Raw genomic sequence first — 135401 nt, 5'->3', positions numbered from 1 at the left:
AATGAGTAATTTTACTAGCTCAGTTCAATACAGAGACACAAAGAGGTCTAAAGATACTGATGTAGCATCTTGCTAGGAGCAATCCCCACAAAGCTTTCCACCACGTGGACTGGATGAGGGAACCTCCTGTGGTTGTTCACCAGGACAAGGAAAGGTCCTATAGCCACACACAGGAAACAACTGACCACTGGCAGCTCGGTCACTGCCCAGGGCTGTGTCATAGATCCAGTGCAGGACCGAGGAGAGGACCTATGCCTAGGGAAGGGTTAGGGGCAAGGAGTGGTCTCTGGTCCTAGACCATATGCTAAGCAAAGAATAAACACAGAAGAGAACACCGGCTGTGTGGCCCAAACCCCAAGAGTCAGATATGAATTCTAGGTCCTGGCCTGTAGTAGAATAACCAAGGAACCTCAGAACAAAGGGGAACCTGAAGTTCTGTCACTCTGACCTGCAAAGCTTTCTAGCTGGCTGATAGTGACTGAGTCTAGCAGCAGTCCACTAGAACTTCAACCAGAGGTAATCCCACAGTTTTTTTGCTCAGAATCAAACCCAGGTCAGGAATTTGCAGAGCTCAGACCAGGAGAGCAGCACTCAGCCTTTGCCCTGCATCAGACCAATTTTAGAGCACTTAAAACTTGCAGGTCCCCAGCCTGAGCTGTCTCTAAGATCTATCTCTAGAAAGCAGTAGCAGGACCCCCCCCAAACACACACACACACACACACACACACACACACACACACACACACACACACACACAAGTGTGGCCTGGACATTCCCTCTAGAAATATGCATTGACTCTTAAAAAAAATACTAAGTTCAGAAATAGTGTGGAAGAATGAGCAAATAAAAAAAGAATCCTATCATAAAGAGCTATGATAGTGACATTGACACTCAACCTACAACCTCACCCCCCCAAAAAAAAGAGAATGACTCCAAAACACAAATAAGCAAAAGCCTCAAAGGAGAGCACAGTTTGGACACTAGTTCAATTAGAATTCTTGGAAGAGATGAAGCAAGAGCTTACCAAAAAAAGATTTATAAATGAAATGAGAGCTCTGGAGTAAAAAATTGGAAAAGAAATGAGCCCTATAAAAGAAAGGATTGTTAAGAGAATTGGCAAAAGAAGTATAAAACTTTACCCAAGCAAGAAACTGCCTGAAAACTGGGTGACCAAATAGAAGTTAATGACTCCACAAGACAGCAAAAATATTAAAACAAGATCAAAAGACTAAAAGACTAAAAAAATAAAACAAAATGTATGGTAGTGTAAGGAAAAACAACTGCTCTGGAAACCATTGAGGAGAGAGAATTTAAGAGAAACTGTACTGCTTAATACTTAAACCTATGACCGAAAAAAGAACCAAGATATATTTAAAGATAGCTGCCTAGATTTCTTACAACCTGAGGACAAAGTGAAAATAAAAAGAAAACATTTACTTCCTTAAAGAAAACGCTAAATAAAACTCTGTGTAACATTAGAGCCAAAATCTAAAACTTCCAAGTCAAGGGGAAAAAAAAAAGACTGCAAGCAACCAGAAAAAAAGAATTCAAATGCTGAGGAGCCACAGTAAGGACCACACAAGATTTAGCAGCTGCTGCTACTACTATAAAGGAGCAAAGAGCTTAGACTATGATTTCCCAAAAGGTAAAAAATATAGTCTTACACAACCAGGAATAATGTATCCAGCAAAGCTCAGTATAATATTAAAAGAGGGTGGGGAAGTGGAGAGAAGAGGTGTATGCAGTAGAAATGGATCTTTAATGAAGTAGAGGAATGTCAGCCCGGGGTAATCCCACATTATGTTGCTGTTTTGATGAAAAGACAAGAGCTATGTAGAAATTTTGAAATAATGAAAACACAGGAGTTGAGGAAAATATAAAAAGGTAGACAAACAAGCAAGCTATCATTACAGACTAAATAAGGATAAACTGTTTACATTCTAATATGGAGAAATAATACATGTCTCCTAAATTCTCTCTCCTCAGTGTTTTCCAGAGCAGTTGTTTTTCCTTATACTACCTTACATTTTGTTTTATTTTTTCAGTCTTTTAGTCTTTTGACCTTGTACATGTCAGAACCCTATCATCAGGCATTATAGAGGAAGCTGAATGACAGAAGGCCTGGGAGTGGTTTTGTTATGTTTGGATAATCTTGAAGAAAGGGAGGGGAAGAGGAATACAGGTAGGGGAGGATAGGAACTGGAAGGGTGGGGAAATAATCTTATAATCAGGATGTGCAGGTAGAAGATCATGTAAACAAGGAACAAGGGGGAGCAATTGCCATTTCAGTCTCATTTTCATCTGTACTGGCAAAAGGAGGAACAAACACATAAACACACAGTTGGGTTCAGAAATATGTTTCCTTTAGCAGGAAAACAGGAGGAAAAAGAGAGAAGGAAGAGAAGGTAGAATAAGAGGAAGGGTAGATGAAGCAAATTAAAAATTAATTAAGCAAAACAAACTAAGGAGGGTGGATCACAAAGAGGAGTTGAAAAGAAAGGATAAGAATTTGTTATTGGGCTCTAGGTGAACAAGAAAGAGAGGTAGGGGAGTAGGAAGCAGATTGCATCAAACCTAGAGCACTGGTGTTGAGCATTGTCTTTCACCACCCTTTTATTTATGAAGTGGGGATAAAAAAACAAGAATAAAAGAATAACATTGATATGTTATTGATGTGATATGCTAATATACAATTGATATGATATGCTAATAACATAACTAAATGTGAATGGAATGAAATCACCAATAAAATGGAAGAGAATAGTAGCATGGATTAGAAAGCAGACTCCAACAACATGTTTATAAGAAATGCATTTGAAACAAAAAAATGAGCATAGTTAAAATAATTGGCTAGAGAAAAATCTATTATGCTGCAGCTGAAGTAAAAAAAAAATAAAAGCAAGGGTAGCAATCATGCAAAGCAACCAGAAAAAATAGCCTTAAAAGATAATTAGGGAAATTACATTTTTCTGAAAGGTACCATAGACAATGAATATCAATATTAAATTTATATGAACTAAATGGCATAGCATCTGAAAACTTAAAGGAAAAGCTAAATGAGTTACAGGGAGAAATAGTAAAACTTATAGTGGAAGGCCTCAATTTACCCTCCTCAGACCAAGATAAATTTTTTTAAAGGCATTATGCTTACTTGGAATTTGAATTCTAGTCCTTGCCTCTTTTTTTTTTAGTTCAATTTTATTTTCAGTTTCAAATTCTCTAACTCCCTTCTTTCCCTCCTCTGAGAAGACAAGAAAAACAAAACCCATTACAGATATGTATAGTCAAATACCTTCCCAGTTTTGCTTAAAAAAAAAAAAAAGAAAGAAAATATGCTTTAATTTGGACTCTGAGACCATCTGCTCTGAAGGTGCATAGCATGTTTCATCATGAGTCCTTGGTCATTGTGTTTACCAGAGAGTTACAAAGTGTTTCAAAGTTGATTATCTTCACAATGTTGCTATTACTTTATAAATTTTTCCCCTGGTTCTGCTAATTTCACTTTGCAAGTCTTCCCAGGCTTTTCTGAAATCTTCATCATTTCTTATAGCACAATGGTATTTCATCATGTTCATATCCCATAACTTGTTCAGCCATTCTCTAATTGATGGGTATCCCCTTAATTTCGTTTGTTTGTTTTTTGTTTTTTGGGGGTTTTTTTGGGCAATTGGGGTTAAGTGACTTGCCTAGGGTCACACAGCTAGTTAAGTATCAAGTGTTTGGTCTGAGGCTGGATTTGAACTCAGGTCTTCCTGACTTCAGGGCTGGTGCTCTATCCACTGCGCCACCTAGCTGCCTCAGCATCCCCTTAATTTCCAACTTTTGCCACTACACAAAGAGCAACTATAAATTTTTTTTTGCACATATGGTCCTTTTCCTCCTTCTTCGATCTCTTTGGGGTGTAGACCTAGTAGTGGAATCACTGGGCCAAAGGGTATGCACAGTTTAATAGCTTTTTGGGCATGGTTCCAAATTGCTTTCTGGAATGGTTGGACTCGTTTACAATTCCACTAACAGTGCATTAGTGTACCTGTGTTCCCATAGCCTCTCTAGCATTTGACATATCCCATTTTTATCATCTTAGCCAATCTGATTGGTGTGAGGTGGTACATCAGAGTTGTTTTAATTTGCATTTCTCTCCTTATTAGCATTTTAGAGTATTTTTTCATATGGCTATTTATAACTTGAGTTTTTTCCTCTGAAAACTGCCTCTTCTTTGACTGTTTTTTTGGGCAAATTTGGTTTAGTTCCTTATATCTTAAAAATAAGACCTTTATTAGAGAAATTTGCTGTAAAGATTTCCCCCCTCAGTTTCCTGCTTTTCATCTAATTTTAGATGTGCAAAAATTTTAATTTTACATAATCAAAAATATAAATTTTACCTCCTGTGAACCTCTCCAACTCTTGTTTGGTCAAGAACTCTTCCCCAATTCATAGATGTGACAGACAATTTCTTGGATGCTCCACTAATTTGCTTATGATGTCATCCTTTATGTCTAAATCAAGTATTCTTTTTGAGCTTATCTTGGACCAAGGTAAATCTAACCAAAAGATAAATGAAATAAAAAGACCTGAACAAAATTTTAGAAAAGTTAAATATGAGATACCACTTGAAATTATTGAATGAGAATAGAAAGTAGCATACATACTTCTTAGCTGTGCATGCCAACTTCACAAAAACTGACCATGTGTTTAGTCAAAATGACTCCACAAATAAACGCAGAATAGACAGAAATATTAAATGCATGTTTTATGGACTACAGTGCAATAAAATAATATTCATTGAAAGGCTACTGAAGAAATAATTAAAAATTAATTGGAGACTAAATGACTTATTCCTAAAAGATGGGTGGGTCAAAGGACAAATCATAGAAACATTAAAGATAACAAAACAACACACCACTCAGTCAATAAACATTTATTAAGAGCAAACTATGTGCCAGGCAATGTGTTAAGCGCTGGGGATACAAATATGAAAAAAGGAAGCCCTTGTCCTTAAAGAATTTACAATCTAATTGTAAGGAAGGGGGAAGTCAATGTACAAAAGGAAATTGAAGGAGGTGGTAGGGGCAGGTATCTGGCAACATGTTGGAACTCTACAGCCTGGTGGGAAATGAAGAGATGGCTAGCCTGGGGCTCCTTAAATGGAAGTTTGGGGATGAGGTCTCCACCCTCAAGTTAGAGGGAGGGGCCCCAGGGGCAGGGCTTACTGAGGATGTTTGAGTTCCAGAGGTGAAATGATCTTGCAGTTATGAACTAGTTCCTGGGGCATGATAGAGGAGTTCAGAGTTCTGCTAAGAGGCAAATGATAGAAGACCATAACTAGCTGCATCTCCACATATCACCGCCCTCCCCCCACCCACCTCAACCTCTCCCTTTCTTTCATGTGGCTGGACAGAATTTGTCTGCTGCTTACTGTGGGTTGTGGGTTTGAGGGGGGCAGAATTCAAACTGAGCTTAAGTGGGATTTGAACTCAGCTCTCCCTAACCCCAAGTCTGATACTCTATCTTCTAAGCAACACTGGCTAAGAGCTCTAAGAGAGCTTTCATACATATGGTGCAATGAAAGATCACTGAATTTGAAGTCAAAGGATGAGAATTTGAAAAATTAATGTGAGCAAAATTGCAGTATATATAATAAACCCAAACAAGTCATCAGCATTTTTATATATATGAAAACCAAAAATAAAAGATAGAGAAATTGCATTTAAGATAACTACAGAATGTGTAAAATACTTGGGAGTCTAATTGCCAGGACACTTACAGGAACTATATACAGAAACATATACAGGAACAAAACATTCATCATACAAATAAAGGCAGATTGAAATAACTGGAGGCATATGAATTGCTCATGGGTAGACTGATGAATTTACTTATTCAGTGCCATACCTAATCAAACTACCAAAGGATTACTTTATAGAGCTAGAAAAATAATAAAAACTAGAAAATAATTTAAAAAATAAGACAAAGCAGAAGGTCATCTCAAGGGAACTAATGAAAAAAGTCAGAATGAAGGTAGTTTAGCAGATCTCAAGCTATACTACATGATAGAGGAATTCAGAGTAATCATCAAAATAGCTTGGTACTGGTTAAGCAAGAGACTGATCAATGGAATAGATTAGTTACACAAATTATTTGTACAGACATAAACGAGCACAGTAGCATAGTGTTTGTTAATCCCAAAGATCCCAGTTATTGAAGTAAGAATTCATTACTTGATAAAATCTGCTAGGAAAACTGAAAAGCAGTTCATGACCAAACAAGGGATAGAGATGATCACAGAGGTAAACATAGACCATTTTTAAAATATAAAATTTAAGAGTCTTGCACAAGCAAGACCAATGTAGCTCAAGTTAGAGGAGAAGCAGGTAAATGGGGGGAAAATCTCTGCAACAAGTTTCTGAGGTACATAGGAAATTGATATTTATGAGAATAAGTCATTCCCCAATTGATAAATGGTCAAAGGATTTGGACCAGCAATTTGCAGAGGAAGAAATCCAAGGTATCAATAACCATATGAAAAAAAGGCTCTAAATGAGTAGTGACAAACTCATAGAAATAGAACCATTAAACTGTACTTGAGGATCCCTCTGAGACACATAGAGAAAAACGAGTGTGTGTGTGTGTGTGTGTGTGTGTATAAACATATATACACACACACACACACACACACACACAAGAGTTCTGTGGCTTACATATGGCCTCTTGGCTGCATATTCGATACCTGTGCTTTAAATCAGCAGTAGAGAAATTAAAGCAATTCCAAGGCATCACCTCACAGCTATCAAATTGGCAATGTTAGCAAAAAAGAAAATGACAAGTGCTAAAGAAGTTGTAGGAAAATATTTACATTAATGCACTGTTGGCGGAGCTGTTAATTGGTGTAGCTATTCCAGAAAACCCATTGGAACTATGTTCAAAAAATTATTAAACTGAAAACTCTTTGGCCTAGTCATACCATTACTAGGTCTATACTCTAAAGAGATCAGTGAAAGAGGAAAAGGACCCATATGTAGAAAAAATATTTATAGCAGCTCTGTCTGTGGTGACAAAGAATTGGCAACAAAAGGGGTGCCCATAAATTGGGAAGTGGCAAACAAGTATATGAATGCAATGGAATACTATTGTGCTTATAAGAAGTGATGAAGGGAAGGGTTTCAAAGAAATGTGGGAAGACTTGTATGAACTGATGCAGAATGAAATAAGCAGAAGTAGAATAGTTTATACAATAATAACATCATAAAGACAAATAACTTGGAAAAACTTAATTACTCCAATCAACACAATGACCAAGCACAATTTCAGAAGACTTATGATGAAACATGATACGTACCTCTTAACAGAGAGGTTATGGACTATGTATAGATTGAGAAACATTCTTTTTTTGACATGGCCAATGTGGGAATTTGTTTTGTTTGCCTATACACATTTGTAACAAGAGTTTTGTTTTTCTTTCTTTTTTAATGGGAGGGAGAGCAGGTGGGAGAGAAAAAAGTAGATTTTCATCTGTTGTAAATTTTTTTTAAAAGATGGAACTCCAACTCAGATAATTGCCTGGCATAATTAAAAGCATTGTACAATTTCTAAAAGATGATGAACAGATTGTGGTATATGAATGAAATGGAACATTATTTTGCTACCTGGAAAGACTAGTATCACTTCATTCACAGTGAAGTGAACAGAACCCAGAGAACACTTTATACAATAATGATAGTATTGCAAAGAAAAATAGTTTTGAAAGATCTAATAACTCTTATCAATACAATAACCAACCACAATTCTAGACTATTGATGGGGAATCATGGTACTCACCTGCTGATAGAATTAATGGACTCAGACACTGCCAATGTGGGAATTTGTTTTACTTAGCTGCATATCAGTTACAAGGGTTTTCTTTTTTCTTCATTTTTTTTTTTGTGGAGAGGAGGGGAGGGGAGAGAGAGGAACTAAACATAAGGTTATCATAAATTGTAAAAAGAAAGAAAAGAGGGTCAATGAAGCATTTTTAAGTACACAGAAGAGAACAAGAGGAAGACCAGAAGGAAATGAGAGAATTATGATAGCTTTAAAAGCTATGCATTTAATGTATTATTAAAGGAAAATGAAGGTGTAATAGATTCACAGTTTCGTGTATAACCCTCTCTGTTCTACTATATATATGGAAATGCTTATTTAACTAGTGTTTGCCAAGTTAAAAAAATTAAATTAAAATTTTTAAAAATCTTCAATTCAATTAAGAGCTCAGCTCATTGTCTATTTGCAATTATTCTTTATTAAATTTGACAAACTTATTTGTTAAAAAAAGAAAATCCATGACATTCCAACACGAATACCATTCACATGCCATTGTAACATGGTTGTTCTCATCTGAGCTAATGAGCTTCATCTCTTAGATGGCCTTCAGCTGAGTTTCTTGCCCTCCTGTTCTGGGACTCATTTCTGTAAGTAAAATCAGTCTTGAATAAGATGGGTGTCAAGGCCAACAACCACAGAGGCCAGCAACCTTTCACATACAAGTTTATCTACCCAATGCATTCTGCCTTTCATTTATCACACACAAACATACAACCACGAACATTATAAAGAAAAATAATCAGACATTACATTATAAATGCAGTAATACCCATAATTCTTAGATATTACACATAATATATATATGTAGATAGATAGATAGATAGAGGGCACAGGGTGAGTTGGAGATTAAGGGGTCATATCTGGAGAATAAAATTAAGGGATGAGAGAGGATGATACTCGGAGAAGAAAGGGAGAGGTAGAATGGGGTAAATTATCTCACAAAAAAACCCAGAAAAGTCTCTCACAGTGGGGGGGAAACAGGGGAAGGTGAGAGGGAATGAGGGAATCTTTATTCTCATAGGATTTGGCTTAAGGAGAGAATAACATACACATTCAATTGGGTATGGAAATCTGTCTTACCCTACAGGAAAATAGGGGAGAAGGGGACAAGAGAGCAGGGGGATGATAGAGAGGAAGGCAGATTGGGAAAGAGGGTAATCAGAAGCAAATACTTCTGAGGAGGGACAGGGTCAAAAGAAAGAATAGAATAAATGGGAGGGCAGGATAGGATTAAGGGAAATAGAGTTAGTTTTTCACAACATGTCTACTATGGAAGTGTTTTGCGTAACTGCACATGTACAACCTATAGTGAGTTGCTTGCCTTTTCAATGAGGGTGCGTGGGGAGGGAGGAAGGGAGAAAATTTGGAACTCAAAGTTTTAAAAACACATGTTTAAAAAAAATGTTTTCACATGCAACTGGGAAATAAGAAATACAGGAAATGGGGTACAGAAGTCTATCCTGCTCTACAGGAAAATAGAAGGGGAAGGGGATAAGAGAAGGGAGGGGGGAGAGATAGAAGAGAAGGCAGACTAGGGGAAGGGGTATTCAGAATGCATGCCATCTTGGGATGGGGGGAGGGGGAGAAATTTGGAACTCAAAAACTTGTGGAAGTGAATGTTGAAAACTAAAAATAAATAAATTTATATTTAAAAAATAGATATTACACATAATAAAAACAGCCTTCTTTTTCCCACTTAATAATATTTTATTTTTTCCAATTACATGTAAAGATAGTTTTCAACATTCACTTTTTAAGATTGTGAGTTCTAAATTTTTTCTCTCTCTTTCCCTTCCCTCCTTCCTCCCCAAGACGGCAAGCAAACTGCTGTACACTATACAGGTACAATCATATTAAACATATTTCCACATTAGTCGTGTTGTGAAAGAAGAATCAGAACAAAAGGGAAAAACCATGAGAAAGAAAAAAAAAGAGAGAGAGAGAAAATAGTATGCTTTGATAGTATGACTCCATGGTTCTTTCTCTGGATGTGCATAGCATTTTCCATCATGAGTCTTTTAGAATTGTCTTAGATCATTGCATTGTTGAGAAGAGCTAAGTCTATCAAAGTTGGTCACTGCACAATGTTGTTGTTACTGTGTATGATGTTCTTCTGTTTCTGCTCACTTCACTCAGAATCCGTTCATATAAGTCTTTCCAGGTTTTTCTGAAATCCTCCTGCTCATCATTTCTTATAGCATAATAGTATTCCATTATACTCATATACCACAACAAGTTCAGCCATTCCCCAATTAATGGGCAGCCTCTCAATTTCCAATTCTTTGCCACTACAAAAAGAGCTACTATAAATATTTTTGTACATGTGGGTCCTTTTCCATTTTAAAAACAGCATCCTAACAGCAGGTAGTTATTGTAGGCATGGATATATTTCATATTTTTCCTTCTTTTCTCTATCATGATACATAAGTATCATATGTGTAGCATCCACAGGCAGCCCACAACTCACAGCCCCCACCCCTAGATGGCTCTGTGTGTGAATGTGAATTTGCTAAATCCAAAGGTCATGAATCTCCATGATATCAGTTCAAAATAAAGGCATTTCATGAAAGGACGGAGTAAGAAAAGTAGTAGTAAAACATTTCCACTATACCCTTCTCCCTGAAAAAATACACTGTTGTGATAAAAATCAGTGATAAAGACAAATTGAGGCACAAGGTACTGAACATGATCAATTTATTAGTAAGACTAGTAATTGCTAATAAAAAGAGATCCAAGATTTTTCATTAGTCAAGGATCCCTTCGACAGCATTTTTAAAAACATAGTTGAAAACATAACAGTCTGTATGAGGTGCTAAAAACAGTTCTGTGATGAAAACTAAATTAAGACAGTAATTGGCCAATATCAGAGGTAAGAGTACATTTGGCCTGACTCACATAAGGGGATCTCCAGGAACCATGGCAATGGGGAAAACACAGTGTTGACCAACATTTTCTGGAAAGCCATGTGTTCGGCACTCCCTACACTAGAGTGGTCCAGTACCAGGCTTATGATTAGGTACCGGATTAGATCTTATGACCACATCAGTTCATCCTCACTCCTCCCTTCTGGGGTAAGACAGATTGAGTCCAAGCTGTAGTCCAGAAAAATGGGTAAGTTAAATTATAAACTCTAATATTAAGGCCTGTAAAATTAAATCTAATTCTAATCCATAAGAACTGATTTTAGCAATTAGATACAATTTTCAATTAATAATACAAAATAAAGTGGGGTATCAATTTTCAATTTCACAACCCTATCAGTGGGAAGAATAGAACACAAAAGGAACGTGTATCGAGGATCACACATGTAGGAAAAATGTGTAGCTATGATCACGGAGGATCAACATACTTCCAATGGATTACTTCCAGGAGATCAACACAATGCCATCTACAAATAGGAACATATGAAGTATTTTTTTTTAATCTGTCATATATTATATATAGCAGATGTGGCAGAGGAGTAAAGTACTTTTTTTTGTGATGCAATTGGGGTTAAGTGACTTGCCCAGAATCTCACACAGCTAGTGAATGTTATGTGTCTGAGGCCAGATTTGAACTCAGGTCCTCCTGACTCCAGGGCTGGTGCACTATTCACTGTGCCACCTACCTGCCCCTTAGAGTATTTCTTTTTTTAAAAATTTTTAGTAAACAGTATTTTATTTTTTTCCAATTACATGTAAAGATAGTTTTCAACATACATTTTTTAAAAATTTATTTTTATTTTTAGGCAATTGGGGCTAAGTGACTTGCCCAAGGTCACACAGCTAGTAAGTGTCAAGTGTTTGGTCTGAGGCTGGATTTGAACTCATGTTCTCCTGACTTCGGGGCTGGTGCTCTATCCACTGAACATTCATTTTTTATAAGATTTTGAGTTCCAAATTTTTCTCCCTCCCTCCCAGACCCCCTTCCCAAGACAGCAAGCAATTTGATATAGATTATACATGTGCAGCCATGTTAGGCACATTTTTACGTTAGTCATATTGTGAAAGAAGAAACAGAACAAAAGGGAAAAGCCATGAAAAACAAAAAATCAAAAACAGTGAAAATAGTATGCTTTGATCTGTATTCAGACTCCATAGTTCTTTTCCTGGATGTAGATAGCATTTTCTATCATGAGTCTTTTGGAATTGTCTTGGATCACTGTATCACTGAGAAGAACTAAGTCAATCATAGTTGATCATTGCACAATGTTGCTGTTACTGTGTACAATGTTCTCCTGGTTCTGCTCACTTCACTGAGCATCAGTTCATGTAAGTCTGGCAGTTGGGGCATTTCATCACGTATACGGAATCCCTCTTTGATTTTTATCCTCTGCTGGATATCATCCATACTGGCGACAAAGACCTTTAGAAAATTAACTGGTAAGTAGTCAAATAATATGAACCAACAGTTCTCAGAATGAAAATGACAAACTATTAACAACAATATGAAAGAATGCTCCAAATCATTAACAATAAAAAAATGCAAATCAGCACAACCCTGACACTTTACCTCATACCTAATAAACTGGCACAGATGACAAAGGCCTTGAATAGTCAAGGTTGGAGCAGTTGTAGAAAAATAGGCACACGAAGTGCAGCTAGGTGGCACAGTGGTTAGAGCACTGGCCCTGGAGTCAGGAGGGCCCAAGTTCAAATACAGCCTTAGACACTTGACACTTACTAGTTGTATGACCCTGGGCAAGTCACTTAACCGAGATTGCCTACCCCCTCCCCCTGAAAATGGACACACTAATGCACTATTGGTGGACTTGTGAATTAGCATAACTATTTTGGAAATCAACTTGAAATTATGTCAAAAAATTACTAAAATGCCCATACATTCTGACCCAGTGATTCCTCTACTAGGTATATATTACAAGGAGATCACTGATCATAATAAATGTTCCATATACCCCAAAATATGTATAGCAGAACTGTATGGTAACAAATAACTTGAAACAAAGTAAAACCTTATTGATTAGAAAATGGGTAAACTAATTGTGGCACATGAATGTAATGGAGTACTCATGTGCTATAAGAAATGATGAACATGATGAATATACAGAAGCATAGAAAGGCTACAGGAACTGATGATTCTCTGATCTACTTATCACGCCCTAATCTCTCTGCTGACCTTGAATCTCAAATGTGCAACTACTTTTTGGACATCTGGAATTAGTAGATCTAGTAGAGATCTTAAACTTAACATATCAAAAACCGAATTCATTGTCTTTTCCCCTAAATCCCCTGTCCTCCCAACTTCCCTGCTGTTGCTAAAGGCAACATCACTCTTAGGCTTACTAGGTGTCATCCTTCATCTCTCATTCCCTTTTCTCTTGTGCTTCAAATCCAATTTGTGGCCAAGGCCAGTCAATTTCACCTTCGCAACATCTCTCCAATATGGCCCTTCTCTCCTCTGATAACAGACTGCTATCAGCCTGGTGGAGGTTCCCATCACTTTATGCTTAGACTATTTCAATTGCCTGTTGGTGGGTCTGCCTGACTCAAGTCTCTCACCACTCCAATTCATCCTTCATTAGGCCACCAAAGTGATTTTCCTAAAGTGCAGATCCTTCCATATTATCCACCTATTCAATAAACTCCAGTGGCTCCCTGTCACCTCCAGGATTAAATACAAAATCCTGTTTGGCATTCAAAGCTCTCAAAACCTAGATCTTCACCTTTTCAGTCTTTTTATACCTTATTCGTCCCCACATACACTTCGATCCTGTGACACTGATCTCCTTGCTCTTCCACAAACAAGACACTCCATCTGTCAGCTTCAGGCATTTTCTCGGCTGTCCTCCATAACTGGAATGCCTCTCCTTCCTCATTCCTACCTATTGGTTTCCCTGTATTCCTTTAAGACCTAACTAAAATCCCATCTACCGAATGTCCTAATCCCTCTTAATTCTAGTGCCTTCCCTTTTTTATTTCCTATCCTTCCTTTATATAGCTTGTCTGTACATATTTGCTTGCTTGTCTCCCCCATTAGATTGTGAACTCCTTGAGGGCAGGGACTATCTTTTGCCTCTTTTCATATCTCCAGCACAGTGCCTGGCATAGAGTAGGAATTTAATAAATGTTTAGTAGCTAAGGAGTGTTGCACACACAGAAATCTAGTGTAGAAACACTAGATTCAACAGGGAAATTGATGTGGATGGGGTGGGGGGGGTCTGAGAGAGAGAGTAAAGAATGGGAAGGAAGATTCTTAAGTAAAATAAACTTCAACTTCAGAAGGCTGATCATAGAAGAGAGACTTAAAAGAGAAAAAGTAAGAGAACCACTGATCTGAGGAAGATCAAGAAGTATGATCCAGCTACTCCAGTTATAGATTACTAGTACTGATTCCATTCCTTATCTTTCCTGAGCTTTTTCTTTATAAAAAGCATAAAGAGGAAAAATTATAATAGGATATAACAGAGGGGAAAAACATGAATAACAAGCTTAACCATGAATGGGATGAACTCATATTTATGTGTGAACAGAGGATGGCAGCAGAATGAATTACAAATATAATCCAACATTATATTGTTTGCAATAAAAACACTTGAAACAAAGATTTGCGAAGAATACAAATTATGGGTGAGGGTAGAATATATCGTGGCTTAGGCAAATATAAAAAAAGCAGGGCTGGCAATAATGATATCAAAGCCACAGTAAAAATAGTCATGGTTACAAAGAGATAAGCAGGGATAAGAAGACTGGGGTTAGGATGGTGATATGAAAAGTCATAGAGAAGCCCAGATGTCCCATAGGAACCCCAACAAATATCTGAAAATGCCCTCCACACACAAAAATGGTCAGATGAGGGTAGAGGCTGGTAGAGACTTATAACCAGGAAGCCAGCACTAGTTCAAGTAAACCCAGAAGTAGCTAAGGCAGAGATTGGGTTGAGCCAGAAAATCCTCTCCAATTCTAATAATATGGCAGAGGAAGGGTAGCCAGTGCTAATTTCCATGAACTTCCATAAACAGCCCTGAAAAGTGCCAGGTCCAATAATGGAAACTGAAGCCAGATCTTAGCTCTTGCCTGTCAGAATTGAAGTAATGACAGACCAGCCCCTCACAGATAACTGTTCAGGCAAACAGAGCTCAGCAGTGTGCCCCACAGAACACTGGAAGTCAAAGCAGGAGACAGGGTCAATTCAGTGCCTACCCTTCAGATCCAGAGGCTATGCTAGAAGCCCAAGACCTGCAACTTCTCTGGAAAGCATCTCAGTGTGGCCTGTCAGGGCAACAGAAGAAGACAGTACCAATTGCTTTTCTAAAAAACAGAATGGAATAAATATAAATCGATTATTCCATGACAGCAAGGAATATTAGAGCAAAGTCAAAAGTATGAGAAAGCAGAAAACATAAGATGTCTATTATCAAAAATAACTGACCCATAAAACAGGTTGAGGAGAGATAAGTATCCTTGAGGAATATCCTTAAGGAATTCTTAAAAACCATGAACAAACATAAATCCAGAATCCATATTTCAAGAAATCATAAAACCACTTAGAGCCATTAGAACCAGAATGAAAAAAATTAAGAATCCACCAATCACTGCCTGAAACCTCAAACTGAAACCACACAGGAATGTCATAGCCCAAATCAAGAGCTTCCCAGTCAAAGAAAAAATAATACAAGCAGCCAGAAGGAAAGAGTTCAAGTGCCAAAGGACCACAGTTAGAACCACTCAAGACTTGTTGTATAAGTAATTTTTTCAGTCGCATCTAACTCTTCATCACCCCTTTAGGGGTTTTCTTGGCAAAGATCCTGGAGTGGTTTGCCATTTCCTTTTCCAGCTCATTTAACAGATGAGGAAACTGAAGCAAACAGGGTTAAATGACTCGGTCAGTGTCACACAGCTAGTAAATGTCTGAGACTGGTTTTTGAATTCAGGTTTTCCCTACTCCAGGCCTGGCACTTTATCTACCACGCCACCTAGCTGCCATATGAAACTTAGCAATAACTTAAGAGGATAAAATCTCAGAATACCACATCCCACAGCTCAGAAAAACAACCCCGCAAAATTGGGTATGATCCTATAATGGAAAATATGGATTTTAATAGAATAGAAATGCTGAGTAAAAACTCACAAATGCAAACACAAGAGTTAAGAGAAACCAGAAAAGTAAATACATCTAGTAATTAGAAGGGGATAAATGATGAACTACTTACATTATAATAGAAGAAGAAGCAACAAGGTTCCCTTCAGAATTCTAATGTCTACAAAAGTCACAGAATGAGGTAAATAAGACAAACACAGGGCCTGGATCTGGTTCTCTTGGTTTTAGGAAAATAAATGAAAAGGAAGGGAAAATAATATGCTATGGAAGAAATGAAGAAGAAGGGGGAACATCTTACTATTTCACATAAGTGAGGGTTATGAGAAGAAGAGAATACAAACATGGAGGAAAGGGTAGGGAAACAAGCATCTCATGCCCTTATTCGAAGCATATAAAGATGGGTTGAACGCTCAGACTTACAAACACACACAGAGATTTAGTGCAGAAAATATATTAAACTCAAAAGTAAAAGAAGTGGGGAAACAGGAGATGAGAGTGTAAGGAGAACAGAGTTGCAGAGGGAATAATCACCAGCAAATAAAAATACAACTTCAGAAAGGTGATCATAAGTGGTGATAAGAAATGAATAAAATATAAGAAATAGAGTTGGAAACCAGATTGGTAGAGACAGGGGAAACAGAGAAATAGGAACAGACCACATTAATTATGGATGAGTGGTGAACAGATTCTTTCTTTTTCTCTATCCCTTCTATATAAAAACAAATATTGGAGGGGGCAGGAAGAAAAGAGGAAAAAGCATAAGAGAATATGAGGGAAAACAGCCCTTATGTTCAAGTAAATTCTGAAAAATAGGAATTACCCTGCAAATCTTGTTATCTTCACTGAGGCCAATGAGAGTTTAAAAATGTTTACAGTCAAGATGGGTTCAAAACATGCCTTTCATGAACTTGGGCAAATCACTTATTTTCTCTGGGCCTCTATTTCCTTATTTTTAAAATAATGGGGGTAGACTAGCAAGACTTCTTGGTTCTCTTCAGCTCTGTGTCTATGATTGATCTAGACAAAAGAAAAAAGCCCTTAGAAGTAAAGGTCTGAGTAATGCTCTGTCACCCACAAGAGTTGTGTTCTAGTAAAATGGAAAGATGGCTTTATTTTAGGAAGAAAACCATCGCATATTTGATAGATTGTTGTTGAGTTGTGCTGACTCTGACCCCATGTGGGATTTTCTTGGCAAAGATACTGGATTGGTTTGCCACTTCTTTTTCCAGATGAGGAAACTGAGGCAAAGGGCATTAAGTAACTTGCCCAGGGTCACGCACCTAGTATCTGAGACCAGATTCGAACACCTGAAGATGAGTCTTCTTGACTCCAGGCCTGCCTCTATCTACTGTACTACCTGCTCACATTAATTAAGGTCCTCTGTCGACTTCACCACCTCGCTGCCCATATTAAGCACTTACTTGTTGGTCAAGCACTGTGCTTGAGGATGCGAACACAAGCTAGTAAGACAGTCTTTGCCCTCAAGGAATGTGCATTCTAATGGGGGAAGGCAATCCATAACAGGGAGCTAGAAAGGGGGGTGGCTTAAGGAGTTACAACTTGATGTGAAGATGACTAGCATGTGTCATAGACACCTGGTTCTGGGCAAGATAAGGCAAAAGTTCAAATATCAGAGCCTGATGTGCCAGGGATAGAGTCCAAGGTTCCAGTGAGGGGATTTGAGCATGATGGCAGGAGTTCTGGCACAATTATGTGGAAATGACTGGGAAGTCGGTCACCTAATTCACCTGGTCATTGATCAGATTACAGTAGAAAGAATAGGTTGAGGGTTGCAGGTCTTGGGCCTCTTGTCTCTGGTTCTGGAGGCCAGGGTGTAAGTTGGCCTTGTCTCCAGCATTGGCTTCCAGTGTTTGATGGAGCACACTGCTGAGCTCTGCTTCCCTACACAGATGACCTGGGTTCAAATCCTGGCTCTTGGTAATATCTATGTGATCTTGGGAAAATTGTTTTCAATTTCCTTATCTGTAAAATGAGAGCATAGGGACTAGACCACCTCTCAGAACCTGGCTGGCTCTAAATCTATAATCTTAATATGCTAAGAGAATCAGTTTATAATCTTGGCTCAAACCAATTTTTTTAAACCTGATTAAGTGTTCATAGGCTGCTTCTTCATTATATGAAAAGGTGTAAAATATTGCCCCCTTTAAATTCAGTAAACCTCTGCACTATCAGTTGCCTGTATAAGTATTTTATTATTCAAGAAAGTGTGGTTTGGAATCATCTGATGTATCAACCTATGTTTCAATAAAGGATACTGTATTCAAGTACTCACTTTGTTTTTAGTACATTTCATCCAGTGTCAATTTGTCTCCAGTCCCCAAGCTTCTACTGTAGCGCCAAACTGAAACCTGGTCTTTAAAAGCAGAAAGCTACCACCGACAAAGGTGAATTCAGCCTCTGCTCCTACACATTCATTCCTCCACTTGAATTATGTAGTGTATATACGTCTAACTGGATGACAACTGGAAAGGGAGGCTGGAAATAGAGTAGGGATTTCATGTGTATGGGTAGGTTGAAACTATTCTATTTGGCTCTAGTACTTTGAATAGGTCAAAATACTTTTTCATTGAATTAATCAGAACTGAATGTGAGCAGGGTCCGTATACTTCCTTGACACAAAACCATTGGGATAGAGACTGGGTCAGCCATTCGTATATAAAGGAGGAACTATCTCAGAATGGGAAAAGGAAGAGATTTTGAGTGTCAGGATTCAATATGTTAGAGCAAGCACGAATCAAAGGGAAGACAGTAGTAGCAGAGAATGGGGATATCAGCTCTATGGGTATCTCTAGGAGATACCTCCCCAAAAGGTTGACTCTTTCCTTAGCTTCCCCTCCCAAAACCTTTCTATCTTTGGCATCATAATATAATCTGCAGTTTTGTTACCCAAATGTTTACAGTAAATTGAGATTTGCCTCAATTACAAAGGAGCTAGAGATTAACTAGAGATAGATAAGAATATGAGGTTATGCAGAGATGCCAACCTCTGCCTGTGTGTTAGGAATTTTTCCTAATTAGGGGTTCAGAGTTATAACTGAACTTAAAACTTTTCATCAAAAATAAACTCCCTAGAGCTGAAGAAAACAAAGTGAACCTTAGGGACCACTGTGCAGCCTCCTAAGCTTCAAACAAGCTAATTATTATAATAGAGTACAGATCTATTATTACTTAAAATAGAATAAGGCTTCCACCCAAGATGGCTGCTTTGAATGGGTGGCAGGCAGATCAGCTCTCCTATACCTACTCCTTTAAAACCTAAAAAAAGTGAATGATCAGTTGATTCAACGAGAAACTCCAGTAAATGGCATGTTCTCCAGAACTGCATAAAAAGTCAGCTTGAGGGTCACGGGCAACAGGAAAAGAGGCTGCCAGCAAAGGCAGTATCAGTGCAGGCTGACAAACCAGCAGCCTCCTAGCACAGCCAGACACAGGCCAAATGTAGCCTGCAGGTCTCAGTGTCTGGAGTCAGCAAGAGAAATTAGGATGCAAGCATTACGACATGGAGCTGCATAATAATACTAATAATAATACTAATAGCTAGCATTTATATAACCTTAGAGCTTTACAAATATTATTTTATCCTCAGAACAACCGAAGGAGGTAGCTGCAAATCTCTTTCTGTGTTCTGAGGTGTACATGTAAATGTTCTCTTTTTTCGGTAAGTTCAGAATAAAAAAGCAATAAAGCAATAAAATAAAAATATAGTAATAAAAGTTTTAAATGGAATAAAGCCAGATGCTACTACAGTGTTAACAGACAGAGCCTCCCAACTTTGGCACAAGCCAAAAAAAACCAAGCACAAACCCCGAAATTCTGGGGGCTTCTTAGCGAGAGGCTCCATTATGACCCCCAACACACCTGCCCACCCCCACCCCCCAATTTTCTCCTCTGCTATTTTGATACTAGTGGGAAGCTGTGCAGGAAAAGGAAGACGGGGCTGCTGCGCTGGTGTGGCCTCTGCTCGAGGGGAAGGGGCCTGATCGGGGTCCGGTGCAGGGTCGGGGGAGGGGAGGCGGCGCGCCCCCTACAGGGCGGCCCAGGCAGGCCTCCCACCCCAGCCGCTCCCGTGGGCTCCGTCAGGCCCTGGTGTCCTCTGGCGGCTCCCTCCCCATGGCGGCCCCATCTCTCCTTGGGCTTCTTGGGGCTGTCGGTCCCACAGGGCCTCCGGGCCCGTCCTCCCGGCCCGTTGCTAGACACTGACTAGAAGGTGACAGCGCCTCCAGATGAGGGCGGGGGGGGGGGGAATCGCACCCAGGCGCAGACTGACACACGGGGCGGCTCTCGCGGTCCCGCCCCCCCCACGCGCCAGGGGGCCCCGCCCACCCCGGCCTCGGCCCAGCGCCCACCAGGTGGCGGCAAAACCGCACCGCGGTTCGGGTGCGGGGCGACGCGGGGCGTCCTAGGAGACCAGCCCGTGAGGAAGTGTCTGGGGAGGAGGGCGGCCCTTCATTTTATGTCTTTGTTAAAAGAGGGAAGGAAAGAGAAAGAAGGAGAGCGAGAGCCGGATGCGCAGGTGCATCCGAAGGAACGTGGGAAGAAGGTCTGGCGGGGAGGAGGAAACCTAGACTGCGCACGCGCGCCCTGGCCCCCGCCTCGCCTCCGGAGCCTGTGGCCTGGCGGTGGAGGGAGGAGCGCCTCGGACTTCGCAGTGCCCGGGAGCTCGAGGTCTTGCTCAGCTGCGCAGAGGGGCGGGAGAACCGGCCACCCCGCGCGGGTCCGTCGGGGCCAAGATGCCGGTAAGAAGCGAATCCTCGCCCCGCCCCGTCCGGCGGCCGGGGCCGTTGCCATGGAGGCACCGAGCCGGGCGGGCCTCCCCGGGGAGGGGCGGCCGAGGTCCAGGCCCGGCCCCAGCCCCTGCCCAGGCCCGGTCCTTGGCGGAGGCTTTCCCCGGGGTCCTTGCAAGGAGGGCCGAGAGAGGCCCGGCCCCAGCAGCAGCTTCCCCAGGAGCTTCCTCCGGCAAGGATGGGAGAGGCCGGGGCGGGGCGGCAGCCTTGGGGGCTCCTCCGGGAAGGCCGAAAGAGCCCCAGCTCCAGGCCAAGCTGCAGCTTCCTTAGTCCGTGGGAGAGCCCCGGCTCAGCCCAAGTGCCTCCTCAGGGTAGGGTGAACCCAGCCCGGCCTTCTTGAGGAAGGGAGGTTCGGTCGGGCTCGGAACCTGGAGTAGGGACAGCGTTAGCCACGGCCTCTTTGTCATCACGGCCAGGGGCTCCCGTCGAGCCCTGGCTTCGGGCCTCCTGCCCTTAGGGGTGCTGGAGATGTCCCTGGCCACCTCGGGGTGGTGGCGCTGGGCGGGGCCGGGCGGAGGCGGGGCCGGCCCTCCTTGGGTCAAGGGAAGGGACTCGAGGTTCCCAGGGTCTTGAGGTCAGAGCCACTCTCTGCTGCCATCTGACTTTCAGGACCAGCACCCTCCTCCTCTGAGATTTCATGGTATTACATAGAGTAAGATGAGCCAGATGCTGCCATCGCCCCAAATTATTGACCAGTCCCCGTTCCCTTTAGCGGATTGTTATTGCTCCTATATCTTTCTAAGGAACTCTGGTTCCTATTGTTCTTTAACTTCCAATCAGTTAAATTGCTAATGTCATATGAATATTGGTATGTCATGGAATGATGGCTGTTGAAATTTCCTGCGTTTTTCGTCTTAGATCAGTAGTTGGAAAGGCCAACCCTCTCCCATTTACTGATGAGGAAGCTAGAAGTGTAATGACTTGTCTAAGGTCACACAGCTAGTCAGTGGCATAGCTATGGTACTGTAGCTTGCAGGATTCTTTACCATCTGTATCATCTGCATCTTGTTATTTCACAACATAATAAAAGTGTTAAACTTAGGGTAGATGCTACATCAGCTTTAACAATATAAAGCTTGATTTCATCCAGAGGGATGGGATTATGCCCACTGCAGGCTCTTGATTCCTAAAAATTCAGTGACTGAGCATTTTAGTGTAGTCTTAAGTGAGAAACTGTATATCTAGTAGACTTTATTACTCTGTTTAAATGTGAATAATTATTGTTTTTCCCTAATTTTAAGAATATTTGAACTGGTTTTTCCTGAAATAGAACATTTACAATTTTCTGGGATGAGTGCCACAGAAATGACTTATGGATACTGCACAATATGGAATAACCATTTCAGTTTATATGCATGGTATGAGAGAAGCCCTGAATTCTTAATGAGGGGTTAGAAAGTGGAGGAAACTAAGGGATGGAATTCCACATGCTTTTTGAAATTTACAGTATTTACTGTGGGAGAAAGTGGAGGAAACAAGATGCATTAGAGCATTGAGCTTGTAGAGCAAAACTTGGAATCACAGAATTTTAATTCAGTGGCTGTCTCTATCCTTTACCTGTAGGACCTTGGGCAAGTCATTTGATTTCTCTGGCCCTCAGTTTTCTCATCTGTAAAATGAGAGAATTGGACTAGATGACCTCTAAGGTCTCTTCCAGCTACAGTCAGTTCTCATTTAATATAAATGGACCCTTCCTCAGACCTCCCTGGAGACCTATGTAGCCCCTCTGTCTCTTCAGCCCTAGCAGCCAGAGGAGCTTCTTCAGTGCCTGAGACCCTGCAGCCCAGAGACTGAATCAAGGACCCCTGGCTCCAGGCTGGTGGTAGCTGCTGTAACTGCCTGTAGGAAACCTGGGCCACTGTACACTTCTGCCCACCTTTGTGCCTGGGAGTGGAATTTACAAATGTGAAACTAAATGGAGAACTGTCTACATATGATAAAGTGGTCTTATGGAAGCATGGTTTAGTGAATGGAGAGCAGGCTTCAGAATCAGGAAGATATATTTTGTATTTACTTTTTTATTTGTGCAAGTGTAATAAATATCACATGCACTAGCATAGGGTATGGGACAAGGTTGATGATCCAATAAAGAAGACTGATGACAGGAAGAACCAAGGTGTCTTTCTGACACTGGAGCAGAAAAATAGAGAATGGGCAGTGATGTAGAGATTTGGAAATGGAGGAGCTTAAGATGTGTGAACTTCATCTTTTCAATACAGTAGAAAGAGAAGTTCTCATTCGGAGTGGCAAGTGTAGATTTGGGGACTTGTGGAAAGAGCAGAAGATTTGAGATTTCTGTTAATAGGAGTGTGAGAGGAATTTTATTCAGAGAGGAATAAAGAAAAACTTTGCAGTTGAACTTCTGAGAGCTTATGTAAGGAGAAAGAGAGAGAGAGATTGAGAAAGATTAGGCTAGGGAGAGAGCACTGGGATACATGTATCCATGTATGGGGCTGGAATGAGGCCTGATGATCCTGTGTGAAGGAGACTGGACTGGTAAGAAAGGAGCAGGAAAAAGGAGTGTCATCAAGTTCCAGGGGAGAGAGTTTGGAGGAGGAGGTTATCTAAAGTGTCAAATAATGTGGGGAGGTCAAGAAAGATAAGTACTGAGACCATGAGATTTGGCAATTAATAGATCATTTGTGACTTTGAATCCAATTTCAGTTGGTAGTGATGTCACAAGCCAGATTCTAAAGGATTTTGAAATGTCAGGTAAGGAAATAAATGCAACAGTTTTCCCAGTTTCCTGAATTGTAAAATGATAGAGTTGGACTAGATGACTTGACTTCTAAAGTCTCTTCTAGATCTCTTTCCATGAACCTATAAGGCTCCTCTCTGAAGTCAACTGGCTTTGTGACTCTGGGTAAGTCACTTAACTCTCAGTGCCTCAGGCAATACTGAGACCTTCATTTGCCTTTCCTTATCTTCATTGTTAAGCATTTCCTCACACTTCCCTATCCAATAAAATCCCAGTTCTCCTTAAAAAACAACAACCAGAAACTATGTAATTGTGTGACTTTTTGCAAGAAACTGACAGATGATTGCTGTGATTCATTCAGTAGGACTCCATTTCCCAACTCAGTTCATTTTCACTGGCTTACCCTCATGCCTGAAATTTTTTCCCTGCCCCATATTGCCTCCTAGCTTCTTTCAAGTCCCAGCTAAAATTTCACCTTCCACTAGAAGCCTTTCATTGTCTCACTTATGCTAGTGCCTTCCTTCTGTTGATTATCTCCAGTTTATCCTAGATCTATATCTTGTTTGCACATGATTAGCATGTTGTCTTCTCCATGTGACAGTGATCTTCTTGAGAGCAAGGACTGTCTGTATCCTCCTCAGCTTTTAGCATAGTGCCTGGCACATAGCAGGTACTTCATAAATATTTGTTTACTGATAGACAAAGCCTTGAGCTTGAGGCTAAGAAATACTGAGATTTAAAAGGACATGATTCTAGTGTATAAAAAAAATCAGGTGGTCTGCAATTTACTTATCAAATATTAAAGCAGCAATTAATAAAAATAAAAATCTTGACCAGAAGCTTATTTTTTTTTCAATTAAGTAGTAGTAGGCACTTAATAAATGTTTGTTCTTGGCACTGTGTGTACAAAGACAAAATTGAAACAGTTCCTGTCTTCAGAGAACTTACCTTCTAAGGTGGAGGAGGGAGTGAAACAATAGGTACATAGAGATAACTTGAAGAGGGAAAAAATGCTAACAACTGGAGGTATTTGGCTTCCATTTGGAGGTGGCATCTGAGCTAAACCTTGAAGGAAGCTAAGTGTTCCAAGAGACTGTTGAAGCGAGTCTTTTTTTGCATAGAAAATGGAGGTACCCAGTCTATTTTTCTTTTTAGCTCAAGTAACAAGATTTGAAAAATATATACATGATGATTGTGGAGAAACATTAATCTTAGTGACAAGAAGTCTTACGTTGAAAATTGTTCTTATGTGTGTTAAGATTAATGTTGATTTTTTTGTTTCATTTTGGTTATTAGATCAATAAATCAGAGAAGCCTGAAAGCTGCGACAATGTCAAAGTTGTTGTTCGATGTCGACCCTTCAATGAAAGAGAAAAAGCAATGTGCTACAAATTATCTGTTACTGTGGATGAGATGAGAGGAACTATTACAGTGCATAAAACAGATTCTTCAAATGAACCTCCAAAGACATTTACATTTGATACAGTTTTTGGACCAGATAGTAAACAACTTGATGTTTATAACTTAACAGCGAGACCCATTATTGATTCTGTTCTAGAAGGCTACAATGGTAAATAACCTCATTTCACTTTTGAATTAAGAGGATTACGAATTTTTGAAATGTAGAAGCTTGCAATCCTATTTGAGCATTATAAAAGGATTTTTTACCTATTGAGTTTAGTTATTAACCTACCATATTATTATTCAACAAATACTAAGTTTTTGCTTGTGTATATACTAGTCCTGTAAATATAATAACAATAGCTTAATAAATAATGGAAATCATCTTTTTTTTAACATTTTTTTATTTAGTGTTTTATTTTTCCCTAGTTACATGTAAAAATAATTTTTAACGTTTATTTTTAAAACTTTGAGTTTCAAATTCTCTCCCTTCCTCCCCTCCCCGCCCCCACCATTGGGAAGGCAAGTAATTCGATATAGGTTATACGTGTGTAGTCATGCAAAACATCCATAATAGTCATGTTGTGAAAGAAAACATAGACAAGAAAGCTTTATAACAATAGAAAGTAAAAAAAAAGTGTGCTTCACTCTGTATTCAAACACCACCAGTTCTTTCTCTGGGGATGGATAGCATTTTTCATTATAAGTCTTCAAAGTTGTCTTGGATAGTTGTGTTGCTGAGAAAAGCTGAGTCATGCACAGCTGATCATCTTATGATATTGTTTTTACTTTGTGCACAGTACATTTCACTTTGCATCAGCCCATGCAAATCTTTCTAGGTTTTTCTGAGAGCATCCTGCTCATCATTTCTTACAGTACAATAGTATTCCATCATAATCACATACCACAGTTTGTTAAGCTATTCCTCAATTGATAGGCACCCCCTTAATTTCTAATTCTTTACCCCCAGAAAAGAGCTGCTATTAATATTTTTGTACATATAGGTCCTGGGAAATCATTTTGAAAAAGGATATAAACTTCTGCCCCTCACAGTTTGTATTTTGTTTTATGATATATATTAGTCACATGTGGATTATCCATATTGTGGGTCATGCATAACCAGTATATAATCCTCAGCTGGCTTTCCTCCATTAGACAGAAAACTTCTTGGGTGACTCCATTTCTTTAGCTGGTACGTATCCAAGAATGGTAATGTAAGATTCTGTGATTAGTCTGAGCAAAACAATTAGATACATCTCTTCTGAAAAAAATACGATGCATTCTAGACCTAAATGTTAGTGGTTTTTGTATTATCACTGGCCATGTGACTTGAAGTATTATAATAATTTCCTACCAATATTTCATCCACTGTCCTACTTTGCACATGTGGTACTTAGTGTTTGTTGGTGATGCTATAACAGAACAAGTTGAATTTTTCATTTCATCTGAACCTACTTCCTTAAGACAGTCAGAAAGATGTCTCAGTAAAAATTATAAAAAAGCATGGCTATCGTACTACTAAGATGTGAACAACACTTGAAAAGTACTTTAGTTTTGTTTTTTTTCCCACAATGGGTTTGCCACCAGAACACAGGTGTCATGAAAATTTTGGATAAAGGTAACTAAAATGGCAAGGTAAAGACATTATCTAATCATCATTGGACAAACAGACTCTGGCAAATGCGTGACAACTGACCACCTCACCTATAAATGTGACAAGATTGTTAAGAAGGCTATTGAAAAAGAGGCTGCTGAGATGAGAAAGGATTCCTTCAAATATACCCGGTCTTGGATAAACTGAAGGCTGAACCTGAGAGTGGTATCAACATTGATATCTCCCTGTGGAAATTTGAGACCAGCAAGTTTTACATGACCGTCATTGATGCTTCTGAACCCAGAGACTTTACCAAGAACACAATTACAAGCACATCACTGACTGATTGTACTGTCCTGATTATTGGCTTGAGTGAATTTGAAGCTGGTATTTTAAAGAATGGTAAGAACTGTGAGCGTGCCCTTCTGGTCTGTATACTAGCTGTGAAACATCTCATTGCTGATGTTATAATGGATTCCACGAAGCATCCTTATGGCCAGAAGAGAGATGAGGAAATTGTCAAACAAATAATTATTTGCAGTAAAAAAAAAATCGGCTACAACCCAGACACTGGTTTTTGTGCTAGTTTCCGGTTGGAATGGTGGTGACATACTGAAATCCAACTATAACATGTCTTAGTTCAAGACTTGGCGTATCTCTTGTAAGGATGGCAATGCTAATGGAACCACTCTGTTTGAAGCTTTGGATTGATTGTGTCCTGATGTCAGTTTGTCCAACTGACAGATCCCTATGGTCTACACTCCAAAATGTCTACAAGATTGGTGGACTTTGTCGGCCACGTGAAGATCAGTGTGGTGAAACCAAGCACGGTGGCGACTTTTGCTTCAGTCGTTGTTGCAACTAAAATGAAGTCTTTTGAACTTCACCATGAAGCCCTGCCTGTGAATGACATTGGTTTCCTCATCAGGGATGTGTCAATTAAAGATGTCCTCTTTGATAGTGTGGCCAAGGGTAGCAAGAATGACCCCCCAACAGAACAGCTAGCTTCGTTGCACTGTGAAATTCACAGGTGTGAACCAGCCAAATTAGTGCTGATTGTGCACCTGTGCTAGGTGATCACATTGCTTACATTGTTTGATTTGCTGAGCCAGAGGAGGACATTGATTGTGGTTCTGGTAGGAAGCTGGAAAATGGCCCTAAACTCTCTTTTTAATTATTTTTTAAAAGTTTCTATTTTCTTGGAGGCAGTGGGGGTTATGTGACTTACCCAGGGTTACACAGCTAGTAAGTGTTAAGTGTCTGAGGCCAGATTTGAACTCAGGTCCTCCTGAGTCCAGGGCTGGTGCTCTATCTACTATACTATCTAGCTGCCCCCCCCCAAATTCTTGAGATTGGGTGATGCTGCATCATTAATGTGATTCCAGACAAGCCCATGTGTGTCAAGAGCTTCTCTAATTATCCTTCACATGGTCGTTTTGCTGTTCATGATACAAATAGACTGTTGTGGTTGATTTCATTAAGACAATTGATAAAAAGGCTACTGGAACCTTGCAGGGTCACAAATTCTGCCTGGAGATTTAGGAGGCAAAATATTTGTTTGTTTATTGTCTCCCCCATTAAAGTCAGGGACTATCTTTTGCCTCTTCTTGTGTCCCCAGCATTTAGCGCAGTGCCTAGCACAAAGTAGGCATTTAAAAATGTTTATTGATTGATTAAACACCTGCCACCCTAGTCTTCTTACTCAGTGATCAAAGAACTGAGAATTATTTTGTCTCAACTGACAGCTGGTTTCAGAATTGTTTGTCTCAACTGGCCAAAATGTATTATAAAAGTTTCAAGAGGAAAAGAATGGTTTTTTTTGTGGACCATTTGTTTCCTTGAAGTTTTAAGTTACTAGTTTTTAGAATAGTAATTTTTAAACATAAACAACTTGACCAAAAATCTATCACAGAATTTTACCATCTTTAAAAAAAAGTTTAATGCAAAAAAGTAATTTTACTTTGCTCTGTATATTTTTTTAATGTATTACCTATGCCTACAAGGCCTTCTTCAGCTGTTTAATTCCCACCCAACTGACATGTTGCCAGCTCCATGAAGCCCTTCCTTGATTTCCCTGCCCTCCAGACCTAACATAGCACTTGGTATTGTACCTTTTTAATGTGTAATGTGTCTTATTTTATTGTTATCTTTGTGCTTAATCCTTCTGTCAGTCAATAAGCACCCTGAGAGTAGGGATTGTTTCATTCTTTGTATTTGTATCCTCCACCTACAACACAGTGCTTGGCACATAGTAAGGACTTAGTTTATAAATGCTTATTAATTGTGTGAGGCATTGTATTAGATTGTAAATTTTCTGATTCCAGGAAACTTATCTTACTTAGCTAATGTTTGTATTTTCTTCAGTGCCTGATTCAATGTTATACACACATTAGATGCTTAATAAAATTAATTGAATTTAAAATTTCAGTGTCTTTGGAGTAAATATTTTCTTTCTATTTCAGGTACTATATTTGCATATGGACAGACTGGAACTGGAAAAACATTTACCATGGAAGGCGTACGAGCTGTACCTGAACTTAGAGGAATTATCCCAAATTCATTTGCTCATATATTTGGTCATATTGCAAAAGCAGAAGGGGATACAAGGTAAAAACAAAAAAGACTCTTTTTTTCCACTTCCCTCCTTATTTTTAAGTAAAATAATTTTTTTATGTAGGTAGATGTTGATTTCAAGGTTGTCATTCATATATGTCGTTGTATTTGCCATTAACCTGATTATTTTCCCAAGTATTTGGCCTTCAGTGAAGCCATCCTATGTTAAGTCCCTACTAAAGTGTCAGGTATTGGGGCTGGAGTTTTTAAAGACAGAAAGAAATATGCTTGTTCTCAAGGAGTTTACATTCTATTGTATGTATACAATATACTACATATATGCAGAGAGGTGAGTACAAAATGCAGGATTTGATTGCAGTTAGTTTGAAAAGATAGCCTGGAGCTAGGAAGAGAGACTAGACCTTCTATTTCACTAATATCGTGAATTACTAATTGATGAGTAAAATCCTACCAATGTAGCTTACTTAGAGTCTTATAAGAGTTGCCTAGGGCACTGTGAAATGCACAGCTAGCTCTGGACCCATGCTTTGAAACTTAGGCACCTGAAGAGGAAGGACTATTTCAGACATGGGGCTGTGAAAAAGTGTGGAAGTAGGGGGGAAGCTAGGTGGCACAGTGGAGCACTGGCCCTGGAGTCAGGAGGACCTGAGTTCAAATCCAGCCTCAGACACTTAACACTTACTAGCTGTGTGACCCTGGGCAAGTCATTTAACCCCATTGCCTAGCCAAAAAGAAAAAAGTGTGGAAGTAGGAGACAGACCATCATATGGGGGGAATGAAGGTTATTAATGTGAAATTGGTCTGAAAAGGTAGGTTGGAGCCAGATTGTGAAAGAACTACAAGCTGGAATTTGTATTTTATCCTAGAGCAATAGGAAACCACTGAAACTTATTGAGCCAGGGGAGCCTTGTAGACTTGTGCTTTAGGAATATCAGTTTGGCAGCTCTGTGGATAATCCATTGGAGGTGGGAGATCCTGGAGGCATTTATATCATTTAAGAGGCAATTGCAATAATTTAAGTGAGAAGCGAAGAGGGCTTGAACTAGGGTGGGAGTGCTATGTGTAGAGAGAAGAGTATGGTTGTGTTGGTGGATTAAGAGAACTCAAGATAGATACTGGAGTCACCTGCGTAGAAATGATAATTTGAACTCTTGGGAGCTAATCCTCTCATGAATAAAGAGAAAAGAAAAAAAGAAAAGAAAAGGACCTGGGATTGAACCTTTAGTTAGGCTGATGATTAGCCTGTATGTAGCCCTTTTAGTTTTATAAATTAGGCTTTGCAAATATTATCTCATTTTATCCTCACTACTAGTGGGGAGGTAGGTAGTGTTGTTATTATCTCCATTTTACTGATTAGGAGACTAAGACAGAGGTTAAGTGGCTTGCCCAGGGTCATTTAGGTGGTAAATGTCTGAGTTGAGTTTTGAACTCGGGTTGACTCCAGCAGAGGAGGCAGAGAAGAAGCCAAAGAAAGAGGAAAGAGCAAATGAGGAGTGTCATGAAAAACCAGAGAGGAAAGGGTGAACACGGTCAAATGCTGTAGATCAAGAAGGATGAATACTATGAAAATGCCTTTGGGTTTGACAATTAGGAGATCATTGATAACTTTGGAGAGAGTCATTTCAGTGAAGTATTCTGTTGGGAAGCCAGTTTGCAAGGAGTTGAAGGAGTGAGAGGAAAGGAAGTAGAAGCAACAAATGTAGACAACTTATTGTAGTTTATATGGAGATGTAGGATGATGGCTTGTGGGAATAGGAAGATTTTGAGGGGGGGTTTTGTTTTGTTTTTAGGCAGTTGAGGTTAAGTGACTTGCCCAGGGTCACACAGCTAGTAAGTGTCAAGTGTTTGGTCTGAGGCTGGATTTGAACTTAGGTCCTCCTGACTTCAGGGCCGGTGCTCTATCTACTTCATCACCTAGCTGCCCCTTGAAGGTTTTTTAAGGATAAGGCATGTTGATAGGCATGTTGGAAGGAGCTGGTAGATTGAGAGGGAGTGAAGATTAGAGAGAGAGAAGAGGTAATTGCAGGGGCAGTCTGCTGGAGGAGATGGGAAAGTGTGAGATCAAGAATGTAAAGAGAGGGGTGGCCTCACCTGGAGAAGGGCTCCATCTCTTTATCAGAGACTGGAGTAAAAGAGAAGAAAATGGGGGAGGAATGATGACAAGGAGTTTTGACATATAGAGTAAGAGGAAAAAAGTATTAGCTTAGTGGCAGATGGCCTCAGTTTTCTCAGTAAAGCATTCTAAAGCATACATAAGAGGTCTTCTGAGAGGGAGAAGGTATGACAGAGGCTTCTAGGGAATGTAAAAGAGTTAAGGAAGAGTAGTAAAAGGATTGCTTTGTAAATAGTTTTAATAAACAGATTAGATAACAGATTTTTAGTAGGCTCATTTAGCATTATTGTATGACTTATTCTAGTGCTCTTCAGCTTCATTTGAGTAGGAGCAAAGGCAGCAAGTGGTAGGGATAATTTAAAGTTTGGGTTTGGCAAGAGGGGCAGAGGACAATGTAAATTTGTACTGGTTAATCATAAAGTCAAGATTGGGAAGAGAGAAAAGTTAAGTCAGAGCAGGGGTGATGGCCTGGATGAGCAGGGAGTCTTGTAAGAATTGGAGGTCATGGTGACGATGAAGAGTAGGTTTAGGAGAAATGAAGCACAGAAAAATAAGAGGTTATGGTCAGATAGAAGCTTTTCCTATTTCTCAGTCATGGAAGTGGAACGCTTGTGGATGATGCTGGGATTATCCCTCTCTGATTGAGGTGGAGTGAAATTGAAGGTCATGGAAGTTGAGGAGGTTGATGAACTGGGAGGCCGGGATGTCTGTGAGAACATCAGCTTACATATTGAAGTTCTCTAATATAAGATCAGAATCTGTGGTGGACAGAGTCTGTAAACTATGCATTGACCTCTTCAGGAAAGGAGGGAGAATGACCCAGGGACTGGTAGATAACTACCTCTAGTATCTGGATAGGATGTCAAATGTGGATGAAGCTAACCTCAAAGAAGGAGAGGCTACTCAGTAATGTTAGTGAGTAACAAAGAATGTGCCTGTTTTTCCTTGTCCAGTGTGTTGGTGGTGTGAGAAAAAGTATATCCTTGAAGATGGCCAGAGATGCAGGGTCTTCTGAGGGGAGCCCGGTTTCTGTGAGTGTCAGAAAATGAAAGAGTATAAGAGAAAAAGGTCTAAAAAGAAAGGAAGTTTGTTCATTAATGATAGAATCCTAACACTGTTTTTTCTTCTTTTTCTTCCAAGACCTCTAATCATTTGCGTTATCAGATAAAACCATATGGAGGTGGCTGCCAGGATGGGGAGGGCATCTGGGGCAGATGCAGGCTAGTGAGCACTATGGAAGGAACAGAACTGAAAGGAGGTTTGGAAGGGAAGGGGAGTAGAGAGTGGGAAGTGACAACAGGGGAGAAGAGTGGCTTTTGTTCAGGCAGTCACCGATTCTGCATCACATGGTTAGGAGAGAAAGGTGTTAAGAAGCTAAGCTACAGAATGGAGACTGGAGCTCTCTTCTGCAAAGAGTCCCATATCTATATGTAGCCCTAGTTTCTCTCTTGAACTCTGATCGCATATCATCCGGGGCCATCTCCAGTCCCCCTGATCTATATCTGGCCACTGGGCCCAGATGGCTCCAGAGGAGAAAGTGAGACTGGTGACCTTGCACAGCCTTCCCTCACTTAAATCCAATTCACTTGCAAATTATGGCATCATCTTCCTGATGTCATGGTCCTCTTGAGAATGAAGAACAAACAGTAACAACAGTCCCACATCATAAATTGTCAGTTAAATATTTTTTTTAATCCCACTAGTATTTTATTTTATTTTTGTGTTGTATTTTTTATTTATTTTGTTAAATATTTCCTAATTAGATTTAAACATTTTTTCCCAATTGCATGTAAGCAAAAATTTTTAACATTTGTTTTTTTTTTATTTTGAGTTCTAAATTGTCTCTCTCTCTTCCTTCATTCCCTCCCCCCACCTCCCATGAGAAGGCAGGCAATTTGATATACACTACAAATGTGTAGCTGTGCGAAACATTTCCATATTAGCCACATTGCAAAAGAAAACACAGACTGAAAAAAAAAACCCAAGAATAATACAGAAAGTTTAAAAAGTAATCTTCAGTCTGCATTCGGACTCCATCATAGTATTTTTCATGATAAGTTGTTTGGAATTGTTTTGGATCATTGTAATGCTGAGAATAGCTGTCATTCCCAGATGATTATCATACAGTATTGCTCTCACTGTATACAATGTTCTCCTGCTTCTGCTTATTTCACTTTATATCAGTTCATGTAAGTCTTTCCAGGTTTTTCTGAGAGCATCCTGCTCATCATTTCTTGTAGCACAATAGTATTCCATCATAATCACATACCACAACTTGTTCAGCTGTTCTCCAACTGATGGGCATTCCCTCAATTTGTAATTCTTTGTCACCAGAAAAGAGCTGCTATAAATATTTTGTACGTATAGGTCCTTTTTCTTTTTGGTTTTTTATCTCTTTTGGGATATAGACCTAGTAGTGGTGATAATATCTTGAAAGATGATGAATGGCCCTTTTTTTGATCCAGGCCTTCAGGTAGGCCAGTAATTCTTATATTATCTTTATGGGATTTGTTTTCCAGGTCAGTTGTTTTTCCAGTTAGATAGTTCACATTCTCTTCAATTTTTTCATTCTTTTGCTTTTATTTTATTGTTTCTTAATGTCTCATGAAATCATTAGCTTCCACTTGACCAATTCTAATTTTTAAGGAATTATTTTCTTCAGTGAGCTTTTGTACTTCCTTTTCCATTTGGCCAATTCTGCCTTTTTAAGGAGTTCTTTTCTTCAATGGATTTTTGGCCAATTGTGTTTTTTAAGGTATCATTTTCTTCAGTATTTTTGTGCCTCTTCTACCAAGCTGTAGACAATATTTTCATAATTTTCTTGCATCATTCTCATTTATTTTCCCAATTTTTCCTCCACCTCTGTTATATGATTTTTAAAATCCTTTTTGAGCTCTTCCAGGAGTTCTTGTTGGATATGTATCCAATTTGCATTTTTCTTTGAGGCTTTCTTGAACAGCTTTGACATCATTTTCTTCTTTTGGGTTTTGTATCTTGATCTTTCCTGTCACCATAGTAACTTGTTATAGCTTGGTTCTTTTTTTGTTGTTTGCTCATTTTTTCCATCTGTTTCTTGACTTTTAACTTTATGTTGAAATTAGGCTCTGTTTCTAGGGTGGAAGGGGCACTGTCGTAAGCTTCAAGCATTTCTTGCCTCTGCTTTTAGAGTTAACTCTGGGAGTCTGTAGGTTTTCAGTGCTTATGATCTAGGGAGAGCTTTGGTTACTGCTCTCTGGGCCTGTGCTTTTGCCTTTATCCAGGAAGGGGCCTTGTTCGTTTGTAGCCACCAGTACTAGCACTCCTCCTGGCCCTGGGACTGTGACTGGGTCCCCCCACTCTCTTGCAGCTGCAGTTGCTAGTATTCCCCTCTGTCCTGGAAGTAAGACAGGGTCTTTACTCCCCCTGGGCAACCACAAGCTCTCCGCTGACCCTAGAACTGCAACCAGGGTCCCTGCTCCCCTGTGGCTACAAGTGCTAATGTTCCTCCTGGCCCTGGGACTGAGATCCAGAACTGCACATGGGCAATACAAGAAGGTCCTGAACCCAGTGCCAATAGAGAGTCCCCTGTAGTCTCCATCTGACCAGTTGTTCACTTGTTGTGGGCTAAGAGCTCCTGAAGTTGCCACTGCCGATGCAGGTGCCTCCAAGGCCTATGGTTTGTGCCACAGCTTGACCACCTCCCTGGTGAGATAAACCTTTCTTGCCGGATAAGTTGTCTTGGGCTGGAAAATGGTTGCACTCAACTTTTTGTTGGTTCTGCTATTCCATAATTTGATTTGAGGTGTTATTTTAGAATTTTTTGGAAGAGCACTTGGCTGAGTTCTGCTCTACTCTGCCATCTTGTTTCTACTGCTCCCCAACTAGTTCTGATGAATATTTTTGAACCAGATGTTATATGTGAATCTCAAGCTCAACATATCCTCACAGAACTTATTATTCTTTTCTCTTTTCCTCTTCTACCCCTAAACCCCAATCCTTCTTTCCATTTCCAAACACGTCACTCTTCCAAACTTTCATATTATCGTAAAGGACACCACTATCTTTCCAGGCACCCAGGTTTGAAACCTCAGTATTATCTCCAGCTCCTCTTACTTCCTCCACAAATCCAGTCAGTCACCAAACCTTGTTTTTATCTCCTGATAACACCTCCCCTCATCCCCCACCCCCAACCAACATACTCCCTCCCCACTCCAGACTTCAGTGGCTCTTTATTGCCTCCAGGCAAACTTCTAGTTTTCCAATGCATTTGGCTTCAATGCCCTTTATAGCCTAGCCCCTTCCCAACTTTGCAGTCTTCTTATACCTTGCTCTCTGCCTCCTGGCCGTTCCATGAACATGATGCTCCATATCCTAGCTCTGGGAGTTTTCTCATGGACTGTTCTCCCGCTTGGAATGCTCTTCCTCCTCATCTCTACCTTTTGGTTTCTGTGACTTCCTTTAAGTCCTAATTAAAATCCCACTTTCTACATGAAGCTTTTCCCAAACTCTTAATTTTAAGTGCTTTTCCTCTTTTAATTATTTTCCTGTTCATCCTCTATATAGCTAGTTTGTACATATTTATTAGTTGTCTCTCCCTTTAGATTGTGAGCTCCTTGAGGGTAGGGACTTGTATTTTGCTTCTTTTTGTGTCCTCAGTGCTTAGCACAGTGCTTGGTGCATAATAGGCATTTAATAAATATTTATCGATTAACTGACATGATATATCTCACAAATATCCCATTCTTTCCATGTAGCCGCTGTCCCAGTTCAGGTGCTCATCAATTCTCACTGGCATTACTACAATAGCCTTCTAATTTGTTCTCTTTACCTTAGGTCTTTCTCCACTCCAATTCATCCTCCATATAACTGCAGCTGCTAACGTGATTTTCGTAAACTGAAATTATCTTTAGGTTCAAATATAAATTGCTCTGTCTTTCATAGCTCTTAACAACCTGGCTTATTCTTCCTTTGCCAGTACATATTACATCCTTCCTATAAACTCTACAGTCTAGCCATATTGGCCTACTTGTTGTTCCACACACAGTACTCCTAACCTGGAATGTACTCCTTCCTTATCTTCACCTCTTAGAATCCTTGGTTTCAATCAAGATGCAACTCAGGTACCATCTTCTGTGTAAAATCTTTCTTAATCTCCCTAGCTGCTAGTGCTCTCCCTTCCAAAACATACATGTCATCTCCTTCATTAGAATGTAAACTTCCTGAGGGCAGGAACTGTTTCAGTTTTGTCTTTGAATCTCCAAGGTTTAGCTTAGTGCCTGGTATATATTAGGTATTTTAAAATGTTCATTCATTAATTGGTTGGTTTTAGGTACTGAGGAAAAAGGGAGATTGGGCTTCCTTTTGTTGGCCCCTCCTGTAGATGACATCCTGACAGCAACAAGTTGTGTATCTAAATCTTCAGTCCTACCTGCGTCAGGGCCCCTAATAGCTGATGAGATCATTGAGAGAGAGAGAAAAGTAGAGGGCCTAGAACAGAGAGCTCTTGGCTACAATCACAAAGACAAATCATATCTTCACAAAGGATTTGGAGGAAAGGATTGGACAAGTAGATAGGTAGGAGAGAACAGAGTCAGGAAAATTTAGGAAAGGGAGAATATCCAGGAGGAGGCGGTATTCAACAGTGTCAGATGTTGCAGAGAGGTCGAAAGGATAGGGACTGAGATCATTGGATTTAGAAATTTAGAGATCATAGTTAACCTTTTTGCTTGGCATTGGCATTGGAATTCAGTTGGCAGTGACCTGAGAAGTAAGTATTTATAGGAAATAGAGGCAACAAAAGGTAGTCAGCTTTTTCACGTGTTATTTTGAACCACATACTACATGTGAATCTCCAATTCAACATGTCCTAACAGAACTTATTATTCTTTTCTTAGGTTTTTGGTTCGAGTATCTTATTTGGAAATTTATAATGAAGAAGTGCGTGACCTTCTAGGAAAGGATCAGACACAGAGATTAGAGGTGAGGCTACTTTGAAAATTTAAATACTCTCAGGTAAGAATTATCCTTCCATAGGATTATACAGAATCAACATGTTGGAGCTGAAGGAAACCATCAAAAACCTCTTTATGACATAGAGGAGATGAGGAAAGTTAGATACAAAAAAGGCAAGTGACTTACTCAAGGTTATATATTTAATAACAGAGAGAGTTGGGACTCCAACTCAGGTTTCCTTACTCCAGGTCTAGTGGTCTTTCCATGATGCCAAACATTTTCCTCTTATTAAGTTTTAAGAAGTCAAATAAATTGAAGTTTTAGCTACATTATAAAGGATTTAGTGTTTTAGCTTAAAGTTGAGCTCATGACACTGTACTGGCCTGTATGGTTGTTTTCAGCTTAATCTAGTCTAATTCCCTTTTAGACAGTATTAGAAATTAGTTGGAACCATGTCTGTTAAAATTGAAAAGATATTGCAATAATGTGTTCTTATTTGTTTTGCTCTAGTCTTATAATACCTCTTCTGGCATTTTACTTCATCCTGCAAACTTTAAATTCCTTTTTAAAAAAAAGTTTCATTGCAAAGAACGTTTCTCATTTGGCCTGATAGTCACCAATCAAATTCACTCCCATTAAAATAAGGTCTCATGCCACGTGAATGCCATACTTTCCATAACTAATAATTGTTTTTCTCTGATGGTTGCATTGCCCGATTTGTTTTAACTTAACATAAGGTTGTGTAGAATCAGTCACTTTCCCACTTGCCTGTATTCTGCTGGGTCAAGCTGTGAATGTTGATCAGATGAAGAGTCACTCTTCAGTGTGAGGGATAATGTGAAGAAGTGCTTTTCTCTCATGTCATCACTATGACATGATGATAAAAAAAAAACCTCTCTCAAGTGAGTTGGAGTAATACTGTTAAAGTTTTCCCAAGCAGGCCAATATACCTCTTGTTATCTTCCATTCAACTCTCAATTTCTTTTAGAATAGAGAATAGGCTAATGAAGGGTGAATAGAATGTTTTCCTCCCATTTTAAGGTTTATTATAAATTACTTATACTGACATTACACCACTGCTATAGTAATCTATAAGCAAATAACAAGGAATATTGATTTTAAAAGTATTGTATGTTATCAATGTGTAATCTTATTTTTTTAGGTTAAGGAAAGACCTGATGTGGGAGTTTACATCAAAGATCTTTCAGCTTATGTGGTAAATAATGCAGATGACATGGATAGAATTATGACATTAGGCCACAAAAATCGTAAGTACAGTCATTAATTGGCAATAAATCTTTAGTGTTGAGTAGATTAGTGTGAAGGTAGTAATGTAAGTTATATCACAGCTTGATGCCATGTGAAAGAGACATGATTTTGAGATAGCTTAACAATTCTTTCTGTAGTTGTTTAGGTGTGTCTAGCCGTGAACAAAATACTTTAAGGTGGGACAAATTTCTTTTCAGTCCTAGTCTATTTTATGCCATACAAATGGTAATATCCTTTAGAAACTTCCACATAATTTCATCTCAAAAAAGAAAGTACATGTTAACAGAAGATAATTTACAAAATTTGTATATGAAGGCAACATCAGTGCTTTTTAGATTTTCCATTTCTTGCTTAAATAATAGTTTCAGTTTAAAGTGAAAGCCATTTTATAAATAAAGTATGGACATTTAATTTAAAAAACAAAAAACTGAGAAGGCCACCTCTACAGTATTTTGCTTTAAAGAAAATCCAAAGGGGCAGCTAGGTGGCACAGTGGATAGAGCATCGGTCCTGGATTCACGAGGACCTGAGTTCAAATCCGGCCTCAGACACATAACACTTACTAGCTGTGTGACCCTGGGCAAGTCACTTAACCCCATTGCCTAGCCAAAAAAAAATCCAAAAAGAAAATCCACTACTACAAAAACTGTATGTTTACATTTTGTTCTGTGTACATTAGTCTATGAAATGACTGTGGACCAGGAAATAGCACTTTATTAGATTCTCACTTTATGGCATAAATCAGATACTTGCCTTTCTCAATACTTCAGGCATCTGTGACTTCATATGTTTGAATACTCTCTTTACCAGATCCCATTGCCTCTGTGCCTTAGTAGATGGCTTAATGAGTTGCTGTGACTGGGCCTGACTTAATTAGTTTGTTTTGTAGAGAGACAGACAGTTGGTTGCTGTGTCTGTATATGTAATTCTCTCCAGTTTAATACAGGAACTGCCAGAAGTTTGTGTTCTTCTGGTGCTAGGTGTTTGGGATACCAAGTGTCACTTCCATTTCATAATAAGGCATCCCAGTGGGCATTTGGTGAAGGCTTACCTTTTGTTGTTCTTATGTTTTATTATATCTTCTTGTCGGTTACTTCTGCATGAATTTATGAAATAAGATCTTAGAATGAGATCATTATTTTGGGATAAAATGAGCATAATCTTAGTGCTTTTTAGAAGCCCAGCTAAATTAGTTGGGATGTTGAACTTTATGTATAACATACTTTCTTTTTTAACTTTGACACTTTGCCTAATAATTTTAAATTTTTAGTTTGAACATGAGTGGTAGAACATATTCCTTCATAATCAATATCAAAACCCTTGACAGAAAGATTTGTAATAATGTTGAATAAATCCATTGTTATCTATGTAATTCAGGAGTGGATGTGTCTTTTTTTTGCCTTGTGTCTAATAAAATTACATATTTTAAGTTATTATTTAATCATTTAATTTGTGCTTTTAGATATGCTTGAACATTACCTTTTCAAAGTGATTTTCTTCTTATATTAAAGGTTCTGTTGGTGCAACTAATATGAATGAACACAGTTCCCGTTCCCATGCTATATTTACAATTACCATTGAATGTAGTGAAAAAGGTATTGATGGAAATATGCATGTTCGGATGGGCAAACTACACCTTGTAGATCTTGCTGTAAGTATTAAGATGGTAATTGAGGAAGATATTTTTCTCTAGTAATTTAATGGATAATTTCCACTTTTGTTTTCAAAACTATTTATACAAATGAGAAGTCGGTGATGTTCTTAAATTTTTTTGAGTTTTTGTTCACTTAATTTACATTGAAAAATTTTATTTTAAAATTTATTTAAATTTAAAAAAATTAAAAATTCATTTTGGACAATTAAAAAATTTTTTGTTTTCTCCTGAATGTGCACTGTTTTTGCATCTTAACTCCTCTCTATTCATTATTAGGGTTCAGAAAGACAGGCAAAAACTGGAGCTACTGGACAGCGACTGAAAGAAGCAACAAAAATTAACCTTTCACTCTCCACTCTGGGGTAATGTCATTTCTGCCTTGGTTGATGGAAAAAGCACTCATGTACCCTATCGAAATTCAAAATTGACTCGTCTTCTTCAGGACTCCTTAGGAGGAAACTCAAAAACCATGATGGTAAGAAGTGGATGGTTGATCTATTTGACTCAGTTGCTAATTTATACATGACTTTTTGATTCAGTGGTGAATTTCATCTCCTAACAGATAAGTAAATGTGTCCTTTTTTTTGTTTTGTTAAACCATGTCATCACTCTGTGTGAAATTTCCTACATCTACTGATGAAAGGGACAGAATCTAATCTCATTCCCTCCTTATGGCATGGAGACATAAATTCTTGGTGTAGTGTACTTTTTTTTGTTTTGTTTTGTTTTTTAAATTTAATTTTCAGTTCCAAATTCTCTTCCTCTCCTTTCCTCCTACCCCACCCATTAAGAAGACAAGGAATAGTATTTTTACATATATGTATAATCATAAAAACCAAATTTCTATGTTAGCCCATATTCCAAAGGAAAAAAGCAAGCAAAAAAAATTGGCGTGCTTCTTGAATTTTCATGTCATCTTTGTGTGGAGCCATGCTAATCTTTTACTATATGTGCTGCTGAAACAAGCATAGGGTAAGTTCTTAAAGGTTATGCCAGTGAAGCATAAGACTTATATATGTTCTTAGTGATAGAATCTGTTGGAGGAACTGTCTAGTAAGGACATAGTGACTTGTCACATAAATTTTTCATTAGGTAATGATCAGTTCTTTGGCCATGGCTACTCATAAAGCAGAGAAAAATTAAATGCGGGCCTCAGTCCTGCATATCATGCCCTACCCTAGTGATGGTGGTAGAGTGGCTTAAGAGGGCCATCAGTGTTGTTAGACCATCCAAAAACACGTAGAAGAGTGAATAGTGTGATACAGTGGACAGAAAGCCAGCCTTGGAGCCAGTAAAGACTGGGTTTGAGTCTGGCTTCTGACACATGCTTTGTAACCTTGTGCAAATTACTTATCCTCTTCCTCCTTTAGACAACTCTGTGAGACTCAGTTTTCAGAGAAGGTGCTGAGCTACATTGGTAGATTTAATTTGTTCAGCTTGGAAATCAGAAGAGGATATGAATAGGGCATTTCCCTTCAGTAGAGAGAATTTCCTCACCCTGTTCCAGTGAAATCACAGCTCCATTCTCTGTTCTATAAACATTCGTTAAGTGGTCCTCTAAACAGGAGATCTTCTTCCTGTGACCAATAGAATCAACATGCTTTTAGAATAAGAAGTTCTAATCTTTGTGTCATGGATCTCTCTGGCAGTCTGGTGAAGATTCTGAATTCCTTTTGGAGAATAGTGTTTTTAAATTCATAGAGTAAAAGACGAAAGGACTGTAAATGAATCCAGTTATTTATTGAAATAATTAGAGAAGTTTTTTTCCCATAAAATTTCACAGATTTCCCTGGAATCCTTCCATAGGTGGTCTGTGGACCCCAGGTTAAGGGATCCTTGGACCCTTTAAAGATTCTCTTTAGAAGAACCTCTTTAAGTTCTTTAGAAAAACTGAACCATGTTAGTATTGACACTTCTTAATTTAAAATTGATCATCAGAAATAAGCATTTCAGTATACTAAAAAACAAAACCAAAGATTGTATGTGAAAGTAAATTTTTGTTATGTATAGTTTTTTAAAGTATCTAGTAAATTTAAGAAAGTAATGATGAAATTGGCCTGTTTGTGTCCCCTTCTGAATTTTGTTTTCTTCTGTTTTTTAATGTCTTATTCGTGTTCTTTTAAAAAAAAACTTTTTATATATCTGTCACTAGTAAGTAGTTGTTCCCCTCCCCTCTCCTCTTTTTTTTTTTTTGGCAATTAGGGTTAAGTGACTTGCCCAGGGTCACACAGCTAGTAAGTGTCAAGTGTTTGGTCTGAGGCCACATTTGAACTCAAGTCCTCCTGATTTCAGGGCCGGAGCTCTGTGCATTGCGCCACCTAGCTGCCCCCCTCTCCTCTCCTCTTAAGAGAAGTCCTTTCTTGTAACAAAGCCTAGCACAATCAAAACAAATCAGTACATTGGTCATATCTGAAGATATCTCTTATTTAGCACTTGTAATTTCTCATCCACCACCTCTATGCGAAGAGCTGGGAAATACATTAAAGTCATGATTTGTCACTGCTTTGATGAGAATTCTTGAAGTATTTCAAAGCTGTTATCCTTTACATTATTGTGGTCATTGTGTAAATTGTTCTCCTGGTTCTGCTTATTTCATTCAGCATCAGTTGATGCAAAGCTTTCCCAAGTTTCTCTGAATTCATGATATTCTTAATTTCTTATAGTGCAGTGACACCCCAATATATTCATATATCACAGTTGTTCAGTCAGCAATACTAGCATCCTTTCACTAAACATAACCAGAAAGCATAAAGATTTGCAGCTAAGTGAAAAGATGGATCAGTTTCTTCTTGAAGAGACAAAAGAATTTTGGGGTTGAAATGATAAATGTATCCAAAGTCCAGAACAATATTAAATGGTACACATGATCATCTCATTTTGTAGTGCTCATGATGTATATAAACAAAAAATACTGAATAGGAACAAAACTGCAGTTTATGCACCAATATTTGCCACATAAGATGCAGAGGCAGAGAAATTCTTTGAAAAACTTAACAAGATCTTGCAAATCAAGGCAACAAATTCTTTGATACTTGGTGGCCTTCTCTGCAAAGGTGTATCCAGGAGAAGATCTTGAAAAGTATTTTAGGAAATATATTGAGATTTAAGTAATAAAGAAAGGTTCAGGGTCATAAACTACTCAGAAAACCTCATACTTGTATGTAATAAACTTTTTTTTAATAGGAGAGCTAGGAAGCACTGTCACAATTTTTAGAATTAAATGTTGATTTTTTTTTCAATTGGCAAAAATCAGCCTTCTCTTCATTCCATCTCCCCTGCCACCCATTGGAAAAAAGGGGGAAAAAAACTGTACAGTAGAGCAAAACAAATGTCCACATTGGTCATGTCTAAAAGAATGGCAAGGAAAGCCATAAATGTGTGTGTGTATAAATATTGCACTCTGAGTCTTTCATTGTCTATCAGAATCATGATTTTTCGTTCCACTGATCAGAGTTCCGAAACCTTTCAGAGTTCTTTGTCTTTACAATATTGTTTTAATTATATAAATTATTTTCCTAGTTTTTACTCACTTCACTTGGCATCCTTTCATACAAGTCTTCAGTTTTCTCTGAAACCGTTCCCTTTATCATTTCTTACAGCACAATAGTATTCTATTCACATTCAGATGCTAAAATTTGTTCAGTCATTCCCCAGTGAAAGGCATTCCCTCAGTTTCCAATTCCTTAACACTATAAAAACTATAAACACTATAATATTTTTATGCATCTTTTGAGTTTGTTTTGCTTAGGACTAATCCCTCCCTTATACCAGCCCCTTTTTCCTTCTCTCCTTTTCTTCCTGTTTCCCTGTTGAGTGAAATGTACTCCTATACCTGTGGTATGTGCGTGTCTTCAATCTCTCAGGCCACTGGCTACTTCCTCACTGCCTTTAAACATGCCCATGTCTCCCCAATTCTCAGAAATTCTTGACTTGATCCTTCCACCCCCACCATCATCCTACATCTCTCTTTCCTTTTGTGGCTACACTCCTTGAGAATGCCATCTATAATAGAAGCCTTCACTTCCTTTCCTCTCAACCAAGACTGTTCTCTCCAGAGTTACTAATGTTTTCTTAATTGCCAAATCTAATGACCTTTTCTCAGTCCTCATGTTTGTTTTTTTTTTAATTTCTCTGCAGCCTCTGACACTTTCACTCACCCTGTTCTTCTGGATAGGCTTTTCTCTCTGTTTTTTTGTGGCTATTCTCTCCTCATTCTCCTTTGTAATGTCTCTCTAATACACACCCTTCTATCTTCTGACATCGTTACCACCTTGGTGCCAGAGCTTCATCACTTCTTGAGTGGACTATTACAGTAGCCTGCTATTTGTCTGCCTTTTGTAAGTCTCTCCCCCTACAATCCATTTTCCATTCAGGTGTCAAAGTTATCTTCTTACTCACTAAAGTCAGTGGCTTCCTATTGCCTGCAAGATCAAATTTAAAAGCCTTTCTTTGGTATTCAGAGCCCTTCATAACTTGACCCTCTCCTCTATTTCCAGTCTTTTTTTTGTTTGTTTTTGTGGAGGCAATTAGGGTTAAGTGACTTGCGCAGGGTCATACGGGTAGTAAGTGTCAAGTGTCTGAGGCTGGATTTGAATTCAGGTCCTCCTGTCTCCAGGGCCAGTGTTTTACTGGCTGTACCACCCAGCTGCCTCCAGTCTTCTTAAACCTGAACTGCTCTCCACATACTCCTCAGTTCAGTGTCACTAGTTTTCTTGCTGTTCCTTGAGCAAGACCCTCCATCTGCCACGTCTGGGCAGTTTTGTTGGCTGTCTGTTGTGTTGGAAATTCTCCTTTCCTCATCTCTGCCTCCTGGTTTTCCCAGCTCCCTTTATGTCCCATCTTAGGGAGCCTTTGCTGGTGCTTTTTCTGGGCTGATTGTTTCCAGTTCGTCCTGTATGTGGCTTGTTTGTGCGTAGTTGTTTGCATGCACTCTCTCCTGTTAGACTGGGAGCTCACTGAATACAGTAACTATCTTTTACCTTTCTTTGTATCCTTAGCTCTTAACGCAGTGCTTAGAACATTGTAGTAGTTGTGTCTGACTCTTTGTGACCCCATTTTGGGGTTTTCTTGGCGAAGATGCTAGAGTTGTTTGCCATTTCCTTCTCTAGCTATTTTACAGGGGAAGTGCTAAGGTCAACACAGTTGAGTGACTTGCCCAGGGTCACACAGCTAGTAAGTGTCTGAGGCCAGATTTGAACTCAGGAAGATGAGCCTTTCTGACTGCAGGCCTGGCTCTCTATTTACTTCACCACCTAACTGCCTTAGCACATTATAGGTGCTTAATAAATATTTGTTTACTAGTGAACTCATTGTATTCTCCACTCCTTTGACCCATTAAGTTGAGATTGATGTTCAAATGTCAGCTGTACCTACCAACTCCTTGTTGGTTTAGACTTCTTTTTTCATGTCCTGATAATGTGAGATAATTTGCACTATCCTTCCTATCCCTCCTCCCCAGATATATTCCTCTTAATCATCTTTTCCATTTTTCTTTTAAGATCATCAGAACATAACAGAAACACTCCTATATCTTCTGTTTAATTAGATTTTCTCTATGATCATTCAGAGGGGTCACATATATCATCTCTGCATATTAGATTGTAAACAATTTATCCTTTAGGCCCATATGATTGTTCATCTTTACTTTTTTACATTTTTCTTGCCTGTTCTGTTTGTGCTTCAGAGTTTCTCCGCATCTCTGGTCTTTTCATCATTAGTGCTTAGAAGTCTTCTTTTTCATTAAAGGTCCATTTTTTTCCCTCTGTAGGATTATACTCATTTTTTATGGGTAAATTATTCTTGGTTGTATCCTTTGCTTTCTGGAATGTTGTATTCCAAGATCTCTGTTACTTTAAAGTAGTGGCTGCTAAATCATGTGTGATCTTGACTATGGCTCCTTGGTACTTGAATTCTTTCTTTCTGACTGCATTGTAGACTTTTTTCTTTGACCTGGAAGCTCTAGATTTTGGCTGTAATGTTCTTGAGAGTTTTCATTTTGAGGTTTCTTTCAGTGATTGGTAGATGCTTTTTATTTCTTCAACAAATGTTTATTTATTTTTAATTTAATTTTTAATTTTTCCCCAATTACATGTAAAAACAAATTTTAAAAAATTTCAGTTCCAAATTCTTTCCCTCTTTCTCTTTCCTCCCCCCCATCCCGCCACCAATGAGAAGGCAAGCAGTTCGATATAGATTATGCATGTGCAGTCATGTAAAACATATTTCCATGTTAGTCATGTTGTGAAAGAAAATACAGAACAAGAAAAATAAGGAAAGTAAAGAAAAAGTATGCTTCAAGATCTGCATTCCATCAGTTTTTTCTGAGGAGGTGGATAGCATTTTTCATCATAAGTCCTTCAGAATTGTCTTGGATCATTGTATTGCTGAGAATAGTTACAGTAGTTCACAGTTGACATCATCATACTGTATTGCTATTACCGTATACAGCATTCTCCTGATTCTGCTCATGTCACTTTGTGTCAATTCATGTCTTTCCAGGTTTTTCTGAGAGCATCCTACTCGTCATTTCTTGTAGTGCAGTAGTATTTCATCACAATCACATACCCCACCTTGTTCAGCCATTCCCCAGTTGATAGATTTCCCTTCAGTTTCAAATTCTTTGCCACCACTAAAAGAATTGCTATAAATATTTTTGTTTATATAGCTCCTTTTCCTTTTTTTAAAAAATCTTTTTGTGCTACAGACCTAGCAGTGGTATTGCTTGGTCAAAGGGTCTGCATGGTTTTATAGCCCTTTGGGCATAGTTACAAATTGCTCTCCAGAGTGGTTAGATCAGTTCACAGCTTCATCAACAGTATATTAGTGTCTCAACTTTCCTACATACTCTCCAACATTTATCGTTTTCCTTTTCTGTCATATTAACCAATCTGATAGAGTTGTTTTAATTTGCATTCCTCTAATCAGTAGTGATTTGGAGCATTCATACAACTAAAGATGGCTTTGATTGCTTCATCTGAAAACTGCCTGTTCATATCCTTTAACCATTTGTCATTTGAAGAATGGTTCTTATTTCTATAAATTTGACTTAGTTCTCTATGTATTTGAGAAATGAGGTCTTTATCAGAGAAACTTGTTGTAAAATTTTTTTTTACAAATTTGATTGTTGTGTATTTCCCTCCATCCTATTTCCCCCATTTATCTTACTCTGTCTTCCCTCAAAAATGTTTTGCTTCTGAATTTTACCTTCCCCAATCTGCACTCCCTTTTATCAATTCCCCTCTCTTCCCTACCTTCTCTTATTCCTTTCCCCTCCTACTTTCTTGTATGGTAAGATAGATTTCTGTACCCAACTAAGTGTGTTTGCTATTCCCTCTTGGAGCCCATTCCAATGAGAGTAAGATTCAAGTGCTACCCCCCTTCCCTTTTACTATAAAGCTCTTCTGTGCTTCTTTTATATGAGATAATTTACCCCATTCTACTTCTCCCTTTCCCTTTCTCCCAGTGTATTCTTCTTTCTCACCCCTTATTTTTTTTTAGATAATTATCCCATCATATTCAACTCACACTCATGTCCTCTGTCTATATATACTCCTTCTAACTGCCCTAATAGGAAAGATTTTAGGAGTTACAAGTATCATTTTCCCATGTAGGAATATAAACAGTTTAACCTTATTGATTCTCTTAAGATTTCTCTTTCCTGCTTACTTTTTTTATGTTTCTTTTGAGTCTTGTATTTGAAAGATCTTCTATTCAGCTCTGGTCTTTTCATCAGGAATGCTCAGAAATACTCGATTTCCTTGAATGTGCATTTTTTCATCTGAACGATTATACTCAATTTTGCTGATGGGTGATTCTTGGTTGTAATCCTAGCTCCTTTGCCCTCTGGAACATCATATTCCAAGCCCTCTGAGCCTTTAATATGGAAGCTGCTAAATCTTGTGTGATCCTGACTATAGCTCCACAATATTTGAATTGTTTCTTTCTGGCTCCTTTCCATATTTTCTCCTTGACTTGGGAGCTCTGGAATTTGTTTATGATGTTCTAGGAAGTTTTCATTTTGGGATATCTTTTAGGAGGTGATAAGTTTCTATTCAATTTCTATTTTCCCCTATGGTTCTAGGATATCAGGGCAGTTTTCCTCGATAATTTCTTGCAAGATGATGTCTGTACTCTTTTTTTTGATCATGCCTTTCACGTGGTCCAGTTAATCTTAAATGATCTCTCTTGAGATCTATTTTCCAGGTCAGTTGTTTTCCAGTGAGGTGGTTCACATTTTATTTTATTTTTTCATCATTTTGATTTTGTTTTATTATTTTTTAACATCATTAACTTCGACTTACCCAGTTCTAATTTTTAAGGAATTATTTTCTTCAGTGAGCTTTTATATCTTCTTTTCCATTTGGCCAATTCTACTTTTAATGAGTTCTTTTTTTCTTTTTCTTTTTGTTTCTTTCTTTTTTTTTTTAGGCAGTTGGGATTAAGTGACTTGCCCAGGGTCACACAGCTAGTAAGTGTCAAGTGTTTGGTCTGAGGCCGGATTTGAACTCAGGTCCTCCTGACTTCAGGGCTGGTGCTCTATCCCCTGCGTCACCTAGCTGCCCCTAATGAGTTCTTTTCTTAAGTGAATTTTTGTACCTCTTTTTCCATTTGGCCTATTCTGTTTTTTTAAGGTGTAATTTCCTTCAGTACCTTTTTGTGCCTCCTTTACCAAGCTGTTGATTTTTTTCATGATTTTCTTGCATCACTCTTATTTCTCCTCCCAGTTTTTCCTTTTACCTCTCTTACATGATGTTGAAAATCATGTTTGAGCTCTTCTGTGGCCTAACACCAATTCATATTTTTCTTCTAAGCTTTTGATGTAATAGTTTTGACTTTGTTGTCTTCTGAGTTTGTGTTTTGATCTTCCTTGTCGCCATAGTAACTTTCTATAGTCAAGATCTTTTTCTGCTATTTCTTCATTTTCCAGCCTACTTCTTGACTTAACTCCATGCTAAGATGGGGCTCTGCATTTGGAGTGCAGGGGGCACTATCCCAAACTTCAAGTTTTTGTGCATCAGAGATCATTCTGGGAAGTTTTTACTTCTTGCAAGGTGGTATGATCTAGGGAGAGGCATATTTACTATTCTTCTGGCCTGTGCTCTGGTCTGTGAGTGACCACAAGCACTTGTTTCTGCCCTGGAACTGTGACCAGGGTCCCAGCTCTCCTGTGGCTGCAAGCTCTGCTGTGCTAGGGCTCTTTCTTGCCCTGGGAATGAGATGAAGGACTGCGACCCACATCCAAGTAAGGGCAGTGCAACAGACTCCTGCCCCTGGTGCCAGCAGAGGGACCCCTGTGATTCTCTTCTGACCAGTTGTCTGACCCCCTTACTGTCTGCGGGCTCAGAGGTCCAGCAACTGTCACTGCCACCATTGATTTAGTAGGCCCAAGGCCTACTACTGGTTTGCTGGGGCACAGCCTGCCCCTCTCACTCTGGTGCAATGGACTTTTCCTGCCAACTTTCTAAGTTTTCTTAGGCTGGAAAATTATTTCACCCTGTCCTTTTGTGGGTTCTGCTGCTCCAGAATTTGTTTTGAGACATTTTTTAAAGTTATTTGGAGGGGTTTTGGGGAGAACTCAGGCAAATTCCTGCCTTTTCTCCACTGTCTTGGCTCTGTGCCCCGATGCTTTCTATTTCTATTTTGCCTTCTGATTCTAAGAGATTTGGGCAGTTTTCTTTTTAGGATTTCTTTAAATATGAAATCTAGGCTCTCTCTTTTTGGTCAGGCTTTCAGATAGTCCAATGATTCTTGAATTTTTTTCTCCTTGATTTGTTTTCCAGGTCAGTTGTTTTTGCTGTGATATATTTTCTTCTATTTTTTCAGTCTTTTGACTTTATTTTAATAGTTCTTATTGTCTCATGTAGTTATTCGTTTCTGTTTGGTCCATTCTAACTTAAAGGGAGTCTGTTGCTTGGGTCAGGTTTTGTACCTCTGGTGCCAGGCTGTTAATTCCCTTTTGATTTGTTCTTCCATAGCTCTCATTTCTTTTCCAACTTTTTCCCCTAGTGCTCTTATTTCCTTAAAAAAAAAATCTTAGTCTCTTTTTAAAAAACTCTTGCTTCATTTTTCCCAGGAATTACATTTGACTTTGTGCCCCAGATGTATTTTTCTTTGAGGCTTAGCTTTTAGATGTTTTGGAGTAATTTTCTTCTTCTGAATTTCCCTCTTAAGCTTTGCTGGCACCATAATAGCTTTTTATGGTGGGGTTATTTTGTTTTGTTTTGTTTTCTCATCCTTCCAGCCTATTGACATTAGATTTTGTTAGGGCCAGGTTTTTCACATTTCTGGGGGGAAGACCTGGACTGGTCCTCCTATTGCTGCCTTTTTTGGGCATATTGAGTGTTATGCTATTCCAGGCTCTCAATGATAGCTCAGGCTGGGGACCTGAAAGGTTTTGGTGGTCCCAGGTTGTTTGATCTGGGTCAAAGTCTGATCATTGCTCCTGTGATCTCAGCCCCTTCAAGTTCCTGACCTGGATTTGCAATGGGCTTGTCCTTTTTGGAGGTTCAGTAGATTGCCATTAATAGCCATCTGGAAAGCTGTGCTGATTGTTCCTCTGCAGGTATCAGACTAGGCTAGAATTTGTAACTGAGATCTTGCTCTTTGTCTAGGGTCCAAGTCACACTGCTGCCACTAGCATCTAGGCTTGCTTCTTGCTTGGTTCACAGCCTAGGTTCCATGATCACTCTCAGCCTAGAGCTCCCACTTCAGTGCCCAAGTCCTTTGCTTAGTCTGTCCTGTATCTATGGCCCAAAGCTGAGTGGTAAATGATAGAGCTGCCGGTTATCAACTCTTCCTGCACCCAAATACTTTAGGCCCCTCTATAATAGATCTGGGGCCTCATTTTGCCATGGTGCACAGCCCCTCCCTGTGCATGGTACATTCTTGGCCAAATCCTGTCCACATTGTCTGTAGACTTCTGTCTCCCTCTGCCAACTTGGGCTGGAAAAATGACTCACTAGGATTTTTTTTCTCTTTGATTTCTCAATCAGAATTTGGCCTGATACTTTTCTAGGTCTGTTTATAGGAATTTTTAGGGCAAGGGGAATTCACTGTACTTCTTGTTACTCTGCCATCTTAGCTCCCTATCACAATGGCTTTTTTTTTTAATGTAGTTGATGAAATCCTTTCATTCAGCAAAATACTAGATATTACTATAGGAGTCATATTATCAGCTGTCTGATGCATTCAGACCATTGACTGGTTGGAAAAAAAGTCAAAATAAAAATCAGGTCAGGGAAAGGATAATTCTTGGTTGTTAACCATTTCCTACAAACAATATGAAATAGTCTCTACATTGAGGAGGCTAAAAGGGCCCAGAAATTTCATGTGTATATAAAGTCCTATGAGATTGCTTTATTCAATGCAGCCATAGAGAAGAGTCAGTCCATTAAAGCTTCATCATTATTAACCTTAAGCAAGGCATCAAAAGGAGAGAGAAAAACTTCAGTACTTCCTAGATGTTTTGTTGCAGTCATGGAGGATGTCCTACAAGTTGTAAATAAATAAAATTTTGGAAATTGTGCTGTGCTTTTAACAGTCACAAGCTGCTTCCTGGTACAAAACCTTATGCACTGATATTTCCCCATATAACTGTGAATCTTTAAAACTCCACAAAGAATCACAGTTTTGGGCAAACCAGAGGTAAATGGAGAGATGTGTGGTGGGTGCAAGGAGGCTTGAACATATCCAGAATGATTCTACAAAACATGTAGTAATGGACGTCATTTAGGAATGCTTTATTTGAAAAGGAAATAGACCAATTTATATAGGCAGAACTAATGATAACAGATGCATGACCCAAGTACCACACTAAATATAAAGAGACCTAAACTCAGACCAAACACTTGACACTTACTAGCTGTGTGACCCTGGGCACGTCACTTAACCCCAATTGCCCCCAAAAGAAAAAAAGAGAGAGAGAGAGAGAGAGACCCAAAGGAAGATAGCCTATATTTTGGATGGTTCTTCTTCCTGATCTCTGGGAGGACATGGGAAAGAATCCCATAGGATGTTAAATGTGGATGGGTTATGATGTGAGACAGTGGAGGGTTTTACCCACCTTGATGAGATTACAGATCTATTGTTGCTTTAAAATACTGATAGTATAAATTTTAACAACTTGGAAACAAATTTGCAGCATTTTTCTTAGGTAAGTTACTTAAAATATGTAACTTAATTTAATTGCTTTCCTCAAGTATAGTATATTAATAACAGTGGTTATTTTTGTTAAATGTGCCAAATATCAAAGAACTGGTTTTTGTATTCCTATTATAACAGTGTGCAAATATTGGGCCTGCAGACTACAATTATGATGAGACTATCAGTACATTGCGATATGCTAACCGTGCTAAAAACATAAAAAATAAAGCTAGAATTAATGAAGATCCAAAGGATGCTTTGCTTCGCCAGTTTCAGAAAGAAATAGAAGAACTCAAAAAAAAGCTTGAAGAAGGTAACTACCTTGTTTTTTATGTGGAACTTAGCTTATTAGCATACCTGTCAAGAACTATGATACAGATAACATGTTGAATGTTTTTTGAAATTTTGAACTAAATTACACTAGAGGTTACCCTTTTAGAAGACATTTCTAGAAGGTAGTGACAATTTGATACACTTGTATTGTTTCAGCAACCATTTGTGCTTTTTTATACTTTTGTAGTACACAAGAAAAATAATTTAATCTGTGTTTTTCAAATTGATTTGTATATTAGTAGAGATTAATATTTAACATTAATAGATAACCCTGTGATGATTATTTTGTTTGCCTGTCTTTACTGTAAAGATCTTTAGAATTTTAAACCTCTGTAGTGTGTGTGTGTGTATATATATATGTGTGTGTGTATGTGTGTGTGTGTGTGTGTATATATAAAAGAAAGTACAGTTGTGGCTTTGAGTAAGATAAAAATCAGTTCTTAGTTATTGTTGATAATGAGAGAACAAAAACATGAATTTCTATTTGTGTGGTATATGTTTCAGAAATTGTTTGCACTTGGCTTTGAAAAGTATTTTTATACTTAGACTTGAAAATGGTTGTAACCCATCATTTGATGGGTTGTTGTTGGATGGTGTTGAGGATTCTTTTTCTAAAAAATAACTAAACTGTATTCTGAAAACTTGACTTAGGAAACTGGGAAGCTCTTTAGTTTTTTAGTTTTCTTTCATCTACTTTGCTCTTTTCTGCAATTTTATGTTTGATCTTTTCAAGTCTTCCATGGAAGAGACCAGAGGTTAAGCATTCAGAGTTTCACATAAGACTTTTTTTATTTATCAAGTAAATAAGAAGGAATTGAGCCATTTTAATCATTATCATTAAGTTAATATAGTTTTATCAACTAATAAGGATCAAAGCTATCAACAAAGTAAATATCTTGTAGAAAATATGCTGTATGTAAATTTGGAGGCAGGATTTATGAAATTAAGACAGCTATTTAACTAGTCTAACTTCAGATAATACATATGGAAGTTTAGGGTTTTGAATTTGACCACTAGGTGGTATTTATAGCCAGTATTTATAGCAAATCTTTAAATCTATAAAATTCTAGAATTCCAACAGATTATAAATAAAATGCTGCATTTGTATTTACATGGAACACACCTAGCTATTAGCAAGAATTTATTAAGCAGCTGCTTACCATGTGCTAAGCATTGTGCTGGGTACTGGGGATACAAAGACAGAAGTGAAATAGTCCTTGCCCTTAAGGAACTTACAGTGTTTCAGGGAAGGAAATATGTACAGAAATAAATATATACTTAGAAGGGCAGCCCACGTAAAGGCCTGGTGTATGTGAGGAATAGCAGTAAGTCCAGTTTGACTTGATTGTAGAATGTAGGAAACAGAGTTACAGAATAAGGCTGGACAGGTAGGTTGGGACCAAGTTATCAAGAGGTTTAAATACCCAATAGGAGTTTATATTTGAGGTGAGACTTAATGGATTTTATTCGGTAGGACAATGACATGGTCAGGCCTGTATTTTTGGAAAATCACTTTGACAGCTTTATGGAGGTTGAATTAGAGTGGGGAGAGACGTGAGGCAGGGAAACTACTTAGGAGGCTGAGTCAGAAGATGATGAGGGCCTGAACTAGGGAGATGGATATATGAATAGTGAAGAGGGGTTGAATGTGAGAGTTGTTGTGGAGGTAGAAATGACAGGTTTTGGCAATGATTAGATATGTGAGGGGACAAAGGGTCACAAGCTAAGGATAATTCGGGGTTTTGAACTTCAGAGATTGGAAGGATAGCGACCCTTGATGGCACTTGAGGAGTTCAATCGAATTTTTGTTTGACTGCTTAGAAGATGGTTGCAAAATATTACTCAACTTCCTGTTTAAATCCTATCAAATGCAATAATATAAATGTGTGGTATTGGTATGGACAATCCCAAATAGCCTGTGAATTATAATACAGTATGAAAGATGTGTAAAATATATTTCTGTCCAGGAGAAGAGATTTCAGGCTCTGATATCAGTGGGTCAGAAGATGATGAAGATGAAGAGACTGAGGCTGGGGAACATGGAGAAAAAAGAAAAAAGAGAAGGGGTAAGATGTTTTAATAATAAAATTTATAGAAATGAAGTTGGTTGCTTCCCTTATGCTAGTTTTTGTAAGTATGTTATATGCATGTAACTTTTACAGTCATCTATGTAACACATCTTTTTTTTGGAAATAAAAATAGTGTTAGGGAAATATGCTACATTGGAGTAGCTTTGCATGTTTTTTCCACAATGATTTCATGATTATGGCAAGTTGATCTACATGTTATAATCCTGAAACATATTGACCAGCATCAATCAAAACTCCATATATAATTTTCTTGTTAGAGTTTATTGTTAATTGTTATTCTAGAAGACATGCCAATTTTAAATGTATGATTTTAGCTGAAACCAATGTTGATTGGACTTTCTAACTGTTCTGTGGAACCCAAGGCTTTTATAAAAATTGGCTAAGATTTGTGGAGTATTTTGTAAGCAATTTGTCTTTTAGATATGTTTGTGAAAGCTCTAAATTTTTTCGCATTTTAAATATGTACACATTTTATTTCTGAATCTATTTGTTCCTCCTCTTATAACTCTAAATTATACCATTATACTCACTCTGAACCTGGCATGTATCCCTGAGGGCCTATAGTACAAAAAGTGAAAGGTACCAGTTCTCTGCATAGAAAATGTATTATTTTTTTCCCCCAGAATATGAAACACAGCAAAAAGAAAGGAGAGATTTTATTACTTCCCCTTTCCAAAAACTTTCCTAATATTTATTTAGATCATATTATTTTAGATCTTCCTTTTCTTCCCTGAATCATGTTGATAAATATATATATAAATTTTACCTCACTATAGTTTTCTCTTATTGTTAAAATTGTGTTCCTTCAGATTTTTATGAATTTTAAAAATATATGGGTTGAAAATCCTAATTTATTTTTTATTTTTGCTTTTTAAAAAATACAAGCTAAGTCCCATTTAATTCTAATACAGGTAATGTGTGAAAATGAATTTCATAAGTAATAATTTTTTAAAATGAGAGTAGTTTTCCTCCCAGAGATGCAAGTTGAAAAATTTTTAGCAGTAGAATATGAAAAGGAAAATCTGTAAAAGCTCTGGATTTCACAAGCAGTGTTTCTGAGGTAAGAAAGAAAAGACAGAAACGCTGTTTGACTAAATGAAGGTTAATAAGTTAAAATACTTTTGGTTTTGTATTTACTAAAGTAAATTTGTATTTGCTAAAGTAAAAACTTCCTTTAAGTAATCTAGAGAGATTTAACAGACTCAAATGTCAGAGGTGGCTCATCTCCATTCCAGCTTACTGAATTAATATGTGTTGGGTGAGTAATAAGTATTAGTAGATTACTAAGTGGGTTATTTTTCTAAGATTGGTATTGTGATGTTTTGGCATTATGAAAGTATAGTGAATGATAGTTCTCTGAGACAGTTTGTAAAGAAAAATACATAGTACAGACTTTGAAGAAAACTTTATAGGTCTTTCACATTCTGTATTCTAGAACCGAATTTTTCTGTTTTCATTTTCTTGTTTTTTCTTTCTTTGGTTTTCCCTTGGGCTCATTTCTTTGTTTTCCAGGCAGTGGCAGCAGCAGTAGTTCAGATTCTACATGCTCTGTGGTAGAGAAACTCCTGGATAAATACATGACTAGTGAGTGGGAGCTCTTCAAATCCTCTAACAAAGCTTTGGCTTTACCATAACTTTTGTGCTTCACGTTACAAATGCTGCACTGCTCCCTGTCATTTAAAAACAACAACAACTACAACAAAAACCTAAGGATTTTTCAGTAGGCCAAAGCATGTGGGGTTTTTTCCTCTTTTGATACACTTCCAATTAAGCAATATTATTAAACTTACACTAAACTTAAGTTTGAGAGTCATGTATAAATTCATGCTTTGCAAATGACATAATGTAAAGAGAACTAGTAAGCTGCAGGTGAAAGTTAATTTGTTAGTTACCATCTGTATCAGTGGGTCTTTTTATTTAGATAGTTTCTCAAAGTGTGATCTGAAGTTGAAAATATATTAGAATTCACATTATGACTTGATTTATTACTCTCTTGTTATACTAGCGAGCCAAAGCATGCCCCTAAAAACATAATTTGAGTTTAATAAAAGCTTGATTAATAACCTGTTAGTGTTTAATCCTATGAGGAATTCTGCCAACTTAGCTTTAGCTCTAGATTAAAAGTGAGAAGAGATGTGTATAAGTTCATAAGCTTTTTAGAAATGCATATGAGATGATCTTGCTTCCTTTGACATGTATTCCATTGTTTTAAAAAGTTTCTAGTAAAAATGAATTTTGTAGCAACTTAAATGGACAGGGATCCCTATTTGATAATACTTTGACAGTTTGATAGATGAGAGAAATGCTGAAACAGGTTTAGAGAAGTCACAGAGCTATGGAAAAATTTGTGTAGAACCTATTTAGACTATACTTAAACAAAGTCTGTTTCCTTAAACAAAAACACATTTTAATTTAACTTATTTACTTTAGAAGAAATTCATAGAAAAGAGGGAGGGAACAGTGCTTTCTCAGACTAGCTGGCGGCTTACTTTCTTTTAAAACTTTATCTTTATACTTAACCTTTCCTAAAGTAATTTGAAAGACTGGATAAACATTCTCATGGTTGTAGGTCTTTGCTAAAGGAAGAATTCCAAGGACATTGAAATGATCTTTCTCTGGTGACATTTATTAATCATTTTACCAAACCGATATCAGCACCTATTTTTTTTTACTAGTATGTATAAAAGTGATTGCAGATGTACTATACAATAATATTTTGCATTATCATAAAATAAATAAGGAAACATCATCTAAATGGGAGACCACAACCTATAATCTTAATTTCATTTGTTGATTGAAAACAATTTCTTTTAGCTGGATTTTAAAATAGTAATTTTAGTGAAATATACTTAGGAATGTATTTTATTTAATTCAGCAACTTGATTATAACATAACATGTGCCTAGCCTCTGTTAAATTCCTTTTTCAATGTCTTATAGTGGTATGGAGGCAACTTGGGGTTCTTAAGGTACATACCTATTGAATATGAGCTCTTGACAGGTTCTACCAAGATAGCCTTCTACCAAGGCTTTGTAGAGGCTCATGAAATGATTCAGATAATTAATTTTTTTTGACACCACATTTCAGTGAAGGTTGTTTCCTAAGGCAAAGAAAGGTTGTGAACAGTGTTGGTGTTACACCAACAAAATCACAGATCCTTGAAATATTCAATCATGTGCCTAGCACTTCTGATTAATTTTTTTTCTCACAAATGTGTTTATATATTGGAGATTAGAGTAGTTTTCCCCAGCATGCATTTGTTGTGCATTCTCCTGTTTAAAGAGTTAGATTTATCTTTTGTTTAGGTTTAAAATGCTTGATTAAGTGATTACGGTTGACTTCTGTAGTTGTATCATAGCAATTACAATTAACCACTCTACTAATGTACTAAATGTAATTTGATGATTTGTGACATAGGGGTATACCTTTCTGTAATGTTCTTCTGACAAAATTGTAAAGAAATCAAATTTTGAAAAATTGTTTTTTGAATGTGCATCAAGAATTTACTTTTTAAATTTAAAAAAATTTTTAAATTTACTATTTAAAGAAAACCAGAAGTGAAAAGTCTGTTGAAGCAGAGAATCCTTTCTTAATGCAGATGACTCATAAGCTAATACTTCTGTTTTATAAGTTCGAAATATCTGATTTTCTTCAAGTAGAACACACATTTTGTCATCATCCTGTCAAGGAACATTAAAATTGGGAATTTATAGAAACAAAGTGAAAGTAAAATGGGCAGTTTTGAATAAATGTGCAATTTTGGACTGCTTTCTGGATATTTACCATAACATTAAGTTTTCTGGGTTCATGTGTAATATAGACTCATTCACATAGTACTAAATTTGATATTGGTGAGCTTTTTTGGTAGAGTGAGCTGCTGAAGTTAGATTTTTTTAATTATAAGCTTAAAGTAAATTAATATTCTCTGTAGCCCTAATTAAATCATAACTTAACCGTGTGTACAGGCGTACCTTGCATAAAGTTGTGTCCTAATAATACTGTTTTTTAGTAATGATAACATATTACAATTAAATCCAGCTGCTAATTATCCATGCATAACAAATACATCTGTAAAATTGTTCTTTTGGATGGATTAATAATAAAATCATTTCACTTGGTCTCATTTTTTGGGAACCATGAAAGGATGTTAATGGGGAGGTATGCCTGGAATCTATTGCCTTAGTTTTATATGGGAATCTCTCTTTGCTTTGGTAATTATTATTATTGTTATTATTATTTTTTGCTATAGCTGCAATATAGATTAATGCCTTTACATATTTTATTGTTTTATAAAAGAATTAATGTTTCTTTTTTCCTCCTCATCTCTATGCACATGCTTCCTGTCTACGATTTACTTACTTCTGCTTATTGCAAGATCAAGCAGGTTGGTGTGATTGATTTGCACTCCACATGGTACAATTATTGATCTTGTAAAGGACTTGTTCAAGTTTTTTTTTTTAATTGAGAAGAAATTACTGAGAATAATTTATTTTGACAAGGTAAGTATTTGATATTTTAATTTTTTTCAGGGAGAACTTAAATCTTTTTTTTAAGCTTTTGATTTCTAAATTCTTAACTCAGTAAGCTAAATTTTTACATTATAAATGCAAATGTTATTATCTCCAGCCATCTTTCCATTTTTCCTAGGTAAGGAGGGAGTAAAACACTCAGTTAATATTAATTTTTATTTCCATTTTCAGTTCAGTTGAATAAACATTTAAGTAAGTGCCTACTATATGTAAGGCTTTACTCCAAGTGCTGAAGATATAAAGACAAAATGAAATAGTCCCTGCATTCAGGCATTTCACATTTTGTTAGAATGAAATTCTTGTCCTTCACTCGTCCACCTGAATAAATAAGGGATAGGAACTGTATATATGAGTTGGTTAACAGAGGGAATCCTACATAAGAAAACTCCTTCACCTAATGTAAGTTGGCACCTTCTCTACAACTTATTGTCTTAGAAAGTGCCCCTCCCTGCAAAAAAACCCTCTTTATTCTAATATTGTACGATATACACTAGCGCAGGAGTTTTGATAACCAAATCTAAAATTTTTTAAATGTTTTCTGACCTAAAACAGTATGATGCTTGTAAAAAAGTGATCAAAATTCTTCCTTCTTTGCTTGAGAATTAATGATTTAAATTTTGACACTTAAATTAACTTTGGCTGTACTAACACATTATTAAAAAGGGGCTTTTTTAAAAAAATAAAAGGTAAATACATAAAATTCCTTGATAAAAATATTACACAGAGCACAGTATAACTCAGGTTTGCACCACCTGAATATGTAGTTGAGCAAATTACCTGGATGATTCAGATTTATCCATGAAATTCATGTAATAGTGGTATTTAATCTGAATTGCCAAGATAATTTTTTCCCTTTGATGGCAGGCACTTATTGGAATATGAGGAAGTTATTAAAGTCTTTTCCCCTTAGTTTTCTTCCCTTGGAATACATTTTACTTCCTCTAGTTACAAATTTAAATATTTTTGATGTGTTTTGAACTAGGACTGCCCTTGCTGCCATTGATCAGTCTTGGGATATATTTCCCCTCTTTGTTTTCTGGGCATGCACTGAATTTTTCTTTAAAGCCTGCCTTGAAACGATCACAAAATTGAATTTTAGAAGTAAAATCAAGTGTACCAACATACTTTTCAAACTAATTTTTGTTTTGTTCTCAGCTTATATTTATGATTTGAACATATCTGTATGATTTATATCTGTTTTACTTATTTCATTTTATATTTGCATAAATTATATGATTTATAATTTATTTTTTATCATAGGAAAACAAATACCCAACAAACTTAGTAAAGTTAACACATTCCCAAACATTGATTATATTACTCCCTTTTTACCATTAATATTTGCCTTATTATAATATTCTTTATATCAATTAACACAAATTTCATCTAATTCAAATTTTAGTCTTCCCTTCTACACTAATACTGTGCTTTGCAACTCTTTCACCATCCTTGTTCCTAAGAAAAAGGTGATATAAACATTGAGGTCCTTGAAAAAAATTCTTGGAATTAGGAGTTACTTTATAAAAAGAAAATTAGTTTTTAGCCATTTGGAATTCATAAAGTAAAGTTAAGGTGACTGGACCAAAGAGGTCAACAGAGGTCACGTCTTAATTTTAACTTCTGGACTGCAATTAATCACACCACACCGAGCATAAATGATTGGATCAAAACTATTATTTAGTTTCTTATTCATCCTGTTTGTGCTATTGCTCAGTAGAATTTCTTTTTGAGCTGTATGAAATGTAGAAATAGACTGTCATCTTTGTTTTAAATTTTTATATTGAATGCTAAGCTCCTTTTCTCCTGTGGAGACTAAAGATCTTCTTTAAACTTCCTTGAAGAAACCAGAGAAAATGTGTGTTTAGAGACGTGTAGTCCCCCTGTACAATTACATTTCACCTGTCTTCTTCATAGTATTTTTTCCTTTTTACAGCGGAAATGATTGACTCTGGGTAAGGAGGTCAACTGTTTAATGTCTGTAAATTCTACTTGCTTACCCCATTCTTTCTGTGGAACTTTAGGCAGAAATCAGTAATAGCAAGCATTTAGGAGTGTCAATTCTGTGAAATCAATTCTGTGAAAAATTGTGCTATTTCTCTGAAGGAAAGGATATTTCAAAAGTTACATTACTAGAATTGGATTTTCTTGTATTCATTTTCAGTAACTTTGTAAAGTTAACTCTAGTTTTAATTCTTTTTGGGTTGTTTTTTTTTTTGACTAAAAGGTATATTTTCATTCTAGTTCTTTCATATAGAACACTGCATTTGGAGTCAGAGCACACCTGGATTTGATTTCAGGTTTTGCTCTTAATTGTCAGTGTTACCTCAGACAAGTCATTTATGCTTCTTGGACCTCAGTTTCCTCTTGTAAATGAAGAGATTGAACTCTAACAGTCTTGAAGAGCCCTTGGAACTTTAATCTTATGATCCTATATTTTTTATGCTAATATTTTATATTAGTCATTTAGAAGGCCTAATAATAATAGTAGTAACTCATGTTTATATAACACTTTTGGCTTAAAGCATTTTAATAATAATTCTTGTTTGTTTCTCATAACAACACTATGAGGTAGATAGTTCGAGAATTATCATTCCTGCTTTAATGATGGTGAAACTGAAAGTCATAGTGGTTAAAAAGTGACTTAAGTAGCTAGACCAGGATTAGAACCAAAATCTTGTGATTCCAAGTATATTGCTCTTTCCGTTACACCATTCTGTCTATCTGGCAAGTCTATCCGTGTTTCTAAATTTGTCATGTTAATAAGTCACAGTAACTGTGAATGTATGCACATGTAGGCCACATGAACAGTAGAAGCACCGAATAGAATCTTATAACTCAAAAGTTGGAAGGGGGTGTTAGAGGCCATCTAGTCCAACTCATAACAGGAATCCCCTTTGTACCATCTGATAAATAGTCATCTGACTTTTGCTTGAAGACATCCAGTCAGAAAATATATATATATATATATATACACACACATCTTATGTATATTATATTATGCTGTATCCTAGGGGGAAGTACAAAGTTTAGATAAAACATAGTCTCTACTCATAAAAAGTTATGTTCTTTAAATTCCAAATCCGATATTCTTTTAACTACATTTTACTGCCTCTATTTTCTCATTTTTTTCTTTCTTTTCTCTTATTAGGGCCTATCTCATCTTAACCATATATAATTCTGTCTTCATCGAAAACTTATTCCATATTTCAAATAGCTAACTTAACATAAGAACATTTGTAATAACCCATTAGTAAGTTGGAGGTAATCATGAATATAAAATTTATTCACCATGAGCCATCTTAAAATATATATTGTACATATAAAGAAAACTTTACATTTTTATTAAACAAGTTTAGTTGATAGTTAAAAAAAAGTTTAAAAATAGTTATAAAAACTAACGAGTTCTTATACAGATTTACATTGAAAATATATTTTTAACAAGAACAAGTATTTGGGTTGGATATTCAAGTTATGCGCTCTGGCGAAATTAAGAAATTGCTTGGATTTTTTCCTTGTGCTAAGAAAAGGAATTAAAGGGCACATGGCTTACATGTTTGGGGCATTTGTTGGATAGATATAATTGCATAAATTATTTTTTTCTTGCTTTTTATCTGTTTTTATTTTAACCCTATTGCATGATGGATCTATCTTGCCTTTCTTTTTCCTTGGATGATTTTGGCTTATTGCCTCCTTGAATTTGGTGACTGCTTCAAAAAGGCTATTCTGGGCACTTGTGATATAGAAAATAAAGTGTAATTATCCAGTTGGTAAATATTCTTTTTTTAAACTGAGAAACATTTCACCATATTATTTTACAACCTTCTCCTTTCCCTTACTTTAGTGATAATCATGTTTAAATAAAACTCACATAGGTAAAAAGAAGGTTTCCCCAGATAAGATGGTTGAAATGCAAGCAAAGATTGATGAGGAGAGGAAAGCACTTGAAACCAAACTTGATATGGAAGAAGAAGAAAGAAATAAAGCCAGAGCTGAACTGGAAAAAAGGGAGAAAGATCTTCTTAAAGCCCAGTGAGTATTAGGATCTTCTGTAATTAGTATCTCAAATGAGATAATGTATGTTAGACAGTTTGAAAACCTTAAAATTCTATATAAATATCATCAATAGTAAGTTTGTAATCTGGTTTAAACAAGAAAATTTGATTCCAATTAAAAATTTTATTTATCCAACTTCAGTTTCTGCTTTTTTGGAATGGAATAGTTTCATAAAGATATTTAAGAATACCATTATATGTGACAAATTCGAAAGTAATTTGTTTTTCATTTGTCTGTGGGGAAAACATAGGTGTTATGTCTAAAATCAGTTTCATAATGGCTTTGTTTGCCACTGTTAGCGAGACACAGACATATACATTTTTTGAAATTATGTGTGTTTTTTCATTCAGCAGAAATCTACCCTCTCACACTTCCCATTATAAACAATCAAAATAAATTTCCACATTAACCATGTCCAAAAAAAAATTGTCTCGTTTTTTCACTCTGAGCCTTTCACGCTCTCTGTCAGGAGATGAGAAGCATGTTTCAGTATCAGTCCTCTTGGAATTGTGGCTGATCATTATAAGCTGCTATAAATAATTTTGTACATATGGGTCCTTTTCCTCTTTCTTTGATCTCTTTGGGATGTAGACCTGGTAGTGGTATTGCTGAGTCACAGGACATAGTTTCAAATTACTTTCCAGGATGGCTGAACCAGTTCACAGTTCTTCCAGTAATGCATTGATATACTTGTTTTTTTCTCCCAGCCCCTTTAGCATTTGTCATTTTCAGTTTTTGTCAACTGTACCAATCTGATGAGTATGAGATGGCACCAACCTTACTTTTTAATTTGCATTTCTCTAATTATTCTTGATTTAGAGCATTTTTTCATATGGATATGGATAGCTTTGATTTCTTCCTCTAAAAACTTCTCGTTCATATCCATTATTTTATTAATTGAGATTTGGTTCTTATAATTGAGATTTGGTCCGTTCCCTAAATATCTTAGAAATGAGACTTTCATCAGAGAGACTTGTAGCAAAGACTTTCCCCCCATTTACCTGCTTCTCTTCTAATTGGTTTTATTTATGTAAAACCTTTTTAATTTTATGTAATCCTAATTATCCATTTTGCCTCCTGTGATCCTCTTTGTCTCTTGTTTGGCCATGAATTCTTTCCTTATCCTTAGATCTAACAGTTATTTTCTTACTTGCTTCTCTCATTTATTTATGATATCACCCTTTATTCCTTAAGTTATATATCCATTTGTAGTTTATCTTGATATAGAGTGCTAGATGTTAGTCTATATCTAGTTTCTATTCCAGATGATTTTGGTGAACGCTGCTTTTTAATATAGTTTGAAACTGGGAAGTGCTATTAGCAAAAACTTTCTAACTGGTTTCCCTTTCTCAAACTCTTTTCCCACTGTAGTCCATCTTCCATTCAGCTACTGAAGTGATTTTCCTAAAGATTAGGTCTGACCTTGTCACTCCTTTCTCTTCTCCCACTCAGTAAGCTCCAGTGCCTCCTTAACTGCCTCTAGGATTAAACATAAAGCCCTGTTCAGAATTTAAAGCTCTTCACAATTTGGTCCCTTCTTACCATTTTAGTCTTGTAACATATTATTCTCCTCCATGGTCTCAACCATCCAGCTCTGTTGGCCTGTTTTTTTCCTCCTCAACCAATGCTCCATCTCCTGTGACCATCCCTTTGCAGTGGCTATGTTCTGTGCCTACAATTCTGTTCTTCCTCACCTCAACCTCTTGGCTTCCTTCAAGACTTAGCTTAAATCCTATTTTGTGCAGAAGCCTTTACTGGCAATCATTAATCACTCAATCACTAATGCCTTCCCCGCTGAGATTATTTCACACCTACTTTGTGTATATCTTGCTTGTATGTAGTTATTTACATGTTGCCTCCCATGTTAGAATTCAAACTCATTGGGGCCAGTGAAGGAGAGATTAAAGTTGCATATGAGGGAAGGTTTTACTTTGTTGGTTCAAGGCCTTGATGGCAGTAGCAGGGAATCAAGGGAATCATAGATAAAGGGCATAAAGAAATTAGTTTTATCGAATAGGGTTATCTCTTCTGTGACTACAGGGAAGAAGATGAGAATGGGTGGTGGTTCATTAACGTTTGATTAAATGGAAAAAGGCAAGGGAGATGAAGAAGCTTGATAATTAACATTCCAATTTTGAGACTCTATTTTAGTTTTTAAATTTAGTAAATCTTCATGGGTTTAAATTTTTTTTTTACTTGAAATCATAAATGTCAGAATAGCAAGTATTTCACTATATATTGTATTCTTATCTTAATAAACAGACAAGAACATCAGTCACTTTTGGAAAAATTATCTGCACTAGAGAAGAAGGTGATCGTTGGAGGTGTTGACTTGTTGGCCAAGGCTGAGGAGCAAGAGAAACTTCTGGAGGAATCCAATATGGAACTAGAAGAAAGAAGGAAAAGAGCAGAACAACTTCGAAGAGAGCTTGAGGAAAAAGAGGTAATAGAGACATTTTATTCATGGTTGGATAGTTTGCTTAACAGGGAACTTTTTCGATGAAGAACGAAAAGTATGTTAAATTTTAAAGCATATGTATGGATCTCATTCAAAAATTATAATTGGCAAGTAGTTTTATAATTTTTGTCATTCCTTATTGACAAAGAATATTTTCTGAACCTGAACAATTTTTGCCTTAGCAAGAACGCCTGGATATTGAAGAGAAATATACTAGTTTACAGGAAGAAGCTCAGGGAAAGACCAAGAAGTTGAAGAAAGTTTGGACGATGCTAATGGCTGCCAAGTCAGAGGTCAGTATCTAAAAATAGCATTTAAAAATTGTTATTGGTTTTTTTGTTCTATTTTTGTATTGTCTAAATTTACACCTATGACAAAAGACAAAAGTTGTCAGTTGCAGTCCACTGACTTCATATTGCAAAAAACCTATCAGGGACACAAAAAGAAGTTTACTGCAGTTAATTCACTCAGAGTGAGACACTTTCCATAAGAAGTCTAAGGGCATGTGTATCTGTTATAATTCAGTAAGTGGCATTTATAGCATTTTACCATTCAAGGCTACTTGAGACAAAAGAGGGTATGGAAAGAAGAGATTCCCTGTGGGTCATGTAGAGGGTGCTTATTACTACTTACAAAGGAAGGAATGTATCTCTATTAGCATAATCATTCCCACTAGATCAAAGGGAGCCACACATCCCCTGTCAAGTGAGCTAAAGTGAAGAAGTACACTTCTTCCAAATCTTCTTTTTCAGTCATAAAGCAATTAGAAGCATCCTAATTCAGATCGATCCTGCAGTACTTGCTGAGACAACAAACAGCAAAATGGTCAATTTTAACAGACCACTCTTAGCTCACAAAAATATTTTTAACATCCCTGTATCATTCTTCCTTTCTCCTCTCAGAGAGCCATCTCTTTTTGTTATAAGGAATTTTTTAAAAAATCAGCACAGCCAATCAGTGTATCAAATAGAAATGTTAATGAAATGTAACTTTTTCTTTTTTGTAATCTTTTTATTTATGTGGTACTAATTTATATAAGGGAATCAAAAAGTATTCCTTTAGTTTTAAAGGAGCAAAATAGTTTTTCCTGCTTTTTATTGTTGAGTTAACTTATTTTTAAAAAAATTACTCATTAAAGTGTAATTGTTACCTTCCATGGTTAGCTTAAAATTGTTTATTCTGATTTCCTTGATTTGTTTTTATGAAAAAAAGCTTTTGTAGAAGTGGTAAGATCACAAAAGAACAATTAGAATTGTTCTTTGCTATGAAATAGGACTAATTTTGCAATTTGCTTACAATATTTTTGTGACTGTAGATGGCAGATCTTCAACAGGAACATCAGAGGGAAATTGAAGGTCTTCTGGAAAATATTAGACAGCTTAGCAGGGAACTTCGACTTCAGATGCTTATTATTGACAACTTTATTCCTCAGGATTATCAGGTAAGTAATGAGGGTGTCTATAATTTTTTTTAGCTCATTTAAAATGTTTATTAGGCGCCTCCTTTATGAAGAGCATTATGTTAGGCAGTGGAGAAAGATAAAAAAAAATTTAAGACTGCATTATTCTGCTCTCTTGAACCTCATAACCTATTAGGTATACAAATAATTTTTATATAAAATATAGTAATATTATAGTTGGTGACCTCCATAGAAGACTTCTCTATTATAAGTCATCTTTTGTTTTAACAGCTGTTGTTCCCACCACCCTTTATCAGATAATTAGCACACCATCAGCTTCCTCAACAGGTCAACCCTTTAATGGAGTAGTTCTTTTTATGCATTATTTGACTCTTGTACCCAAGGGAAATAGCTACTTCATTAAGGTAATACTTTGACGTAGGGAAATCCCTGAATATGATGAATTCAGTACAGATTTGCTGAATGTCAGTATGACTAAATCCTATGATTATAAAGTGCCCCTGACTATTCCCTATGCCTACATGCCTGGAGACATAGGCAGTCAATAACTGACTTCACTGTAGTATTAGCCAAAAAAAAAAAAGCTTCCACAAATCCTTCTTTGTGATTTCTGAATGACAAAAGGTTTTGAACTAACATTCACTAAAACACTGTGAACTACATTCCACTTTGATTCAGTATCTGGTCACATATTCAAGCATTAGTTAGATTTTCCTACATAGGAAAAGCTTTATGTAGTATGGCTAGGTTTACTCAAGTCATTTCCCAAATGGCAAAACATGAGACCAAAGGATAAAAATAAAAGTTTAACATTTTCATTGTTTTTGATTATAAAAGAATTTTTTAAAATGAAGCTTAAATCTTCAGCTCAAACTTCAGCCTAATCTTCTTTGTGATACTGATATTTTTGAGTAAAATTGGCTTTGTTTGACCACCATAGCCATAACATCTTTTCTCCTGAGTGCATAGGTAGTGCTTGCCCTTCTACTTTGTCAGTTTGTGAACGTGGTGCTTCCTTTATGTTACTGCAATAAGTTCTACATGTTTGGGAGACATTTGCCCCGTTGGTGGCAGAGTTGTCAGAACCTAATGGAGGTTGTTCAGTCTTGATAGAAGTGGTATGTAAAACATTACTCTTTGGTTTGGGGGCTAAAAAGAGCATTCAAGGAAGAACTATTAGAAAATTCATTAAGTATAGAAATCAGTCATCATTTATTAAGCACTTATACTTAAGACAGACACTCTCATAGGCTCTGAGGATATAAAGACAGAAGTGAAACAGTCTCTGCCCTCAAGGAGCTTACAATCTTTCCGAAGAGATGTATACTTAAATATTTACAAAATAGATTCAAAATAAACAAGGTAATTTTCTGGCACTATCAGCTTTGGTGATAAGACTTGAGATGAGCTTTAACAGAAGTGAAAGTACTCTCTAAGGGAGCGGAGATGAGTGGGGAATCCATCCCGGGCACAGGGGACAGCTCTGTAAAGAGGCTATTTGTGAGAAACAGCAAGAATGCCCACTGACTAGAACATAGAGTGTGGGAAAGGGAAAAGGGAGGAATCAAGTTAGGCTGAAGCCAGTCTTTGAAGGGCTTTAACTGAGAGACAAAGAAGGTTGTTTTTGATCCTAGATGAACTAGGGAGCAATCTTTGTTTGAGTAGGAGAATGACATGATCAGACTTTTGCTTTAGGAATATTTGGCAGTGATACAGATGATGAAATAGACAAGAGGGAGAAATTTGGGGGTGAGGAGACCAATTAGGAGGCTATTGCAATAGTCTAGACAGGAGATGATGAAGTCCTAAACCATAATTGTGGCTTTGTAAGTAGAGAAAAGGGAATGGATGCAAGAGATGTTGTGAAGGTAGAAATGACATGTCATCTAATTAGGTTGAGGGAGAGTGAGAAGACAAGGTTGACTCCAAGGTTGTTATCTTAATACAGACTCAATGTTCAGGAGATACCAAAGCCCAATATAAAGAAACGTGGAGCCTGCAATAAGACAGTAAAGCAAGCCAGATTTATTGAGGATAGATACTCTTAAAACAAAAGGCTGTCAGGGAGAATGATGGAAAAAGATCCATTGGGACCACAAGTGGAATTGGGTTTCCTGCTGGGGCCATAGAAGGAATGGGCTACCTGTTCCCTTACCAGTAAAGTCTAGTAGGTTTTTACTGGGTTTTTATCCTGAGTCTAGCAAAACCATACATTAGGAGAAAGGAGCAAGGAGCCTGGACCTGGGGACTGGTGCTGATTCATGTTGGTTGGGGGAGGAAAGATTCCTGGGGAATTGGAGACTAGTTGATATTCAGACTAACCTCTGGGAAAAGGAGCTAGTCCAGGGGTGGGGCACCTGCAGCCTTGAGGCCACATGTGACTCTCTAGGTCCTCAAGGCGGCCCTTGGATGGAATCCAAACTTCTGTAAGACTTGGACTCAGTCAAAAGGCTGCACCCAAGGACCTGGAAGGCCGCAGGTTCCTTACCTAGTCTTACACTCCAGTAGGGTGATTCATCTTCCCTGTTGGGTTTTTGAGCTTTCCAAGTGATTTTTTCATTTTGCTGGTGTGGGAGGCTATTGTATTCCTAAAGAACTGTGAATCTGGATGACTAGAAAGATAGTGGTACAGTAGATATAGGGAAGTTAGAAAGTGGCATGGGTTTTGGGGAAAGATAAAATGTTCTCTTTTGGACATGCTGAGTTTGATTTGCTTACAGGATGTCCAGTGGGAAATGCTTGGTGTGATATGGACTGGACCTATAAATATATAGAGCTGCAGAATCATCTGCATAAAAGTGATAATGAATCCCATGGCTGCTGATGAGGACAGTATGAGAGGAGGGAGAGAGAGTGGAGAGAGGTGTAGGTAGAAAGGGATGGAGAGAAAGAGGAAAGGAAGGGTGGAGAGAAGAGGGCCCAGGACAGAACTTTGGAGTATGTGCATGGTTAGGGAGCAGGATATGGATGATGATACAGTAACATTCATGATTGTCAGTTGTAGGTGTTTTTGTTTTTGTTTTTGAACTAAGATAGGCATATAGTTCATCCAGGAGAGATTTATTAAATCTCTTCTGTATACACAACATTGTTTTAAGGACAGAGAAAAAAATTAAATAATGTATCATCCACAGGGAGATAAGACAAAAACACATGGTATCTATAGTATACTATTTTAAGTATCGTAGAGTTACAAAACAAATTGCTACATGCAATCCAAGGAAGATTTTTATAGACTGGGTAGATCAGGGAAAGTTTCATGGAAAAGGTAATATTTGAGTTAGATTTTAAGGAATAAATAAGAATTCATCCAGAGATGATGTGAAAGGACATTCTAGCCATAGAGAACAGCATAAGCAAAGGGAGAGAGGTGGGAGTATGTGTGTTTGGGAGACAGAGAATAGTCTGACTAGAGCATCAATTGTGTTGAAGAGTGATATCAGATAGAGTGGTGAAGCACCAGAGAGTGCAGGGCCTTAAATTTTAGGCAGAGGACTTTGAATTTACTCAGAAGGCAGTAAGGAATCGTGGAAAATTTTTAAGCAGAGGAGTGACACATAAAAAAAGATTATCTTGAGGCAGAATGTACTTTCATGAAAATGACATTGTATATTTCTTGGAGAAGTTAGATTTTAGTCATGCTATGCACTGGGCCCTTATTCCCAATTGCTGCTAGCTAGAACTATTATGGATCAATAAAACATCTGATTTTTTTTTTGCAAGAGATTATCCTGTTCATCTACGTGAAGGTCAGATTAAAGTGAGGTTAGGCATACTTGTTAGGAGACTTTTATAGTCCCAGCTGATGGCAATGAGGGTCAGTATTAGAAGAGTTGCAGTGGGATTAGAGAGAGAGAAGAATGTGAGAGGTTGCTGAGACAGAATCTATAAGACTTGGTACTTGATGGGAAGTGAGTGAAGGGAGAATCAAATTTTGTGCCTAGGTTTCAAAGATGGGAGAATTGTGGTGTCTTACACAGAAACAGGGTCAAAAGTAGAAGCAGGCTTAAGGACAAAGATAATGAAGTCAGTTTTAAGACTCTGCATTTGAGGTGCCTATGGTAAATCTGGGCAAAGATGTATTGTAAGCATTGGGAGATGTGGGTCTGGCTCCCAAAAGCAGAGACTAGGTTGGAAAATTATGCATTTGTTGAATCCTCTGCATAATAGTAGTAATTAGTTGAAGCTGTGGGAATGAAGGAGCTTGCCAAGAGAGATGCAGAGGGAGAAAGAAGAATGACAAGGACAGACTTAGGGGTTCTTAACCTGAGATCGACAGACTCCCCCTATGACATATTTCAGAGGACCCAGGAAATTAAACAGGAAAATGTATCTTTATTTCAAAAAGTTTGTTTCCTTTGTAATCCTGCATATTTTATTTTATGCATTTGTGCATTTAAAAAATATTTTGAGAAGGGGACCACATAGGTTTCACCAGACTACCAAAGGGTTTTATGAAACAAAAAAGTTGGGGACGCCCACATTAAAGAGCTGTGAAAAACTAGAGGAGAAATAAGGAAGAAAGGAAAGAAGGGAGGAAATAAGCATTTATGTGTCTGCTATGTGGCAGGTACTATGCCAGATGCTTGACGGATATTGTCTAATTATCATCTCATTTAATCTTTGTAACTCTCGGAGATAGGTGCTATTGTAGGTGAGGATACTGAGGGAGGCAGCAGTTAAGTAACTTGTCTAGAGTCACACAGCTGGTAAGTGTTGTGAACTCAGGTTTTCCTGGCTGCCAGCCCAGTGCTCTATCTGCTTTGCCACTTAGTTGCCTCAAACCAGGGGAGTGTGGGGGGGGGTATTAACAGTGACAAATGCTGCAGGATGATCAAAAAGGAATGAGAACTGAAAACAGGCCATTAAATTTAGTGGTTAGGACAAGAGTTCTTAACCTGGATTTCAACATAATTCATTTCCTTTATAATCCTATGTATTTCCAGCATTTAAAAACATTATTCTGAAAAAGAGGTCATAGGTTTCAGCACACTGCCAAAGGAATCCATGACACACAAAAATGTTAAGAATCTCTGGCTTAGGATGTCATGAGTTAACTTTTCAGAACATTCTGTTTTTGCCACCTCTAGGTGCAGGCTCCCTTGACAGTATGATTCCTACCTCTTCAAGGATCACCTTTATGTAAATAGCTCCCAAATCCATTTCTTCAATTCTGTGATTCACCATTCCAGTCCCATATCCTGCATTACCCATGGATGGTCTCACCAGCACCTGACATTCAACATATCTTTTACAAAAATTTACCTTGCTTTGCTTCTCCTAACTTGGTTGTATGTATTAGTGGCACCACCATTCGCAATGTCATGTGTTCAGGATAACTTGGTGTTATGTTAGCAAGTACTTTCCATTCTGATCTGTCCCCTTCTTTCTCTTCCCACTGCTTCCATTACACATAACCCCTCATTACCACCCATGTGCACAATTACCTTCCAGTGATTTCCTGCCTCCAGACTATTATTGGTGCCACTGCCAGACATATCTTCTACATATAGACATCAGAGATAGGGTCTTGTCATTAAACTGCTCAAACCCTTCATTGGTTCCTTATTGCCTAAAAATACCTTTTCCTGGTGTTCAAGGCCCTCTATAATCAGATGCCTCCCTACTTTGGAGCCTTATTTCACACTTTTCCTTTCCATCTGTTCTTCACCCTGGCAAAACTGGGATATATAGTTCCCCACCTGACTGAATTTACTGTATCCTCCTTTTGCTTGCACTTTGCTCGCACTTTGCTCTATACCTAGGATCTCCAACCACTCTCATTTCTAACTAATCCTTGCTTAGTTTCTGAAGTCCAAGCCATCCTTTAAAGCCCAGCTTAAATGCGGCCTTTCTAGAAGCTTTCCGGAAGGCCTCGTGGTCTATAATAGTCTTTATTCCCTGTCACATGGCTTTTTGATGCACTCACCATTTCTTTTGTGTGTTCTAATTATTTGATTGTCTCTACTAGCCTCTCAGGTCTAAAAGAGTAGGGACCCTGTTTTAGCCAAACTCTGTGTCTTCCCTAGTGCCTTGTATACGGCACTTAATTAAATCAGTTCACTGGTGAGTCAAGACATCGCTTCCCTGATGTCACAGCCCTCTCTGAGAACAAAGGACAGACAACAGCTGAAGGCTTGCTGAAGTGCTGCTCCCTTGTCATATTTACGATCTTTCATCTTTTTTTAAAGTCCAATTTTTGAAGAAAACATTGAAAATAAAGCATTTTGAGGGCTGCTCTCTTGAAAGTAATGATGAAAGGTACAGATGAAACCAACCCTTTTCCCCCATAAACTTAAAAAAAGTATGGTGTTTAACTTTATAAGTAAAATGTTTTTACATCTTTCCAAAGGAAATGATTGAAAATTATGTTCACTGGAATGAAGACATTGGAGAATGGCAGTTAGTAAGTACACCTTTACAATCATTAATCTTAGAATGCTTTAGAATAATCTGTTGCTTTTGTCTTAGTCCCATGTATGCTAATTAATACTTTTCTTTTTATTCAAGAAATGTGTTGCCTACACAGGAAATAATATGAGGAAGCAGACTCCAATACCTGATAAAAAGGAGAAAGATGTAAGCGTTTGGTTACTTTTGCAGCTACCTCTGTTGCTTTAACAATGTGGTTTATTGGGGCAGCGAGCTGGTGCAGTGGACAGAGCACCAGCCCTGAAGTCACGAGGACCTGAGTTTAAATCTGGCCTCAGACCAAACAGTTGACGCTTACTAGCTGTGTGACCCTGGGCAAGTCACTTAACCCCAGTTACCTTAAAAAATAAGTAAATAATTAAATGAATGAATGAATGAATGAATGAATAAATAAATGAGAATGTGGTTTATTACATCATTCAGACAGCCATTTGGCCATACTGCCTTTCACCCAGGGATGGAGGCCTTTTGTGTTGTTTGGAGGGATATTCTAGTAGTTCTGGCAGGGGGAATCCTCAGGGGTGATAGTTACCATAGTCAAGGGCACAGGGGCAAATAGTATGTCTCAGTGACTTGACTTTATTCCTCTTATCTCTACCTGTAGATAAAGGATCATGGGACTGTTTTGGAATCTGAAATATGTCTATGATGATTTTTTTTTCATTGCTGCTTTGGTCTAAGGCCAACAGGGAAATGTAGCAGTGATAGAGGGAAGGTTTTGTTATATCTCTTTATTTCTAGAAAAATGTGTAGCACCTCAGGGCTTTTTTAATCTTTTGCCCTCCCAGAACTTGGTGATCACTCTTTATTCACTAGGCTTTGGATAAGAATGTCAAATTGCTTGTGTAGCAGACATCTATTTGAATTACTTTTTTAGTGACTTTGATATTTTAAGCAAAGGAGTACATTTATGGGAATGGCATTAAAAATGTTCCATGTTTGTTTCTTTTACTTAGCCCTTTGAAGTGGACCTTTCTCATGTGTATTTAGCTTATACTGAGGAAAGCCTGAGACAGTCTTTGATGAGATTGGAGAGGCCACGCACTTCAAAGGGAAAATCAAGGCCCAAAACTGGAAGAAGGTAAGAATATTATTAAATCTTATAAATCCTGAGCTTGAGTTATTCTAGTCATTAAGACATACATTTTATATTTTTATTTCTGTTAATACAATCATGATCTTGGCTAAGACTCTAAGGATCTCATTTGAAAATTAGTTTCTTTAAAAAACATTGCATTGATTTTTCCAACCATAGCTATACACTCAAAAGTGTATCTATTCAAAGGACAAAGGGTAGAATTTAAAGGGAGACTCTTTTTTTTTTTCAAGTCCTCTTGGGTTACCTAAGACTATTGCTTAGTCTCACTTTGTTCTTTGCAAACACCACAAAAACCTTCTGCTCTGTCTTAGTCTCAAAGACTTTTGAGTCATGAGAGCTAACTAGTCACTAATCTCTTCTGGCGAGATGCCTCTTTTTCTAAATAAACTATTCAGGAGAGGTATTTCCCAAGAGACCACCATGAAAGCCTTCATCTAATAGTCTTTCCATTTTCTGGCAGCTTAGGGAGATGTTCTTGTTCGTATCGATGTATTTTCTCCTTGGAGTTTTCAGCTACATTTGTGTCAGATTGAGGTTGTATTAACACTCACACCATCCATCAGCCAACTGGTATAGAGACAGCTTATTAAGAAAAGGTTACCCCCCCCCCAGTTAAGCTTTCTTTTTTTTTTCCTCCAACCCCGTGTTCTAAATGGTTCTAGGTTTTGTTTTTTAACATCCTGTAGTGACACTAGCAGGACAGGAAGTGATAAGCTTGATTTTCCAATGTTTTGAAGGATATAGAGAAGTAGGGTATTTTTTATTCTAGAACCCTCCCTTCCTCTCCTTCTCCCTCCCTCTCACCCCCCCCGAACTCAGCTTAGTAGAAGTAATAATTTTAAAGATTATCTGTTATGAAGTATGAAATATATATCATACTGTAGAAATGCTTGCATTTTGGCCTTTTCTTGAGAAAACATTCATTTTCTTCTTGTTTTTCCCTCCAAAACAGAAAGCGTTCTGCGAAGCCTGAGACTGTAATTGATTCTTTGCTTCAGTAAACGTTTACAAATATGAAACCACAATAAAATTAGCATATGTTACAGTGGTCGGCCTAGCTATTTAGTTTACCTGAGGATATTGAGGATTTTTCTTTAATTTGACACAGCCAGGGCTATAAAATAATGCCTTACTCTGGAGTAAGAATTAGAAATGATCTTTTGTCCAAATACTGTTATGCTGTATGTGTTATATTAACATAACATGTTCAGACAGTATAACTAGTAGTTGTTAAATTGTTGTAATGTGCACTACTACTGTTTGTTTTGTGCAGGAAAATCTGAAAGACCGTATTGCACAATGACAGTGTTAGATGTGTATTTAAAGTCACAAGCTATTTACCTAATACCTTCATTGAGAGAAACTGAATTTTAAGACATGAAAAAGCTAAATGTCATGTCATGCCTTGCACATAGAGACTGGCAGCTTCAAGTATCCTGTGTTGTACTGTTGTGTTTGAATGTGGTAGCTTTCATCTATGATATGACTCTTTCTGAACACTAAATCTCTTTTTTCACTATTTAAATACTTGCTCATTGCAATGGTAGTATTTGCTGTAGTTAATGTATGAAATGAAGCAACTCATCTAAAGAAAACAAAACACGTCTTTATCATGTCAACAAATAATGTACACTGACAATTTATTCCATCCTCCTTTCTAACTTTCCTGTATTCCATTGTCTTACTGCTCATTTAAATTCAAGTGAAACATACATTTTTGTTTGGGCTAATAAAGGTAGCAAAGCCTGTGGATTTATATTTTCAGTGAATTGTCACTAATTTAAGGGTGCCACATTTTTCACAATAAGTGACTAGAGATAGAGAAATTATAGGAGATCAAATAAGTTAGTAATGGCATTGTATTGCCTGTGCTGAGATCCCATTTGATATATGGGTAGGTGAATTGATATTTTGACTGCATCTGAGTCTTTATTTGATTTTAATTATTCTTTACATTCTGCCTGAAAGAAGAATTCTCATTCTTCAGAAAACCCTACACACTTAATGAATAAGCGAACTTAACAGAAATTAACCATTGACAAAAGATGTCTATTGAGAGCTTTGCAGATCCAATTGGTGTTGCCTTTGAGTAAGAAACTAAACAAAAACACTCACCTGGAAGATGTTCAGAGTAGAATAACTTCCTTCTCAAGCCCATTCTTCAAGCTGGAGACTTTAATTTGCCATGTTCAGATTTCCTATGCTTCGGAATTGTGGAGCATACAGCTTTACCTCTTCTCACACGGTCATTTGAATGAGGCCATCTCCCTCTTTAAAACTGGTTGTTTTTTAATTAACAATTTAAAAAATGTACAAAGTACTTTATTAGAAACTCGTTCCTCTAGTGGTTAGTCAGCTACTTACAAAACTGATAGTTACTTTTTTTGAATATTGCACTTCTACTAACCACTAGCATTTTAATTTTTTGTGTGAATTTTTAGACTTAAAGTATTGTTAGCTAATGCTAAACCACCATGGTTCAAATGTCTTAAATCTTATTAATTTAACGTGATTTCAGTAAGCATTTTAGATGTTCATTTATGTTTTTTTAAAACTAACTAAAGGAGTGGAAAATTGGTGAGTTACCTCCAAGAAGGAAGAGTACTGAAGTCCTTGAGTGCGATGAGTATAATCTGTGTTCTCTTTGTAATATTTGAGATGTTTTAAAATCTCTAATACTTCCTTACATAGGATATATGGTTAAAATACTGTGAAGACTTTAGTTGAATTTGTGTCCTGAAAAACAGTGTCAGTAAGATTCCTTAAAAGTTGACATGTTTGTCAGAGACCCATCAGGCACTGAGGAGAGAGCAGTAGATCTGGAGTCAGAGGGTGTGGGTTCAAAGCTACTAATCACCTTTGTGACCTTGAACAAGCTGTTTAACTCTCTGAGCCTCAGTTTTCTCATCCATAAAATGAGGGTGTTGAAATAAGTGGCCCCTCTGGTCCCTTCCACCTCTAAATCTAAGCTTCTATGAACTCTGGGAATAATTTCTGCAGAGAAATCTTTGTTGTCCAGTGGAAGCATAGTTAATATTTTTTTCCTTTTAAGAATACATTCTTTTTCAGTCTTTAACTCAATGAAAAAATTGTTTACTATAATAAGGAAAGTATCTTTGATTATACTAGTATAACATGTTAATAGCTTACATTTATAAAGTGCTTTAAAGTTCCCAAAGCACTTTATATACATTTTCATTTGGTCCTCAACAACCTTTTGAGGTAGGGAGTATTCGTATTGTTATCCCCATTTTACTGGTGAGAAATTTGAGACTCAGAGAGGTAGGCAGTATTTTGCCTGATGTCCCACAGAGCCAGGATTTGAATCCAAGTGTTTTGACTCACAATTCTTTTCACTGCGCTGGATTCTACATATGATTACTTCCCGTGTCTTTTGTCCCCTAAAAGTACAACTTAAATCCATAAGAGTGAAACTGTTATATTTTCAGTGATTAAGAAAAATTAAAGTGTGTTTATGCTAGAGCTTTTGTACTAGATGAGCATTAGTTTCATGAGATGTTGACATTAGATTTATTAACCAGGCAGATTTGGAACAAGGGAGGGACTGAATTTTGGGCCATTCAGTAGTTATGATAAAGCTTACAGAACTGTTATGCTAACATGAAGTAAACTCATAAGGCTCACTACATTTAAAATCCACAGGCTAAGTTTGTAATGACTTCAGTGATAATTCCATGAAAGTGCACAACACATAGACATTCTTAAACTGAGTGGATTTATCCACTGTATGGATAAACTTGGTCTAAAATATAAGTAATTAGGTTCTCAAGTGAGTATTTCTTCTGTTCTCCCTTTGACTTAAAAAGTAATAAGAATTATTTATTCGAAGTAGCATTGACAACATTGATAGGGGTGGAGGTTATTAGTTTATAGTTTGTGATTTCATAACCTTTTTTTAGGGTATTAAAATATGATGGCATTCTCCATACTATACATAATTCTCCATTGAATTAAATACTAGCTAACTAACTACTAAAACTTCTGAATATGCACACAGGATGTTGTATATTTTTCTTATACTCACAGCTGTTAGTTGGCATGTCAGTCCAAACCTTCTGGGTGGATGGGAGGAGGGATAGTTTTTTATTCTTTACTTCTCCAATTAACACATTTTCATATTTAAAAATTGGGTTCAATAAAAGTCCTGTTAGCCTTGAATGTTTTGCTTTTTCTATGATTCATTTTAGTTTTAGTATTTATTAGGCCTTACCACTTTTCTTTTGCTTTATAATCTGTTTTTAATAATTTCTCTTTCCCCTGAAATCATATTTTAGAGAATCACTTCCTCTTCCTTCCAAGGATGGGTTAAGGAGAGATCTGTTTTCCCATTAGAACTTACTGGTGTTTGGTCAAGTTTTAATGTATGTTTATACTTTAATGTTATTTAATTATTCTTGGTTCTAAAATGCTAGAAAAGACATCTCCCTTAGTGCCTTTGATGAATTTACACTGTAGTCTAAACATAAACTTTTAGCTAACAATGCTGTTTATGAGCCCTAAATAAACGTTGTACAGTTAGCTTCATTTGTATTATTTCATTAATTTTGAAAGTAACATTTGTTTAATTTTTATGTAAACATTTTATTTATGTTGTAAATACCAGTACTGTATGTATACATGCAGCATGTTCATCCTAATGAATAAAAATATTAAGGTTAATGTAGGTCTGATCTTTCTCAATTCTTTCTATGCATATTTTTTCCTAGGTTGGATATTTATAGGTATTAGATACTATTTATGCTTAATATGTCATTTTATGGGGGAAGGGAATAAGCATTTATATAGTACTTACTCTGTGTCAGGCGATGTGCTAAGAGTACTTTACAAATATCTCATTTGAGCCCCACAGCAACCCAGCAAGGTAGGTACTATTATTATCCTGATTTTGCAATTGAAGAAACTGAGGTAAATAGAGGTTAAATGACTTGCTCACAGAGCTAGTAAGTTTCTCAGGTTGGATTTGAACTCAGGACTTCCTGACTCCAGACCCAGTGCTGTGCTGTCTAGCTACACCTAGAACAGTAGTGGTCTAGGAAAAGAGGCTGGAATCATTTTAAATCCAGAAGTTCTTACTGGTTGTTGAACTTCCAAAAAATATTTGTTCAGAAAATTATACTTTAAATACCCATTATATTCACAGCTTTGTCATACAACAGTACTTTGAGAGGATTTTTCTTCAAGATTGCTAGCTTTTCATTCACAGATTCTAATATCCCATAATATATTTTATATGCAGGATTTTTTCATTTTTGAAGAAATCAGTGTGCTTGCAAGTGATTAGCCAAGTAGCTTTCTGGCCCAGAAGCTTTCTGGCCCAGATTAGCTTGAACATCTAATGGACATGTTGTCTTTTTTTTTCTTTTTTTAGGCGATTGGGGTTAAGTGACTTGCCGAGAGTCACACAGCTAGTAGGTGTCAAGTATTTGGTGGGAGGTGGGATTTGAACTCAGGTCCTCCTGACTTCAGGGCTGGTACTCTATGCACTGCACTGCCTAGCTGCCCCCATGTTGTGTTTTTGTAGGTCAGACTTTTCAAATGGGCCTGCTCAAAATGTTTGTCAGTTTCACCAACATTCCCCATGTCTTTTATGTTCAAAACCTTGTTTTTGATTCCCCACTCCTAACATTTTTCACATCTAGCTAGCTGCTAAGCCTTATTGATTGACACATTTCCCTTCCATTTTATTCCATTTTGGTATAATAGGCCTTTTGACAAATTTTTCCATCTCTGCATTCTTCTTCCCTGTTCTCTCCCTTCCCTCCCCAATTCCATCCTTCATACTGTAGTTCTAGAGTAATGCATACAGGTAGTCATCTTATGCTGAACAGAATCCTTGGCTAGTTCTCTATTCACTAAATAAACTCCAAACTCCTTTCTCTGGCGTACGTTAAAAGCATCAGATTACTCTCTTTTCCAAACATACCCTGCCTTGTTATGCTGTTCCGTATGCTTGGAACACTCTCTCTCCCTCTTTTTAGTTGAATTCCTCAATAGAAAACCTCATCCATAAAGGATTCCCCTGATCCTTCATTGATCTTTTCCGTTGGGTACCTCATGTAATACTTAGTTTTGCACCTCAGAGAGTACTCATCATATATTATTTTGTATCATAGTTATTTGTGTATATCATTTCCCCACCAGACTACAAGTTCATGAAAACATATCTGTACTTGGTATCTCTCCTGGGGCTTAGCACAGTGCTATGTCCTGTTTGGTTACTTAACAAATGTTTATTGAATTTAATATGAAAAGTTAAAGAGTAACAAAGTAAGTTAGGTTATTACTCTTATTGAATTTACTGAAATTAGTGAGTTCATCTTATTTTTGAAAGCCTTGTTAAAAAACAAAACAAAACTTTAGACTACTAAACTTCTTCTAGAAGTGGTGTGTATGCAAAGGGCTATTCTAAGAACCATTTACATGGGCCTTCATTCTACTTTTTCATGCTTACTACCATAAGTGAAATTTCATGTAGGCTTAGAACCTGAAAACACAAAGAACTGCCATAATTCATACAAGACAGTAAGTGAGCTGTGATTTATAATTATGAAAACAAGTAGCACATTGAGGTCAGGTCCTAAACCTAAAATATTTTTTAGAGTTTTTTATGCTAACACATTTGGTAAAAATTATTTGAACTTATGACGTTAAGTTGTTCCATTCTCAAAGGCAGATATTCAGTCCTGCTTTGGAAGCTAAATAAATGAATGTGTGGGAAAATGAATCTGAAAAGGCTACTTCAAAAAAAGCTAGTTTCCTTTTAGCATCTGCTAGGCTTCCTGTGACCCAATCTTCATTTCTTTTATCAATGTTATCTGAATGTCATATCATCATACTCAAAACATGTATGACTTTGAATTTCTTTAATAAAGATCAGTTACTCCCACTTTTGGAGGTTGGAAAAATTTTAGTCTTTAATTGGAGGCAACTTGCATTTATGTAGAAAGGTGCTTAACTCAGACTTTACAACTAATAAAATGTTTATCAAAGTTGATAAAAATCTTAGCAAGAGGATATTGCCTAACCGAAAAATACAAGCTGTATTACAAAATAGTCATGGGGACTTTGCTTTCTATTCCATTGTAGGTAAATGAGGGTTGAGCCTGTAATGATTTGCCCAACACCCAGTTGTGTGTATTGTAATTGCGTCCTTTTTATTATCAGCAAAAAGTTGATTTGTGGTGGTTAGTAGAACTGTAGGCTGAGGGTGAAAACATTATAATGAATCAAAAGTTGATTACTTTCCTCTAAACCTCTACAGCACTTAAGAGTTGATACCATTACAGTCTAGCACCTCATTACGTTGCTATCTTGTATTGTTCTGTAGTCAGCTTGTCTCCCCAAGAAAACTATAAACTTCCTGAAGTCAAGTATTGTGTCTTAATGCATTTCTACCTTGCTGAAGGTATTCAGTGTATTTTTGTTAATTGAAATTCTGGAACAATAGTTTGACTCATCCAGAAAACTGAGACAAAAAGAAATTATTATAAGTAAGAAGAAAGGAGGTGAGCTAGAGAAGGCAGGTAAAGCATTTCCATTCAGCCTTAAGTTCATTTGAGTGGGGAAATTCTCTTTGCTTGCTTAGGTTTAAGTTCAGGGGATCCGTGATGTTTCTTTGGTGACATCTACCCTTATTTAAACTTCGCATTTTAGTCAATTTGCCTTCTCCCTACTTTTCTAAATGAAAAATTGTATACAAAGTACATGGTGATCTTTAAAGCACTAGACAGACTTCAGGAGTTATTATCATGATATTTTTATGTTGTCCTTCCTCTTCTATGCCCTAACTCCATTGCCCATTTCCTAACAGGTCCTGAACACCCCCCTCTCTGGTAAATATGGACTCCCACTGGAGGTAACCCAGAGCCCCACTCTACTCCAATCCTTGGGTTCACTATCCCTTTCCCATTTACATGTTATTTATAGGTTATGTTACCCAACTAGACTGAACGCTCCTTGAGGGCAGGAACTTTTTTGCCTTTTTTTTTTTTTTAGGATCTCCATCACTTAGCACAATGCCTGGCACATAGTAAGTGTTTAATAAATGCTTGACTGATTGACATGGCCGCGCACTCTGCTTAGATGAGCAGAGAATCACTGATTGCAATCCTAGTAAGATGGTGAACCTTGTCATTGCTCCGTAAGGTCCACCGTGCCCTAACATCTGCTCTGATGCTATGCATTCTGGATCCCTTGTGTTGCCGCCTGGCCCATTTTTTTTTTGTCATATTCCCTCCCACTGTCCCCTAAGGAACTCTGGGCTCGTCCATCTGTCCCTTTGGTTGAACTTTCCTATATATGTTGTCTCCTCTAACATCAATGTCAGCCCTTCTCCGTTTGTGTCTCCACTGTGCAGTGCTTGGCACATAGTAAACACTTAATACATGCTTTCCCATTTTATTCAGTTATTTTTGCCTTAAAGGTTTTCTTCTCCCACTTCCCATGTCTTAGCTGGGTAAAACAGGGGTTCTTTTTCTGTGTTGTGGATGCTATTGGCAGTCAGGTGAAACCCTTCTCAGAATAATGTTTTTTCATGTTTGTTTTTTGAGAAGTAATCAGGGTTTAGTGACTTGCCCAGGGTCACACAGTAAGTGTCTGAGGCCACATTTGAACTCAGGTTCTCCTGACTGCAGGGCTGGTGCTCTGTTTACTGTGCCACCTAGCTGCCCTTGCAATAATGCTTTTAAATGCATGAAGTAAAATACAGAAGATTAAATTGAAAACCAGTTCTGTTGAAATAGTTTAAAATTTTTTTTTTTAAAAACAAGTTCATAGACCCCCATTTAAAAAAAAACAAAACAACCCTGGTTTAATAGCAGCCTAAAAGCCGCCTCCTTCCTGAAGTTTTCCCTGGTTCCCCTCTACCATTCTCCTTCCTTTGAGCCACTGTAATATTTTTCAATTCTTATGGCATTCTATTTTGCCTTTTTACTGTGGTTACTCGCTGTAAACTCCTTGAGGTTAGGGACTTATTCTTACTTATCTTTTTATCTTGCTTAGTACCTTACACATAGCCTGTAAATTAAATCTGCTTACTTATTAGTGTGGATATTCCCTCCACTAGTTTAAATTGCAGCCCTCTCATACCTCATCCTGTAAGATTCTTGTTTTTTGTTGTTTTTGCACTAGGCAGTGGGATTAAGTGACTTGCCCAGGATCACACAACTAGTAAGTGTTTATGTGTCTGAGGCCAGATTTGGACTCAGGTCCTCCTGAATCCAGGGCCAGTGCTCTATCCACTGCACCACCTAGCTGCCCCAGTCCTGTAAGATTCTTGTTTGTGTTTTCTCCTAAATTTGACAGTTATAAGCCCTACTTCTGATAGGGTTAGGAGACTCCAGAGATGGTGACCCAAGGAAATGAACAATGGAGACCGGAGACTGCTACAGTCCCCGCATGAACTATTTTGTTCCTAGCTAACTAGCACTGTGTGTTTTGACATCTATTATGGTTATTTGTGAAACAAGTCTTATCCCCCAATGGACAATGAGGTCCACTCAATACCAAACTTTGTGTCTCCCTCCCAGCGCCCTAGTGCTCTGCAGCACCTAGAGGCAGCTAGATGGCACAGTGGTTAGAGTGGGCCTGAAGTCAGGAAGACCGGAGTTAAAATCTGGCCTCAGACGCTGACCATGTGACCTTGGGCAAGTCACTTAAATCTGTTTGCCTCAGTTTCCTCAACTGTGAAAAAGAGATAACAATAGCACCTACCTCCTAGGGTTGTTGTAAGGATCAATTGATAACAAAATTTGTGAAGTGCTCGGCATGGTGCCTGGCACAGAGCAGGTGCTTAATAAATGTTTGTTGCTTTCCTTCCTTCCCATACTGATTCTTGAATGGTTGACAGATGAATTGAAGAATGAGAAGAAAGAAACACTTTCATGTGAACTTTCTCATTTTGGTCCTAAGAGGATGACTTCCTCAATTCCTGGTTGCATAATCACTTGCCAGGCTGATCTTTTGTGGTTAAAAGGTTAGTTTCTGTTTGTTTTTTTATTTTTATTTTAAAAATTTTTCCCCTTCCCTTAATTTTTGGAGGGCTAATTATTCCTGTTTTTTTAAAAAATACTCTGGTTTTATTATTTACACTGGTGGCATTTCATTTAAAATTACACCTAAGTGTCTTGCTGGTGTTACAAATTAGTTTTGAATTGGGCCTTGTGGTTATAGGAGGATGTGGAATAAGAAACCATTTGCCTGTGTAACTCAGGGTGAAAAGAGAGCCCTGATATTAGGCCTATTTTTTTCTTATGAAGGCATACTTAAACAAACAAGTTTCTAATGACTTGGCATCCCTTGAATTCATTGATGTCAGTCCTCTCAGAGATGGTTACACTATCTTGTAAACAGTTTCTAATTTTATGTTTTGTTTCCTCAACTAGATTTTAACCTCCTTAAAGGCAGGGACTGTCATAAGCATTTTTTTTTGATCCATCATAGCACCCAACCCAATCTTAGAGCCATAATAGGCACGTCAGTAATTACTTGTTGAATTATTTCTCAAAGAAATGGAAACCCTTGACTCCATTTGCCAAATAAAAATAGCTAATACTGATGAAAATGAAATATCAATCTTAATATGTACTTTAATGATATATTATAAATATATAAATATATTTAAAATATATAACTATTAGAAACTTATAAATTAAAATTTATTCTCTAAAACTGTGCACTTTTTGAAAATATCTTCTGATTGATGGTTTTTAGTTTGCTCAGGAAATCTTGCAATTTAGTAATCTTGGTTTCATTCACAGGACATTTGGTCTGTAAAGGGAAACATTATATATCAGCTTATATAATTATTCTATTCTTGCCAGTATCTCTGTTTACTTGGGGACAAACTTATTTTCTATCCCTGCCTCTTGGACCCCCCATGGCATCTCACTTAAGGCTACAAGTAGATGTGTTCCAGGTTATTACAAATTCATTTTAATTGGGCCTTATGTCTCTACTAGTGGACTAGCAGGAGGCCATTTGCTTGTGGTTCGTACCAACACTTTTGTCTGCTGAAACTGACTCTCATATTTACATCAAACATATAAAACAGCTGATTAGCTATAATGTAGCAATATACCATGTCTAACAATGGCAAATAAAGTCACGTATACAGGACATTTTGAAGGGTAACTTTAAACCCCTCTGTCATATTCCATATATACTTCACAGCTGCCTCCATTAATATTCCAAGAAATATGCTGTTGAGAAGTGAGTGATTTATCCTGTTATCCTATAAAAGCCTGAGGGAAAAACACATGGATGGTCGGTAGAACCTATGGAATAGCAGTAACACAAGAATCAGAGACATTTTAGAGCAAAAAGGACCTCAGAAGTCATCTGCCCCCTGCCTCCTAATTTTACACATGAGGAAAATAACTTGTCTATAATAAGGAAATGATTTGCCTAAGGTCACAGTAATATATGGAAAATATTTAGATGGTCCCTCTCAAAGTAGTGACTGTGTTCTCAGACTAAATGATGAAGGTGGGCGGCAGAAGTGCCATCACTGACCTGATTCACTAAGTGCATTAGGTTCCTAAGCATGTTGCTTAGCTTAGGGAATGGGCAGCTGTTGGAGACCTGTTGGAGCACAGTGACAGCTCTGCATAATGTTTCAAAGTCATTCATTGTCTAGAAAGAGAAATAGTTGTCACGGAAGCCCATATGCTCTTTCTCTGTCTCCTCTCTCTCTTTCTGTCTCTGTCTGTCTCTGTCTCTCTGTCTCTCTCTTTCCCCCCCTCCCTTCCCTCCCCTCCCCCAGGCAGGATTTGTTTTCAGACCACATTTCACATATCTTTAAGGAGGACAAGTGGAGAATGAAAGTTTGCTAAAGCAAACATTAAGTATGTTTTGACTGCCTAAAGTCTCCATCTCTTACACATACACAGAGGAGTGTCCAAAGTTTTTAGGACAAAAATATAGTTAAGGGATTATATATACTAAATTTAAAAAATGCTTTAAGGGGAACTTTTAAAGATTATTTTCCTTAAATATTGTTGGATTTATGTTACCCCAAGGATACACACACCACCTTGGTAGAGTGAGGTGAAGATCTGTTAATCAAATGAGGTAAAGATCTCTTAGCCAAAGATCACTTTGATCTTTAGTTTTGCTTGTCCAAATCTGGAGCCTTCTGTTTCTGTAGTTAGAAGGGAGGAGTAGACATGAAATCTCAGAACTTCACCATCACAATGTCCCGGAGAAATTGGCATTAAAGAATACTACTTCAAATGATGTTAAGGAAAGCAGCTTTAAGTATAGGCCAGATAGCATGGAATATAACTACCTATGGGGTCCAACGTTAGTCATATATCCTGATATTTTGATTAAACCTGGGCTCCTGCAGTCTCATTTCAGAACCAAAATAGTTCAAATCTGTATCTGGTGATTTTGTTCTTAAGCCTCCCTTAGCACTGCCATTCTGTCATCAGTGCTATCAATGCTAGCTCAACAAATGGAAATCTTCTGAATTTTAAAAAGCAGTTTTCTATTGGATTGGAGTTTCTCCACTGTGAATCCTTTCAAAAGGATGTATGTGTTAGTTACATTTGGTGACAAATCCTGCTGTATGTTGAATGAGAATCTCCGAATCAAAAGTGACTGCAAAGCTCACCTAGCCCAGCTTTGCACTTTAACAAGCATCCTTTTGAGGCACACCCATGCTGAGTTGTCATCTACCAGTAGCTGAAGACCTCCAATGAAGGGGGAACCCCCAGAGCAAAACATTCCTCTTTTGAATAGCTCTAATTGTTAGGCAGTTTTTGCTTATCTCAAACCTAAATTCACCTTTTCACAAATTTAGTCATGACTTGCTTTCTAATTTGCTTATTTCACTTCTTTTGAATTCCAGGGAAGGCTATGACTTCTAGGTTCTCAAGTCAAGTTAGTAAGCAATTATTAAGTATTTACTATGTGCCAGGCATGGTGTTAAATAGTGGAGATACAAAGAAAGGCAAAATATGCAGTCCCCACCTTCAGGCAGCTCACAGTCTGATTCGGGAGACAAGCAGCAGCCAATATGTACAAATAAGCTGCGTACAGGATAAACAGGGAATGACAGAGGGAAGGCACTAGAATGAAGAGGGCTTGGGAAAGGCTTCCAGGAGAAGGTGGGATTTTATCTGGGACTTGACACCTCTCCTCAGACCATAATCATCTTCCCCACTGGTAACCTAGACTGCCCCAGGGTTCCTAGGCTCTGCTGTGTTTTACCAGGATGCAGGCCTCCATATCACTTCTTGGCCCACTCTGTCTCATGGCACCACATGTACCCCAGTTACGTGCTGTCTTCCCCCAGAATGTAAGCTTCTTGAGAGGACTGCCTTGCCTATGTGCTTTTGTATCCCCACCACTTAGCACAGTGCCTGGAATACAATAAACATTTACTAAATCTGTCCATCTACTCATTTCTCTACCTATTTATCTATCATAACGTTATGAATTGTGCCTCCTTTTGTACTTTACAAATCACTACTTTCCGCAGAAATCAGATAACCCGAGATTATATCAACATGTACTCACCATGACCAGCTGAGAGCATGATGACTCCTCAGGAAACAGCTTCGGAGTACTGGAATTCTTGATATACACAAACATACACACAAATCCAATATATTGAATTATTTAAAGATATTCCTTAGGGATATTAAAAAAAAAACCACTTTGTCCTGTAAATATTGCCTTTCTTGGATGCAACTGGAGGTATTTTGCTTTCTTTGAAATAAACTTTTTGTTCCAGAAATTAATCCAATTTAAAAGAAGACAAATAAGACAAGGATGAATGAAAGAATATACTGGAATTCTTTTTTTAATTTATTACTTTTTTTTTGGCTTTTTGGTGAGGCAATTGGGGTTAAGTGACTCGCCCAGGGGTTACACAGCTAGTAAGTGTTGAGTGTCTGAGACCAGATTTGAACTCAGGTCCTCCTGACTCCAAGGCCAGAGCTCTATCCACTGCACCACCTAGCTGCCCCTACACTGTAATTCTTTTTGAAGATTCCAACAACTTAGGGGCTGGTAAAGAGAGGGATCCCCAAACTGGCTATCCCAAACAATGAGGACAGTACACTGAGGTTCTAGGGTGGAGTTATGAGTTACAGCCACTATGTGTCTGGACCCGCCAAAGTCAGTAAATTCTTATATATAGTTTGGAAGAGAAGCGATAGAGCAGTGGTGTCAAATTCAGATAGAAAGAGGGGCCGTTAAACCGTACATAAGAATTACTGTGAGCCACCTATTGACTTAGAAAACCACATATTAACGTTAGACTTTATTGTATTTTATTTGTTAAAAATTTCCCAATTAGATTTTAATCTGGTGCGGGCAACTTAGTGGACTTCCTGTGGCCCATCTCTGCTATAGAAGCTTATATGGAACCACTCTAAGATCTGATATCATCTATGAGACTTAAAATCATGAATAATTTACAATTGCTTCACTGACACACTTTTTAAATATTTACTGTATGCAAGGCCCTATTTCCAGAAAAGAGAAGAATGCAAAGTTAAATTTGAGACATAGTTCTTACTCCCAAAGAGCTTGGGAGAAATGAGAGGCACAAATTATCACCATGGTGGAAAGTATCAGTTTTATAAGTTAAGTATGTACTTCTGATATACAAGTTTACCAATGGATTGGAATGGAAGCAGGCCAAGCACATGAAAGGGGTTCTAAGCAAAGTGAGCTCAAACACAATAGTCAATTAATATTTTGCTACTTTTAAACCTTTGACTTCAAAAAAAATGCTAACTTGAGCTCACTGTTTACTGTGGCATGGTAAGAAGGCTGGCTGGGGTCGGGAAGATCTGTGTTCAAATCCTTCCTTGGACACATGTGACCACAGACAAGTTGCTTAACTGTGCAGTGTCCCAAACTATTAAGTTATATGCTTAATGGTCTCTCAAACTATGACGTAATAGACAATTGGCTGATCCATATCAATAGAGTTTCCACGCTCTTTACTGAGAGTTTTTACTCTTTACAGTGGACCAAATATATGCATATATACACATATAGTTTCCCTACTTCTGCATAATACCCTAAATTTGCACTATGCTATTTATTGTTATTCCTTAGAAAATAACAATTTATTTGTATAAATCTAACAATCCAGCAGGGAGAGATCATAACTTCCTTTCTCAAATGGATGGTCTGCCCGCTGCCTGCCACACTTGAGTCACATCTCCATATTGACAATTTGTATGGTATCATCCTAAAACATTCTTTTGCCCTTAAGTGATGGTACCTGGTCCCTCAAATTTACTTCTCTACTTTTCCCCTGATTTTCACCTCTTCATAGAATTTTTTTTTCTGAGTACCCAAGATAAAGTCTCAATTGGCCTAATTTTTAAACCCCTTATACCAGAGGTGGGGAACCTGCCTCATACTTAGGAGAGTCTGCCACGGCTTATATATACTGAGAATAATAGGGGAAAGGGTGACATGCTATTCATCTTTCAAAGCATCATTATAAATGTTGTTATGCCATGTTTACAATAACCCTGTGCCATAGTAGGGCTGGTTTCATTCCTGTTTTAGAAATGAATAAACAAAGAGGTGAGGTGACTCACTAAAGGCCACAGGTTAATGTAGCCCGGGTCAATCGTATGTTTTCTACCTACTCATGTAAAAGGAAGATGAATTGGATATCTGTCATACAGTTCACATAAGTCTATTTCAATGCCTCAGCATCACCATTTGGAAGCTACAGATAGGATGCTCTTGGCTTCAATTAGGCAAGTTCTAGAATTTTGTTCCTAATCTTTTTTTGTGATGTTGTTTAGAAGAAGGGACTTAGAAAGCAACTTTCGACTGCCAGAGCTGGGTAGAGGGACCTGGTCTTAGCAAGTTTTGTTTTGTTTTCCTGGATAGAGGGACCAGGTCCAGTAACAGTTGAGATCTGATCAAGAGAAGCCCAATGGAAGTAAGTGCTATGAAATCACTAAACATTGATATAATAAAACAACATTTTTCTTACAACAACCTTGTGAGGTAAGCAATACAACTACTATCTCCATTTTAGAGCTTAGAAAAGTGGGTCTTGAGAAGTTGTGAATTGCCCCAAGATCACATAGCTAGCAAATGTCAGAAGCAGAATTTGAACCCAAGCTATCTGACTCTAAATCCAATGTTCTTCCAAAGCACAAGTTATGGGATGGATATATATATATATATATATATATATATATATATATATATATATATATATATATACACATATATATACACATATATGTATATATATATACATATATATACACATATATATGTGTATATATATGTGTGTGTGTGTATATGTGTGTATGCACATATATGCGTATATGTATATAGACATGCACTTGTATATACATATATGTATATACAAACATATATATGTGTGTGTGTGTGTGTATGTATATGTATATATATAGTTACTGTGTAATGCCTTCAAATCACAGTTGAGAAGAAAGTATCAGTCCTAGTGCTGTCTAATCATAGGTAACCCTGCCTCAGGGCTCTAGATGGTCTGGCCACCATTCAGGAACACATAGAAAACAAGCAGTCAAATAAGAAATGATGGTAAATTAAGACTTTTGGGCTTTCAGTCTTGGTCATGTTTCCATGAAAACAGGAACTGAAGAGCGCAAAACTATTGATACAGCTGTAGTGTTTGTCAGAGAAAATTCACTATCAGATGTTAAATCTGTGTCCTCCCACTAGAGACAAAGGGGGATTAAGGAGACCACTTTGCACTGCTAGAATGATGGATTTTTAAGATTCTTATTTTTCTGTAAAGCTTTCAGAATGTTTTTACCAAAACAATGAAAGCCCTAATTCATCCTTCAAGTCAGCCTTGGTATAAATGTATTGTTAGGTGACCAGAGAAGAAAGAGGAAAAGTGAGAATCTGTCCGTGACATTTCTATTACTACAGACCATTGCTTAGCTAAAGGGAAAGTTCTCTTAAACTGTAACATAATTATCTGCCTCTATTGGTAGAATTTTGTCTTTGAAAAATTGAGCAAATTGGCAGAAACATCTCAAGTACATTCTATTTGTACTTTGAACAGAATCTGAATTATGATGGATTTCCCTGATCATTCCCCAAAATAATCAATGAAAGAAATAACAAAACCTGTTTGTGAATAAAAATAAATGTCAATATTCTCTTTTCCTGGGTAAGAATATCCCCTTTTTCCAAAGGCAGATTCTTCACAATTCATTTGCTGCATATCTTTATAAGAAATTCTCGGCTGGATACTCTAACTCCAGTATACAGTAGTCTTACCTCTGTATCCTCAAAGATGTCCGGCACTTCCATCTCAAAGCAGGGAAACTAGCAAAGCAGAGAGAAAGAAAGTCGTTGAATTACAGAAAGAAAAACGTTGAATTACAGGAACCCCCACTTATTCTTTTAAGAAACATTTTTTAAAAACTACTCTGGCTAGGCGAAAGGAAAGGAAAGCTTTTTATCTTTTACTGCTTCAGTTGCCAGAAGTATCCGTTGTCTTCTCTAGAAGCTGTTGGATTTTTCTAATACCAGAATCACCAGTCTTCACTCAGACACCGATAAGAGATGATAAGAGCTGTTGCCTAGGTACCTTTTTCATAGTAAGAGAGTTTGCCATGTGGACGATCTCTCTGAGAGAGGGTTGGCAGGTCCTTCTCTGTCCCTGGACAACATCACTGGTACATGTTAACAGGCAGAACAAAGTTGGTATCAGTTGGAATGTGAGACGCATGCTCAGATCTCTATCAACAAAGTGGCAACCGTTGATCATTAATTTACCAAGAGAAGCTAGCAGTGTGACTCTGCCCTGAGGTGTCTGTATTTATAGATTCAAAATTGCTGAAAGGAAAGGAAAGAGGGTTATTTTGTAAATTTAAAAATCATCGGCATCTGATTATCCATCACTTCCAGGACAGATAGTGCCTCATAGAAAAAGGTAAAATTTTCCTGTGAAATCAGACCAATAGGAAAATGAAACCTTGTAAAAATCAACAACAAAGTTCCAGTGTAGGAAATTGCACCATGTTCTGCTCTATAGATTAATCTTTCTTCTCAGTTTGGGGCTGCTACTAGCTTTTCACTTTGCATAGGAGGAGGAGGAGGCCACAGGTGTCCAAAAATTTGTTTCAATGCAACTATGTAAGGTCCTGAGAAAAGCTACATAGTAATAGCAGGAAAGTTTGACTGATACAACCTTCAGGCATGTTTCTTATTGATGGAAGGAGCACCTCTATAAGCCTGCTCCTGCCAGTGAGATTTTCCCGCTTCAGAAAGTTAAGAATTCGTGTACCCTGGCACTGGCTTTATCCCAGTTTCCAGGGAACTTCTTCCCTGGCACTGAATGGATCCTTCTTGGACTCCAGCCTTAGAACTACTGCTGATTTCAGGCATCAGCAATCTCAGAAATGAGTCCCTTATCAATGGATGCAGAGATGCAAGTCCTCATCTGGAGAAAGAAACCTTTACAAAAAATCATTCATTTGACCATTATATCTAGTTGACAACCAAGCCAGACATTGGTCTCCTGGCTGCACCATGAATAAGTTAGTCTGTCTCTTGGCTTTGGGCCAGTATTGGGAGGTATAGAGAAGTGGAATTACTTGCCTAAAGTCCAAACCATGTCCATTTACCAACAATGTCCCCCATGCCTGGAATGCTCTCCCTCCTCTGTTCCCATTATTGACCTTCCTGGTGCAACCTCCTATAGAAAGCCTTCCCTCAGCCTTACCTCGTTGCTTGCCCTCTTTTAATTGTTTCTTATTCCTGTATAGGGCTTGCTTTGTATATATTTGTTTGCACGTTATTTCTTCCATTAAATCATAAGCTCCTTGAGGGCAGGGACTGCCTTTCACATCTTTTGGTAATCCCACCATTTAACACGGTGCCTGGAACATAGTAGGTGCTCAATAAATGTTTATTGAATGAATGGATTATTGAGTACTGACTGTGTGCAGAACACCATTGTTCAGTTCTTCAGTAATGTCCAAATCTTCATGACCCCACAAACCGTAGCACACCAATACTGTCCATGGGATTTGGTTTTTTTTTTAAGCAAGGTAATTGGGGTTAAGTGACTTGCCCAGGGTCGCATAGCTATTAAGTTTTAAGTGTCTGATGTTGGATTTGAACCCAGGTCCTCCTGACTCCAAGGCTGGAGCTCCATCTACTGTGCCACCTAGCTGCCCCCATGGGATTTTCTTGACAAAGTTGCTGAAGTGGGTTGACATTTCCTTCTCCAGTGGATTAAAGCAAACAGAGGTTAAGTGTCTTGGCCAGGGTCGCATAGCTAGTAAGTGTCTGAGGCCGGATTGAATTCAGGTCTTTTGACTCCAAGCCCAGTGCCTTCTTCACTGAGCCACCTAGCTGCCTTCTATGCCGTGCTCAGAGCGAAAACATTGCTTAGCAGTTTTGTATTTACCTAACACCTTTGTTTGGAAATATTCCTAGTATTTGATGTACAGAATACTTTTTCAGGTATCTGGAAAATGTTCCCATCAGGTACCAGGTCTTTCCGATCAAAGCAACTGAAACCCAGAGACATTTCTCGTGTCACACAGGTTTTCATCCCCATCAGCTGAGCTGAGCTCATTTTTTTTTTCATTGCAAAATTTTGGAGTTAGATTTCCTAATTTTCAGTTCAGGTCACTTTCCACCACATCACGCCTGAGGAAATGCAGACATTGATTTAAAATTTCTGTTTTGTGTAGATTCTTTTCAAGACATTTTTATAGAGACAGAAAAGGTTTCTAGCATAATAACAATCTCTAACATTTATGTCATGCTCTAAAATTTCCAAAACACCTAACATACATTTTTATCTCATTTAATTTTCACAGCATCCCTGAGAGGTAGGAATGCTGGGTATTATTGTCCTCATATTACAGATGAGGAAACTAAGGCACAGAGAGGTTTAAGGCCTTCTTTGTGGTCCCACAGTGAGTGTCAGAAGCAGGGGTTGTGCCCAGCTCTTGTCATATTTCATGGCCAGTGTTTTTTTTTTAATGTAACATTCTGATTCTCAAGAATCAGTCCCTTTTTTCAGTTAATACAATTGAGGCTGCTAGTCTGGGGAGGGAAGGTTGGAAGATGAGTGATTGTCTCCACCAAAAACAGGACAAGGAATAAAGTTCAATTATGGAGCAAGGGGTTTGGGTTAGACATTACAAAGAAGACAGTCGTGATCAAGTCTGATGGTCAGTGTAACTAACAGTAGGCCAACTCAGTAATTTCATAGATGGGAAAACTGAAGCTGAAAGGAGGGAAGTTTTTTGGCCTTAGGTAATTCCTTCCAACTCTCTAGACCTCAGTTTCCTCATCTGGGAAATGAAGGACATATTCTAGGTGAGTAGGAAGCATATGGAATAAGGAATAGGATGTTGGACTTGGAGTCAGGAGGACCTGGGTTCAAATCTCATCTTCGACACTAATGGCATGACTGAGCAATACATATAACTTCTCTGGGCCTCAGTTTCCTTATCTGAAAAATAAGAGGATTGAACTAGACTGCCTCCATCGGCCCTTCCAGCTCAGATCTATGACCCCCTGATCATTTGATCTCTACAGCCTCTTCTAGTTCTGATATTTTATAATTCTAAGAACTGAGATATTCCTGCAGGCAAAGATTGGCCACCAAAACCAGCAAAATAACTCCAAGGTATAGCTGTCTAAAAAAGAATGATTTCTGTGATCTCTTTCTTAGACCAAGATGAGATGTCTGAGCTTCTAAAGGTTGGTGCTGTGAAAGCAGATTACCCCAATTTTTCCAACATGAAAAAGAAGTATTCTTATGTTCCCAGAAAGCTGGCTGCTGAATTTTCAATGCAAGTCCTATACAGAGTGCATTTCAGATATATTAGAGCAGTAATTTCCCTGCTTTGTTTTGATTTGTTCTTTCTCAGTTCTTTTTTGCTAAAAAGGAAGGGGCCTATTCTTGGGCCTTTGTTAATCAATGAGAGCAGCAGTAATTTTAAAGTAGGGAGTAATACCACCAGGTCCTATTTGAACAGCACTCCTTTGCAAAATAAACACAATCTCTCATTTGATCCTCACAACAACCCTGAGAGGCAAGAAACCCTACTTTGTAGATGAGAAGAGAATGAAAAATGGCTTGCTCAAGGTCACTTAGTCAACTTAGCAGTGGTAGAGTTTGAACCCAGCTCCCTGACTTCCGATGTAGGACATTTCCCACAGTACCAGGTTTCCTCCCAGAAACAGAAGAAGACCATTTTCCCTGAGTCTAGAAAGGAGGGAAAATTATATGGGGAGAAGAAACAGGGAGAAAAATTAGCTGAAGGAAAGAAGCAAGCTCAATGGAAGAGAGGGACCAGAGGAAGGAGCCCAAGGACCGACTTGATTAGGGAAAGGACCCAATGTCTTCTCTTCTCTTCCCTCAGTCAACTAACTAGCAGATATTAAGCATAGCTCCAGAGTTGCCAATGATTACACAATCCAATGACCTTTCCACAATCATCATCCTCCCTGAATTTTCTGCAGCCTTTGACACTGTTGATCATTCTCTCCTTCTTGATACGCTCTTCCCTCTAAGGTTTCAGGACACCCCTCTCTCCTGGTTCTCCTCCTACCTATTTGACCACTCCTTCTCATTTCCTTTGCTAGATCTTCATCTACATCATGCCTGCCAACAGTGGGGATTTCCCCAAGTCTCTCTACTGGGCCCTCTTCTCTCTATATACTATTTCTTTTGGTGATCTCATCAGCTCCTATGGTTTCAGTGATCATCTCTATGCAGATGACTCTCAAATCCACTTGGCCAACCCTTACCTCTTTCCTGACCTCCAGTTTCACATCTCTAATTGTCTATTCAGTATCTCAAATTGGATAACCCATAGACATCTTAAAACAAATCTGTCTCAAACTGAACTCACTATTTCTCTCCCCAAACTTTCCCTTCTTTCTAACTTTTCCTATTACGGTTGAGAGCACAACCATCCTTCCAAGTCCTCCAAGCTTACAATCTAAGAATCATCCTCAACTAGTCAATTTCCAGTCCAGTTGTTTATACTTCTGTACTATCTCTTGTATATGCCCCCTTCTCTCCTCTGACACTGCTACACCTTGGTTCAGGCCCTTTAATAAAGTAATCCTCATATCTGCACTTTGTGACATTCTGCTGATTGGTTTCACTATCTCAAGTCTCTTCTCACTTCAGTCCATGCCCCACTCAGCTGCCAGACTGATCTTCAAGGCTGGTCATACCACTCCCTACCTTCCTCCCATTCAGTAAACTCCAGTGGCTCCCTATTACTCCAAGATTAAATATAAAATCCCTGTTTGGAGTGCAGAGCTCTTCATTCTTGTATCTCTCCCCTCCTCAATGTGCTCTATGATCCAGTACCACTGGCCTCGTTATTGTTTCTTGTACGTGATGCTCCATCTCCTGACTCTGGGCACATTCTCTGGCTGTCCCTCATGCCTGCAATGTTCTCCGTCCTCATCGCTGCCTCCTGGCTTCCCTGGTTTCCTTCAAATCCCAGCTTCAGTCTCACTTCCGCAAGAAGCCTTTCCCAGTCTTCCTCAATCTTCATGCCTTCCCTCTGAGGTTATCCTCAATTTATCTTATCTAAATCTTATTCATAATAGTTGTTTGCGTGTCATCTTTTATACTGTCTGCTCCTTGAGAGCAGAGACTGGGGTTTTGTTTGTTTGTTTTTGTTTTTGTCTTTCTTTGTGGCCACAGCTCGTAGCAGGCAATGAATAAATCCTAGTTGACTGACTGCCTTTTTTTTAGAGGGATAGTGAATGTTTTTATTTTTCAAATTTCCCCATCTTTGTAAAAAGGAGAGTTAGATTAGATGATCTCTAAGTCTTCTCGAGTTCCATGATCCTATAATTCTAAAACCACAGCACAAAGGACCCAGGTGATTTTGTAGGACATCACACTTATCTTGGCTGCCCTACACAGAAATCTACAAAAACTTTTCCATCAAACAACAAAAGAATTGTCATGAGCGCTATACTTGTTGGCACATTGGCTCCAATGAACATATCAAAGGAAAATGTTATGACAGGAATGTAAAAATAACAGCTCTCTGTTCTGCAAACAGACAAATCACAGCCGTTTGAATTTCTACCATGTCCCATAGTTAATACTTAAAGAAATTAATTCAGACTATTCACTGAAAGGTCAAATACTGAAGCTGAAGCTTAACTACATTGGCCACGTAATGAGAAGAGGGGACTCGTTGGAAAAGACCCTGATGTTGGGAAAGATTGAAGACAAAAGGAGAAGGGGTTGACAGAGAATGAAATGGATGGATAGTGTCATGAAAGCAGCAAACATGAGCTTGGACAAACTTCAGGAGATAGTAGAGGATAGAAGGGCCTGGCATGTCCATGGGGTCACGAACAATCAGACACACCTGAACAACAAACTGTAATCTTCTCATGTCCCATCCACCATGAATATTGCCTTTGAGTCTCTGGATAAAGAATCTTTCCATACCAGCGTCTACTACCATAGAGTCCACTGCATTGCCATGAATCAGTGTAATCATTCTATTGGCATAGGTTGCCTGCCATTGTCCGATCAGCACCTGCCCAACTGATGATGCCCTTTCCAGACACCCAATACTTTTCTTGGGTATTCTTATGCTAGCAGAGGAAAACTAACTGCTTTTCCTGATCCAGTTATGATTATATTTTTTCAGCAGTTCACAACCCAAATCTATCAAGGGTTCATGTAATTCAAACAAGGTGGGACCCTAACCAGTCAGGGCTCATTCTGTAGACATCTATGCAGTTGTTTATGAGAAGAGAGATTTCCTGCTTTGTCTCATGTCCTGACCTAACATAAAATGGTAACAGCTTTTGATCTGTGCTGAGAGAACATTGGTCTAATTTTGAAATAATACATGCCAAAAGACTGTAAGGATGATAAGATGTCTTTCTCCTAAGATTTGTTGTTTCCCTCCCGGCCTAGAGTTCAGTGCATTAGAAGGCAGAGTGGTACAGGGAAATGTGTACAGTGGTGTGAGAGGTTCTGGATTCAAATCCAGCATCTGACACTCACTATCTGTGTGACTTTAACCTCTCTGGGCCTCAGTTTCCTTATCTGTAAATGAGGGGGTTATACTAGAAGGTACATTCTAGCTCCTGATCTATAATCAGATATTTGGATTACAGTTTTAGACCCTGTATGACCAGTGGTTTGACAGAAAGGTTTCTGAAGGCTTCCCTCAGGAGCAAGTCACTTATTTATGAGGGAAGCTGTTTTGCACAGTAGAAAACTAGCATTGGAGCCAGGAAACTCAGGGTTCAAGCCCCACCTCTGATACATACAGGCTATGTGTCCTTGGGCAAATCACTTAACCTCTGAGTGCTCTAAGCAGCTCTCTTAAAACTTAATTTGTTTGTTTTACATGATTGCACATGTATAACCTATATCTAATTGCTTACCATTTCAGGGAGCGGGGAGGGGGAGGGATAGAATTTGGAATTCAATATCTAAAAAAAACAAACAATTCTTTTAACATGCAATTGAGGGGAAAATAAAATATATATTTAAAAAGACTTATTTTGTAGACTAAGCTCCTTCTTGGGGAGCTCTCTAACACAAAATAAAATCTTAGGTGCAGTTCCTAGCATTATCTTTATCATTTTCACATAGTCTGATGACTACAGCTCTTTACATTCAGGTGTGGGAGTCTGAATAAAGAAATCCAGAAGGAAAAAAAAAGATAATCAGGGCAGGGGGTGACAAAAATTTGCTTATACAGCCACACAAATTCTGTTGTTATCTTGTCAAAGCTCTCCCTTTTCTCTGTGGTAATCCCCACCTGCTCCAGCAGGCCTCTGTGCTTTGCTTCTTTGTTAGGGTGCCAGTAAGACCCTAACTGAGTCACAGCCCGGCACCCAATACATTTAGTCTCAGATGATTCAGATATCAGTGATGATGGCTCTTGGGTTTATTCCACAAGGGTGGACAAGGCCAGAGTCGTTGCTAAATTTAATCTTGATATGTGCATCACCTCTTATACAATGGAGGGGGGGGGGAAGGTGTGATACACAGGTTGAGGGGGATGAGGTTGACAGGGCTTTTGAGAGAATCACTTTCCATAACAGGAGGCAGTGGAAGGAAACAAAGAGAGAGCTCTCAGAAAATGAAGTCGTAAGTAGAAAAAATTACTTCTGGGATTTCAAGCAGCTTCATCATGGGTCCTGCCTAACTGCTGAGAAATCAGTCGATCTGGGAAAGTTTGTGGAAAACCAGCAACAAACGATTGGGTCATTTGCCCCATGGTTCTGGGTGGAGAAAAGAGATCAAGATAACAGACTTAGCTACTTTTTTTTTTCATATCAGAAGCAGAGAACAGGTAGAGTCACAAAACACTGGGCCACAGCTTCTTCCTGACTCAGAAAGGAGTCCTCAAAGGGCCGGGGAGCAGAGAAGAAGCTAGTGATCTGTTCGTTAGCCAAGGAACTATAATTCCTCAGTGTCCTGTCTCTGGCTGAGGCAAGAGCCTTTCTTGCCAGGGAATCAGTTGAAGGTATGAGGGAATCTTTATTTTTGCCATGTGCATTTTGCCAAAAAATAACAAAATATATTTAACATGACAAATGAGTGACAAAGTTTCCCCAGTGATCAGACTGATGATAAGCTGATAGAATTGATAAGTATTTTAGCTCCATTTTCAGAAAACTAACCGTTACTTGTGCTACTCAGTCAGATGGAAACAAGAACCTCAGGGTGTGAGATCTCCTCTGAAGGGTTCTTTTTTCTTTTTCTTTTTTTGAGCTACTCAATGTGGCTGGCCCATAGAATCAGAGGTAAAATGTTGTTTAGAGCTTTTTTCTGAAACTGCTAGTGTCTGAGCCAGCAAACAGAGGTGTTTGGTGAAGAGTTCACCGGAAACTCACTCATGCTCTTGCTTCTCACCCGAGACCTTTTTCTGGCTTCCAGTGTAGGCTGCCCAGGGAAGAGGAAGCCCTCTTAGATGCCCTCTCCTGGCCTTCCCACTGCCAGCTCCTTCCCTCCCTCTCACCTTTCCATGGCACGCTCATGGTTTGCCTTGAGCAGGAGGTGGGAATTTAGTCATGTGGACTGGAAGAAGATACCCAGGTGATGCAGGCTGGTTAGACTAGGCCTTTTTGCCTAGCAGAAGGGAGATATGTAGATAAAGAGTAACTGATTAGTATCCATCAATCCAGCACCTGACTCCAAAGGGATTTTGTCAATGCCCATGTTTAGTTTTATCTGATCTAGTTAAGTTTGGTATATTCGAAAGTGGTTCCTGCACTCAGCTGACATGGGTCCCATCAGCTGCAAGCCCTCTGGGATGAGGCCATTGGTCTGGATAGAGCTGGCCTTCTAGGACCACGCATTACTTCATCTCTGTGTGCCAGGGGAGAGATACATCTGGGCTACCCTACCCAAATATCTACAGAAACCTTTCCAAAGCCCCCAAAGGCAGGCATGAACTTTTCACTTGAAAGCGTTTCATGTCTCACTTCATTCCCTATCCTGAGCTGTCCTGATTCCAGAGCATAGCCTGAAAGTTTTAATCCTTTTGTTTCCAGAATTTATGCCCTGATCTCCACCCCACCCCCATTGGTGACAGCCTCTAGTTCAGGCAGATCTCAGTCATGCTTTACTTCCTTCTCTACCCTCTGACTATCTTCTGGTCTCATTGCTGCCGTCCTACCAGGGAAGTGTTGAACGTATAATTGGCTTCAATTGGCTCTGGAGAGCCAATTGTTAAATTTTCAGTGGGAACATTTATACCTCTTAAATGAGCAAACACTAGACCTTATTTATTGTTTTATTGATTAGCTAAACTTAATAAGGTCTTGGAGAAAATATTAATAAACGTAGATTATCCTTAAAATGTGTTGTGTGTTTGCAGAACATTTTGTTAAACCTGCACACCTCTGGCTACTACTCTCATTCCCCCTGTTCTTTCAGTTTTGGGACCGTGATCAAGGCAGCTCTGCCATTATTCCTGGAAGAAACGTGTCAGTCAGCTACCCAGTGGCCATGCTCTCCACCCTAGAAATTTTTGGGGTCAAAATGCCACTCTCTGGCCACCATTCACCTGTGTACTGTTTCCTTTTTACAGAGGTTCCCAAACTTATTTGACCTACAACCCCCTTTAAAAAAAATTACTCAGTGCCCCCCCTGGGGTTAGGTTAGGTTAACCCTTATTTTTATTCAACACCTCCCAATTGCACCCAAGGCTACTACCCCACCACCTCTGATCATTCCAGTGCCCTCTGGGGGGCAGTATCGCCCACTTTGGGAACTTAAGATTTTAATTTATATAAGGTCCTGGAGGGAGTGTGTGGCCAAAAAACTTCTTCTGCATTCATGTTCCTCAGCACTTAGTACAGGGCTTGACAAGTAGTAAACACTTAATAAATGCTTATTAATTCTTTGACCATGAAATACTTATCAAAAGAAATATTTTTTGTTTTTGTTTTGTTTTTGTTGTGAACATATTTTCACATTAGTCATGATGTAAAGAATAATTAGAACTAATGGGAGGAACCACAAGAAAGAAGAAACAAAACAAAACAACAAAAGAAAAGGCGAGCAAATAGTGTGCTTTGATCTGTATTCAGACTCCAGAGTTCTTTCTCTAGATGTGGATAGTATTTTCCATTGTGAAAAATCGTGACAACTTTTGGAGTTGTCTTAGATTCTTGTATTGCTGAGATGAGCTAAGTCTATCAAGGCCAGTCATCGCACAATGTGGCTGTTACTGTGTACAATGATCTCCTGGTTCTGCTCACTTCACTCAGCATCAGTCCCTACAAGTCCTTTCCAGGTTTTTCTGAAGTCCGCCTGCTCATCATTTCTTACAGCATAACAGTATTCCGTTATGTTCATATACCACAACTTGTTCAGCCGTTCCTTAATCGATGGACATCCCCTCAATTTCCTTTCTTTGCCGCCACAGAAAGAGCTGCTATAAATATTTTTGTACGTGTGGGTCCTTTTCTCATTTTTAGGATCTCTTTGGGGTATAGCCCTAGAAGTGCTATTGCTGGGTCAAAGTGTATGCATAGTTTTATAGCCCTTTAGGCATAGTTCCAAATTGCTCTCCAGAATGGTTGGAACCATTCACAACTCCATTTCATTAGTGTTCCAATTTTCCCACATCTTCTCCAACATTTATCATTTTCCTATCGTCATATTAGCCAAATCTGATAGGTTTGACACAGTATCTCAGAGTTGTTTTGATTTGCATTTCTCTAATCAATAGTGAGAAAATGTTTTTAAAAGAATGGAAAAGCAATAACTAATCTGTTCTGCAAATAGGCAAATCACAGCTACCATTTAATTGCTACCATTTCCCATAATCCCCTTGTGTCTCCAGTGAATATGGGGATTCTCCAATTTCCCTATAGCCTCTGAATGAAGAATCTTTCCATTTCATGGTCTTCTGTGATCCACAGAAATCCACCAAAGGCATAAGTGGTACCATCACTGGCATAGGCATTCTACTGCCTTGGTTTCTCTTTTCTGACTATATCCATAGATGCCCTATAGGCACTAAGCCACCTTTGGGCTCCATAGCTCTGAAGGAATCCTGCCCTTGCCTCAGTCTGGCGCTCTGAGTGACTGTTCTATTTCAACCATGGGCTGGTTGTATGCCTTTCACGCAGCTTAAAGTTCCTCTGCCTCCTTTCCATTTTTTAGTTCAGTTTCTTGCTGAATATGGTGCCAGCCAGTGGCTGAGGAACCAGGGACATCTAGTGGAAAGACGAGGAAGGGCTGTTGGTGGGGTTATGGGTTAATCTTCCGGCTCGAATCTTCCTTCGTAGGGTCATAGGGTTTAGCACTAGACAAGGAGCTTAGAGGTGATTGAGTCCAACCCTCGAATTTAACAGGTAATGAAACTGAGGCCCAGAGAGAAGTGACTCACCTAAGATTGCACTGATAGTAAGGGACAGAGCCAGAATTTGTTTCCAGGTTCTCTGACTCCAAAATCATGCCTTTTTCCCTCAGGATGCTTCCCTCTGAGCTCTCACTCTGAAAAAAGTGGTCCTTAGATGAGCGAAAAAATTTCCCACCATTCCCCTTCTCATTTTCCTGAAGGATCCACATGGAACTTGATTGCTGGAATTTCTTTTCGGTTTTTTATCCACTATCACTCTCTTCTAGAAACAACAGAAGGGAAAAAATAAAATAAAAGTGTTACTGTGCAAAGATCCTCCAAAGTGGAAGTGTGTGCATTAATTAATTAGGTTAATTAAATGTTTATTAAGCACCTACTATGTGCAATGCATTGTGCAGCAACAGAATAGACACGCCCGCTGTTTTTATGGGATCAATGTTCCTAAAACTCCACTTCCACTCTCCTGTTCAAAATCATCAGTAGCTCTTTACTACATCCAGAGCAAAATTTAAAATCCTATGTTTGACATTCAGGGCCCCACCTTACCAGTACAACCCAATGGCTCCCATTCTTCAACATGAGCTCTCTATTTCAACCAGAGTAGTTTCCACACTCTGCCCCCAACAAGGCATATTTATCCTATGACTTTGTTCATAGTGGAGTTTTGCTCATGATGGGGCTCCTTGGAGATAGAAAGTCTATTCATAGGTATGGTTCCAAGTTTTTCCCCGTTGAAATGCTTTGTACTTCATCCTTCCACGTGTACATCTTGCCAATTCTTTGGGATTCAAACTAATCAACAAGAATTTGTTCTGTGCCTACACTGTGCTGTGTGCTGGGAATACATAGATAAAAGGGAAACTCTTCTTGTCCTATAGGAACTTACAATGGTGGGTAGGGCAGAGAATATGTGCACATATGAGTATATGCATAATATGCATTGAATAGATTGAAAGTAATTTTAGGGGAAAGTCACTAGCAAATGAAATGCTTCAATTCTTCATGTAGAAGGTGGAACTTGAATTAAGCCTTGTAGGAAACGAGAGATTCTAAGAGGAAGAGGAGGGCGTGTATTCCAGACATGGGACCCAGCTAGTTCAAAGAAAGAGAGGTGGAGTGCCATGTCTGAGGTAAAAATAAGTCCAATTTGTGGCATAGATTGTGTGAAGGGGAATAATGTGTAAAAGTAGGTCTGGTTGCTAGTAAGGATTTTACATACAGAGGATAGATCAATCAGCATTCATTAAGCACCTACTAAGCATCAGACATTGTGCTAAGTGCAGGTAGTACAAAAAGAGGAAAAAAACCAGTCCCTGCCCCCAGTGAGCTTACAATCTAATGGGGGCAATAACATGCAAACATATAAAAAATTCTCTCTCTCTCTCCATATGCACAGACACATATACACATATATGCACACATGTGTATATATACACATATACATATATAATGGGAGATAATTAACAGAGAGAAGGCACTAGAATTAAGAAGGGTTGGGAAAGGCTTCTTGTAGAAGGTGGGGAAATCAGTATGGAGGACAAAGAGCATTCTAGTCATGGGGACAGCCAGGCAAAATGCCTGAAGCCAAGAGATGGAATGTCTTCTTTGTGGAACAGTTAGGAGCCCTTGTCACTGGATCAAAGAATATGTGTTGGAGAATAACTTGTGAGAAGATTGTAAAGGTAGGAGGTGACTAGGTTACAAAGGACTTTGAATGTCAAATAGAGCATTTTGTATTTGATCCTGGAGGCAATAGGAAACCATCGGAATTACTGAATTGGGGTGGGAGTGATATGATTGGCCTGTGTTTTAGGAAAATCACTTTAGTGGTTGAATGGAGGCTGGACTGGAGTAGGGAAAGACTTGGGATAGGAAGATCCCCCCTGGAGACTGTTGTAATAATACAAGCACAAGGACCTGCACTAGAGTGGTAGCAGTGTCAAAGGAGAGAAGGGGCCATATTTGAGAGATGGTGCAAAGGTGAAATTGACAAGCCTTGAAAACATATTGGATATAGGAAAGGTGAGAAATAGAAATCCAGGATGACTCCTAGGTTGTGAGCCTGAGGTACTGGGAAGATGGTGTTTTCCTCTACAGTAATAGGGAAGGTAAGAAGGAGGGAAGGTTTAGGAGGAAAGATAATGAATTTTGTTTTGGACATACTCAGTTTAAGATATCTACTGGACATCCAGTTCCAGATGTCTGAAAGACAGTTGGAGACTAGAGATTGAAGGTCAGCAGAAAGCCCGGGGCAGGCTAGGTAGATTTGAGAATCATCAGCATGGAGATGGTAATTAAACCCATGGAAGCTGATAAGATCACCAATTCAAGTAATATAGAGAGAGAAGAGGACAGGGCCTAGGTCAGAACCCTGAAGGACATCTACAGTTAGGTGTGATCTTGAGGAAGATCTAGCAAAGGAGGCATAGAAGGAGTGATCAGATAGGCAGGAGGAAAACCAGGAGTTTCTATCTGAGCCTAGAGACGTTATATAAATCACTCGAGTTTACTGAGGAAGAGGAGTGCCACAGTCAGACCTGTACTTAAGGAAAATCATTTTGGCAGCTGTGTGTGGGGTGGCTGGAGTGGGGAGAGACCTGAGACCAGGAGATCAATTAGGAAGCCTTTGGAATCAACTAGGGGAGAGGCAATGAGGACCAGGACTAAAGTTATTGTTTCATGAGTGGAGAGAAGGGAATGAATGCTTGAAATGCTTTAGAGGTTAGAAACCAGAAGACTTGACAACTTATAGGAGATGGGGGGAGGGAAAGTGAGCACTGGAGAGTAACACTGAGATTACAAACCTGGGTGACTGGAAGCATGGTTGGTGCCCTCTATGGACAGAAGAGATTTGGAAGTATTTTTGGGAGGGGCAGAACTCAAGCCCTACTTTCTCTGTGAATCGTTTACTGATGACTCTGATTCTCCCCATTTCTGACCTCCCATAGCACATATGTCTTTGTTACTGCTTTATGAGGCAACTTTATTTTTTTTTTACTGGTGCATGATCATCTTATGAGTATAGGTGTTGTTTTCCTAACAACATCGTAAGCTCCTTGAGAACAGGGACACTGTCTTTTCTAACATTTTCCACAATGCCTGGGAAAATTCTGGGTATACTTTTCAATTCAGTTCAACATTTATTAAATACCTGCTATGTGCAAGTAAGTTTGCTAATTCTTAAAGAGGCAGCATGGTTCAGTGGAAAGACTTGTATGGAGTCAGGACCTACCTTTACCAATTAATTCTCTGCATGACCTTGGACTAGTCACTTAACTTTCTTGGTGAAGTGGTTAAGGTTCCTTATCTGTAAAATAAGAAGGTTGGATGGTTTCTAGGGTCCCTTCCAGCCCTAGATCAATGGGCCTATGATACTATTATCCTAAAATCCCCTTCTAGTACTAGATTCTATAATTCTTTGTGTTATCAAGAACTGAATGACTGAATAATAGCACCCTTTACTTACAAATGGTGGCTGGTCTGTAATATGGTTTGGAATGTGATGTGCAAACCAGATACCCACTAATAAAAGAACCCACTAATAAGAGCAGTAGTGAACATTTTCATTACCATTTTAAGCTCAAACATATACTTTCTTTCTTTTGCTTAACTCTCCTCTGCTCCTGAGAGTGGAGTGGGAAGGGAATACCACCAAATGCAGGAAATAGTAGAAACCTCATTTTAATGTTTGTCCAGCCCTTCTATCAGAGGCTTATTTTTCACACAAAGGACCTGTATCACTTTGGGAATTTCTCACTTCTCTGGCTTATTTATTCCCACTCAAGTGTCACCTGGGAATATCAGTGCATAGCATTCCCTTTCAGTATATCCAGTTTCTCCATAAAAGCCCTCGATCTCAAAATGCAAAAAATGAATTTTTCCCCCAACATATGTGGGATGCTTGCTTTTATTTTTTAGTCATTTCAATCTTGTCTGACTCTTTGTCATCCAATTTGGAGTTTTCATGGCAAAGATTCTGAACTGGTTTGTCATTTCTTTCTCCAGCTCAGGAAACTGAGGCAAACACGGTTAAGTGACTTACCAAGAGTCACATAGCTAGTAAATGTCTAAGGCTAGATTTTAACTCAGGAATATGAGTCTTCCTATCTCCATGCCCAACACTCTATCCGCTGAAGCCCTCAGCTGCCAAGGATGCTTAGCATTTTCCATAGAATGATTAGCTTCCAAGATCCTTCTCTGCCATCTATTATCTTTCTTCCTCCAGGGCCATTGGGCCAGGCCATGCAAATTAGCTGTATCAAGAAAGCACTGGAAAACAAAATGGGGTAAGGGACAGTCATTGGTTTCCAGGCAAGGTGCTTGTGACAAGAGCGTATATATGTGTGTAAATATGTATGTGTGTATTTGTGTGAACAAACATGATAATTTAAAATCTGTGACAAAACCCTTAACTTATCCGTGGATGGTAGCTGTGTAGGTTATCTAGAAGTAAAAGCAGTCATGAAAACCCAAAGTTTTTATTTTTGTAGTCTTTACCAGATAGATCTGGTCTAAATGGAGATAACATTAGTCAATGCAGGAAGTGCCAGATTTAGGCTACAGGGCCCATGTAATCCTTGTGTAAAAAGCTCCCTTCTGATGGAGTGAACACCTAGAACTCTTTGGAGGCATGGTCCATTTCTCTGGCTCATTTTCCCCAATGAAACGATCATTAAACTTTAGGGTCTGATCCATCTCCTCTGAGTTACAAGCTCAATTGATCTGTGCACCCTTGCTAGCTAGCTGGCACTCTAGCAGAGGGTGGTTAGGATTCTCCCCTGCACGTTGGCACTCCCTTCTACAGCTTTTCTGTGGACCTGTACTGAGTTACTTGTTTCTAGCAGTTCTTTTTTAAAAATCATATTTATTGCTATCTTTTGTTTTTATATTACTAGCATTTCCCAAAATATCCTTCCTTTCTCTTCCTCCAAGAGAGAAATCCAGTATAACAAAGAATTTTTTTAAAAAGCCAGGAAAAAAATCCCAACCTGTTCAGCAAAATTAACCAACACATCAAAAAGTCTAACCTGTACAGTGTTCCACAGGCATAATACTTCACTTTTGTATGTGTGTGTGAGGCAATTAGGGTTAAGTGATTTGTCCCACATCCCACAGCTAGTATGTGTTATATGTCTGAGGCCACATTTGAATTCAGGTCCTCCTGACTCCAGGGCCGGTGCTCTATCCACTGTGCCACCTGGCTGCACTCTAGTGTTCCCTTCTACAAAGTAGGGGGGGAGTTGTTTTCTCATTTCTCTTTGTTCTGGTCAAATTTGGTCAATATAATTTCACAGCATTCAATTTCAGTTGTGTGGTTGTTCTTTCCATTTACATTGTCAAAGTCATTGCACATATTGTTTTCTTGGTTCTGCCTCCTCTGATTTGCATCAGTCCCTCTGTGTATTTCCTGTGCTTCTATGTATTCATTATGTCTTCTAGCACAGTACCACAAAAGATTTAGACAGCCTTCAAACAGTTGGCATCTATTTTATTTCCAATTGTTTGCCGCTACAAAAAAATGCTGCTAAAACATCTTAGTGTGCCTTTCGAGGCCTTTCTTTTTATCCTTGACCTCCTATTTGGGGTTTCTTAATTTCATGTGCTCTCAACAGGTATCATCAGTTACAGTTCTCCATCACTACTTCATATCTTATCCTCTGCTGCTATGCTTCTTGCAGCCCTCCCCAATGCCCTGCAGGCAGTGGTCATTTTATTTGATGCCTTTTTTGCTCTTTCTAGAAGCTCTACTTCCTACAATTCTCCTCAGTTCCTAGCAGATGCATTTCTTGTAGGCATGTTCATTATTCTCTGTTACTTTCCTTATATGTGTCCTGAAGCTCTTTCTCTGGTGTTGCTGTTCTGTGCAGCTCCCAGAAGATGGTGCTAGTTCCCTTTACCAGGGAACCAGCCAACATTTTTGACTTTAGCCCCACTGGGAAAATAATCTTTCTATGGATTAAAAAACAAAACAAAACACCAAACCTGTGATTTAATTGTGGAGTGACTCCTTGAGATACCCCACCTTCTTGAGGAATATTCAACTGGCATTCCAGCCAAGTATCCATCAGAGGCAGGTCTTGAACTCATATCTTCCTAATCTAAGATTGACACTCTCCATTATGCAACATGACTTTTCAATGTTTTACTATGACACAATGCCTCTTGTTGTGTTTATAATGCAAAAATATACCTCTAGACCCAAATGCTTCTGTTGTTCTGAAACCTTCACTGGGTACCACAACTCTAGGCTTCACACAGAAGATGCCTTTCTGGAGATTCCATACTAGCTTTCATTCATTCTTCCTCTCCTCTGGAAACTTGAACTTTACCTGGTAACCACCTTGGGATGTAACAGGTGAGCTTTCTCCTTAATTTGTCCAGGGGCAACCCTCCACCTCACTTTCCAGCCACCATTGCCAAACCATATTGACATCCCCTATTTTCACCTCCTTTTTATGTCTTCCTCCAGTAGAATATAAGCTCTTTGAGGGCAGAGGCTGTCTTGCTTAATTGTATTTGTATTTCTAGCTGTAGCAGTGCCTGCCCCTGTTATTAAGTGCTTAATAAATGTTCTCTCTCTCTCTCTCTCTCTCTCTCTCTCTCTCTCTCTCTCTCTCTCTCTCTCTCTCCTCTCTTATTCCCTCTCTCTCCTTGCTGTTATTTTTATTCTCCTCTTCCAGTTCCTGGATAGCATGTCTTCCACTTACAATAGCATTTCCCACTGGGTTTAGAGTCTCTGGGAATAATCCACCCTCTCACCTACTCCCTTCTATATTTGTCCTTGGGCAGCTGGTCACTAATTCAAATTGTCTGGTACTATTTTCTAAAATAATTGTCTAATACGGAAACTGTCATCTGAAATAGGGCACCATCTAATATAAGACACCATTGGGAGACTTCAAGGTTATCTGCCATCTTATTAGATGGCAGACTAAACATTTTCTCTGATATTCATGACCTCTCAAACCACTCCAAAACAGAAATTGTGAACTGTATGGCACTGCACTGACCCTGATGAAAAGAGCTTGACATCTAGCTGAGGCTGGTTCTGTCCACCTAAAAATCACTTGGGGTAGAGACCGAGATGCATTGAGACACAACTTCCAAGAAAACCACCTTAGAGGGGAGGGAGTCAGAAAGTGAGTATTAAGAGAGAAAAGACAAATTACAAGGGAGAAGATTTTTGAGGCAAATGGGGGGAAAAAGGTAACCAGGGGAGGGTATGGATCAATGGTGGGCTGTATAATTAAGAATGGGAGGGCTACTGTGGGGTAGTGTCCTCTCTGACACCTGCAATAATTTACATTGTTCTGGGAGTGAGGCACAATGGGAAAGGAAAATCATCAGAATACAAGGTAGTGGAAGAAACTCCCTAGTGGGGAGAGCCCAGAATAGATATCTTAGAAGTTTTGATTTCATGAGAAATACAGAAAATAGAGAGAAACTAGATAAATATAGTTAGGAACCAGAGAATGGGGGTCTAGAGGAGGCAAAAAGAGAGGATAGATAATGAAAAGAGTGAAAGAAATCCTGTTGGGAAAGGGGCACCACACAAAAAAAATAAATTTTAGAAGACTAATGGAGGGCTAGTCAAAAGGGAAGAGAGGAAGGGGAAATCTACTTGACTGAGGAGAAAAAAAGGGGGAGAATTATATAACCAGATAAAAGCAGGAAATAAAAAGGAACTAATAAGAAAAAAATCCCCAAAGAGAAAGGGGAAAAATGAGAGGAAGGGATCAGGGATGAGAGGAAGAAAACCAGTGAGAATGAGACTACCTTAAAAAAGGACTAAATTAAAATAACTGAAGAAATGCAATATTGTGTTTACTGTAGAAGAAGGAAAGAAGACTGCTGGGACCTGGGGCAGCCCCTACTTCAGGGATACATTCAGAAAGATATGATTTGGGATATGGTTCTGATTTTGGGGAGACTATGATTTCCATACTGATGGGGAGCAGCAGGAGGGCAGCAACTATCACCAAGAAGGATATTAAACTAGAATTATTTCTATCTACTACAATCAGATATCTGCAGTCTAGGGATATGATGCTTTGGGGTGGTTCAGGATGAAAGCCACTTTCTCTGATGGCTCCAGGTGATGCACCAGACGGGGAGGGTAATAATTAGCTTACTCTTGGCCAGCTTAGCTCCCTCTACTCAAAAATGTGATAGTCAAAAGACAATCAAGTACAGTGAGCAAATGTATCACATAATCGCATAATCAAATGATATTAGGAAAAGTTACACAGATTAGTTTAGAAGATGGCATAATACCCAAAAGAAAAGGGGTTCATCAGCTCAGGAGTAAAATGAAATTGCAACTCAATCAAATAATGAAAGATCTCACCCAAGATGTTTGTTCTTAGCAATCTCAGGGGGTGAAGGTGCTAGGAATCAAAGTACATGTTGAGGTGCTAGCTTTCCCAACTGGCCAGCAGCTCTGGTGGGTCCTGCCCACCATTCAAAGGCCACACTTTCTCTCCTGCCCATTCTTTCTTCTCTGTTTCTTTCTCTTAATAGTCTCTCTGAAATGCCTCAACCAATCCAAAGTCACATCTCCCTCCACGTATGCTCTGTGCATTGTCACAGGGCTGTCCTTTAGGGAATCACCACAAGCCAACTTTAATAGGTTATATCTGCAGAAGAGAGGATTAAAAACAGTGCCATCCACATATCAGGAAGAGAAATGTCTGTACTTCCTGCTTCACATAAGCAAAAATAAACTTATCTAAGTTTCTTTAAGTTTATTCTCATTTCTTTTTTCTCTTTTTTTTGACATTTTTATTTAAAGTTTTGAGTTCCAAATTCTATTCTTCCTGAGACAGGAAGCAGATATAGGTTATACATGTGCAATTATACAAAACATTTTCATATTAGTCATTTTGTACAATATAATACAGAATAAAAGAAAAAATGAAATAAATAAGGTGAAAAACAGCATGCTTCAGTCTACACTTAATATCAGTTCTTTCTCTGGAGGAGAATAGTATACTTCATCATTAGTCCTTTGGGATTGTCTTGGATCATTGTATTGTTGAGAATAGCTAAGTCATTCACAATTCTTCATCAAACAATATTGTTGTTACTGTGTACAACGTTCTCCTGGTTCTGTTCACTTCACTACGCATCAGTTCATGTAAGTCTTTCCAGGTTTTTCTGAAATTATCCTGCTTTTCATTTTTTATAGCACAATAATATTCCGTTACAATCATATACCACAGCTTGTTTAGCCATTCCCCCCAGTTGATGGACATCTCTTTGATTTCCAATTCTTTGCCACCACAAAAAAGAACTGCTATAAATATTTTTCCTACAAATAGGTCCTTTTTTCCTTTTTTTGGATGTCTTTGGGATATAGACTTAGCAGTGGTGTTGCTGAATCAAAGAATATGCACAGTTTTATAGACCTTTGAGTATGGTTCCAAATTGCTCTCCAGAATGGTTGGATCAGTTCACAACTCCACCAACAGTGCATTAATGTTCCAATTTTCCCACATCCCCTCCAATAGCCTACATTTCCTTTTTTGTCATATCAGCCAATCTGATAGGTGTTAGGTGGTACCTCAGTGTTCTCGTATTTTTAAGAGAAGTTTGGCTAAGTTTCTTTCCAACCCAACACCCTTTCCAGACTAACTTACTTTCATTGAAATTATTTTTCTCTCTGCCACTTAAACTTAAAAATATTTATCCTATATATCTCCTCCAAGGTTACACTCTTCAAGGAAATTGTCTACATTCAGTGCCTCCTCTTATCTCACTGTCTTCTAAACCCTCTGCAATCTGGCTTCCAACCTACTCATTCAAATAAACCTATTCTCTCCAGATTTGCCAATGATATCTTAATTGCTTAAACTAATGGCTTTTTTGCATTCCTCAACCTTTTACTGGATGCATTTTAGGAAGAGCCCCTGGAAACCTTTCGGAGCACTTCTTGGAGAACATTTTTACTAGCAGGAGGATGAGAACAACCCCTGGCCTGGCTCACCCAAAGACAAGGACTTACTTGTTGACTGACTGGAAGGAATTGTGTGAAATGCTGATTCAGTAGTCCTGCAAAATCCTTCATGTTTTAATTCCATGTCTCAGTCACTTAGAGGATAATAGTTACTATAAATTATTGATTACTTAAGTCTTATTAATGGATACTTGTGAGTCTTTTTATTTAGTATTTCTTTTTTATAGAGGAAACAAATAGCTGTCTTAAACCTAATTGATATTGTACATGGAATATCTTTCTACTCCCCAACTTGAGACTCTAGACATGAGTTCAATCTAAACATTAAGAGATTTTCCCCTGGGGCTTCTGAGATTGGGGAGCTAAAGTGTAAGAGGAAGAGCCTGATCCTCAAGAACTGAACCCAATATATGTACATGGTTCCACCACTGAGAAAGGTCCCTAAGTGGAGATAAGGGTGAGTGCTCCAGCCTCAGTTCTATGTGTGATATAACTGAAAGGATCTGGAATTATTTTGAGGTATGAATGAAAAACACTTTCATTTGTAAGACAATGCTTTATTGTACTGAATCAAATGCTTCTTCACAATCTGTAAACAGTGACTGCGATGAGATCTTATATTCTCTGTACTACATCTTTCAGCCATTTGTGAAATGGTAAAGATGTGCTTCATTGTAAATGTCACTCATGAAAGCTTGTTTGTTCCCTACAAATACTTGCATTGAGGATGCCCTTAATTCGTGCATAAATAACATGTATAAATACAGCATAAAAATACAACAAATAATAATAGTATAACACAAGACAAATTAAATACTACATAAATATAGTACATAATTCATATCTATGATATAATATATAACACACATATAATATATAAATAAAACATCAAAATGTATTGGTGGGTGAAAATGCACGAAAGTTAATAGCTGTTGGTATTTTCTTCAGTTGCCTTGTTTTTGGGGGCTTTTTTTTTGCTATAAAAAAGGTCCTAGATTTTTTTTCTACACCTTTGTTATCTTTCCTTTTTTCAGATGTCTCACATACCAACCCCTAAGTGTTCTTCTAATTATGTCTTCTCTAGTAAGGAGAAGACCCCTCTATGTACATTTGGTCCAATTCAGTTATTTTTTTCTCTTTAGTGCCATAGCTAGCTTTCCTATAAGCACATCCATAACTGTAATGTTAAGGTTAACATACCATGGTTCTATAGTCTTTGGTGGCCAAAGCAGCTTGTTATAATAATCTTTATGTAGTCTTTCAATTTTCTTTTATTCTTCTATCCTCATCCTTAAATGACCTTGGGATGACTGACTTACTTGGATTTCTTGCCAAACGTTCTTCAAACTGTATTTACCCTTTACAGCTTCTCTCTGCTTTATGAGAAAATTATCGCTCCTATTGTTCCATCCTCTTTATTTATAAAATTTTACTAATGAATTTACATCTAGTGTTACCTTTGGCTGCCATCTCTCTAGACTTATGGAAGCAAATCAAATGTTTTTTAGACTAAGTTGTTTTCTGGGTTCTTTTGTTTTTGTTTTGTTTTGGTTTTTGCTATGGTAATAGCAATGAAATTATTATAGAGGTGATGCAGTATAGTGGATAGAGAACTGGCCTCAAAGCCAAAAAGACTTGCATTCAAGTCCTGTATTTGATATATGACTGGCTACGTGATCCTGAGAAAGTCACTTAACATCTCAGTGTTCTAAACAATTCTCCAAGACTATAAATTGGACAGAAGGTGCCATCTGCACTGATTGAAGGAGTTTTCTCACAGCGGAGTTCCTTGTATTGCCGAAATGATAGATCACTTTCTGTTTCTATTGAATTATGGTAATTGGTACAAATGTCATTTTTGGTGTCCATTTCCCATTTCTCATTGCTTATTATTTCTTTAAGCAGCTCAGGCGCAAGTTGTTTTAATTGTACAACGTATCATTTTCTCATTCTTTTTTCCTCTTGCTTTTTTTGGGGGCTAATTCTGATCTTTTGCCTCTTTTTTGCATCCCTAGCACTTAGCACAATGCCTGGCACATAGCAGATGTTTGGCAAATGTTTATGATTGTTTATTGATTTGTTGTGACAAGTTGGTATTCTGAATACATACAATTGACTGAGGGACAACTCCCTTCTCACAAGAAGTCTTTTCTTGTCAGTTTAATATAATCCGTTTAATTCCTACAGTGCTATTTGATGGTTGTTACGTCCAGGGCTTCTTTTCTCAAAGAAAATGTCTTTGATATAAAAGTGTGAGGCTTCAGTGTAGTCCACAAGTCTTTGGATGTTATAGCTCCTTTTTAATGAAACATACTTTCCCATAGATTTCTCACTATTTTCACCTTTTCTCACTTCTACAATGAAGTCACAAAATATGAGTGTTCATTTAATTTAGAGAGTCTTATCAAATTCTCCATAGAATTTCTCTATAGCAGCATCTGGTATTGGTGCATAAACTGCAAGTATTTTCATGGTGGTCTTTTTGCAAATGTTATCGTAAAATATGAGATGATCAACTGTCTCATGAAAAAAAAAGGCCTTTGGATGTATAATAAAACCAACTCCACCAATTCTTTTTTGCCTCTCCAGGGAGTACTTACGCACCATCCTTTTATTTATCTCCAACTTCTCTCTTTCTTCTGATTACATTTACAGCAACAATGTTCAGATTGATATGATTTAGTTCCTCCAGCAGTATGCCCACTTGTTGGTCTTTGGATAACGATTTCTCACTTAGAATCAACAATCAATCAAATTAAGGTTTATAGATGGTTTGTGATTCTTAGCACCATCTGCCCTCTTTTCTGCTACTCTGTCTCTGTTACTGCAGAAGTCTTTCCAGCAGGATAGAAGTTGGCAGTCCATGCTCTGTTAGCCTTCAAGAACACAGGGTCATCTCCATAGCACAATGAGGCATTGGAGTAGGGCACTGTGGAGAAATAACCCAGTCCAACAGCCCTCTCATCAAAACATAAAGAGAAGCATAAAATAAGGAGATGTATGTTTGCCAAAAAAAGTTTCTCATCATAATGATGGAGCTCCAGTGAAGAGTCTGAATTGAAGAAGATTCCCAGGTGGCTGGTGAGGTCCTTTTTGTAGATGACATTGTGTTGGTCGCATTATGCCCTGGAACACTGGAGAGACCCTTGAAAGAGATCTGCAACTACTCAGAAGAGTTTAGTCTGACCATCAGTATAGGAACAATTGACTAGATGAAGAATATTTATTGTGCAGTTTATGACATGCATTTAAATGGAAAATCTAGAGAGCTCATCTATCGGTCTGTCTTTCTGGTACAGAGAGTACAGGTAGACAATGAGTTGGGCACAGAGCTGAGCAAGAGGAGGAGAATGGGCTGGATTGCCCTTGAGAAATTATAAAGCTCCTTTAATGACCCTGTTTTAGCCCAGGTTCATGATGATTCCAAGTGTGATCGAGATCTGGAAGGATTAAGTCATTGAAGATAAAAATGAAGAATAAGAAAAGATAAAACAATGAATGAATGAAAGTGAACACTATGCTATGTGCCAGGGAATACAACAATTTAAAAAAAAAAAAAGCAACACGGCCCCTGTCTTCAAGGTGGCCTGGGAGGAGTGTTTGGTCAGGAAAGTCACAGAACTTGTGAGGGGAGTCATTAAAAAATTGATTGAAACAACATGTCTATTATGTTTTGCATGACAACACATATATAACCTATATGAAATTGCTTGCTTTCTCAATGGGGGGTGGGGGAGAAGAAGGGAGAGAATTTGGAACTCAAAAGTTTTAAAAACAAATGCCAAAAATTGTTTTTACCTGTAACGGGAAAAATTAAATACTAAATAAACAAAAAAAATGATTGAAATATCCTTTCCAGCATTATTATTATTGTTATTATTGACTCTATTATCGTTCCCCAAGCTAAAGATGGAAGTGGGTTGGGGCATAGGGTAGACTGCAGGATGCAGTGAACATGGCCACAGCTTGAGAGTCTTGGTGACAGCTTGACAGTCAGCTCAAGGCCCCAGGGAGGTCAATGGAGTTTCAGAGTTGGAGGTGGAGTCTAGCACACGGGGTATGACATGGACACAGTTAACTCTTGGGGACAGATGCATTCTATTTTTCATACTAAGAAAGGCCCATTTCTTCCTATGTTTTGGGGTATTTTTAAAAAACATAAATGAATGCCATATTGCATTTTGAAATAGACTCTAATTGCCTCCCTACCATTCTCCTCTTCCACCAACCCTGAGCAGTCGCAGATTCCCCAGCACAAGCTCCCAGCACAGAGAGTCAATCTTCTATTAAATACAGATAATTATGCATCGAGGATGAATATGGGCTATGTATGCAGCTTTAAAAAAATTTTTTTTAAATTACCTTATAAAGTTTTTTGTGACTTCATCCTAAATATACAGAACCCAAACTGGTGCCTGCTCAATTTATGAGGCGCCAGCCAGATTACCTTATGTTGTCTTAAAATGTAAAATGTACAGCAGAGGTGTACAATACCACATAAAATGACATTTTTGCTGGGTGGGTAAGGAAGTAGAGAGTTGGGCAGAATGGAATAGTAATTATCACCAACACGTAAGACTCTATCCAATCTATTATTTATATACATATTTTATTTCCCCAATTACATGTAAAAACAATTTTCAACATCCGTTTTAAAAATTGAATGCTAAATTCTCTCCCTTCCTCCCCACCCCCTCTCATTGAGAAGGCAAGCAATTTAATACAGGTTTTATACATGCGTACTCATGCAAAACATATTTTCATATTAGTCATATTGTTTAAAAAATAGGCCAAAATAAAAACCCAAGAAAAATAAAGTTTAAAAAATATGCTTTGATCTGTATTCACATTTATATACATTTTGATAATTTAGAAAAAGAGAATTATCACTTAGGCCAATCCAAGTAAGCTTGATAGAATATAATCTCAATCCCACAGCCCATTGCTTGGGGACTGTCTCCTCAGCAGTGGAGATGAATGCTCTGCACAAGGGGTGACAGGGTACGGTGGAATTGTTGAAAGGGGATCTTCTATCTTCTCCCCAGAATCTGGAAGACAGAGGGGTCCAAGCTCAAACTTTAGAAGAGAATTGAAGAGCTCTCATCCATCCTCTCTCAAGAGCCTTTCACCCCTCAGGCAGGGCAGGGGATTCATCTCCACAAATGAGAGAGTCCCCTACCAATGGGCTTTGGGCTGGGGTTACATACTTTTTTAAAGGATGTGGCTAGATGTCTCTAATTGCAAGGCTGTTTGTTCATTTTAGAAGTACTTTAAACATGTGAAATGACACACCATCCTCAGAAAACACGACTCACACTGAATTAAAGAGAAAAAATGTGCTTCCTGATTTATCTTTCTAATCCACTTCTGTCTGCAGAGGAATGAACTAATTACATTCAAAAACAAAATTTTTCTCCATCACCCCCAACCCCACCCCTACACACATAAAAAAAAAGAGTTTGGAAAAAAAGCATGCTCTTTTTTCCCCCCCTTTTCTCTATTAACAATGCTGATTCAGGTAAACCCCATGAATTACAGTTTCTGTGAATGTTCATTTTAAACTGGTTTTTTTCCTTTCTTTTTTTCTTTCTCTGTGTATATGCCAGATTCATTTGGCATAGATCAAACCATGTAATTGGTGGGCACACCAGAGTGAAGACAGTGAGCTTCTCAAACACAGAACAACCAGTTTTCCCTGAGGGGCAGGCCCTCCACTCTTTTGGGATGAAGTTTTGGTTTTGAGCCTTCAGCTACTATTGGAATGTCTTCTTCGAGGAAGAACCCTGACTGGGGGCAGCCCCAATCAGAGATGGTAGCACCTCTCTGCTCTACTTCGTGTTTGCTATAAATTATAATGGTAGAGAGTTTATAGCTGTGCATCTTAATTACTGCTTTCCCAATAAGGGTTCAACCAAAGGAGGTTCAAAAGGGAACGAAGAAGTGTCCATCCAGATCAGAAGACGATTTGGAATTGAAGCACAAAGCAAAATTTCAGAAAATCCACTCTTTGGTACTGAGAGAAATGATTATTAATAACTACTGATTTGGGGAGATTCAGAGTTCCCTCTTTGTTTTCTATTTTCAAGACCTCAGTCTCTGAAGGTCAAGCTAAACTTCTCCTCTATCTGACTCAACCCAACTCTACCAGGAATCTCTAGTCTCAGGTGAATTCCATTCAATCCAGTTTGGGTGGAGACAGATCCTTTTGTCTAGACAGTCCAAAGCTGGGGGTGGTCTGAGTACAGAGATAGTTTCCCTGTCTAAGGGTGACATGATGCCACTTTCAGCCCCTCATTTTAATATAGCTCACCTCCTATTGGGTTAAGGAATCAGAGTCAATTGCCACTCCTCTTCCAAAAGAATATATAAGCTCTGAGCCCACAGCCATAATTGTCTTTGGTCTAAAAGAGATGGCCAAATGACCATCCTTTCACTAATAATGTGATGGCCTTATTAATAAAATGATTAAATTAACCAGAAACTATGTCTCTTGGAATTATTTTAATCACCACAGTACCATGTTCTGGACTATTAGCTTAGCCTGGGGAGCAAAGTCTGGTGCAAGATCTGCATGTTCCAGCATCTCTTCAGATTCTTGATACTACTCCTCAAGGACGCATGGGGTGTTAAGGAAGGACTGCACCTCTGGTGTGTTGCCACACCCCTTTCAGAGCTTCCCATCCACCTTTAGCGTCCAACTGTCACCTTTCACTCCAAGAAGCTGTAGCACACACAGCAGCCACACCCTGGTAAACCTCAGCAGTTGGGTTAAACTGACAGCCCTCAAGCCTGTCAGTGAGTTAGGGGGGTGTCTAACGCAAGCATGTGAAAACTTCCCCATGTAGAATAGGTAGATTGTTCCAACAGCCATGAAAGGGGCTGAAGCAGGTGCTATGGGATGCTTAGAGCTTGGTCACACATTGAAGATGACATGGTCATCCACTGCACCCCAGGGCATCACCAGTTGTCTTGATTTTTGACCTGGCATGGAATCAGGGTTAAGTGACTTGCCCAGGGTCACACAGCTAATAATTCTGAGGTCAGATTTGAACTCAGATCCTTCTGACTCCAGGGCCAGTGCTCTATCCATTGCACCACCTAGCTGCCCAGCTGCCACTGGACTTTGATGACTCTGGAAAAGTCCAACAACTTTGTGCAACTCTGCCTCACTTGAATCCGCTTCACCTATGACTCAGACATTGCCCCATGATGTCATTGGTCCGTTTTGAAAATGAAGGATGACCAACAGCTTAGCAACTACTCCTCACCAAGTGTGGCCCCTGACAGCGAGGTCACTCTGGCCACAAAAGAAGGGGAGCTTCTAATCTCTGCCAGCCAGCCTAACTTTTGAAATGGTGATTCATCAAGAAATAGATTCTTGGATATTCTCTGCATCTGAACAAATAATCTGATTAGGATAGGGTGGCTCTGAGAAATTAACTGAGTTGCATTCATAAATAGTTAGTGTAAATGAAGTTCTAAGAAACTGCTAGGGGGTGCAGTAACAAGGGCACTGGGCCTGAAGTCAGGAACACCTGAGTTCAAATTGGACCTCAGAGATTTACTAGCTGTGTGACTCAGGACAAGTCCTTAATCTCCATTTGCCTTGGCTTCCTTGGAATGTAAAATGGGATTAATGATAATTAGCCCCTATGTCCCAGACTTCTGTGAGGATCAAATGAGATAATTTTTGTAAAGGGCGTACTACAGTTCTTGACACATAGTAGGCACTTAATAAATGCTTATTTTTTTATAGCAGCTCATTTTGAGTTGGCCAAGAATTGGAAATTGAAGCGATGCCCATCAATTGGGGGATGGCTGAAGAAGTTGTGGTATATGATTGTGATGGAATACTGTTTTACTATAAGAAATAACGAACAGGATGGGTTTCAGAAAAACCTGGAAAGACTTATATGAACTGATGCAAAGTGAGGTGAGCAGAGCCAGGAGATCATTGTATACAGTAACAGCAATATTGTATGATGATCATCTGGGAATGACTTAGCTATTTTCAGCAATACAATGATCCAAGACAGTTCTTAAGGACTTAAGATGAAAAATGCTACCCATCTTCAGAGAAAGAAATGATGAAGTCTAAATGTAGACTGAGGCATACTTTTTAACTTCCTTTATTTTTCATCTTTTCTTTTCTCTGGTCTGTGTTCTTTTTTGCAACGTGGCTAATCCGGAAATATGTGCTGCATGACTGCATATGTATAATCTATATCAAAGTGCTTGCCTTCTCAAGGATGTGGGGAGAGGAGGACAGAGGGAGAGAGAGAATATAGAACTCAACAATTATTTTTAAAAATGTTAAAAGTTGTTTTTACATGTAATTGAGAAAAATTAAATAAAAACATTCTTTGAAAAAAAATTGAGAAAAATGTTTATTTCTTCCCTTCCTATGTGCAGACCCAGATAGAGCAGAACACTATATAATCCTGTTCCAAGCTCAACAGAAATCAGAATTATTAAGCCTACCCAGTAGGCACACCATAGTATCTTATTCTTCACTTATCCTACATACTGTTGACATGTGCCTTTGATAGAATATATAGCTGTAAGCAGAGCAAACAGTATTAAAAGAGGCATGATAATGCTTCAATGATGTCACAACTTTGTGGTCCATCCCTTCAAGTTTATTAGTATTTCTAGTGAAAAAAAGGTGGCCGCCTCCACAGAAAACCTTCTGCCTTTCTTTCTCCCCAATCCCACCATGTTTTTTCAGTTAATGAAAGATGAATGAAGTCTCTGTGATGCTGGTATTTTGATCATCCCCGAAAATCTCCGTTTGTGATTTCAACAACCTCTGTTATCACAGATCAGTCACTCTGGTGTATGTGGCAGCTACCCTAGCTCCAGCTTTCCTGATCTCCAGATGTACAGTATGGCCTCATCAGCTCCTAAGAACCCAAGGCTGAAGAAGAACAAACAATACCCAGGAAAGCTCCCAAGCTTTCTATGAAATGGCTCATCTTTTTAATACCAGCATTTTATAGGTGTTGCTATATGACAGCAAGATGTGGAATATATGTTTCTGAAGAATTAAAAATGAATATAACACTGAGAGCAATGAAGAGTCACAAAGAGGGTTTGAGCAACACAGAACATGTAACCAATGAGGAACTTCAAAGTAGAACAGGATCAAGAGATATCATCAAAGAAATAATAATAATAGCTAACATTTATAAAACATGAACTACGTGTCAGGCACTGGGCTAAGCTCTTTTTGATTTTTATCTCCTTTGATTTTCATGACAACCCTGGGAGGTAGGTGCTGTGATCCCCATTTTATAGATGAGGAAACTGAGGCAAATAGAGGCAAAGTGACTTGCCCAGGGTCACACAGCTAGTAAGTGTCTGAGATGGGATTTGAACTCAGGTCTTCCTGGCTCCAGTACAGAAAGACAAAATGTGCTGGGTGAGGTGGAAATAGGACAGGTGGACGGTCCAAGTACTCTATTGGTACCTTCATGAGGAAAAACATTGGAGAACAGATCGGAGGTGGTGGATAAAAGTTGCCCATATCACAGATCCATTTGAGTTTTTGAACAGATGTGTCCCACGATATATGTGGTCCCTTGTGAGGTGAGAAAATGTGTGTATGAATTGCAAATTTGTGAACTTAATCACTCTAAAGGCACTTAGGAAACCTGTCAGGAGGATCCCATCAGTAGGAGTTAGAGTGTGTTCTCTCATCTCCCCACCACTGGGCATGACCGCCTAGAAATGGAGCCTCAGGATTAAAAGTAGCCACTGAAATCCAGAATAGGCAGCCTTAGGTTAGAACTGGATGCAGCAGCATCACACAGTCCTGTGATTCTGGTATAGTGCATGTTGTGCGTGGGCTGTCTGGTAGCACAAGTCACACCCTGTCAAAACAAGACAGCCCCTTGTGAAAACCCCAACTTACCACAACAAAGACATCAAGGGAGAAAGACTCAGATGCCTTCCCACCATCAGCTAGCCTCTCCACCTACACTCTGTCCACATATTGTTATCACTACCATGTCAATGTAGAGGCGTTGTTCAGGAGGAACCCAGGGAGGCCCATCTGAGTTCTCTCTGGTGTCTTATTAGTCAGATACTACATTCCCTTCTGCTTTGATAAGAGTTTACTATATGTCAGGCACTGAGGATGCAAATACAAACAAAAAGAATGACAGCCTCTGCTGTGGAGCAGCTTATTCTAACGGGAAAAGACAACAAATACATAAAAGGGAGCATAGTTCTGGGGCATAGTTTTTAAGTACAGAAGTCAAGAACCTGGTTGGGAAGAGAGTGAAGGTTGGCTCAAGAGCCTCAACAAAATGGAGGCCCCAGAAGGAACCCGCCAATGGGAGAAGGGGACCAGCCTTGCAAAGGGAGAGTCCAGGCTGAGAAAGCTGCAGGAGTGGTTGGATATTCCAAGGTGAGGAGGCCCAGGTGCTGACGGAAGTCCCAGGAGGCAGCAGCAGAAGCTGGTCTTAAAGTCCAGAAGTCAGAAATAGGGCTGGGAGGGACTATAAGGAAAAACAAAAACGCTTCCTGACCTAAAGGAGCTCACATTCTAATGGGAGAGACAACATGTAAACAGACAACTGTGTATGTACGAATAAGATTTATGAGTGACAACTAGAGATAATCTCAGAGAGAATATGTTCACCCAGCTACTGAGTATCATCGAAAGGGTTCAAACTCACATTTTCCTGATTTTAAGTCTAATATTCTATCCAAAGGTATTATGGGAGCAGCCCAGGGGAATTCTCATGTGTGAAGTCTCTGTAATGCTGCTATTTTGATCATCCCCGTAAATCTCCATATCTACTTCCATACACAACAGTATCCCATTTTTTCTTTTTTAGGGAAAGCTTTGTCACAGATCGATCCATATTATTAAAAAAAAAAAAAGACTGTTTTAGGCAGGCCTTTGTTGTAAGAAAGTCTATATTACAAGGACTCTATGTTATTAATGGGGCATTATTATAGGGAGGACTGTATTATAGACATGGTTATACAAAAACACCTATTATGGTACTAAGTCAGAGAGACATCTTAATTTTAAAAAGTGAATAGATATTCATTGTTTTAACCATGGTGTGAATTAGAGCTAAAATATGGCTATGGAAAGGTAGAGCTTACTTAGAAAAATCAGAATAAATCAATGGAAAAGACTGATAGAGAAAATGGATAGGTATGTATACACAGATCCTTTTATTCACGCCCTTTGTTTTTATATCATCTACATTTCTCACTTTGTCCCTTCTCCCACCCCCTACCAGAGAGCCATCTGTAGGAAAGGATTAATTTAGACCCCACTTCATCTAGACCCCTGGTTAATTTCCAATTATTATTCAGCTGAGTTTGACTCCACAGGGGCAGTGATTATTACTGTTGTACTTGTCAATCTAGTGAATCCACTTGCTTAACCAATGCCTGATGAGTAGAAGAGCAAGTCCAGTGTGGCGAGGGAGTGACTATGGCATAGAACATCCTCCAGCTCTTTTTGAGTTGTACCTCCACTTTTCCCACCCTTTGCTAGGGAAACAGCTCTACGATACTTGGCCAACACGTCCTACGAGTACTTGACCAATGGGTGACCCTCTCTAGAGCTGCCTGCAAATCTATTCCCTCATCTATTGCCCAACATGAAGCCAATGAAAGACCATCCGCCCTGCTCATGTTTGGATATGCTCAAACAGCTAATCTATTACAAGCGTGATCTGCAGATTCTTCTGGAAGGTCAAGATGTAACATTTATCAACCAATGAGACTATATGTTTTACTTTGCTTCTTCTGTATCCTCTGGGTTTCAAGCATTATAAAACTAAGGCTGTAAGAAAAGGGGCCATCTCAGATCATGAAGAACATCTGAGGTCCACTTCATTAGAGGGGGCCATGGACCCTGTAATAAAATTTTATTGGCTCAGAGCTCTGCTTCAGTTTCTTTTACTGTAGTTTGGTCAAGCCTGAACCCCACACGTCCCTTGCAGTCACTTTGTAAATCACTTTGTATCAGTTCACATAAGACTTCCCATGCTTTTTTGTATTCATTATATTCATTATTTCTTAAAGCTCAGTCATATTACATTACTTTCATGTGACACAGTTTGTTTAGCCATTCCCCAATTGATGGGCACCAACTTTGTTTCCAGTTCTTTGCTACGACAAAAACTTTCACTATTTCTTTTTTGCGAGGGGAGGGGCAAGCCAGTTGGGATTAAAGTGACTTGCCCAAGGTCACATAGCTAGTAAAGGTCAAGTGTCTGAGGCTGAATTTGAACTCAGGTCCTCCTGACTTCAGGGCCAGTGCTCTATCCATTGAGCCACCTAGCTGCCCCAAACTTTCACTATTTCAATGCAATGCAATTCAAAAAGTATCTATTAAGTGCATTGTGCCAGGTACTATAAATATTTTGTTGCATATGAGGTTGCTTTTTTGGTCATTGACTTTCTAGGAGTATATGCATTGGAATCTCTGTATCAAAGGATTCAATAGACATCTCAGTCACTCTCTTCACAAAATTCTAAATTGCTCTCAGAATGGTTGGACCAATTTTAATGTCTACCAACACATTCTCTCTGACATTAGTAGTATCATTTTTTGATGTATTTGTCCATTTTTAGGGTATGAAATGAAACCTCAGGATTGTTTTGCGCTTCTCTTATTAATGATTTGGGGCCTTCTTCCATCTGATTGTTAATAGTTTGCTATTCTTTTGAGAGCTTTGTTGATATCCTTTGATCTATTCTCTATGGCAGAATAGCTTTTGGTCTTACACATTTTTGTTAATTGACAGAAGCATTATATATTAGAAGATATTAACAAAGGCACTATGTGGTACTGTGGATAGAGCCCTAGTTATGTTGTTATATTTGGACATGGTTATGTTATGATAGTCTAAGCCCAAATCTGGCTTCAGACACTCACTAGCAGTGGGATCCTGGGCAAGCCACTTAACCTCTGTTTGGCTCCATTTCCTTACCTGCAAAATGGAGACAATGGTATTACCTGCATCCCAGGGTTGTTGTGAAAATAAAATAAATTAATATTTGTAAAGCACTTTGCAAACCTTAAAGTGCTACATAAATGCTAGCTATTGTTACTGGGGGGGGGTTTCAGGTTTTTTTTTAAGGCAATTGGGGTTAAGTGACTTGCCCAGGGTCACACAACTAGTAAGTGTCAAGTGTTTGGTCTGAGGCCGAATTTGAACTCAGGTCCTCCTGACTTCAGGGCTGGTACTCTATCCACTGTGCCACCTAACTGCCCCTAGCTATTGTTATTGTTAAAGCAACTAGGTGGCACAGTGGATAGAATGGCAGGTCTGGAGTTCAAATCTGGGCTCAGACATTTATTAGCTATGTGACCCTGGGCAAATCACTTAACCCTGTTTGCCTCAGTTTCCTCACCTGTAAAATGAGCTGGAGAAAGAAAAGGCAAGCCACTCTAGTATCTTTGCCAAGAAAATCCCCAATGGGGTCACGAAGAGTCAAACAACAACAATTGTTATTGTTATCATCATCATCATCATCATCATATGAAAAAATCTAGGCAAATGAAGAATTCTGTTAAAGAAAAAGGCTTGAAAGATCACAGACCATAACAGCTCTCTCACGACAAAGAGCTAAAAATAGCACCAGATTGAATAATGATCAACAAATCCAAGGAGAAATTATAGTGAGCAGCTCTATTCAGTTGAAGGTTTCATGAAAAGACAACCATAAGCCTAGAGGAGCCCTCCATAAGGGAAATAAGTGTAAACTCAGGTGAACCAGATGAAAGCCTGAAGTTCTGCATTCATAGGGTAGGGAAAATACCAGAGTGAGTGGAGGGCAAAGACCCAGGGGTGTTTGAAACCCAAAGTTTGAAACCTGGCTTCAGGGTCAGAAGTCAGCAGTAGTTCTGACTGGGATTCCCCCTGAGGGACTGGAAGTCTGTAGCAATCTGACCTGAGATGCTCCAGAGGGTCTTGAAAACTGTAATGCTCTGATTCTATATGACCCAGAAAGGCCTGAAACCTGCCAGAACTTTACTCTCAGCATTGATACATCAGGGCAGGTAGATAAAAAAGCAGAAGCATAGGTAGTCAAGGTCAAGAACAAACAGGACCTGACTATCCTATCTAAGAGTGTGTTGTAGCACAAAGTCCTATGTCAGGATGAGGTTGGCGGGTTGTATGAGTAAACAGAAGAAGACACCTGAAAAAATATTACTGGTCAAGAAATGCCCAAGAGAAACAGAACAAAAGAGTAACTCTAAAACAACTAAAAGCAGATCCTCACAGGAAAAATAAAAAGGCTTGGCCACAAGGTTTACCTGACTTGATTTAACCTGGAAGAAATGAAATGAGAGATTTCAAAAATAAAATTGTAAGTGAAATAAAAGTGCTAGAAGAAATAGTTGGAAGGAAACTAAATAGCTTAGTATAGAAGATAGAAAACCAGATCATGGCCTCCTGAAAAATAAAATAGGGCAAACACTTCAGTGATTAAATTAAAATTGAGCAAATATCATGAGACAACAAAAAATATTAGAACAAAAAAGACCAAAAAATGGAAGAAAATAATAAATACCTATTGTTGTCTGGAAAAGACAACTGACCTGGAAAAGAAATCAAGAAGAGTTAGTTTAAGAATTATGTAGCTGGACATGGTGGTACATGCCTATAATCCCTGCTGCTAGGGAGGGGGTGGCTGGTAGATCACTAGAGCTTAGGACAGGAGTGGGGAACCTGGGGCCTTGAGGTCACATGTGGCACTCCAGGTCTTCAAGTACTGCCCTTTGACTGAATTCAACAAATTCCCCACCTCTAGTTAGGATTTCAGCTAATCTGAGGTTCACACTAAGTCCAGTACCAGTGAAACAAGACCCCAGGATCAGAGGACCACCTAGCTGCCTAAGGAAGGATAATACAGCCCAGGTGGGAAAAATAGAGCAAGTTTTATAATATCTGTGTTGCTCAGTATTGGGATCAGGCCCATGAATAGCCATTGCACATCTGGTTTTGGCTAGCCAAGGAAACAGTCTCAACAACAACAAAAAAATCGTTGTACTTCCTTAAAAGCATGACCAAACAGAATACCTGGATCCACATGTCAAGAGATCATAAATGAAACTAACTCTATTAGAACCAAAGTGAAAGGAGAAAGAATGCACTGATTAACACATGAAAGAAACCCCAAAATGAAACGTTTTATCCAGAAGTGTCATACCTGAAATCCTGTGATTCCAGGTCAAAGAAAAAAATCTCGCAGGCAGATGGTGAGAAAGAATCGCACACCGAGGAACCACAGTCGGAATGACACAAAACTTGACAGCTGCTACTCTAATGGAGGGGGGCAATCTTACAATACAAAATAAAAAAAAACACACACAAGAGACAAAGGCTTACAACAAAGAATATTTTACTCTTCAAGACTGAAGATAATCCTACAGAGAAAGAAAAAAAAACCTTTAAAGGACTCTCTTTTCTGATGAAAAGACCAGGGCTAAGAGGACACAAGTGCAAACATAGGATTCAAGACAAATCAACACACTTTTTTGTTTGTTTTTTCCTTGGAGGCAATAGAGGTTAAGTGACTTGCCTTGGGCCACATCACATAGTTATAGTAAGTGTCTGAGGCAGAATTTGAACTCATGTCCTTCTGACTCAAAGATCAGTGTATTTTCCACTGAACCACCTAGCTGCCCCTTTTGAGGGAAACCAAGAAGGGTAAATATATGTGTGTCGTTGGAGGGTGCTTAAACAATTATGAAGTGTTTACTATATCCTAACAGAGGGAAGAGATACCAGTGTCCCTTCAAAACCCTAATGCCTTCAGGGGTCATAATAATATAAACAGAGGGTTTTAAGAGAGGAAAGAGAAAGGAGGGGAAAAGGAGTACGCTAGGGTAGAAATGAGAAAGAAGGGAGGTGTGGAACTTACCGTTTCTCATAATTAGGGGGCGCAATAAGAAGAATATACAAGCGTGAAGAAAGAGGGGTGGAAAGAGTGGGCAGCCTTATGAAAGGAGTAGAAAGGGAAGCAGTGATCAATAAGATCAATAATAGTTTCATCTAGAACAAGTCATGCCTAACTTCCTTTTCTTTTTCTCTTTCTTTCTTTCTACAAAGTACCTTGAGTATTGTAGGGTATATTATATCTGGATTATAGTAGCAAAATATTTGGCGCAATCTTTCATGTTAATTTTGTGAAGAAGATGGAAAGCAATGGGTTAGATGACTGATAGTGTAGCATTTTCTCTGTTACTTCCCTAACTTACTCACACTCGCAGGTAAGATTTTCAGGGGGTCAAACGGCTATTCCCAACGTTCTAGGGGTAACTCTGTGGGGTGGATATTCCTCTTCCTATAGCTAATGAGCCCCTACTGGTGATCTTCCCATTAACAATTAGCTAGTATATTAATTAGCATTTAGCAACAGCAGTTACTAAGATGATATAGTAAAAACAGTTGGTATAAAATATTCTCCCCCACAAACAAACAGATTTCAGATGTATGTTCATAAAAATATGCACAGACTCTGTGGAGGCACAACTTTAAAATATGATGGTGGCACAACACAGATAAGATATGTATGTGGCAGAGGATAACTCTAGCTTACTGTCTTTCACGGCATGGAAGTCTTTTCTCTTTTTCATCTCCAGTCATCCTGGCCTGTGTCTTGCCACTGGATTCAGATGACCCTGGAGGAGAGAGTGAGGCTGATGATTTTGCACAGTCTTGCCTCACTTGAATCCAATTCACTTGCAAGTCAAAACATCACCTTCTTGACGTTATTGGTCCTCTTCAAGAGTGAAGGACAAACAACAATCTGTGAGAAGTAGTAGCCACCCCACTGGGGACCCAACTGTCCAGTTCCAGTTGAACAATGATCCTTCCTTCCTTCCTTCCTTCCTTCCTTCCTTCCTTCCTTCTTCCTTCCTTCCTTCCTTCCTTCCTTCCTTCCTTCCTTCTCTTTCCTTCCTCCCTTCCTTCCTCCCTTCCTCCCTTCCTTCCTTCCTTCTCTTTCCTTCTTCCCTTCCTTCCTTCCTTCCTTTCTTCTTCCCTCCCTCCATTCCTTTCTCCTCTTGCTTTGTTCACATGGGGAATCATACCCTTACATGTGGGTGTTCTGTCCAAAGGAATATAAATGTTGATCACTGAAACCTCACAAGATATCTTGGGGTTTTGGGGCTAGATTTTTTTACTCTTCCCTACTTATTTGTGCTATCATTTTTAAAAACTGGGACAATTAACTCTTTTGTCCCATGTAGTTTCACTTAGGATTTCTTGAAATAGAGCTCTGGAAAACCAGACTTTCATAAGCCCATTGGGATTCAAATGAAGTTACTTGACTATGCCTTAAATCCAAATTACTCTGGCTCTCACTAATTGGCCAGTAACGGGTCCTAGTCCAAGCCTCACTTGGTCATTGTTTGAGTTTTGATGGCTAAGAGTGAGTGTAAATAGTAATTGTTTCTGTTGTGACCAGAAACTCTGAGGTTCTTCCCTCCCAGATTGATTTTTTTTTACTAGGTAAAAGAGGCCATTCTTGCCTCATTTCTTACCTAGCCTTAATCATTGAATGGATGTTGCCTCAGACAAAGTGAGACCTGGGAAAGGCCTTAGCTTAAAAAGGCCAAGGGCTCTTATTGCATCTGGGGTCATTTCCAGTCATCTTGACTTATGCCTTGCCACTAGACTCAGATGACTCTGGAGGAGAGAGTGAGGCTGATGACTTTGCACAGCCCAGCCTCACTTAAATACAATTGATTTGCATATCAAGACATCACCCTCCTGATATCATTGGTCCTCCTGGAGAATGAAGGACAAACAACAACAACAGAATCTTCTTAACATTTACTTATCAGTGTGGCTTCTGTGCTAGGCAATTTACTCTAATGCTAGGCTGGGCCAGTTCCTTAAAAGGCACAGCATTTGTGCTGAATGGATCATTCTAGTGCTAAGCTGCTCCCTTCCTCCTTCCCTGGATAACTGACTTTCCGCATCTTTATATATTAGATGTGTCTCTCTACTCCTGAAGAGCTACATTGTCTGCCTTTATTATGATATGGTCCATGAGAGGCAGAGGACAGAAAACCCCATCTTTTCCCTTTATCCAAGAGTTATTCAGTATCAGGAACTTGGTTTTTCCTCTACTTCTGTCTTCAAATCTCAAACTGCCAAACTCTGAACTAGAACTCATCTACCACTGAACTGGCTTGCTGTTTTCACACAACAGGCCAAAGGAGAGAGATTGATTCTTTCAGCAAATCACACTGGTCCCTTCTTGACTCTATTAGGGAGGAATTTGCACCTGAGAAAGCATCCAGGGCATAAACTAATGTTGTTTACACATTAAAACTAACACAAGACAATTCTGAAGGACTTATGATGAAAGGTGCTGTCCATCTCCAGAGAAAGAACTGATGGAGTCCAAATGCAGGTCAAAGGTACTTATTTTTTATTTTCTTTATTTTTCTTTTGTTTAAAAAATCTGTGTTTTCTTTCACAGCATGACTTACATGGAAATGGATTTTGCATGACTACATATATATAAATTGTGTCAAATTGTTTTCTTTCTCAATGTGGAGGTGGTGGAGGGGAGGGAGGGAGAGCACTTGGAACTCAAAATTTGAAAAAAATGTTAAAGTTGTTTTTACATGTAATTGGGGAAAAATAAAACATTAAATTAAAAAAATAAAATTGTAAGAAAACAATTTAATACTTTACTGTTGAATGAATGATTGATTCAGTTAAGGTGTTAGGTCTTCTGTGATCATCTTAATTGAGGTGGGAGGGGAATGTCAGTTCTTCTCAACCCCCAACTGCAATAGTAAAGTTAGAGCTATTCGGAAATGGTGGAATGACAGAACTTAGACTGTAATTAGTGAAAGAACAATGCTACCATTGTAAAAGGAAGTATCTTGTGGAATACCGTAGGGATCTGTCTTTGGCCATATACCATTCAATGTTTGAATGTGATAAAATAGCAGTGCACTACAAGAAACAAAGATGGTAAGGAATTCAGAGAAACATGGGAAGACAAATGAGTGCAACACTGTAAATTAAAACAATGCTAAAAGGCAGCCAAACTCTTGAGTGATTGTAATGACCAATCTTGATCCAGAAAATAGATGACAACATATATCTCTCTCCTGTTAGTAAAAATGTGAGGTATATATGGGTCCTGAATGTTGCTTATTCTATCTGTTTTTCTGTGTCCATTAGTTTTAATTGCTTTTCTTTGTTATGAAGGAGAGTTCAATTGGAGGGGTGCCATATATCAGGAAATAATTTTAATGTTAAAGACAAAATGCATTAATAATAAGAAACCAAGGGAGTGTTCTCTTGTTGAGAAATGGTTAAATAAATTGTGGTATATAAATATAATGGGATATTATTGTACCATAAGAACTATGAAGTGGACAGTTTCAGAGGGAAAACCTCTATGTACTAATTCTGAGAGAAGTGAGCAGAACTGTATCCAATGATACCATTACAGATAAAACGTTTTGAAAGACATTAGAACTCTAATCAATGTAATGATTTACCATGAGTTCAAAAGAGTGAAGAAGAAACATGTCACTTACCTCTTGACAGATGATGAACTTAAAATACAGAAAGACACATACATTTTCAGAAATGGCAAAAGTTGGAATTTGTTTTTGCCAAACTATAGCTCTGTTTTGGAGGTTTTCTTTTTCTGTCCTTTCCTTTTTTTTTTGTTCTTAACTCGCTAAGGGAAGGGGTAGTGGGACAGTTAACTTGCTAAGGAAAGGGGTAGTGGGACAGACAGATTAAAAATGTATGGGAATATTATGCCAGTCTGAGAATTCTTCTTGCAATTGTATGAAAAATAATAAAATTGTGATCCTAATAAAAAGGTATTAATAAAAATTTTAAAATAATTACACAATTACAGGATGAGAGAGGTATTGATAAACAACAGTTTTATGTGGAAAAGATCTAAGCAGTTAAGTGAATAGTGAACCCAATGTTAGTCAATAGTATACTTAGCAATTGGAGCTGTCAAAACCAGAATTGACTCCCATAGGAGCTAGTGAATTCACCATCTCTTGAGGACATCAAGTAAAAGCTTGACACTTAGAGATTTAGGACTGGAAAGAGACCTTAGAGATAATCTAATCCAATCTCCTCTTTTTACAGATGAGGAAACTGAAGTCCAGAGTAATTAAGTAATGTGACTTCCCACTATATCATATATTATATCCTTAGCAAAAGAGCATTTGCTTTGGTGGGGAGGAGAGGCATCATCTTGACTTAAGATGAGAACCACTCTTCCAAGACAGTAATGAACCAGCCCATGTTGATATTTTTTTATGCTCAATTCTTATCTTACAGTTTATACCACATAGCATAGTGCTTAATTGATTACTTACTATCTTGTTTTATTATGTTTCTTTCATATATAGGGAGTAGGACCAGTCTTGTGATTTCACTGGCAAAGGGAACTTCCAGGTGAGGAAAAACTCTCTACTAATATAATTTGGCATCTTCTCTGCAATTTATAATCATAGAGAATTTCCAAGAGCACCAAGAGGTTAAGTAACTTGTCCAAGGTTACACAGCCAATGTGTATCAGAAGCAGGACTTGAATCCAGGTCTGCCCTAACTTCAAGCTTGGTTCTCTATCCACTATGTCATACCACCTCTCATATACATAATTATTGTTTCCCCAACTAAATTGTGAAGTCCATATCTTCTCCTTTTAAAATTTCAGCCAACATAAGGAAGTAGAAGGCACACAATAGAAGCTTCATAAATATTTTCTGACTTTACATTGTCAGACTTTTCAGACACAGATAATAGATGCCTGATACATAGCAAACCACTCCAGTATCTTTGCCAAGAAAACCCCAAAACAGGGTCATGATGATTTGGACATGACTGAAATGATACAACAATGAAAAGCAGTTTGATGTACCAATAGCCAAAACTTAATTTATCTAAAGAAACCATTTATCAGAAGTCTTCAAATTAACCATTTATTGTATCTCTTTTCTAGACATAGATCCAGTTTCTTGTTGCAGAAGGATCTACAAATAAGTGATTTTACAAACCTTGGGCCTGGAATGCTATGGTCCACAAGGTCATGCAGAGTCAGACATGACTGAATGACTGAACACCAGCAACGACAACAAAATGTAGCAGTACCAACTTTTTTTTTACAAAAATTGTCACAACCTCTCTTTTCATAGGACACTCTACACAAATAATTGTCTCAGTTAAGAATACTGTGATTTTTTGTAATAATAATCAAACCAACAAACCAATCTTAAACAAAAAAATTTTTAAAAATACGTAATATAATGAACTGGCTGGCCAAAGAGGGCCCAGTCCTTAAAACATGCTTGCACTTGTCCTTCCTGGTGGGTTCTATAGAGCATGTTCAGCCATTTATTGGCCTGCTTCCAATCTGATCACGTATGGAGGCATCATGAGCCTGCTTCTGGTCATGAGTTACTGAAAGACTGGTGTTAGGTGGTGATGAAGGGTCTCCTGGCTGGCTAGGGAGCAGAAGGATCTTGATGCTGAGAGATACTGAGCCAGACCTGAATTAGCATGCATATACTCACATGTTTATCGATCTATTCCTCCAACTACTCTTTGTGTTCTTCCTTTGTGGAAGTGACAAAGGCAAGACATGCTATGAATTGCCTTACCTGTAAGTACGTGGTGCCTCTATTTCTTTCACGTTTATTCTTTCCTGATCTTAGATGAGTAAATATTCTGACATAGGAGTGTGCATGTGCCCAATGAGACTAAGGGATCCACTGGTACTACCATGTGTGCCTCTACTATCTTTATGTTTTAAGCCCACTCTCCTCAGAGACTGTGTATATGTATGTGTGTATATGAATGTATGTGTGAATGTGTGTGTATATGTGTGTGTATGCACATATGTGTATGTGAATGTGTATATGTAAAAGTGTGTAGTGTGTACATGTGAATGTATGTATGTGTATATATGAGTGTGTATATGTCAATGTGTATATATGTGAGCATGTGTATGAGTGTGTATATGTAAATGTGTGTATGTGTGCATATGTGTGTATATGAGTGTATATATGTGAATGTGTGTATGTATGCATATGTGAGAGTATGAG

At 38.3% G+C, this 135401-nt stretch overlaps 2 protein-coding genes and 1 pseudogene across 2 annotated transcripts; 2 read left to right on the top strand and 1 right to left on the bottom strand.

Annotated features, from left to right (window-relative positions):
* Positions 1-20292: 20292 nt before the first annotated feature.
* Positions 20293-79168, top strand: KIF3A (kinesin family member 3A). The gene is given in 19 exon segments (XM_078150373.1): positions 20293-20652; positions 24695-24968; positions 28856-29000; positions 36954-37038; positions 38174-38279; positions 39792-39931; positions 40211-40294; positions 40296-40409; positions 52214-52388; positions 54376-54474; positions 58873-58881; positions 62899-63055; positions 65342-65522; positions 65720-65830; positions 66853-66978; positions 73310-73363; positions 73468-73536; positions 74346-74470; positions 75441-79168. Coding segments are annotated over 19 exon segments (2109 nt in total). The 5' UTR covers positions 20293-20646; the 3' UTR covers positions 75490-79168.
* On the top strand, positions 26427-28185 carry LOC110211685 (putative elongation factor 1-alpha-like 3 pseudogene; annotated as a pseudogene).
* Positions 79169-85077: 5909 nt separating the features above from the next.
* Positions 85078-92296, bottom strand: IL4 (interleukin 4). Its single transcript, XM_020991403.2, has 5 exons — positions 92088-92296; positions 91775-91822; positions 88031-88087; positions 86021-86140; positions 85078-85276 (listed from the first exon to the last, which is right to left on the bottom strand). The coding sequence occupies exons 1-5, from the start codon at positions 92265-92267 to the stop codon at positions 85172-85174; spliced, it is 510 nt and encodes a 169-aa protein (XP_020847062.2). The 5' UTR covers positions 92268-92296; the 3' UTR covers positions 85078-85171.
* Positions 92297-135401: the final 43105 nt, after the last annotated feature.

This window comes from Phascolarctos cinereus, unplaced genomic scaffold, assembly GCF_003287225.1.
Source record: "Phascolarctos cinereus isolate Bilbo 61053 unplaced genomic scaffold, phaCin_HiC Scaffold_2;HRSCAF=192, whole genome shotgun sequence".
NCBI lineage: Eukaryota > Metazoa > Chordata > Mammalia > Diprotodontia > Phascolarctidae > Phascolarctos > Phascolarctos cinereus.
This window is presented reverse-complemented; position numbering and strand designations above follow the sequence as displayed.

Excerpts from the sequence above, each read along its gene's own strand:
- IL4 (XM_020991403.2), bottom strand. The coding sequence starts at position 92,267 with ATGATCAACGGTTGCCACTTTGTTGATAGAGATCTGAGCATGCGTCTC. Across the intron at positions 91,823-92,087 it reads ACTCTCTTACTATGAAAAAG|TTTCCCTGCTTTGAGATGGA; the intron begins GTACCTAGGCAA and ends CTGCTTTGCTAG. Across the intron at positions 88,088-91,774 it reads ACATCTTTGAGGATACAGAG|AATTCCAGTACTCCGAAGCT; the intron begins GTAAGACTACTG and ends GTGTATATCAAG.